The sequence below is a fragment of the Giraffa tippelskirchi genome, chromosome 5 (assembly GCF_054371585.1).
Source record: "Giraffa tippelskirchi isolate mGirTip1 chromosome 5, T2T-mGirTip1v1.2.pri, whole genome shotgun sequence".
Taxonomy (NCBI): Eukaryota; Metazoa; Chordata; class Mammalia; order Artiodactyla; family Giraffidae; genus Giraffa; species Giraffa tippelskirchi.
Genome location: NC_137279.1, coordinates 142,725,203 through 142,855,380, shown reverse-complemented (window position 1 = coordinate 142,855,380; position 130,178 = coordinate 142,725,203). Strand labels below are relative to the sequence as shown.

General features: G+C 39.2%; 1 protein-coding gene, 1 non-coding gene and 1 pseudogene across 3 annotated transcripts; 1 reads left to right on the top strand and 2 right to left on the bottom strand.

Moving 5' to 3' along the window:
* The first annotated feature begins 9,507 nt into the window (after nucleotides 1-9,507).
* Nucleotides 9,508-101,124, top strand: GIPC2 (GIPC PDZ domain containing family member 2). 2 transcript variants are annotated; one of them, XM_081491817.1, is made up of 7 exons: nucleotides 15,070-15,245; nucleotides 15,349-15,561; nucleotides 36,594-36,779; nucleotides 46,708-46,888; nucleotides 69,647-69,753; nucleotides 75,940-76,021; nucleotides 100,851-101,124. In XM_081491817.1, exons 2-7 carry the CDS (start codon nucleotides 15,508-15,510, stop codon nucleotides 100,994-100,996), a joined length of 756 nt encoding a protein of 251 aa, XP_081347943.1. In that variant the 5' UTR covers nucleotides 15,070-15,245; nucleotides 15,349-15,507; the 3' UTR covers nucleotides 100,997-101,124. The 2 variants fall into 2 exon arrangements, with proteins under 2 accessions (XP_081347942.1, XP_081347943.1); XM_081491816.1 differs by lacking the exons at nucleotides 15,070-15,245; nucleotides 15,349-15,561 and adding an exon at nucleotides 9,508-9,968.
* LOC145508053 (U6 spliceosomal RNA) lies at nucleotides 41,225-41,331 on the bottom strand. Its single transcript, XR_014055322.1, has one exon. It is a non-coding gene; the product is annotated as a U6 spliceosomal RNA (small nuclear RNA).
* Nucleotides 101,125-121,933: 20,809 nt separating the features above from the next.
* On the bottom strand, nucleotides 121,934-122,665 carry LOC145505274 (E3 ubiquitin-protein ligase RNFT1 pseudogene; annotated as a pseudogene).
* Nucleotides 122,666-130,178: the final 7,513 nt, after the last annotated feature.

Sequence of the window (130,178 nt, the reverse complement as noted above, 5' to 3'; positions counted from 1 at the left end):
GCCTTACAAACAGCTGAGTAAAGAAGAGAAGCAAAAGGCAAAGGAGAAAAGGAAAGATATTCCCATCTGAATGCAGAGTTCCAAAGAATAGCAAGGAGAGATAAGAAAGCCTTCCTCAGTGATCAGTGCAAAGAAATAGAGGAAAACAATAGAATGGGAAAGATTAGAGATCTCTTCAAGAAAATTAGAGATACCAAGGGAACATTTCATGCAAAGATGGGCACAATAAAGGACAGAAATGATATGGACCTAACAGAAGCAGAAGATTTAAGAAGAGGTGGCAAGAATACACAGAAGAACTGTACAAAAAAGATCTTCATGACCCAGATAACCATGATGGGGTGATCACTCACCTAGAGACAGACATCCTGGAATGAGAAGTCAAGTGGGCCTTAGGAATCATCACTACAAACAAAGCTAGTGGAAGTGATGGAATTCCAGTTGTGTTATTTCAAATCCTAAAAGATGATGCTGTGAAAATACTGCACTCAATATGTCAGCAAATATAGAAAACTCAGCAGTGGCCACAGGACTGGAAAAGGTCAGTTTTCATTCCAATCCCAAAGAAAGGCACTGCCAAAGAATGCTCAAACTTCCACACAATTGCACTCATCTCACCCACTCCAGTACTCTTGCCTGGAAAATCCCATGGATGGAGGAGCCTGGTAGGCTGCAGTCCATGGGGTAGCTAAGAGTTGGACACGACTGAGTGACTTCACTTTCAACTTTCACTTTCATGCATTGGAGAAGGAAATGGCAACCCACTTCAGTGTTCTTGTCTGGAGAATCTCAGGGACAGGGGAGCCTGGTGGGCTGCCGTCTATGGGGTCGCACAGAGTCGGACACAACTGAAGCGACTTAGCAGCAGCAGCAGCACATGCTAGCAAAGTAATGCTCAAAATTCTCCAAGCCAGGCTTCAACAATACATGAACTGTGAACTTCCAGATATTCAAGTTGGATTTAGAAGAGGCAGAGGAACCAGAGATCAAATTGTTAACATCTGTTGGATCATCAAAAAAGCAAGAGAGTTCCAGAAAAACATCTACTTCTGCTTTATTGACTACACCAAAGCCTTTGACTGTGTGATCACAACAAACTGTGGAAAATTCTTAGAGATGGGAATACAAGACCACATGACCTGCCTCCTGAGAAGTCTGTATGCAGGTCAAGAAGAAACAGTTAGAACTGGACATGGAATAACAGACTGGTTCCAAATCTGGAAAGGAGTATGTCAAGGCTGTATATTTTCACCCTGTATATTTTAACTTATATGTAGAGTACATCATATGACATGCCGGGCTGGATGAAGCACAGCTGGAATCAAGATTGCCAGGAGAAATATCAGTTACCTCAGATATGCAGATGACATCACCCTTATGGCAGAAATTGAAGAGGAACTAAAGAGCCTCTTGATGAAAGTGAAACAGCAGAGTGAAAAAGCTGGCTTAAAACTCAGTATTCAAAACTAAGATCATGGCATCTGGTCCCATCACTTCATGGCAAATAGACGGGGAAACAATGGAAACAGTCACAGACTATTTTCTTGGGCTCCAAAATCACTGCAGATGGTGACTGTGGTCATGAAGTTAAAAGGCGCTTGTTCCTGGGAAGAAAAGCTGTGACCAACCTAGACAGCATATTAAAAAGCAGAGACATTACTTTGCCAACAAAGGTCTGTCTAGTCAAGGCTATGTTTTTTCTAGTAGTTATGTATGGATGTGAGAGTTGGAGCATACAAAAAACTGAGTGCTGAAGAATTGATGCTTTTGAACTGTGGTGTTGGAGAGGACTTTTGAGAGTCCCTTGGATGGCAAAGAGATTCAACCAGTCCATCCTAAAGGAGATCAGTCCTGAATATTCATTGGAAGGACTGATGCTGATGCTGAAGTTCTGGTACTTTGGCCACCTGATGGGAAGAACTGACTCATTGGAAAAGACCCTGGTGCTGGGAAAGATTGCAAGCAGGAGGAGAAGGGAATGACAGAGGATGAGATTATTAGATGGACATCACCGACTCTACAGACATTGGTTTGAGTAAGCTCTGGGAGTTGTTGATGGACAGGGAAGCCTGGTTTGCTGCAGTCCATGGGGTTGCAAAGAGCTGTACACGACAACGACTGAACTGAACGGAAGACTATCCAGGAGAATGTGGCCTAAGTAGATACCAGGGCATTTTTCTCTCCATGCAAAGTGGACAATCAAATGAGCAGCCTAAATTTCTGCACACTGAGGGGATTTCCCTTCAAGAAGTGTTTCAGGGCCACTCAAAGTGGAATGTCATGCAATAGCTTTCCGTTTCTGGCTGGTGCCAGCAATACTGTGCAGAGTCAGGCTTGTGTTTTTTCCTAACTAGTCTTTACTTGGCCCCAGTATCACCATATCATTTCTATTTAATAGAATGTATGTGTACATGCTCAGTCTTGAAGTCATGTCTGACTCTTTGTAACCCATGGACTGTAGCACACCAAGCTACTCTGTCCATGGGATTCTCCAAGCAAGAATATTGGAGCAAGTTGCCATTTTCTTCTCTGAGGGATCTTCCCAATCCAGGGATCAAACCCATATCTCCTGCCTGGCAGGTGGATTCTTTACTGCTGAGCCACTAGGGAAGCCAAAAATCAAACTATGTTACCTTAAATGATGGAAATTATATTATACTGATTATTAGTTTTCAGATAAAATTATAGTTTTAAAAATTTCTAGGTAAGTTCAGTATTCTAATTTTAATTATCAAGCACGACAAAATATTTCTGGATAACATTTACTAGTATAATTTTTCCAGGAAGACCGAGGAACAGTATGAAAAATATTTGGCCATGTTTGAGAACCTGTTATTTGCATATATTTCAAATTAAAAATGGAACAGTTGGGGACAATTATCTCATCACCACTAATGACTATCAGGTGCTTACAATCTGTTACCTTTTCCCCCAGCAAATGGATAGTAGAGCAACCTCAGATTTCATATTTTTGACATATAACTGCTCCAGAATTTCTACTCTTATGTGAGATAATTTTTCCTGAGAAAAATTACTTTTTTTGCCTTTGCTATGTCTTGACCTTAAAGTCACCCCAATGCTCACATTCAAAGGTTACTTAGTTATTGTTTTCATTAAAAATATCTGTTACTTTAAACAGTCTTTATTCTAAATACTATTTTGGATTCTGTATAAAGGAAATTATTTGGCCAACTCTGAAGAGTTATCAAGGGCTTATATGCCAACTAATTACTATTTTCAGTTTTGAATACAGTTCTTGAATGATTAAAATACGTGACTTCTGAATGAGACTGCTTTCTAAATCCCACACAGATTTTTAATATTTATATTATTATAGAAGGACTTATGTTAATTTAGTTTACTGTTCACATTATTTTTGTTTCTTTACTGTTTTATTTACCATAACCTTGAAGATGCAGAGTAAGTTGGATTCCAAGCCAGAGGATTTTCTCCAAGTATCCATGGATGAGATGATGCATGTAATATGGACACTATGCCAGGCACATAGTGGGTGCTCAGTGAACATCTACTTATTATTAACTTTATTCATCCCACTATATTACTTTGCCTTCTTTTCTTCTTCCCACTTTCAAGCTCTCTATTTCCAATTATTCCTACAAGGATTTATCTGGATTTCAGCTAAATAAGGGTTATTTCTGTTCCTACTTGTCATCTTCAGTTGTTTATTGTTGCCATGCAACTATAAAACACACTATCTTTAGTTCCAGGGAAAACTGCATATGGTTTAACAAATGCTGTGTTTATTTTCTCCCAAGTATTTGCTTATTGGATACATATATAACTGGGGTTGGGGAAGGGAAGGGTGTTGAGGAGGTTGGGCAGTGTGTGTTTTGGTGGGCAGTGTGTGTTTCTTCAGAATTCCTAAAGTTACATGTAATCAGAGGTTATATTTCCTGGGAAAAACAAAAACAAGTTAGAAAATTTGTCTTATGATTCATTTGATGACTACACCTTTTCTTTCAAACAAGGTAATATTATTGCTTTTGGCAGACATGTAAGTTTATATTAATTTAATCCTAGAATTTTTTGGTGACTCACTCATACTTGGGCTAGAAACATGAAATGCTACTGAGTGGAAATACAGATTGATAACTTAGGTTGAAATGTAAGCCTAGATGTAAAGCAAAGACAATATTTTTGATTAGTTGTAGTTCATCATTTTTCTTAGGTAGGAACAAAGACCAGTTTATTATAGCCAGACATATTTACTGATATAATATGTCTGGCTATAATAAACTGGTCTTTGTTCCTACCTAAGAAAAATGATGAACTACAACTAATCAAAAATATATATATATATTACATCAGTAATAACAATATATATATATTGAACAATATATATATAATATATAATATTAATATACAATTATATTATATAATATTATTATATAATTAATATATAGTCTATATTATATATATATTGAACTATATATATATATATATATATATATACATCAGATATATATTACATCAGTAAATATGTCTGGCTATAATAAACTGATCTTCCACAGGGTCACAAAGAGTCGGACACATCTGAAGCGACTGAGCACGAACACCAGGCACCCAGAGCAGACTTCTCTCCTTTACCTGAATTCTATGTGGAGCTGGAGCCTTGGTATCAGCAGGGCCCCTAGTGCGTGTCTACCTCCTTGGTGTGTCCAGACAAATTGGAGTAAGCTCTTCTGGTTCCTAGATCTTCCAATTATTGGTTGATGAACCAAAGTTTTGTTTAGTGGTATAGAACAGGCTCTCCATTTGAAAGATACTGGAATTTTCTCAGAAAGACACCGAGTGGTCTGGGTGACTATGTGGGAGGCTGGCCTAACATCTTGCCTAAACGAGGGTTGTCAGAAAGCCAGCCTCCAACCAACACTCAAGTCAGGTTACACAAAACTTGTATTTACAAGTACCAACTTAATTGAGAATTAAAGGAAATTTTGTCCCCCCAAATGGTCAAAACGGACTCTTTGATTGCTTACGCAGTTAAGTTAAAAAAAGCCAGCTTGATGAAATGTCTTTTCACAATCCTGATCCTAAGAGAACAAGTCCTTCTAGGAGAAACTTGCATTTCCCTTTTTGTGTCTTGAGACACGTATATTCTACCAGGGCTCTTAGGAACTCATCTCTTATCCTAGACCATCCCCAACTCCTGAGACTGAGAAAAAAAGAAGGGAACATTTTTTAAATTCTATGTGGAGCTGGAGCCTTAGTAACTTTTTAAATTCAGATGAGTAAACTTAATGTTGGAGAAGGAAATGGCAACCCACTCCAGTGTTCTTGGCTGGAGAATCCCAGGGATGGCAGAGCCTGGTGTATTCCAATTGTTATTTATGAACTGGTGAGTTTTATATTGTAATACTTGATTCATGGCTAAGTTTTAAAATCACATTGTGAGATCTCTATGTCTACATGGATGTAAATATGTCTGTGTGTGTGTTAGAGATATGATATGTCTCTACCTCCAGATGGTATAACCAAAATTAACTTGGAAATGAGTTCTATTTAGCTGATTTAATGAAAATTAAGTGCTTACATAAATTCTGAGAAATATAAAAGAAACTAACCCAAATGAATTTCAGGTTCATGTGAACTGGGAAATATTCAGTATTAAATTAATATTTGTTATTAAAGTTAGTTTAAGTTTGTTGGTTTAATACAGACATATCTTTAGAGCTATCAACATTAAGTATAATAGTATGATTGTCTAGGTTTACTAGAAGTCAAATAAGATCTTATTATATCTGGTGCAAAATTTATAAGGAAGAAAAATCACTTGGTATGATAAAATTGTTTAAATAAGATGAGATAAGAATATTTAGGTAAACTCTTTAGGAATAATTATGTTTTAGGCATATCTACTTAAAAATAGCTTCTCCAGATCTTGGAAACTTAAAATTTTAGAGTTTTACTAAATTAAGTTAAATGATGGAAGTTTATTGACTAGGTCATTCTCAAATAAAATAAGATACTGAAACATTAATTACTGAACATTGGGTTTCTTTTACAGAGAAACTAAAGATATTTAGGACTATTAATAAACATGTTTGGTGCAATACTGGGACATTTTCTATAAGAAAGTACATGTTTTTAAACATTATGAATAATATTTAAAATTTTGCCCATCTATAGAATAATAATGTAAAAGTTCCTAAGTGCTTACTTCTTAGTTTTCACTAGAAATTGATTTTCAAGAGTTGAGAATTATAATTAAAATATGTATTAAAGCTACTAGAAATAATAAGGGAAACATTTCAGTATGCAAGAAAAGTAGAAGTTGTACTAGATATGAGGAATGAAAATGTGTTTTGTTAAGGGAAAAGAAGGGGCTTCCCAGTTGGCTCAGTGGTAAAGAATCCGTCTGCCAATGCAGGAGACATGGGTTTGATCCCTGGGTCGGGAAGATCCCCTGGAGAAGGAAATGGCAACCCACTCCAGTGTTCTTGCCTGGAAAATCTCATGGACAGAGGAGTCTGGCAGGCTACCGTCCATGAGGTCACAAAGAGTCAGACAGGACTTAATGACTACAACAAAAAACAATCCTTGTAAGCAGAATTGAAACACTTGTCTTTTCTCTCTACCTGATCCCTCCAGAAATTGGAAACTTTTAGGTTCCCAGCAGCTTTATCAGGTGAATAATGAAGGACACCTCCTGACAAGTGCAGGAATTTCAAGATATTTTAGAGATTTCAAGAAGAGAGGAGTTCATACCAATTTGTAGATATCACAACCGGAATTGAGTTATTAGCCACTGCAGCTGCTGACCTTTAACACACCCTGAAAGGAGGTCAGGACACAGATTAAGAGTAAGACTCTGGGAAAACTGGTAGAACAAGGCTTCAGATCGTCAAATATTTTGAGAGGAAATTTTTTTATAAACTTAGGTTCTTGCATCTTCCCACACTTAGAAAAGCACTAAAACCATTAATGAAGGTTCCACACGACTAGCAGCAACCTTCTACTGAAGATGTGTGCTCGCTTGCATGTACCCCCTTTGCCAAAATCACAAACACACTGATCTCCCCCCTTACCTGAGCAGTTCCTCAGGCTATGTAAGAGGCTGTCTCTTGGGCTATGTTGTTGTTGTTCAGTCACTAACTCATGTCTGACTCTTTGTGACCCCATGGATTGCAGCACACCAGGCTCCCCTGTCTTCCATTATCTCCCAGAGTTTGCTCAAATTCATGTCCATTGAGTCAGTGATGCTATCTAACTATCTCATTCTCTGCTGCTCCCTTCTCCTTTTGCCTTTAATCTTTCCTAGCATCAGGGTCTTTTCCAGTGAGTCAACTCTTCGCATCAGGTTACCAAAGTAATGGATCTTCATCTTCAGCATAAGCCCTTCCAAGGAGTATTCAGGGTTGATTTCCTTTAGGACTGACTGGTTTGACCTCCTTGCAGTCCAAGGGACTCTCAAGAGTCTTCTCCACTGTTCGAAGGCATCAGTTCTTCAGCATTCAGTCTTCTTTATGGTCCTTTCACATCGCATGCACTGGGCTATTGTTGTTGCTCAGTCACTAAGTCCTGTCTGACATTTCGTCACCCCATGAACTGCAGCATGCCAGGCTTCCCTGTCCTTCACTATCCTCCGGAGTTTACTCAAACTCCTGTCCATTGAGTTGATGATGCTATCCAACCATCTCATCCTCTGTCACCTGTTTCTCTTCTTGCCCTCAAACTTCCCTGGATCAGGGTCTTTTACACTGAGTCAGCCACATCAAAGTATTGAAAAGTATTGAAGTGGCCAAAGTATTGAAGTTTCAGTTTCAGCATCAGTCTTTGCAATGAATATTCAGGGTTGATTTCCTTTAGGATTGACTGGTTAGATCTCCTTGCTGTCCAATGGGCTCTTGAGAATCTTCTCCAGGACCACAGTTTGAAAGCATCAATTCTTTGGCACTCTTCAGTCCTTAGAAAATCTCCAAATAAAACTGAAACTCAGAACTCCCATATTGTACATTTTTATTTCAGTAGACAGAATCCAAACAGAGGCATGATTTAAGAATAAAGGTAGTCAGTGCAGTCAGATACTCCAAAAGGTGAAGTAAGATAAAGACTGAAAAGTGTTCATCGTATCTGATGACTAAAGGCTGACCATAGTAAGAGCAATTTCAGTGACATGTGGGGGTAAAGTCTGATCACAGTGAGTCTAAGAGCAAAGAGGAATTGAGGAAATGCAGCTAATAATTCAAGGCTGTTTTGCTTTGTTGTGAAAACGTAGAGGTGACTGCAGGGGTGGAGGTGACTGCAGGGGTGGAGGTGACTGCAGGGGTGGAGGTGTGGAGGACTTGAAAACAATGTAAAATATTTGGGCTTTTGACCATCAGTGGGTGGAACCAGGTGGGGAGGAGAAAGACAAGAGTCAGCAGGTAGTTTAAGCATAGAGATCCTTGAGGAATGAAGAGATCAGAACAAGGGTCAAGTAAAAAGGAGATTTCTTCCGAGTTTGGAGAAAGGAGGTGAGTGGAGTTACAGACAAAGGGTTGGAAATTGAGGGAGTTCAGGAGTCATACTGAATGGCCTCAGTTTCCTCTGTAGAATGAGACAGGGTTTTCTGCAGAGACCAAGGAGGGCAGAGGTGGAGAAACCACTTAGGGAGAGTGCTGAAAGTTTGGGAGAGAAAGGTGCCCAGGGAAAAGTAACAAGGATTACTGAGAGTTGTTGAGGGCTCAGCTGAGAGTATGTGACTATAAATCTAATGTGGTACTAATCTCAAAACTTTTCCTTCCAATTCTGCCTTGCAGGGTATATGCTACAGAGAAAAAAGACAGAGATTGACGTCCACTTAAATTCTTATCCTCTGTGTACAGACATGAAAGCATGTGGCCCAGCCACAAACATGTGGGCACCTACCACACGTTTATGACTGTCACCAGAAGGGCCATCATGTTTGTATTCTAAGATGTGGTGTTCTGTAGAATCAGCATCCTAAGGCTTTTATAGAAATGGAGCCACTTTTTATTTTTTAAAGAGGGAAAAGAAGCTAGATGAGATGAGATGAGGTAGTGGGTTATCAACTGAAGAACACGCACAACCTAAAAGTTTCCAGTTAAGTTTCACTTGAGGACCTTACTCTAGCTGAGGAGCAGCCTCTCAGATAGCTCTGAGAGGCTGCTCAGAAGAGGTGAGGGAGGAGCCAGGATATATGAGTGTTTCTGTTGGATAAAAACATGTCCTGGAATATCAAAAGATTACTGCTAATCACAAAGAACAGACATTTCAAGTTAATGACTGTAGAATTTTCCTATGTAAGGGAAGATGAAAGAGTCTGGGTTCACTGAAATTATTCCTTAAGATATGCATCTTAACTATCTAGGGACACTCTCCAAAGCACAGAATGCTTCCTTGTTTCCGGCATCCTGAATTCCCCTCAGGGCACGGGGTAGGGGTAGGGTCAGCAGCAGAGGCTGATGGCTTGATCTTTGTAGAACTGGAAAGGCAGGCAACATTCCCTATCCTGAGGTCCAACTATTCTGCTCGCAGATCCCTCCAGACGGCTGGTGGCCGCCCCGCCTGCAGGTGCAGCTCCTCCCAGTGGAGGAGGGGGCCCTGACCAGACGGGGCCCGGCCGAAGGGCCTCTGCTATTGGCCCAGGCCAGCCTGCACCTGCCTCGATCGGGCGGGCCGCTGGGCACAAAGTCCAGGGGGCCGGCCAAGGAGGCAGCAGCTCGCTGGCAGCGCAGGTGGGCCTCCGCCCTCGGCCAGGCAAGATGCCCCTGGGGCTGCGGAGAAAAAAGAAATTCAACACCAAGGAGACCTCCCGACTGGTGGAGGGCGAGCATATGGATGCGGCTGTCCGCAGTCTGCCCAGCCCTCCCGCGCCCGCCCGCAGGCTGGTTTTCCATACGCAGCTGGCCCACGGAAGCGCCACGGGCAGAGTGGAGAATTTCTCCAGCATCCAGGAGCTCTACGCCAAGATCGCGGGCGTGTTTGAGATCCCTCCGTCGGAGGTAAGCGCCGGGCGCTGGGGCTCAGCCTCTCCCACTCCTGCTGCGCAGGCTTAAATTGGCTCCGGCTGCGCTAGGTCGGAAGAGGGATGGGGGTCCCTCGTGAGCCCCTCAGGGGGAGCGAGAGGGTTTTACTGGGAAGGGAAGACGGCAGTCCCAGGACCGGAGAGAGTCACGTTCTCCAGGCTCGATCTGGCTTCTAGGAAACCCGGGACGACCTTTCTTCCTCATGCAAATGAATAGGCTCTAGTAGTCCCAGATTCAGCAGCTTCAGCGGCTTTCCAGCGTCGAGATCTGGTTGGTAAATTAACACCCTTCACTTTATCTGGACCTTGCCCTCCTGCTTCCTCTGCTGGGGTGAGATGGCCACGCTGAGCATCTCCAGGATCGAGGGGCTAGGTGATGCCAAACTAGGTGATACCTTCCATGTGATGCCAGACTGAGCCCCACTTTGTCCCTCATACGTCATGTCCAGCACCAACACTTTGGTGTTTCCAAGAAGATGATTATTCCAAGGGTGGATAACTAAGAAAGTTATACTGAACTGCGTGGGACTAGTTGACAGAAATTTCAGAGGGGTGAGCTCTACATTTGACACCATATCCTTGAAAGGGGACTGAAATTTGCCTTAATTAGATTGATGACATGTGTGCCAGGAACTGGAGTTTGTTATAGCTAGTTTCAGGAGACATTTATGTGACTTTTTATACTTAACAAGCTAACTGCAAATGCAGGTGTGAGAAGTTAGCTCAAGAAAGTATTTTGTCCACATTTCAAGGAGAAGCACAAGGTCTCCCTGGTAGCTCAGGGGGTAAAGAATCTACCTGCAATGCAGGAGACCCGGGTTCATCCCTGGGTGGCAAAGATCCCCTGGAGATGGGAATGGCTACTCACTCTAGTATTCTTGCCTGGAGAATTCCATGGACAAAGGAGCTTGGCGGGCTACGGTCCATGGGGTCTCAAAGAGTCAGACACGAACTGAGCGACTAACACTTTGTTGCCCTGAACTCTTGGGAGTACATAAAACTATCTTTGGCTGTCTGTCCTTTAAAGTTGTTTATCATATCAGCTCAAGGGAAATGAGGTAAAGACAAAATCCCAAGATGAGATGAAAGAGAGATTGAAGCTAACCTTTCAGGGTTCCCAAGCCCTGAGGGGCAGGCAAATCACAAGCCCATTCTGTGATGTTTCAGTTCAAAAAGTACTCTTGCAGGAGTAATGTTCTTTGATTTTCTCTAGGAGAGGTAAGTCATTTGAGTAGTTAAGTACAGGTTTTGGAGACAGATAAACCAGGCTGTGGACCCAGGTTCTACCAGTTACTAGCTGGGTGGCTTTGAACAAATTTAATTTCTCTCAGTTTCAGCCATTTGTAAAATAGAGGTAAGAGCCTCTACCTTGAAGGGTTATTGTGAAGGCTAGAGCACATAGATAAACATCAGATTGCATTGGCATATGGTCAGTGCTTTATATATAGTAACTATTAATAACATCATTAATACTTAACAATTAAATGAGGGGGCTGAGGTAAAATGTGACTGGCCTTGGCCACGGTCACATAACTAGTAACAAAAAGGCTGGGCCATTATTTAAACTTGGATCTTCCGGTTTCTAAGCTAAGTGAGCCTGTTAGCATTCTTAATTGACAACTTTAAACATTCACTCCTGTAACTAGGGACTCCAGATTTATTTACTTTGCATTAAGTCTTCGTCATCATAATGTGTTATTATTTTGAGCTCAAGATGCATGACTTTACTCAATCCACTTAATACCTGAGAAGTATTATTATTAGCTCTGCTTCATAGATAGAAAACTAATGCTTTGGGGTTTAGAAAATTTTCATAATTACATATGTTTGTGAGGTTGTTTTTTTGGCTGCCCTTCAAGGCATGTGGGATCTTAGTTTCCCGACCAGGTATTGAACCCATGCCTCCTGCAGCAGAAGCGTGGAATCAACCACTGGACCTCCAGGGAAGTCCCTAAAATCAGGGTTTTTTCTGGCTCCAAATTCCATGAGGTTATATTGCTATATTGCTTCCCACGTTTTCCAGGGTGTCTCAGTAATAGCTTGACAACCATGTTCAGCATTTTTGGTTTCCAATGCGCTGACTTGCATTAGAATTTCAAGACCAACAGTGGGTATTTTGATGTGCTTTATCAAAGTCCATAAGTTTTTGTAACCTTAGGCATATATGTTAGTATGTTGTTGTTTTGTCATTAAGTCGTGTCTGACTCTTTGTGACCCCATGGACTGTAGCTTGCCAGGCTCCTCTGTCCATGGGATTTCCCAGGCAAGAATACTGGAGTGGGTTGCCATTTCCTTCTCCAGAGGACCTTCCCAACCCAGGGATTGAATCTGGGTCTCCTGCCTTGCATCTGAGCTACCAGGGAAGCCCCATATGTTAGTATGTTTATGTATATAAACAACGTTAATGCAGGGTTTCCATTTGGATTAAAAAGAGTTAAGTATATTCAGGATAAAGTGTATGTATCATCATAGTATATGTCAAAGTATGTCAGTAGTTACTTTTTAAAATAATTAATTTTTGGCTGTGCTGGGTCTTCATTGCTGCGCGTGACTTTATCCAGTTGTGGCGAGCAGGGGCTACTCTCTAGTTGTGGTGCATGGGCTTCTCATTGTGGTGGCTTCTCTTGTTGCAGGCCATGGGCTCAAGGTGTGGACTTCAGTAGCTGCGGTGCATGGGCTCAATAATTGCAGCACATGAGTTTAGTTGCTCCGTGGCATGTGGGATCTTTCTGGAACAGGGATGAAATTCATGTCTCCTGCATTGGCAGGTGAATTCTTAACCATTGGACCATCAGGAAAGTCCTCAATAGTTACTTTTGAAACAATCAATTTATTAAAATAAAATGCACACCAGTGAGATTCCATTTGTCATCCCATCCTCCCAGCAAGAGGAATAGTGGTATAAACTTGAGATGTCAGTGGGGAGGGAAACCCCCCAAACAAAAAATGTCTCCCTTTTATATGATTATCTCAGAAGTCCTGCCTTTTCTATAGAGAGGTGGCTATAAGGATACAAATGGCACTGTCTGAAGAGCTGTGCTTTCTCTGCTAAGGAAGAAAGGGAAGGTGTTGGCCTGACCTGATGGCAGGTGTAGCAGATCCAGGTGGATTTACTGGGAGTCTGTAACGTGCCCCTGGCTATGCCAGGCGTGTGAGTCTACATGGTGGTCATCCCATCCTTGCCATTGCACTGAGGCAAGATTCTTTTCATTTTGCCATTGAGCTAAGTGAGGCTCTGAGAAGCCAAGCAGCTTGCCTAGAGTCACGGGACTGGCATGGGGTGGAGTTGGGATTCGAAATAATGTTTCCTGGTTCCAAGTTCACTACATAGCAGCCATGGGATTCTCAGTAACTGCATTTGAATTCTAAATACAAACCAGCAAAACTTCTTTTTTAAACAAATGATCTTTTCAAGTAAAGCCTCAGACTCAACCACAAAAATACTTACTGCCTCAGAAAGAGGCTGTTGTGAATCTGATAATTATGGATTTCACCTATTTCCTGGTTCCTGAAGGAGGAAGCTAACGAAAGCTATGGGTTGCTTGCAGGGTGCAGTCTGTAATCATTACCTTGAAACAGATGGCCAATTACGCAAAAAATCTCTTACAGCTGATATCATTTTTCTAAACAGCTAAATGAGCAATTCAGTAAAGAGAAAAAAGAAAATCTCATCTAGAAGAACAGTTAACTCATAAATACTGGGACACTCTTACAAAAAGTTTAACACCATCTTTTAAAATATTCAGGATTCATTTGAGTTGGTCACTATACTCTTGAGCTGTGGTCATAAAACTTGTTGAAGTGCATTTTGATTATCTGAACCATTGTAATTGTTTGACAAGCAGTTTGTGTCTTGATATGTTTTCTTAATTCTCTATTATGTGGAAAGATTGTAGGAAAAGAGTGAATTTGAAAGATATTAAGAAATCAATTTTGTTAGATACTTTACATATCCAGAAACTGAAACCTCTAAAGATTTCTGAAATGATTAACTTTGATTTAGTTATATTAGTTTGTCTATGATGTATAATACTAAGTAATTTGTTGATTGAATGGGTCAAGCAAATACGGCCCCTTCTCTCTTAATACTTAAAGCAGTCAAATACAACAGTGTACCTGGGAAGCAGAAAAGGCAAAAACTGTGATTTTTAACTTCAAGCTGTATAGTCAATATGCAATCATGCTATTTGTCTTAAAAAATGAAACAAACTTTTTCTTGTCACCTGCTCTCATCCCTCACACTATTACCCCATTTCTCCTTTATAGCAAAACTCAAAAGTTGCTATCTCCAGTGAGATAACGTTTCATATCTCATTTCTCTCTTCAAGACTGATAACTCCTCATCTTACTTAGAGCAAAAGTCAACATCCAATGATGGTTATAGGCCCAGGGGCCATTCTGTCATCACTGTTCTTTATGCTCCAGCCAGTATGGCCTCCTGGCTAGTCCTTGAACTCTAGAGCCTTAGGGCTTTTACATCTTTCCCAGAATCTATCCCTCCTTAGCAGAATGCTCTTCCTTTTTTGTTTTTTTGGCCACACACCACCCAGTTTGAGGGATCCTAGTTCCTTAACCAGGGATCAAACCTGCACCCTCAGGAGTGAAAGCTCAGAGTCCTAACCAGTGGACCACCAGAGAATTCCCAGAATGCTCTTCCTTAAGTCGGCTCTAACATCGCCTTCTCACTGAGACTGGTACTGATCATTCCATTTAAAATTACAACACCCCTAAAAAAAAGGGAACAAAATCCCTAAATTATAGCACCTCCTTTTCCCTTCAGCACTTAATTTCCACCATTGATACTAACATCCTATGTATATTTAACTTGTCTTTTTCATCTCCCATATACTAGAATATAAGCTCCACAAAGAATTTTGTCTATTTTGTTTTCTGATGCAGCCCACAAGGGCCTAGAATTGTACCCGAAACATAGTTGGAGTTCAAAATACTTGTTGAGTAAAAGATTCCTCATGAAAATATGGTATTTAAAATCCTGTATCTTTAGCATAAAGCTTTAGTACTGATTACAATACTGGTATCTTATGTATGTGTTAATTTTTTTTTTTTTAATACTATAGTGTGATGAAAGAAACTAGCCTTTGAGGGGGTTAGGCATGAGGAGCATCACTCATATCTTGACTGGGGAGTAGTAAGAGGGTGAAGTATGGAGACCGAGAAGTTAAGTAAAAATGACTTGGATCCAATGTTTACACGTCCACAAATTCCAGAAATTGCAAGGCTGGAATCTCTGTTTGTAAGTAGAATGCTTCCTAAGTAAGTTACAGTGTATGGGGTGCTGTCTTGTGAAACCTTCCAGAAACTGAAACTGCTTGCTTTTCTCAACTTGCTGACGCCAGCCCTGAGCCCCTGTGGAAGTCAATATTCTGTCATCGTGGCACTTTCTGGAGACTGTGAACAGCACTGCAAACTTGATCATTTCCCAGCAATGCAGATAACTGGCAAGTCGAACAGTGTCTTTCTGAGTCCCATATGAGAAGTCTAGAAGATAGAACAAAATGGGGCTCATTGACTTCTATACTGCTCTCCCGGGAAAAACAGTAAAAACACAGGTAAATGAAGGAATTGGGAGTTTGGTGTGCACTTTATCATTGAGATCTGAGGATTATGAAGCAAGCCCAACAATACTGAGCAGAAAGAGTGTGAGAAAGAGAAAGTCAGCGCCTGACATCTGGGAGCTGACCTAACACTCACAGGCGGGTCTTGATGGTCTCATGTTGGACATGATAATTTCACAGAACATCAGCATCAGAAGGGACCATTCTGTGACTGTGATGGGTCAGACAGAAATAAGACTACTCTGTAATCATGTCTGAACAGAGACAAAAATGCAGACATTGTCCATACCACAAAAATAATCAGATATCCCCTTGCCTTGACTGATATAATTGACTGAAGCTCCTTTTACCAACCACAGCTTTACTTTTGACAGTTTTTCCCACCTTGTAATAGGTTTACTAGGATATGGAGTCATAGATTTGGCCCCACTTCCTGACAGCAAGTCCATGCTGCCTTAACATCATCTGACACAAGCTCAAATCTTTTCTAATACCCTCCTACTCAGACTCTCCCCACAGTTCTCCATGGTGTGCTGTTTCCTTTGTTGCAAGGGATAGTAAACTAGAAATGAGAATTCCTGGTGGCTTTTGGCTGGAAGGCATTGACAGTGGTTTATTACAATGCAGATTCTAAAGGGGCACCCTGAGTATGATTTCCTTGATTCTACCCATCCTTTATTTTTTTCTTTTAAAAGTTTTTTTTTGGTCATGCCATGCAGTGTGTAGGATCTTAGTTCCCTGACCAGGGATCGAACCCTTGCCTCTGCACTGGAAGTGGGAGTCTTAACCATTGGACTGCCAGGAACTGTCCCACACCCATCTTCTATTTTAATATTGATGCTCTGATCATACCAGTCTCAAAAAACTACAGGGCTCCCAGTTACTGTCTTATTCCTTTCAGGCTGCTCTAAAAAAGTGACACCAACTAGGTAGCTTATAAAAAGCAAAAGCTTTTTACTCACAGTTCTGGAGGCTGGGAAGTCTAAGATCAAGGTGCCAGGATGGTTACCTCTGAAGGCTCAGTTTCCTAGTTCATCACCAGCACCTTCTTTCTGTGTCCTCACTTGGTGAAAGGGGCTAAGGATCTCTCTGGAGCCTCTGTGATCAGGCACTAATCCCATTTATGAGAGCTCCACCCTCATAATTTGAGCAACACCCAAAGACCCCACCCATTGACACTAGGATTTCAACATTTGAATTTTGGGGGAGGGAAGATAAACATTCAAACCATAGCACTTACAAATAACCCCCACCAGCCAAATGTTTTCTAGTCTGGCCTGCGTGTCTAGAGTCCTGCCTCGTGCGTGCTAAAGTCTCATGTCCTAACAAGCTTTTTAATCCAGAATGTTTAACTGTTTAATTCCTCTGTGCCTTTTCTCTTGATGTTCTCACTTCTTTGTTCTGATAGCTGCTACTCACTTCTCGAGTTTCAACTGTCACCTCCTCGAAGAAGCCTTCTTTGTGAATCTGTCAATCTGGCTATGTTTAATATCCACAACTGCATATTTTAACATAGCATTAGTACATTGAATTTAGTTACTTCCCTATATCTTTCTGATGGCTGGGAGGATTTTTTTTTCTTAAAATCTCATTTTCAGAGTTGCTAGATGGCTTAGATGATCCATTAAAGTTTAGTAAATAAAAGTAGATGATGGGAGATATATGTATATGTCTAACAGATTCATTTTGCTGTACATCTGAAACTAACACAACATAGTAAATCAACTACACCCCAATAAAAGTTTTAAAAAATAGATGATGAATCCAGTAGGAGATGAAGCTGAAGATGTGGACAGTAGTGAGATTACGAACAATCCTTAAAGCTGTATAGGTTTTATTCTGTAGGCAATAAGAATAACTCAAGTGTTTTTCAGCAGAGGAATGATCCCTGGCTAGTGTTTTATCAAGTTGAAACACAACTGACTATTCATTTGCTATGTTTTCTTCATAAAGTTTGATTTAAGTCAAATAGGATGGTATTTTCTGGAACTGCACAGTACTATCTGAGAAGTTCCAAATATACTACCATCATTACGTGTGCTCACTATGCCTATTGAGCATCAGCCGTGGTTTTATATGAAGAATGCAAGCAAAAACAAAGAAACAAAAACCCCTCAAGAGCTATAACTCATTTTGAGAAGTGGGAAGTTACTCTCACCAGACTGCCCTATAGACCTCGTTGCTATGAGGAGGATGAGAAATGGGTTTAAGATTGTTGCTCTGTGTTCTGGAGATCCTCTGAAGTAGGTGTGTAAACAACTGTAGAATCAAGTCTGAACCCCTCCCCAAGCCTCTGCAACCTCATAGACAGATGGTGGCCCCTTTGCCATCCCTCCCCTGCTCCCACCCCTCCAGACATCCTGAAGGCCCGTGGGAGTCTCTTGCAGGTGGTAAGAGATGGACACACTCAGGTTACCTTGGACAACGTGTATGTATTTGTTAGGACATACAGGGAGGTGAGGAAGCCCAGAATCACCTCTGCAGCTGGACAGTCCAGTTCCGTAGACTGCTGGAATATCACTCATGCTTGTCCAGGTGAAAGCAATAACTTTAGACTCTGGAAAACTAAGAGCAAGTCCTTTACCTTCCCTCTCTGCCACTCTCTCCCTACTTCTTACTCTTTTATTTTTAAATTTTATTTATTTATTTATCTACTTTTTATCTCTTTTGGCTGTGCTGGGTCTTTGTCGCTTTGCACAGGCTTTCTCTAGTTGTGGTGCATGTGGGCTACTCTTCGTTGTGGTGTGAGGACTTCTCATTGCAGTGGCTTCTCTTGTTACTGAGCACAGGATCTAGGTGAACAGGCTTCCGTAGTTGCAGCACTCCGGCTTCGTAGTTGAGGTGTGGGGGCTCAGTAGTTGTGGTGCACAAGCTTAGTTGCTCTGTGGCATGTGGAATCTTCCTGGACCAGGGATCGAACCCATGGCCCCCACATTGGCAGGCAGATTCTTATCCAGTGCACCAGCAGGAAAGTCCCTCTTATTCTGTTCTCGACTCGCTCTCCTCTCGTCCTTTGATTTTGCTCCTTTAAGGCCCTTATTGCCTCCTCTTTGTGTCTTTGAGTTCTGGCCTCTGGATTTGTGTCCCGCTGTGTCTCAGACTTGAACTGCTTGAGAAGGAGTGTCTGTTGATGAGTCAGGGTACAGGACAGGTGGGGCAAAGGTGGCCTGTGAGTCAGTGCTCGTCTCCGATCCAGGGTATAGGTCCTGTGGTACAAAGGCAGATGAACAGCAGATAAGGAGTCCTGTTGGAGAGGACACTGGGGAGAATATGTAGCCTGAGACTTCTTGATTTCGGGGTGTTGCAGATATCTTCCACGGCTTGTACAGAACATGAGACTATTTTAGTTCTCTGACTTTTATCCATTGTTCTTCCCTTTACCTGGAAAAATTTCCGTGATTCTTTCCCCATTTACTCTGTTCAAAGATAAACTGAGCCTTATTAAAATTGAGTATATTTGAGCAAAAATTGATTTGGGCAGCGGCGAAAACCAGAAGGGGTTAGGGAGTACTCCACCAACAGGAGTCAGAGGCAAAGTTTCTATAGGGGAGTGTGTGCATGCATGCTCAGTTGTGTGTGACTCTGTCCACCCTATGGACTGTAGCCTACCAGGCTCCCCTGTCCCTGGAATTTTCCAGGCTAGAATACTGGAGTGGGTTGCCATTTCCTACTTCAGGGGATCTTCCTGATCCAGGAATCAAACCTGCATCTCTTGCATCGCCTGCATTGACAGGTGGATTCTTTATCACTGTGCCACCTGGGAAGCCCAATTTAGTTATATGTGTACATATATCTTTTCTTTTTCAGATTATTTTACCATGTAGGTTATCATAAAGTAGTGAATAGAATTCCCTATGCTATACAGTAGGTTCTTATTGATTATTTTATATATAGTAGTGTGTGTATGTTAAACCTAGCCTCCTAATTTATCCCTCTCTCTTCCCCTATCTTCCCTCTTTGGTAACCAAGATGAAGTGTTTTAAACTCAATAAAAATCTTGGGAAATAGAATGCCATGTATATGATTCAGTAAGGTACAGTAATATGAATTGAAATAACATTTTAGGAGCTAAGACATTTTGTGCTTTTGCGACCTCAAATATATTTCTTAGACATTTGGGATTGTGGTATCACACAAGTTCTTTTGTAGTTACCTCAAAACTTTTTAGGTATAAACATGACAGCTATAATCAATATATAAGATATATTCCTAATCCAGCCTGTCTCATCTCTTGACCTTCTCTTCAGTGTTATTAATTACAACCTACCTTCCCTTCCATTTGTTGGCTCTTAGTTAGTGAGCATATCTGTGTTTGACCAAAGGCTACCAAAGGAAAATGGTTTCTGTGGTTTTGTTTAATTCATTCACTAAATCTCCAAGCAGAAATAACTCTCTGAAGCAGAAGTCCACAGTGGAGCTACATAGTAAATGTTATTTGAAACAAATTTTTAATTTAATTGAAAAAATAATATATGTACTTAGTGGAAAGGGTATCCACTTTTTTGGGGGGCAGGGGGAGTGGGAACCATAGTTCCCTAGTCCTCTTTCCCCAGAAGCATCTGGCTTGGCCACTTTTTTGACCATCTTTATAGAAAAATAAACTTTGTGAATTTATAAGTATGTGTGTGAAAGTAAATGCATATCTATGTAGGTGTAAACCTCCTTTCTACTTTTAACCAAATTAGGAGCATACAATGTATCTGTTCTGTACAGTTGCTAGTACCAGAAGCAAAAAAGTGGACCTAACACTGAAGCCTGGGGATGACAAGAGTCACTGCAGTCTTTCCAGGGTCACAGAGGGCCATCAGAGTGCCATTCATGTCAGGGGAGCTGATACTGTATCTTTAATGGCAATGAGCCAATTTTTAGTAATTTCTAAGAAGCCTGTCTTCTGAAAATGTTTCCTGTACTTTCGCTTCCCTGTGTCTCCTTATGATACACCCTATCACCTGACATAACCAGAGGTATTCATTTTTTAAAAATTGAAGTATAGTTGATGCACAGCATTATGTTTCAGGGATATAACACAGTGCTTCACAATTTTTAAGCTATATTCCATTTTTTAGTTATTATAAAATGTTGGCTATATTCCTGGTGTTTTACAATGTATCCTTGTAGATTATTTTTTATATATAGTAGTTTGTACCTCTTAGTCCCCATCCCTATCTTTCTCTCTCTCCTTGCCTTTCTGTATAGGTAACTACTAGTTTGTTCTCTCTATCTGTGAGCCTGTTCTTTTTTCTTTTTTTTTTGGCTTTATTAACTAGTTTGTTGTACTTTTTTTAGAGTCCACATATAGGTGATATCATATAGCATTTCTTTTTTTCTGTCCAACTTATTTCACTTAGCATAATATCCTCCAGGTCTATCCATGTTGCTGAGGTGGCAAAATTTTATTCTTTATGGCGAAGTAGTATTCCACTGTATGTATATACCACATCACCTTTATCTATTCACATTTAGGTTGTTTCTATTTTTTGGCAATTGTAATTAATGCTTCTGTGAATTTTGGTGTACATCTAAAGGTGTTCCTTGAAACTATATATTCAATAAAGTAACTAACAAATACTTTTGGGCTAGATACTTGCTGAGGTAAAGAAAAGAGGAAGGCAACTGAGAATGGATGACTGTCACTGTTTCTCTGTATTGTGATCCAAAAACTGCTTTTTTTTCTCACTGTCTTAGAAACTCTAGCTTTTCTGTTTGGGGTGTGCTGAGAACTCTGAAGTTTTGGGGATTAAAATGTGGAGTAGGAAGTTGAAGCTTGGACATGGCTAATACCAGGGAGGTCCTATGGCTTCTACAGATAAGTGAAAGGGTAGAAAGGATCTTAGATCTTGTCAGTGATAGAATATTTATTTGCCTTTTAGGGATGTATTTGGCCCCAGTTAGTAGTGGCTAAGAGGCTTAAGAACACTAGCACTCCAGAAAGTGCATCTGCTATTGTATAAAAATCTCCGTGGAGATAATCAAAGCATATATAGAGGAAAAGTTCCAATCTTAAAAAAAAAAAAAGGCTAAATCTAGGATCTACATCTCAGTCTGTAAAAGTCACAGGTTCTTAAGTTACAGTGTTAACATTAAGTGGTCTTAAAGGGATACACAGTAACAAGGTTGAAGAAATGATAATTCTGTATCCATTCTTGGAACAATTTGCATAGCCATATATTGCATTAAGTAGTAATGTTTGTAGTAGTGTTTGTGTGATTGCCATTAACAACCTGTTCTTCATGATCTAGGGCCAGAATGGAACTTGAACCTTCTCACATCTGATACTAACAATGTGTTCTGGGTGTAGTGAAGTATTAAGTACTGATCATGATTTGTTACTCCCTTTCTCCTTCTGTATTCTTTATACTTCCTGCTTCCTATCTTAATTTTCTTGCCCTTTTGTAAAGGTAAGTGGGGGAGGGAAGCACAGCTTGAGCATTGAGAAGGGAGTTATTGTTGAACACCTGTCATTACCACTTAGCCTGTGCTATTTTGTCTGAAATAGCGGTTCTTAACAGAACCCCCAGAAAGGACTGTGATTGACAGATGAGGCAATTGTAGCTCAGAACAAGAGCAAACTACTCAAATCATGTAGTCCAAAGAGATATCTTTTATCTTACATTTGTCAAACTCCCAGCTCATGCTCTTTCCTTTATACAAGTGGTTCTTAACCTTACTGGACCCAAAGTTCCCCTGTAATAACAAATATTTTGTGGCATCACTTTTACTTATCCTGAAATAAATATTTAAACAATAACATCTACCTATATATATAAAACTTTAAAAATTAATATATTCCTTAACAGTAATATTAGAAACAAATATGGATTTCAATGTAAATACTTGGGAAAACTGTCTTAGAAGACATAATGAAGCAGTCAGTTGCTTGTACCTATACTTAATAGCTAATAAATTTGAATTTAAAAAGAATAGGACAATAGGAATAAGACATGAATATTTTGATTCTAGGTTATCTTTTGCTCTCTAAATATTTGTAGATATTCATAGAACTATATAATGTAGCAATAATAGGAGCAGCTGATATGTTTTATGTTAAATTCAAATAACATGGACAACACTGCTGTCAGTGACTTGACTTTCTGAGATGATGAACAACTCTTGATAAGGTTCTATGCAAATAAGAAAGGCTTTCCTTGGTTTATGTGGTAATTGCAGTCCAGGAAAACTCATAACAAAGCCTACTTTATCTGTAATACAGAGGATCTAGGTTTTAATCATATATGTATTCTCTTCCCAGCATGAATCTCTAGTAGGACATTTGAAAATCATGCAGGGGACTTCCCTTGTGGTCCAGTAACTAAGACTCTGTACTCCCCATGCAGGGGGCCCAGGTTCAATCCCTGGTCAGGGAACTAGATCCTGCATGCAACCAAGACTCAGCACAGCCAAAAAAGAAAAAAAAAAAAAAAGAGAGAGAGAGCGAGAGAAAATCATGCAGAATGCCAAACAGCTGTTCACTGAGCTGAACCTCTCTGAGATTAGAGTTCATACAGTATCCTTATCTCATCCTCTACCTCTCCCAGTGCCAATGGTGTCACATAATCATTGTAACAATCAAAGAAGCTCCCACAACATTTCAAACAGTTTTCCAGTATCACCCCACTCACCCACTGGCAACATTGCTTTATGCCAGTTTCCTTGAGGGTAAGCACTTGCTCTGGGCCGTGAAGCTAGGCAGTAAAGGAGGGGCGGCAGGCAAAATGGGAAAGCAACAGGAAGGGAAAAACAGTAGAAATGCCTCCTGTTTTACGTTTTTAGTTTTAGGATCAGCCTTATAGGATTGTAATTATACCAAGTGAAACATGGCTGGTTAAATTTGTGAGACTGCAAGCTTTTGCAATGGCTCAAAGCTACATATCTGCTGTGGCTATTTAACAGGCTTGTAGGATCCTGTGATAGATAGTCAGGGTGGCATGACAGCAGTGCTTTAGGTCAGTCTAGTGGGGAGGTGCTTTCAGGGTAGTATGGTGTGCCCTGAGTTTGGTGCCTAGAGATGCCACTGAGGAGCTTCAATTTTCTCACCTGGAAAATTGAGTAATGGAATCGAACCTGGAAAATATACAAATAATGCCTGCCTTATAGGAGTTGTTAGAACTGAATGAAATGCATATTAGGTATCTAGAACAATGATTCAATAAATGTTAGTTTTCATTCCTTCTTTTCCTCAAAAAAGATACTTTTTAGGCAATTTTTGACTAATCTTTTTCTTTTGTAATTTTTTCTTTTTAATTTTTCTATTCTAGACCTGTACAATTTCATTCTCCTACTTTTTGCCTAATCCCAGAAAGTAAGGAAAGCAAATTTAAAAGTTTGTCTCTATACATGATCCTCAAACTAAGCTATCTCAGTGTGGAATTGTATGTTACAGTAACTAATGTGGACTCTTCTGAGAAGGGCTTCTTCAATAAAGCTTAGTGTAAACCTAATAAACTATTTCAGTCAACAAAAATCTCAGTTAAACTTGAAATATTAAATGTACTAATTTATTCAGAATTATTTTGCATTGCATTATCAATGCTTATTTCTCTTGAGCCAAAAATAACTCCGTAGGAATACGCATATTTCTTTTTGTCATATTTCTAGACATACCTGTGACAGAATTTTCCTCAGTGTGGCATTCTAAATTATTCTACTCCCTTTTGCCACAGAACACTTGGAGCTCATTTTCAACCCTCCCCACACTTGTTCAGACTCGTAGAATCTTAATTGTGCTTCAGTCATGGACACTGACTTCCAAGAAGCTTCTGAGTAAGATTACTTAGGTGCTAAAGGATAGGGGAAGAACTCTACCATTAACTTACTTCAATATGCAAATCATATGTTTTTCCTTTTATCTCATGTTGTCTGGTTTTATCATCCTGAAAAGGAAGCGTACTTATTTGATCAGCTTAATAGAAGAAGTATTATAAATAGATGGCCAGGCAACTTATATTTCCTACCAGACACTTCACAGAGTGAAAAGGAAGGTATTAATAATTACTCTGGGACAACAGGGGTAAACTAGGACTCAGAGTCTCTCTAATTATAGAAAAGGAAAAAAAAAGTGATGTGAGAAAGTTTATTGTACATTTGCTAATTAAGCACCCACCCACAAGACACAAGCCAGTTTCCTGGGCAGTAAGGAAGGTTTTGAATGGTAGGCATTTGGGGATGATGTGGGGAGAGGAGGGTATAGGGATAAAAATAGAAGCAGGTAGTGAAGGTACAGTGTCAGCACTAAGCTTGAAGCCAGGAGACTCTGGTACTGCCTGTCCTGGCTCTGGCCTGGTGACACATTCTTGGGAGAGGAGGACGGAATCCTGCAGCAGCCTGCCAGCTTCTTCGGGAAGCTTCCTGGCCCTGCGGGGTCCTCCTCCCCTCTTCTCTAACTCCTCCCTCTGTCCAAGTCCCGGGAGTCCCACGGGCAGGAAGGGCAGGAATGTTGGCCAGCTGAGGGTGGGAAGAAGCTGCTTCGTGAGGGGGCGGGGTGGGAGCGGGTTATAAACAACTCTGGAGCAAAGGTGAGAGGCTCTAGCCGGGGTTGTGACTAAGTGTCTCCGATGCTATGACAGGATTCTATTCCTGGCAGCTCCTCTCCATGTCTTCCTGGTCTCTCTTCTTGGAGCTCTCTACCCCTGGGGTGGGAGGTGGCTCAAAATTGAGCAACCCAAGCCTAGAAGAATCTTCACACACTCTCCCTTGCGTCTCACCGGCCCTACCCATGGGTGAGGTTTTCTGTGCATGTCAAGCCTTCTAATGAATAAGGGTCTAAGGTGGTCAGTAAGTTGCCTCCACTCCCTCACCCCAGCCCTTAGTCACCTCTCATCGAGGGAACTCCATAGTACATTTTCCTTTGTCTCCTCTTGCCCTGTCACTCTGCAGTACATATTTTCTAATGTCTTTCAGGTGTCCTAGTTTAGAATAAAAATCAATTGCATGGCTGATTCATGTCAATGTATGGCAAAAACTATTACAATATTGTAAAGTAATTAGCCCCCAACTAAAATAAATAAATTTATTAAAAAAAAATTAAAAAAAAAATCAATTGCAATCTTTCTCTCAAGATGTTTATTGTTTCTTGCATGGCCCATTTTCTTCATAAAGCGCTCATCTCTTTCTGTCAGGATCACATCCCCTCATCACTCTGTTTTGACCCCTGGTGGCTCCCCATGCTTGCTTTCCAGTTTTCCATGATTTATTTGGGTGGGTTTTTTGTTTTGTTTTTGTTCGGCCATGCTGCAGGGCTTGTGGTCTTTTAGTCCCCTGACCAGCAATTGAACCCGGGCCCTCAGCAGTGAACATACAGAATCCTCACCACTGGACTGCCAGGGAATTAATTCCCTTGGGTGGTTTTGAAATATCACATACCTCATAGATATTTCATTCTTAGTGTTACAAGTCTGCTTCCTGGTTAATATGAATGTGGTAATACATGAGCATTTTGCCAAACAAATTTCAAAATTTTGTTTAAGGACCTGCTGGGGATCAAATAGCTATTTTTAAAAAAAAAAAAAATTCATGTTTGTATATTTAGTAAACTGGAAAGCTTAGTTATAGGTCTCTTTACTAATAATTTAATGTCTCACAAACTGCTACATTCTTGGATGTAAAACATCTCGTTATAGTTTCTCCTTCCCTTTTGAGGTTCTCTTGCATCTTAAGTGTCAAACAAGAAGAAGCGTCTAAGAGGATAAGTGGTTTAGAAACCTGGAAAGTTTGAGACAGCACCTGACATGGGGAGTATTGGTGATTTATGATGTCTTCCAAATTGGCATGTAACCTTGCAGCATTATTATACTAGGCTAAAGCTCAGATATCTCCTCTAACCTGAAGCATATTGTGGGAGAGGATGGATATATATAGCTATCCATGTTTGATTTATCTTACTCGTTGCTTTAGTGTCTGTGTAATATCCACAAAGGCAAGACTAAAACCTATCTCTATTCTTTTAACCTTTTCATATGTTTCAAGAATTGGTTTGAGATTTTTACTTTCTTTGATAACATAGTTGCTTTGATTAGATTTCATTAACAAAGGAAAATGTTCTTTTGGTTACTCTGGGAAGTCATTTCATAATTAAAACATGTGACTTGATTTTCCTTTTTTGGGGGATAGGGAATAAAATTATTTTTGTCACATTATTTTGTCCATTAAAAAAAAATGGGGGAAAACAGTGGTTGTACCAGGGAAAGAACAGTACAAAGGATGAATCACCTTTTATTTAAGACACCACTGCTGACCCAGGACAGCTAATTTAGAAGTGAATCATTTATAGAAAGTTCTACATAGTTCAAGGCAGGGCTTTGTACAATATCCTTATGAAGGTCGAAAATAGAGCGTGCAGTATCAGGTTTCTAAATATCTGTCTTGTTTCCAATTTTATATCTTTGACAAACTGAAACTTTTTTCTAGATGACTGTAGCTGTTGTCAAGGTATCGTATTTATAAAATGATATATAATTAAAAAACAAATCTTTAGAAATTTATTACATGTGTTATACTGGGAAAATAATAGAGATCTTAAATATCTGTTTAATTACATTCATTTCTCTGGGTTATGGTCAGTTTTAAAATTAACTGGAAGAAATAATTTAAAATGACATATTAAGTCAAATTAAACAATGTATTAATATTAAAAAAAATTTATTTATTTGTCTGTGTTGGGTCTTAGTTGTAGCATGCAGAATCTTTGGTTGCAGCCTACAGAATCTATCAGTTCCCTGACCAAGAATTGAACCTGGGCCCCCTGCACTGGAAGAGTGGAGTCTTAGCCACTGGACCACCAGGGAATTCCCTGTATTAGTATTTTGATATTAATCAATTATATTAGGTGGTTAATATCAATATTTTGATTGATATTTATTTTTTAATACATTTGATTTTTAAAGTTCAGTTACAAAAGCTCCTTTTTGTAAGCTACCTTAACTCATTTTTTTTTTAAATTAAAAAATACATTTATTTATTTGGCTGCACCAGGTCTTAGTTGCAGCATGTAGGATCTAGTTCCCTGACCAGGGATCTAACACCCAGCCCCCTGCATTGGAAACATGGAGTTTTAGCCACTGGGCCACCAGAGAAGTTCCTTAACTCTCTTAAAAAAGTGGGTGGTTTATTAAGTAAATAGTGTATTTGGCTCCATGTAGAGCAAAAATTTTGTAGTCTCTGCCTTCTAGGAGTTTTAGGTTTAAAGCTGAATTTATATTTACATCACAGCTATGGTATGATGGCTTAGAAAAAGCACAAATGTCTGAATTCCAGTTTTGACTCTGTCATTCACTAGCTATGTGACCTTAGACAAATCATATAAGGGGTGTTGAGCTTTTTCTTTTTTCCTTCTACATAAGGCATAGTGATGCCTGCATTCATGACCTGATGCACTGAGCTAATGGATTAGCAGAGCTAATGCTTTAGGAAGTGATCAGTAACTTGGATCTCTCTGTGCAGATATTAGGTATGAGGAGGCAATATTGTAGGGGAAAAAGCTTAGGGTTGGATAAACAGGGCTGAAGTTACATGTGCACCAAATATGACTTAATCACAAACTCTTTTTATCTCTCTAAATATTTATGTTCCCATCTGTAAAAAATGAGTGTGGTAATGCCTCTCACATAGAATTGTCATAGGATTAAATGAGGTAGTATGTGGAAATGCCTGGTACACAGAAGTGATCAATTAGTGTTTCTGAGATCTTAGTTTTTATTTACTTTGTTCTTCCAGACCTTTGTCTTCCCAGTTTTTTCACTTTTACAGTGGTCTACTAGAGCTGGGAGCCAGTCTCCAAACTGTGTAGAGCTGAGAGGGATGAGCAGGTGTCCCAGTTATGAATGTCGTTGAAGAATTGTTTGAGTTCTAGAAGTTCCTTGATATAACACATCTACCAAATATTTTGGGGAATCATGTAGAATAAGACACTCAGTTTTTGGAAAGAGTTTTGAGTAATATAATTCTGTCACCCTGGCTTGGCTATAGTTTCTTTTGTTCAAGCACTCAGGGTAAGTGGGTGATCTTTTTTACTCAATAATTATTCTTAGTTTCAGGTTGTTTTTAATTCCTGCTATTTTAAAGACAATTGACTAGATGTAAATACAATCTTTTTTCTCTTTTTGAGAAAAAGTCTGTGAGGTTTAGATAATAGCCTAAATAGTTCTATCTGAGAATAGCCCAGATAGAACCTTAGTTATTAACAAAGAAAACATAATCCAAGTGGTTTTCTTGTGTACAAAGATGGTGGTATTAACTCTGGGTGAAAATATGGTTAATTACTAGGTTTAGTATTATTATGTACTTTTTCATCTTTATTTTCTGTAATGACATTGACTGATATTTCTATAATGCTTATTTCAGAAAAATATAAAGAGTTAGCAAGGTTCTTGGTAGATTGAGATGTAGAAAAGTAGTTGTATTAAAGTATTTGGTAACACTGTTATTTTAGATAATCACAGGAGGTAACTGTTTTAGTTGCTTATGTTTAAAATCACATTCCCAAATACTGTAATGCGAGCCATATAAGCCCATAATTTCTTCCAGATATTTTGGAACATGTGGAATCTTGGGCCAACTCAGTTCCTGTTTAAGGAAGGCATTAAACAAAAAGTTGGAAATGGACTTCCTGGAGTTTTAAAAAATGAATCCGATGTGTTTTTGGAGAGATTTGTGATCTGTTTGTGGGCCAGAATATCTTTGAAACACTAATGGCAAATGATTTATTTAAATGTATTCACAAAGCATACTTATGGAATATATAGTGGGACCACCAGAGAAAAAGTAATATTATTTTATATTAATGGCTCTATACAGTAGTTCAGACTCTTATCATCCTAGCCATATTGAGTTTCTAGGGTGAATAATCATAACCATGTGATAAGAACTGAAAAATAGCAATTGAAATATAAAAGCATGGTAAAAAAATGATCATAAGTTACACTCAACAAAAAAAGTTGAAGGATACTGTAATTTATGGGAGAAAATGAAATTCATCCTGGTTAAAAAGGAGCAAATCTAATTTTCAGGAAAAATAATGCAATTTAAGAAGCTGTCAAGCATAGGTGTAAATATTATTCAAGGAGCACCTGTATTCCAGGGATAATACTAATAATAACCTTTACAGTTTTTTAGTTTAAAAAGCACTTTTATGTATACTCTCTTACTGAGTTTTGGTAATAGCTGTGTGATGTAGACCAAGCTTTACTAATGCCAGAATGTCCATGAAGACAAAGGAGGTCAAATGACTGAACTCGTGAGAGTACAGAATTGGGACTAGATGTGGGTCTTTCACCCCTTAACCCTGTTTCCTTCTTTCGTTTACTTCTATTTTTTTCTTTCTTTTTCATAACCATTCCAAGTATAGCATAGCTCCTTTTTAGATATCTGTTTTGCTGATATTGGAGTAAGGGAAGGCTTTACTTTGTGCCTGAAATTTTTGAGAGGATATGAAATTATAGGATAAGAATGGGTAACACTTCAATGCCTAGCATTTCATTGCATAACACTTCAATTCATAGCAATTACATAACACTTCAATGCAGAACACTTCTATGCATTAAAGGAAACGCAATTCACCATAGACGTCAGAGTTGCCTCTTTTTTTTTTTTTTAAGGATAAAATGAGATAGGTAGAAAGAACTTTTAAACTGTGAATTATAAGGAGTTCCTGATAGTCTAGTGGTTAGGATTCTGTGCTTTCAGTGCCTTGGCCCAGGTTCAGTCCCTGCGTGGGAAACTGAGGTCCTACAAGCGGTGTGGTGAGGCCAAAAACAAAACAAAAAAGCCCCCTGTGAGTTATGAAGACACAAAGGATAATAATTCTATCAGTTAGAAATCTGTTAGCCCGGAATTGGTTGGTGAAATTATTGGCTTCTGGGATAGGACTGTGTATCAAGATAGGATTTTTTCAGCTACAAGTGGCACAGAGCTAGTTAAACTGCCTAAGACAACTTGTTTTACATACAAGAGGTATCGTGCTTGCCAGAGCTGGTTATCAGAGCAACTCACCAATGTCAGGGACCTAGGTTCACTCCAAATCTTTGCCTTTCTTGGTGTTGATCTCTTCCTCAGTTAGTAGTAAGATGGTGGTGGAAGTTCCTAGATCACATACAGGTAAGGGTACCTACAGGGGCAGAGGGGATGGTTGTCTTACTGTGTTTGCTTCTTAGGAATGAAAAGATAATTCTCTGAAGCTTCCTGGACTTCCTCCCATGTCTTGTTGGCCAGGTCTGGGCCACATGCTTACTCCTGTGTCACCATTTTACTAGTTTGAGCCTTATGTCTGTAACGGGGGAGGTGAATTTTTCTCCAAAACACATAGAAGGTATAAAAGTGAAGTTACTCAGTCATGTCCAACTCTTTGCAACCCATGGACTGCAACCCACCAGGCTCTTCTGTCCATGGGATTTTCCAGGCAAGGATACTGGAGTGCTTTGCCTTTCCTTCTCCAGGGGATCTTCTTGAACCTGGGTCTCCTGCACTGCAGGCAGATTCTTTACTGACTGAGCTACCAGAGAAGCACTTCATACCTGCTATCTGAAGATTACCTTAGGAGAGGAAAGGGGTAACAGCTTCCAGTGTCCATTACTGAATGTCTTTAGGTGAGATGGGATCTAGAGGCTCTACCCTTTTGCATGTGTCAGCTTTGTCCTCAGGGTCAGTTTTCTAACGTTGAAGTGCCAGCTGCAGTTAGTCACATCAGAGTGGGAGAGATACCTTTCTAAGAACTTCTGTGGAAAAGAAGATTCCTTCCTCAGAAACTTTAACAAATCCTTTCTTGTATCTTTTTAAAATAATTTTATATGTTTGGCTGCCCTGAGTCTTAGTTTCGACATATGGGATCTTCTGTCTTTAGTTGCAGCGTGTGAGATCTAGTTCTGTGACCAGGGATCAAACCCAGGCAGCCTGCCTTGGGAGTGCAGAGTCTTAGCTACTGGACCACCAGGAAAGTCCCCCTTCCTTGTATCTTACTGGCCTAAGTTGGATTATGAATAAGTCATTAACTGATTTAAACCTAATCGTGATTTATTTCTGATGAAACTGAGGGTGGGGTCACTTGTCCCCAAGGTACCATATGGCTTAAAATGGGGAATGAAACTTGAGGGGACTGGGGAACGGGTACTGTAGATATTGATGTCCAGCACAATAACATTTTAAAGCTCTCCATCTGGCCCCAAAGGGCAGTGGCTTTCTCTTTGCCTTAAGCTATCTCTCCTATAAATCACAGTGACAGGCATGCAGTAAAACAAATATGACAATAAGATGAATTCCTACCTGCCAGAAGTTTACAAAGCAGCACATGGTAAGTTCCACAAGAAATGTATGAAATTTGATGGGTGTATAGAAGATGAAGTAATAGCATTAGCTTAGGGTGTTGCTAGAAAATGTTGTTTAGCTAGACTTTATTGGATGGGGAAGATTTTGATAGATATAGACTAGATTTAGAAGTCAAGTTTCAGTCATGGCATTTTTGGCCAAGGGAATGACATGTGTAGATGTATGGAGATGGGAAAAATACAAAGTATAAAATTGTTAAAGACAAAAAAAAAATTGTTAAAGACATGGGATTCTAGAACAGAGCTGCCTAATAGTAGCTGCTAGCCAAGTATAGATATTGAGCACTTTAAATGTGGCTAGTCCAAATTAGGGGTTTCCCTGGTGGCTCAGGGGGCTTCACTGGTGGCTCAGATGGTAAAGAATCTGACTGTGATGCAGGAGACCCAGGTTCAGTCCTTGGGTCAGGAAGATCCCCTGGAGAAGGAAATGGCAACCCATTCCAGTATTCTTGCCTGGAGAATTCTATGGACAGAAGAGCCTGCTGAGCCCCAGTCTATGGGGTCACAAAGAGTCAGACACAAAAGGGTAAACATACATCAGATCTTAAAAACTTAATAAAAATGTAAACTCTCAATTTCATTTTTAAAATAAATGATTAGATGTTGAAATGATATTTTGGATATATGGGGTTATATGAGGAAGTTAGATTGGTTTCACCTATATCTTTTGTTGATATGATATTTTTTAGAAAATTTAAAATTATGTGCTTGTGTTACATTTCTATTGGGTAGTACTGCTTTAGAAAGTGGAATAGTCATAAGTACTCCATCAAGCTTATGAAAATTGGCAATGGTGTTGGTAAAGCACCAAATATAGATACCCCAGAAGATGTTAAGGATTTCATTTTACAATAGAAATAATCAGAAAGGTATTTCTAATGGTTGGATACTTTTCCTTATATAGTACCCTACTCTGAGTTTACTTTTGATTTAATTTGTTCACCAGAGAGTATAAAAAATGATGTTGAGTACCATGTTATCCTGACTTTTATCTAATATATCTCTGGAAGTGAGTATTTCTTAGAGTAGCATTGATTCTATAACTGCTTCAGTGTTTCTTTTCTTGTATTTTTTTTCCTTTCTTTTGACATCAAACATTATAGTGCTAATTGGATAAAGTCATAATTTTCTCATCCACAAAATGATGTTAATAAAACTTAGTACACAGGTTGGTTTTATTAAATGAAGTAAGTGAATGTGCAAAAAATGCCATTCGGATATAAACTGAGCAGGGCACTGTGTTAAACTTCATAGGAGAGAGAAAGATGACTAAGGTCTCATCTCTCTGAGTCAGGATGACAAACACATGTTACACCAATTGGACTTGAAGGGAAGGTGACTCAGACACTCAAATGACGTGCTAGATTTATTTATTTATTTATTTATTTTTATTTTTTTAAATAAATGTATTTATTTTAATTGGGGGCTAATTACTTTACAACATTGTAGTGGTTTTTGCCATACATTGACATGAATCAGCCATGGGTTTACATGTGTTCCCCATCCTGAACCCCCCTCCCACCTCCCTCCCCATCCCATCCCTCTGGGTCATCCCATTGCCCCAGCCCTGAGCCCTTGTCTCATGCATCGAACCTGGAATGGTGTTCTGTTTCACATATGATAATATACATGTTTCAATGCTATTCTCCTGGAACGTCCCACCCTCACCTTCTCCCTCAGATTCCATAAGACTGTTCTATACATCTATGCCTCTTATTCTGTCTCAAATGAGGTGCTAGATTTAAACAATGTGAGAGAAGTAGAAAAAGAGTGATTCCACCCAGGCAGTCACATCCCTGGATAGTCTCAATAGACAAGAGCATGGGGATAGTGTGGGTGCATAGGTGGCAGGCTTTTTAGATTTTGGATTGAAGGAAATGTCTGAATGGAGATAAGAAAGTTCACAATATGTATGAGATTCCTTTTTTTTTGTTTTAAATATCCAAGACTCTTAATATTATTGCAACTGGATTATGTTGCCCCACTGTATGTCAGTGGATCATCGCCTAGCCTGGGAGTTCCTTGTGTACGAGGACTGGCCCTAGTCATCTTTGTACATCTACTATGCACCACAGAACTTTGCAAAAAGCCCCTGTCCAATAGAGGATTGTGAGTAGATGCATCAGCACAAACTTTCCAGCATTTAGAGAGTCATATATCACTTTTTTACTTTTCAGTTCAAAATACAGTATCTACGAGGAGTATTTGAATCTCTAGACCTTTGAATCTCTAGACATATAGATGTATTCACTGATAGTTGTGCATTGAGATTGTGTGAGTGATAGGATTTTATCTTTCCTTGAGGGACTAATCTAAAGCCACAGAGCTTCAGTTACCTGCTGCTTACAGAGGGCTCTTCCTCCACCTCCCAGGGACCATGACATTTCTGCTGATTTTCAACACAACCTTCTGTGGAACTCCATTCCATGGCTTTACTCCTTCCAGGAAAGAAACTCTGATGCCTTGGCTGCCAACTGCTGGCTGCCCGAAGTGGAACGTAATTCTGTCTTGGAGGAAGCATAATGGGGAAGGGTTATACCTAACAGGAAATCTAGTATTTGCTCTGCAGTGAAGTACGTGAAAAGATTGAAAGAAAGGACGTAGCTTAGCAACTAGACGTTCACTTTGTGTGGGATTTCCTTTTGGGGGCTTTTTCCCCTACCCTGTTTTATCATCATTATGTTTTAATGTTTTTTTTCCTGTCTACTCAGTAAGTTGCTTAATTAGTGGTGGTTGGATCTACTATGAACACCATTTAACGATTCACTGGAAAAAGAACAAGGAGAAAACTTTTCTACTCACTTTCTATCGTTTTGAGAAAGGAAGTGAGAAAAGCTGTTTTCTATGCATACTTCCCTTTATCCATTAATACTCATTTTTGTTAGTGAACTAATTAATACCACTGACTTCACAAATGGAGTAAGAAATAGGGGCCATTATTGGCCTAAATGACTTCTCGTCACTCCTCATCTTGAATAATCAAAATATAACACCAGCAAATATTTGCAAAGAGTAACTACAAAGCCAAATATATTATGTCCTCACTAGGACACAAAGGGTTATGTTAAAGGCCCAGCAGTTATTAGCGCAGCTCACCAAAGACCTGGGTGAGAAAAGGGAAGGGCAGGGGCAGCAGTTCTTGCTTGCAGGCACTGATCCTTCCCTGCGGCCTTTTCCTTGTCCTCATCACTAGTTCCTTTCATGTACCTCTGGGATTTGATCAGACCTTTGATGAACATGCTGGACCTCTAACTGTAGAGCAGGGAGGGCTGTTCCAATTCAGACATATTTTAATAGGGCTTAAAAAGCCATTTAACAAGTAGTAATTGCACAGTTTTTGAGCTCCCAGAGGTTTATGGGTGTTTATGGTTTAAAGCTCAAGCAGGGAAATCAGGAATGGTGTGAAACTTGGAGAGGTAGAGAGAGCGTTGGAAGTTGAGAGCTGAGGCAAGGCTCAGGAATGGCAATATCTATGGCAAATGTTACTTGATAACAAAAGGTAAAATTTTTCATTTAGTCATTTTGGTATAAAAAAACTGCATTAAAGTGTCTTTGGTACACAGAAGGTATTCAGTAAATATTTATTGAACTTAGTCTTTAAACCAACGGCATGTTTTTAAATTTTTTAAAAATATGTATTTATTTATTTGGCTGCACCAAGTCTTAGTTGCATCACACAGGATCTTTGATCTTTGTTACAGCGTGAGGGATCTTTAGTTGTGGTGTTCAAACTCTCAGTTGTAGCATATGGGCTCTAGTTCCTTGACCAGGAATCGAACTTGTGACCCCTGCATTGGGATCAAAGTCTTAGCCATTGGACCACTAGGCAAGTTCCCAGTGGCATATTCTTAACCCTCCTTCTCCTCTTCCATTTTGTAGTTGGGCCCCACAAATTACTGAAATTATGGTTGGCAAGCTTGAGTAGCATTGCAGATTTTAGCAAAATAAATTGTATTTTTGAAGGAAAATGAGGTCAAACAAAGACTTGGTAAATGTAAGAAGTCCCTTTACAACCTCCACACAACTTCTACTCTCCTGTGTATCTGACTAAGTTGCATTAGCCTCTCCAGCCCTCAGTTCCTCCATTTTTAGAGCCAAGGGATTGGACTAGTCTTCAAGGTCCATTTTAGACATGTTTTAAATAATTTTTAAAAAAACGACTTCATTCACCATTTACTTTTCTCAAGCACAAAAAATGCAAGATAAATAAAATTTTCCTTCTTTAAAAAAAACTTATGAGTTTTCTGAAATAGTGTTGCCTCTATTTTCATTGGGTTATACATATCATGACCTTTGGGAACACAGCCTTTGATGTCAGCATTGTAAATAATAGGTAACAAAGCAATGTAAACCTCTTTGAAGTTGGTGAGAACTGATCTTGAATCCTGGCTCTGACAAGTACTATATTTGTGACCTTAGGCAAATAACTTACTCTCACCAAGGCTCAATTTCCTTATTGGTAATACGAAGATGATAATGTATTTAGAAAGTTGTTGTGAGGATTAAATATAATAATGGATATAAATTGCTCAACACAGAGCCTGGCCTGCAGGAAACACCCAATTCATATTACCTAATGTTAATGATATAACTGCTGGCATCGTAAATTGAAGACTATTTCACTGACATGGTAAATTGAAGTATTTATTGAATAAACTAATGATCAGAATGTTTTCCTGATGGAAACTGACTTAAAATATTTCTTTCTTTTTGCAGATCTTATATTGCACATTAAACACACCTAAAGTTGACATGGGGAAACTCTTAGGAGCACAAATAGGTCTTGAAGATTTCATATTTGCCCACATAAAAGGGATCAAAAAAGAAGTGAATGTGTATAAATCTGAGGATTCACTTGGTCTCACTATTACAGATAATGGTGCTGGCTATGCTTTTATAAAGGTAAGTATTAAAACAAAACAGAACAAAAACAACTGTGTGACTTAACTGAAGGTAACACTTAAGAAAATTTACCAGGTCAAAGAAAGTTTGAAATGATCTTTAGAGTGAGAACTAATTTAGTAGGAATGGATGGAGTGGTAATGTTTCCTTTAAAAACTGTTTCAAAGACATCATTCTTTTGTTTACCCTTTCCTTGAATTTTTTTCCCCTTCAGTTTAAACTTCCTCTAGGATTTTGCATTTACTGAAGAGGAAAGCCTGGCCCTGGTGCCTACTCATCCATATGGGCTCTTGTATGTCTGTAAGCTCATCATCTGGTGACTTCCATGTTGATTTCCATTGATGTAGTGTTATTTCCAAGTGCATGTTTATTTGGCCACCTATTTCTTTAAAACAAGGCTCTTTAAAAATTTCTAAAGTATATACAGTTGATTCTTGAACAACATGTTTGAACTGTGTGGGTCCATCTATATGCAGATTTTATTCAGTACGAAATGTTATACTATAACAGTCTGAGGTTGGTTAAATCTGTGGATGTGGAACTATGAATAAGGGGAACTGCTGACATGGTAGGATTTTGTACAGGGACTTTCCATTGAACAAAGGGTCAGCACCCCTAGCCCCTGCATTGTTCAAGGGTCAGCTGTAATTACTTAATCTAAATACAAAGAGCAGTATAGAACTGCAAAGGCAAGAAAAGGAAGTTTGAAATGGTATGAAAAACCTTTAAGAACTGAAGAGTGGTAAAAAGATTCATCTCTTAAATAATAATTCTATTATTATAATAAGTAGTTTTATTTTGCCGGGGCGGAGGGGGGTGGTGGAGTGGACACAGGGCTTGTGAGATCTTAATTCCCCAAAATTGTGAGTCCCTGTAATGAAAGCTCTGAGTCCTAACCACTGGACTGCCAGGGGATTCCCTGTAATGAGTAGTTGTAACACTGACTGTTATTGAATGCTTCTCAGGCATGTTGCATACATTTTCTCGTTTAATGCTTACAACAATTCTATTCGATACCATGTTTCCTTTTTAATTACTTAAAAAATATTTGGTTGCTCTGGTTATTAGTCGCAGCATGTGGGATATAGTTCCTTAATGAGATCAAACCTGGGGCCCCTGCAATAGGAGCATGGAGTCAGCCCCTGGACCACCAGGAAAATCTCTTGATTATTTTTTTGTTGAGGTGTAACAGATATAAACCTTTAATGAGTGTTCACAGATCTGTGTAAACACCGCCTAGAGCAAGGGAAATTTCATTTCTACCACCTAGAAGGCTGCCTTGTTCTCCTTCTCAGTCAATACCCTTCCCCAACAAAGGTAGCCATTAGTTTGACCTCTATCACCATAGTTTTGCTTATTCCTGATCTTCATATAAGTGAAATCACATATTACTTACTCTACTGTTTCTGGTTTTTGCTCAACATGTCTGTGAGGTTCATCTCTGGGAAGGCACTGTTATCAACTTATTATTTTATAGACATAGAAACAGGTTTGGGATGGTTAGGCAGCTTGCCCAAAGTTATGCAGCTAGACAAATTCAGGATTTGAATCCAAGCTATCTGATTCCAGAGCTGGCGGCCCTAACCACTGAGCAAAGAATTAGTGATGAAGTTTCTTCATACTTTTATTTTGTCCAAACCTTGATTTGCTGATGCGTCGTCATGGTTGAAAAAAATAGCCTTAGGGAAATTATCCTCTTAACTGTAAATAGTGCTTTATTTAACTTCCCACTTGATAGAATGGCTATTTTTAGCTCTGCAAAAGATATGACTCTTCTGAAGGTTGAGTGGGTGACCAAATGGAAAATCCGTGAGTTGGGAAAGTCATGTGGGATTATCTGGGGGAAGCTCAGGACATGAGGCACATGGAGCAATGCCTTTCTAATGTCAGCAGGGAAGGGCTTGGAAGTTTTGCAAACACGCATGGATTTTTTAGATCTTGGCCTCTGATGTCCAGAGCTGTGTTTCTATTTTTTTATGCCTCTTCAAACATGTGCCTGCCTCAGAGCACTAGTCACTAGCCCTGTGGAGACAGAGAACATGGTGTCAAAGAGAAAGTGGAGTCTAAGCCAAACCTCTGGCTTATAGTTCAACTTAGAAGAGAAATGAATATCATACTGCGTAAAAGGTTGATGTGGTTTTTTAAAAGTTAAGGGAGGATGATTTCAAATTTATTGAAAGTTGTAATAATAAAAAGAACTCACATGATACCCTTTACTCAAAAAAATTTTGCCATTTGCCATATTTGCTTCATTCTCTTTCATGTATATATATATGAACACACTCATATCTATATGTAAATTTTCCTGAGCCATAGGAATAAGCAGAATGCACATACAATATCTCTTTATTCCTTAATAATTTAAAAATGTAGTTTCTAAGAACAAAGATATTCTCTTCAATATACCTACAGTATAGTTATAAAATTCAGAAAATCTAATAGCGATACAATACTCTCAAACTAATCTAATGTTCATATTGCAGTTTTATCAGTTGTCCTAGTAATGTATTTTTCCTGGTATAATTCCAATCCAGGATCATGTATTTTATTTAGTTATCATGTCTTCTTAGTGGTCTTTAATCTAGAACAATTCCTCAGCCTTTTATAGGATGTCCCTCAACTTGGACTTTTCTGATATCTCTTCATGTTGTGAAAGAGGTTATTATGTATTTTTGGCATGAAAATTAAATAAGTGATGTTGTGTCCTTCTCAGTGTATTACATCAGAAGGTGCATTTTATTGGTTTGTCTCAATATTCATGATGTTAATTTTTGTCCCTTGTGTACGCAGTGTCTGCCAGTCTTATTCACTGCAAAGCGATGTTTTCCATTGTAATAATTTGTGGGGAGACACCTTGAGATTATATATATATCTTGTTCTCTTACTTGCACCCCACAGATTTAGCATCTATTGATGAGTCTTTCCTGACTCATTTGCAAAATGGTGATTTTTATAATTCCATCATTTCCTATATTTCTTTAAAACATTCTATTATAATAAAGCACTCCACTTATTCATTATCTATTAGCAATATGCTGCATACTTAATTGCTCAGTCATGTCTGACTCTTTGCCACCCATGGTGGCTCCTCTGTCCATGGGATTTTTCAGGCAAGAATATTGAAGTGGGTTGTTAATTTTTAAAAATCACCTATTAGCAATGGACACATGATTTTTTAAAATTAATTTTTATTGCTATACAGTTGATTTACAATGTTGTTCTAGTTTCTGCTGTACAGCAAAATGAATCAGTTATACATACACATTTATCCACTTTTTTTACATTCTTTTCCCATGTAGGTCATTACAGAGTATTGAGTAGAGTTCCCTGTAGATACAGTAGGTCCTTAGTAGTTATGTATTTTTTGTATAATAGTGTGTATAGGACACATGATTTCTCATTCAGTGAGTTCATTACCATAAATTATTTTGATGCTCAAATTTCCTGAGGTTTGGTCTGCAGGAGTCCCATCCTGCTAGCTCCTGTATCCTTTTGACCTGCCTCCCATTATTTTATTGAGCAGTTCCTTCTTTTCTGGTACAACAAGATGTTCTAAACTCATCTTTTATCTTCTTTTCTCCAGACTGGGAATCAGCCATGTTTTCAAGGAACTCTTTTGTTTTTGTTTTTGTTTTTTCAGTGAGAACTGGTTTTTCAAAATCAAGATCTGAATGCTGGTTGCATGCATTCATTGCTACCAATGTGTCACTGTTTCTAGATCCTTTCAGGTGGCATATAAGAGGTTCAAAAACATGTATTTTAGAAATTATGAATTCATAATTACACCTCCAATTCTAATCCTGCCTCACAGTGTTCTTCCTTGGCTTCCCAACTGAAATATTTACTTTCAAGATTATTGAAATGTTTACTCATTTCCTTAGTTCTGTAATATACACAAAATAGTTTCAGAATTGCTATATATTTGTACTCTGAAAAATAAACCTATTAAGAGTTCAAGATTTGTAGGGACTTCCCTGGCGGTCCAGTGGTTAAGACTCTGCACTGCTAATGCAGGGGGCACGAATTTAGTCCTTGGTTGGAGAACTAAGATCCCACATGCCATGTGGTGTGGCCAAAAGATTAAAAAGATTTCAAGATTTGTATGTCCTTTTTGTCTTTAAATGCATGTATACGATCAAAGTATTCTCCTCAGGAGTTATGTGGAATAGGTTCTCACTTGCTCCTCCTCCCTTCACCCCATAATTTTTATTCATTTGAAATACTGTTGAATCCATTTTCTTCTCTTTGAATTGGGTTTTTCCTCTCATGTTGATTTATTTTTCTGAATACATAAAATGATTTCAAAAGTCAAAACTATAATAAAATTTGTATTCATAGATGTCATTTCTTCCCTGACTCCCATTACTCATTTCCCCCACTCCTTAAAGTAATCAATTTCATTAATTTCTGGCTCACTCTTCCAGTGTGATTTGCCAAGATAAGCAGAAAAAGTAGAATGTTACAAGAGTTTGCATGTCATCCTCGCTCAGGGACTATTCTAATCTTCTCTGTATGGTTCCAATTTTAGTGTATGTGCTGCTGAAATGAGTACTTATATGCTTTTAGCAGTGGTTGGAAGTCAGAGTAGGTTGATGTAAGAGGACAGTGTGGTGGGGATTCAGACAAGGGTAAGGAGGCAGGAGTCCCTGATTAAGAAGGCAGTGCAATATGGCCCACAGGACCATGGGCTTTAGAATCAAGCCTGTTTTCAGTCTTGTTTCCACCATTTATTTACATGCTGGGTGACACCTTAGACAAATCATTGTACGCCTTCTTTCAGGTAGGAATATTTAGCACCTACTTTATATGACTATTTGTGTATAAACTAATGACACGTCTGCAATGTTTGAGAGTACCTATAATTGATAGCTAATATCTTAATAATAGCAATAACAGCAAATCATCACATAATTTAGGAGATGAGACTGATGGCAGAGAGATGTATTTAATAGTACTGCATGGTGCTCGCACTAGAGGGGTGGGATGGGAGGGGTGGGAGGGAGGTCTAAGAGGGAGGGGTATATGTATACTGATGGCTGATCCATGTTGTACGGCAGAAACTGACACAACATTGTAAAGCAATTGTCCTCCAATTAAAAACAAATTGAAAAAAACAGTACTGCATGGTTCTCATAGATGAGCCTCTTCAGGTGGAGAGACAGCAGACTTACATATTTGTAACTTTTGTACCCAAGTGTTAACATTTCCCAGGAAAAAGTATATAAATAACTTAATCAGAAAAATCAGAGTATATTTACAACTAACTTTGCAAATTCCTAAAATAGTTTATACTAGAGTTGGGGTACATTTTCTATAAAGGGTCAGATAGTGATATTTTCAGAGAAGGCAATGGCACCCCACTCCAGTACTCTTGCCTGGAAAATCCCATGGATGGAGGAGCCTGGTAGGCTGCAGTCCATGGGGTCGCTAAGAGTCGGACACGACTGAGCGACTTCACTTTCACTTTTCCCTTTCATGCATTGGAGAAGGAAATGGCAACCCACTCCAGTATTCTTGCCTGGAGAATCCCAGGGACAGCAGAGCCTGGTGGGCTGCCGTCTATGGGGTCGCACAGAGTCGGACACGACTGAAGCGACTTAGCAGCAGCAGCAGCAGCAGTGAATATTTTAGGCTTCTTTAAAATTTAGGGTCATACAGTCTTTGTTGAAACTACTCAACTTGACGTTGTAGCACAAAAAGTTATATATAGTACTTAAACAATAAATATAGATGTCTTCCAGTAAAACCTAATTTATGGACACTATAATTCAAATTTTGTATAATTTTCACATGTCATAGGTATTATTTTTTTTTTTCCTGACCACTAAAAAAGGTAAAACCATTTGTAACTCATTGGTTGTATAAAAGCAAGTTGTAGACCAGACTCGACCTGTGAACCATTGTTTGCTGATCTCTAGTTAAGAGAAGAAAATACTTTTAGATTCAAAATAAAGACAAGGGCTTTACCATGCAATTAAGACATGAAAATCTAATTGGCTTTGAATTAAAGTAACTTATAAATAACCACAGAATGGTCATTTTCAGAATGTCTTCATATAGAAATCTTCATGATTTGAGGTACTTTTACTTTATTAGAACTAAATCACATTTTAGCAAGATCCTCTGAGAAATACAGTACTCATATATTTCTAACATTTTGATTGTTTAACCATCCATAACTAATAATTAGTAAGGTTGGACATGTACAGGGTCAAGAAGTGTGGGGGGTTCTGGGGTGGGAGCTAGGATCTCTGAGAAGAGGTATGTACAGTGAGAGTATAAGTAGTGAGAAGTGGTGATCTGAGAAAAGAGGTAACATTGAGATCTGGAGACCTTGATACAGATGAAGAACAGCTTAGTAGACGTAAGAAAAAGTAAAGTAGTAGGGTGGGAGTTGTTAAAAAAAGAATCAGAGTTCAAAGGTGATAGGTCATTTTTTTCTAGCTTTATTGAGGTATAACACCATGTAAATTTAAGGTGTACAGTGTGCTGATTTGATACACTTACGTGTTGTAAAATGACTATCAAGGTGATAGGATACGTCATCTGGGATAACTACAAACTCAAACTCGAATCTTGAGGTCAGAAGGCTTTGGATTCTTCATCTGACTTTTCTTTCTTTCTTAACCAGCTATGTGGTCTTGCGATAGTTAGATCTGTGTTGATTGGGAGTGTTTTGAGGAAAGAGCATGATGTCTTATAATTATACTACCTCTGTTTGAAACCCAGTTCTCTTGCTCATGAGCTATGCTACTTTGATTAAGCCGTGTCACTGTTGTGCTTTGAGTTCCTCATTCACTAATGGAATATTAAACATTCCCTCCCAGGCTTATTAGGACTAGGTGAAATAACTATGTACAATTTTTATCTGAATGTTTATTGTTATGAACAAGGTTTGAGGACAGTATTTGGAAGGTCAGTAGCAGAGACTCAAAGTTGCTGACCATGAGGGCAAGATCAGCTCAAACAACCTTGAATGAATGCTTGAGACTTTGAGGATGGTAGAATGCCATCCTAGAGTTCTGATATGTGATGAGAAGATAGAGTTTTGTAATTATATGGGATGGATTGATAGAAGCTAATATAATAATGATCTGAAATATTTGGGAACTTCTAAGTTTAATAATATTGTAAATCTTATCTTCTAAAAAATATTTAAAGTTGTCTTGACATTTTGTAGCATCAAACTCTAAAGCCAGATGACAGAAAGTTCCAAGTGTTATAGAGAATGATATTAAATGACTCGGTAAATATAAATATAGAATTAATACCTCTTTTTTCTTTGAAGTCCTTTATGCCTGAGTAGCACTTTTAGCAATATTTTTAAGCCCTATCAAGTTATGGCATGATTATTAAAGTATAATAGACTACAGAAGCTTGTCTCAGTTGCTACCTCATTCTTTATTCTATACTTAGGAAGTTGGGGTTCAGGTAACCCACACAGTATATCATCAGTGTCTCCCACTTTGCTTCTACATATAATTCACCTTATGATGCCCTTCTCCAAGTTTCTTATGTTGGTTTTCCTCTCTCTTCATCCCAGATTCTTATCTGCTGGCTCAAATTACCTATGCTTTGATTTTTCTCTTGCTCACCTGGATTCTCACCTTGCTGCCTACTGACTTCTGGTAATTGTCTTTCCACTCTCTGGATGCTGATCTGGCTACCTGTGGCTACTCATAGGCTCTGGTTACCCTATATTCTGTTACTCCGCCCTTTAATTTACTGGTTTGATTCATAGTTGTCTTTAAAGTCTTTCATTTAGTTTTATATAATGCTTATTTTGTAAATAAAACGACAACAATAAGTCTTAAAAATGAAAAATATGTGGAGCTGAAGTATAATGTAGGTCATCAAAGGAAAAATAGGTTCAGAATGTATCAAGAAATTAATTAGAATAAAAATTAAGAACGAGTTATAGATTTTAACATTCTCCAATGACTTAAAAATGGTTAGATGACAAAATACTAATTTTTTTCTTTGTTTCTTAAGCTCTAGTCTTTTGTTTAATTTCTCTTATGTTTCTATGACAGTTTAGAAACTCCAGTTGTACTGAGTGGTACCGTGTGTTGTGGTTACCCTTGTTTGTTTCTGTAGCTTGTAAGTTGAATATGGATTTACTAAAAAAAAATATATTGTCAGTTAGATTATGAAATTTCCAAGTTTTTTGCTTTGCAATTAATTACTTGTAATGATAATTTCCACTCGAATTGGCATTATTGTATCATTTGCATAAAGCATTTTAACAGTTATTACAATGAACATAGCCATGTTCTTAAAATTGGGTGATAAAAAAGAAACCCACTGTAAGTTTTGGTATATTGTAATAAAGTTTAAAAATTAAAAATGACTAGCCTTCCTAGGTTAGTCTTCTACAACTTGTTTTTTCTTGTGACAGTATTATGGAGATGCTAGGGTACATGGGATCAGTTTTTCTCTTAACTCTTGGACACAATGATCAATCCCCTACTGACTCAGAAGATGTTGTTATTCTACCTGATAAAAATGCAGAATATACACACATCTATTACACAATAACAGCAGCCCCTAATAATTCTATCGGGTCATTCTCAAAAAGGATTTGTGATGCCCGAGGCAGATTGTGGCCTGCATTTTGCCATGTTCTTCAATGCTGTTGAAGAATTTGTATATCTTCTGCTGGGTTGTTACCTGTGCAGAGTTTTCTGGAAGTTCTTGTCCCTAAAATTCTTTCAGAAATTCTTAGTATTATCTTAGGGAGTCTTATATCTCATTTTGAAAGTCTGCACTACTGATGTATTGTTATACCTGTGATAGGAGGGCATGGTAACCTGCTCCAGTATTCTTGCTTGGACAAGAATACATTATATTATGTATAATATAATAATATATATAATAATATAATATCATGTCCTCCCATGGACAGAGGAGCCTGGCGGGCTACAGTCCATGGGGTCACAAAGAGTCAACAGGACTGAAGTGACTTAGCACACACGCACATACCTATGATAGAGTTAGGAAATACCAATTTGACATTTCTACTTGGGTCCTCAGTTCTCCTCACCTGAAATATATAAATAAAAAGTGATATATAAATGAAAATCCTTCTCATTGGCTCCCCAGTGGTGACTACACCTATCTACTATATATCAATTTTCTTGGTTAAGGTTGTACTAATTCTTGTCTTGCCTTTGTAACTAAGGTTTAAAGAATGTAGTCGATAGAAAAAGCTCAAGCTTTACTCTGATGTAATGGGCCTCAGTGATTGAACAACAACAATAACAGTGGGTCTCATGTTGAAATGATTCAACAACAATTCTCGGTAGGTATTGTGCTAGGCACGGGGCATGCAATGGTGAATAAGAGCATCTCTATCCCCAAGGATATTTAAGTTCAGTAGTGGAGTTTGTTGTTGTTTAGTAGTTGCTAAGCTGTGCCCAACTTTTTTGCCAGCCCATGGACTGTAACCCTTCAGGCTCCTCTGTCCATGGGAAAGTGGAGACTGACAAGAAAATGGACAGTTGCACTGTGGTCTGTTGAACTTGGCAAGTTGCTTGATCTTCCTGATCTAAGACAGGAGACTCTCATAAAGGTTGTTAAATGAGATGATGAATGTAAAGTGCTTAGCTTCGAGTTCAGCACATGTAGCAGAAAGTACTACAGAGGCATGATATTAGGCACCTTGCCTAATCTTGGAGGAATGGGCTGGCAGTTGTCAGGAAAAGCTGCTCAGAGGAGATGGTGACCTGATGGAGCTGAACTCTGAATGATAAAAAAGAATGTTTGGGAACAGGATGCTTGTCTTTGTTGTTTGGTCTTCTCTGTCTTTAACTGAACATTAAACTTCATGGATGTTTTTTTGTCAATATATTATACATAATGTCTTAAGAGCTTGAAAAGTAGTGTTACATGTTGCTATTTTTTATTATTACCCTTAATTTTCTTTCAGAGAATTAAAGATGGCAGCATAATTGATTCAGTTAAAACAGTCTGTGTGGGGGATCACATTGAAGCCATCAATGGAGAAAATATCGTTGGGTGGCGTCACTTTGATGTTGCTAAGAAGTTAAAGGAACTAAAAAAAGAGGAACTCTTTACCTTGACATTAATAGAACCTAAGAAGGCCTTTGGTAAGTCATTTTGGCTTGTCTTTCTCAGGGAAATGAGTACTGTGATATGGTGTCATGTGCTTTGGTGTATCAGTTAAGAACATAGGAAATTATACACAAGCTCTACTTAAAAGGAAAACAAACATAAAAGGAGAAGAAAAATTGCTTAGAAGAACATTTTCTTAAAAAAACATTTGGAGTTATAAAGTCTAATGTCTAGTGACTATGAATTTGTTCTAAGCTTGCAGAACAGCACACAGCATTGATTCATCTTGCTGAGCAGGGAGATGTTTGAGCTCTCTAAACAGTAGTAACTGTCATTCAAGGACCTCAATAGCAGAAACTGTAGTTACGCATAGAATTGGTATTTAAAGTAGCTATCTAGTCTATTTTAAAGACTTCCTTCAATACTTTTCCTCCACTGGCATTTTGAACTTGGCAGCGTGGAATGGTAGGGAACTGCTTCTGCTTCGGTGTGGCATCTCTACTCACTTGGTTTTAGCCATAGCAGCTGTGTTCCAACTGTTGTTCAACCCCCCAGGGCCATCTCATCTACAGGAAAATGTGCCAGCCTCTCTCTCTCACTACCGTTAATCACAGCACTATTTTAATGAGCCAAATGATGGCCTAGTGCTCATCAGTGTTAAAATATCTTCAGTAGAATCATCCTAGGCCTGCCCTTACTCATCCGTGACTCCACCTACCTTATGTTCTTTTGTCTATCACACAACATAAAGATTCCTTATAGTTTGTCTCCAATGGCTACTTTCTCAGGGCAGTTAATGACAGTGATGGGAGAACGTGGCAGGTCTGGGCAATTATATTTCCCTACCCTTAGCAAGTAAGGGGCAGATCCTAGCCATTTGAAATTGAAAAAATTTCTCTGGCTTCCAAGTGATTCTGTGCCATGTAATAGAAATGCAATGTAGGTGGCATTGCTTGTGGGAGACAGAGTTCCAAGAAGATGTCAGAAAAGGATGTCTTATGCCCTTGCTGCTCCCGGAGGGGCCATTCTAGGAACTACTGCTGCAGATACCATGATTCTGCATGGTGTATTACAGCATCTGAGCTCACTTCCCACAGAGGAAGGTGGGCCAGCAATCAGATTTCCATCTAGCAGCTCCCGTTGTTTTTCTTTTTTTTTCATTTAAAAAACTTTTTATTTTGTATTGGAGTATAGCCAGTTTACAATGTTATGATAGTTTCAGATGGACAGCAAAGGGACTCAGCCATACATATACATGTATCTATTCTCCCCCAAACTCCTATCCCATCCAGGCTGTCACATAACATTGAGCGGAGTTCCCTGTGCTATACGGTAGGTCCTTGTTGGCTATCCAGTTTAAATACAGCAGTGTGTACATGTCGATCCCTAACTATTTCTTCCCCCCATCCTTTCCCCTGACAATCATAACTTTGTTCTATAAGTCTGTTTTTGTTTTGTAAATAGCTTCATTTGTATAATTTCTTTTTAGATTCCACATATAAGGGATGTCATATGATATTTCTTCTTCTCTGTCTGACTTACATCACTCAGTGTGACAATTTCTAGGTCCATCCATGTTGCTGCAAATGACATTATTTCATTCTTTTTAATGTTTGGGTAATATTTCATTGTGTATGTGTACCACATCTTCTTTATCCATTCCTCTGTCTATGGACATTTAGGTTGCTTCCATGTCTTGGCTATTGTAAACAATGTTAGCAGCTCCTTTTGAAATGGCTTTGTTTAGTAACCAGCTTCCCAGACATCATAGCATATAGAATGATAAGACGTAGGCAGTTTGAGATAAATATTATTTGATTTAGGCTCTTTGTTAACCTAAGTTTTTCTCTTAGAACAATTCAAGTAATATAGTTTCTTTCTACATTTATCTCTACCACATAATCTATTTTCCAGAGTTAATTTTTCCTATTTTTCCTTGTCTGCATATAAATTTTGTGGTCCCTGTGTTTTTTGTAGAGAGTTGTTGATACCCCTTAAGTTGGATGTTAGGTTGATAATAGCCTTGGATGTTATAGAAGTCACTGTATTTAGCTATTCCTGCTCCATGATTAGAGTTTTCCTTCAATATTTGAGACACGTGTGCAGATAGTTGGTGTACTTCACTGCCTTACATGCCTGCAATGGCCGAACCTGGTCTTTGCGTCAGGTGAATTCCATGGACAATTTTGAAAAGGACAATGAATAGGTTTTTCCTAATGAGGTTACGTTATTTTGGCAGCTCACATTCTGGTGACAAAGGTTAAGGTACCTAGAAATTGATTTGGGAGCAGTAATAAGTTTTTGTTTTCCAAGGTTTCAAAGGCAGCTTCACTCAATTTAACCCAAATTATACCTGCTGGACTATATGCATTTTCCACTCTGTTGATTGATCTTTGCCTCTGGGCTCTAGCCTGGGGTCTTTTAGAATAGGACTTGTTTCTCTGCCTAGCTTTGAGCCCTTAATTTTGATGCATTTCTTTTTACCTCTTGGATAAAGGCAATTCTAGTTGGTTCTTCATCCTGTGACCTTTTACCAGCACTTAGCTCTTTGCCAGGAAGGCAGTATACATCAGGAGGTACTTGGGGGACCAGGCTTGGCCCCATTTTCTCCATCCCAATCTTATCTTTTGCTATGTTTCCTTCCCACGTGTGTTTTTCTAGCATTTTTATTGATGCGTTGATTCAAATTTAAAGTTCTTCCTGATTATCTGACTCTTTGTCATCTTGGATTCCTACCAGGAGAAAAGGCCAGTCTAGGTAAGGTGGAATTTTATAGCTTCAGCCAAGATGACCTAAGTCATTTCTGGGACTTTACCAAAAGCTGTCAGAAATTGCCACACACTCCAGTATCTTGACATTTTCCTACCAATTTCCTAACAGTTTAGCTGAGGAAGGCATGTGGACTGTGTCCCAAAATACAGGAGGGAATAATGTAGTTGGCAGCTATGTGCTTACACAGCAGATACAATGAGCACAACTTCTTAACCATTGATGAGGGACTCCTTGCTGCCCACTCTATTTCCATATTTTACATTCACCACTACCAACACCCAACTTCTGGAGTCCATATATGTGTCCAGATTCTTTGAGAGCTATGCAATAAGCACTTTCTAATGTTAGTCTCTCCAAAAACTGACATTTCCTATCAGTTCGGTTTCAGAAACAAAGACAGTTCAATCAAGTTTTGGAAAGGTAGGAACCAAGCCTGTTTCAGGGATGTCTGAACCAGGAACCCTTCATGGTAATGGCTTAATTGACTCTCTCTAGTTGTTTCCTATCTTTATGTTACTCCACTTAGGATTCAAATTCCTTGGAGGGGGAATTTATTAGGTCATATGTCTATCTTGATAGTGGAGAAGGCAGGCTATTTAACTGACAGGTGAACAGTGAAGGGGAGGAAGTTTCTTTTTGGTTAGGAAAAGGCAGATGTCCATGCAACCATTTCTTTAAGCTGTTACAGTTTGTTTAGGTAGAGAAGTGTTCGTTTTCTCTTGACTTTGCTTCTAGCCATGCATGATGCTATCAGTCTGAGCATATCAGAATGAGTCTGGAGAGAAAGAGGGTATTGTCAACTGGCTTTGGGTGTCCAGTCTTAAGGATTTTATTATTCTACTAAGTGTTGGGTTCTGTATAAATGGCTGTTTGGTACGGGGCCATCTGGAGACCATGACAGTATCAAGCTCTCTTTCAGGGAAGGGCTAAAACTCTTCTTGATGCTGGCCACCAAATTTGGAAGGGGCTTCACTCTATAGATTTGGACTGCACTCCTGGAAGATCCTTCATTTATATATCCCACAAATAATTTGAAAATCTGCTGTGTTCCAGGTACTCTGCTAGGCATAGCAGATACTAAGAAAGAAGACTTAACATATAGCTTCTGCCTTTTGAGGCACTCACAGTCTAGTAGGAGGCTGTTATGGACTGAATCGTGTTCCCCTAATATTTATATGTTGAAGTTCTAGTCTCCAGTACCTGAGAATGTGATTATATTTGGACATAGGATCTTTAGTGAGGTGACTAAGTTAAAAGGAGGTCATCAGAGTGGCCCCTGGTGCAATATGACTGGTGTATTTATAAGGAGAGGAAATTGGGACATGGAGGCACATAGAGGGAGAATGCAATGTGAACATAAAGACAGCCAAATGCAAGCCAAGGAGATAGACCTCAGAAGAAAGTGACCCTGGCAACAGACTTCTAGCTTCCATAACTGTAAGAAAACAAGCTTTTGTTGTTTAAGCTATATGGTTCTTCATTGTGATAGTGCTGGGAAACTGATGCAGAGGCCAATAAGCAAAAAAAAAAAAAAGAAAGAAAGAAAGAAAGTATAGTGCAAGTTCTTTTACTATGGCAGTAGATCTTGGACTTCCTGACAGTATAGAAGGTATAGGTAGGATATCTTAGCAGTTCTTTGGCCCTGGGCAGATGGCAAGAACATACTGATATGTTTTCATTTAACAAATAATTGAGTAATTAGCATACAATGGCCTTAGGGTACAAGTTTGCTGGGGTAATAGTCATTGTTTATTGAGAGCCTCCTGTGTGTTCCATTACCACACTACATAATTGGTATATCCATAAATAAGACCAGTTCTTGCCTTCAAGAAACTCATATTTAGTGGGAAGTGATAGATACGAAAAATTTCAATAAAGGATGTTAGAGGTGATAGAAGGTACTGGAGGTCTTAAAGATGGGATACATCAAACCAACCAAGGAGTTTAGGAAAAGCTTCTTGGAGAAGGAATTTGAGCTGAATCTTAAGAGGCTGACTCAGTAAACAAATCAGACAAGGTTGTCCTAGGAAGTAGGACTAGAATAAGCAACGTGCAGAATCACAGAGCAGTGCTGTATATCTCAGAATATGATGTCTGGGGGTGTGATTAGAATAGAGGTTCTAGGTGGTGGTGTGGCAAGAGAAGAAGCTCAGGAGTCAATGGTGACCAAATTATCAAGGGCGTTATGTATGCAGCTAAAGAGTGGACAGTGGAAAACCACTAGGGGGTTAGGCAGTGGAGAACCTTAATGAGACTTGGATTTTAGATAGGTATTTTGGAGACTGTGTCAGAAGGTAGGGCATGATTTAGAAGTCAGGAAATCAATAAAGACTGTTGTGTTGAGAAGAAGAAAGATGAAATCCTGAATTAAGGCAGTACCAGTAGGTATGGAGATAAGAAATGGTTCCTTGGAATAGACAGTAGTGTGCTGGAACCATTCATGCCTATCTGTTTCAATTCCATGTTCAGTGGCATCAAGTTGGTTGCTTGAAATTGGCCCTGGGTGGGTGTTTACATCATGGAAATAGGCAAGTGCTGCAAGTCAGGGCTTGTTATTATTCTTTTTTAATCTGGAAAGTTGATTGTTAAACATTTACCTGCATATCACTGAATGTTTGTTTGCACCAGGTCATAGTTGCAGCATGCAGGATCTTCCATCTTCATTGTGGCAGTGGGATCTTTAGTTGTAGCATGTGGGGTCTAGTTCCCTGATCAGGGATCGAACCCAGGACCCCTGCGTGGGAGCACCAGGGAGGTTTCCACCACTAGTATTAAGAACATAGAATTGATAACCCATTGGATGTAAAGATATAGGAAAAGAAATTGCAAATTGTGACCCACAAATTTGTGGATTGTGTGTTGCCATTCTTTGAGAGGAGGAAAACTGGAAAAGAAAGATTTGGGTGAGGAGACAGGGAAAAGAGATTGTACTTACAGTGCAATTTTGAGTCTTAAGAGTTTGAAATCTGTGGGGCAATTCAGTTGGCAATCCATAAGAGGTAGGTGAGCATTTAGAACTGGGACCTACAGAGTGGGATTTCTGAGTAATTGGAAGCCATGGAAATAAAATCCAGTTCCTCAGGGTAATAAGAGAAAAATGCCAAGACCAGAGCTGTGGGAGAACCCTGCATTTAAGGAATAGAAAGAAGAGTCAGCACAGTGAGGAATGGCGGGACATGGAGAAGCTAGTGTCTGGATGGCCTTTACGCAAGCACTCAAGAGCAAGTCACTTGTCCCAAGAACAGATGATCCATTGCAACTTTCCTAACTTGGCTGTGGGGCTCTGAGGGAGGAATAATGGCTATTATTATAAAACATACCCTCAGAATCTCCTCTGCTGGTTTAAATCACTGTTTTCAGCCAGGAGGCCTCAACCATTGTGTTGAGAACATAGAACAGAATTGAAAATTTCATAGTGCTTTCTGCCTAGTAAGGGTAAGTGTTTTGGTTTCAATGTTTTCATATATGCGTATTTCAGTTAGGTATGTATTTATGGGTGATGATATAATGTATATGGGCTGTTCTGGTGGCTCAGCTGGTAAAGAATTTGCCTGCAACGCTGGAGTCCCCAGTTTGATCCCTGGGTTGGGAAGATCTCTTGGAGAGGGGATAGGCTACCCACTCCAGTATTCTTGGGCTTCCCTGGTGACTCAGATGGTAAAGAATCTGCCTGCAATTCGTGAGACCTGGGTTCAGTCCCTGGGTTGAGAAGAGGGAGTCCTCAGTCCCTGGAGGAGAGCCTGGCAACCCACTCCAGTATTCTTTCCTGGAGAATCCTCATGGACCAAGAAGCCTGGGGGACTACAGTTCATGAGGTTGCAAAGAGTCGGACACGATTGAGCGACTAAGCGCGCGCGCGCAGACACACACACACAATGTATATATTTCTCACTTTGTATCACAGGAGCAACTGGTTTAAATGACTCCTTTGTCAAAACCTTGCAATTTAATGGGAAATTTTATTCATACCTATCATGGTATCTCCTGGTCAGCTGCTTCAGGTCCAAATTTTCCTCCTCCTAGCTAGGAGTTGATGGCAGCCTTCCCAGTTCTTATCAAGTAGCGGCTGGAATGTCTCTAGTGGTAATTTTTTTTTTTTTTTTTTTTTTTTTAGGGCATGGCTCACTTCCTTTCCTCTTTTGCCAGTGAAAAGGAACATGTCTCCACAATGAGCTCAACCCTCCAGCATCTGCTCTGTAAACCTAGGTTTCCCAAGGCTATGAAAATTCATTCTTCTATTTAACTGGCTTTAGGATCAGACTTGCTCAACTAGTTTATTTTCCTATGAGGTCTTTAATAAATGTTATGAGGCTTTGATTCAGTTTTATTTAGATGAGTCTCCACTTCACTTATCCTGGAGAGTTTCTTTACTTTGTTATTGTTGCCCTTTATGGAAAGAGGTTTGTGGAAGGAGATCTGAAATATTTCTGTGAAGTGTTTTGAAAACCAGAAAGGGAGTTGAAAGAATGTTTGCCTCCTAAAGCATTGATAGTCTTTGTTTTGAGGTTAGATTTTGCTACAGATCTCTGGGCTCTGTCTTCTTTTAGAGACCTCATTTCTGTGCTGTGTGCCCATCAGAATAGGATGTTCAGTATGTGAAGTACGTCCGAATCCTTTGAGTCATTCACAGCTGGAAAACTCGGACCTCATCTTTGTGATTCAGCCTAATGGATGTGTTCATTTTCAAGGACTAAGTCTATTTGCTATTAAGGGAAACTCTATGACTTTTTAGATAGACAGTTCAAACATTTAAAAAATAATTTCTATTATTCATGGTATTTCGAGTGAACATTATTCAAGCAACAGTGCTTTTGGTGCTTTTATATGTACTAAGGAATATGTTATTAAAGGGACACCAAAGTCTAAGTAGTTAAATCCGTAGACTCTGCCACATCTGGGCTGTGTGTTAATATGACATTGGATGAATTAATCTTTCTGTGTTTTGGTTTCCTTCCACAAAAATAAAGATCATAATGTCAACAACATTGGGCTGTTGTGAGGATTAAATGATTAAACACATGAAAATAATCGTAGAATAGTCCCTGCTGCATAAAAGTGTTTGCTAAAAGTTAGCTGCTAGTATTACTGTTATCTTGAAGGTATAGCCCTTTTTTAAGGAGTAATTTTATTTTATTTTGAAAACTGTTTATTTGGCTGCTCCAGCTCGGAGAAGGCAACGGCACCCCACTCCAGTACTCTTGCCTGGAAAATCCCAGGGACAGCGGAGCCTGGTGGGCTGCCGCCTATGGGGTCGCACAGAGTCGGACACGACTGAAGCGACTTAGCAGCAGCAGCAGCAGCAGCAGCAGCAGCAGCAGCACCAGCTCTTGGTTGCAGCACATAGGATCTTCGATCTTTGTTGCAGTATGTGGGATATTTAGTTGCAGCCTGGGGGATCTAGTTCCCTGACCAGAGATTGAATCTGTGCCCCCTGCGTTGGGACTGTGGAGTCTTAACTGCTGGACTGCCAGGGAAGTAAGGAGTAATTTTAGCAACAAAATGAGCCCACATGAAGCAAGGAAAAACAAAGTGGGTGAGTTGGTGATTAGCAAGTGTTTGTTGAGAGCTCTGGCCCTCTTCTGTATCCTGGAAGGACAGATGGTAAATCACATCTCAAATCAAATAATGAAATATATCAGTATGTCATTGTCATAGCTGCCATTCACTTTCCTAAGTACTTTCTAAGTTGGAAATAATTTAATCCTTACAATCATTCTAAAAGGTTAGGCAATCTGTCCAAGGTTTTAGAGCTGGCTAGTGAGGGAAGGCGGAGAAGGCAATGGCACCCCACTCCAAGTACTCTTGCCTGGAGAATCCCAGGGACGGCAGAGCCTGGTGGGCTGCCGTCTATGGGGTCGCACAGAGTTGGACACGACTGAAGCGACTTAGCAGCAGCAGCAGTGAGGGAAGGAGATAGGCTTCTAACCCTGCAATGAACCTCCAGAGCCAGCTCCTTAACACTTGTTATGAATGAGTCAGCATGTTTTTACTCTACTCAAGGAGCTTGCAATTTACATAAAGAGGCAAATACATTAACAATCAAGTAGTTCTATCAATAGCAGTCATAGTTACCATTTGAAGCAATATGGTATAAAGAATAAGAGCATATTAGAAGCAATATGGTATAATGAATAAGAGCATAGATTCTGAGCCAGACTGCTTGGGTTGAATTGCTATCTCTGCTGCTTGCTTATGTGATCTTGGACTACTTACTTATTCCCTTCTATGTCTGTTTGAAGTGAAGTGAAAGTGTTAGTCACTCAGTCTTGTCCAACTCGTTGTGACCTGCCAGGCTCCTCTCTCCATAGAGTTTTCCAGGCAAGAATACTGAGTGGGTTGCCATTTCCTTCGCCAGGGGATTTTCCCGACTCAGTGATTGAATACGAGTCTCCTGCATTGCAGATGGGTTCTTTTACCCCTGAGCCACTGCGGAAGCCCCTGTGTCTGTTTACTTATCCATAAAGTGTTGTGGGGGTTGAATGAGTTAATATATGTAAATCACTCACAATAATGCTTGACACACAGTGCTACATAAATGTAAGTCATTGCTACTAGGATTTCTACTATTCTGGCTTGACTTAATCCTTGTGTTGTTCCTATGAGGGTTTTCCAGATAAGTAAACTGAGGTTTTGGGCAGTTTAATACCTCCTTGAGGTCATTCAGTGCAAGTATAGTACTCCATTCCTGTTTGCTCCTGAGGCTTCTGTTCTTAACATTATGTGTTACTGTCTCTTAGACTGTGGTGGTAATGGTGGTGATTTAGTTGCTAAGTTGTGTCCAACACTTGCCACTCCAGGGACTGTAGCCTACCAGGCAAGAATATTGGAATGGGTTGCTATTTCTTTCTCCAGGGAATCTTCTCAACCCAGGGATAGAACCTGAGTCTCCTGCATTGCAGTCGGATTCTTGACTGACTGAGCCACCAGAAAAGCCCCTCTCTTAGAATATAATGCAAACCATATGATCTATACGCTGTAATACAGACTTAAACAAAGTGTAGCTCAGCTGAGAGCTGATATGTCCATGATTGGGAATGGTCCTGAGGCAGAGAGTGAGGGAGGCTGGGAGATGTGGTAAGATGGGGAAGGAATTTCCTCAAATGGATAAGCCATGGGACAGATAGCTTTAGCATGTCCCAACAGTATTAAAGACCAGTGTCCCAGCTGAGTTGGCAAAGTCATGTCTCAGTTTTTTAATATGCTGTCTAGGTTGGTCATAGCTTTTGTTCCAAGGAGTAAGTGTCTTTTAATTTCATGGGTGCAGTTACCATCTGCAGTGATTCTGGAGCCCAAGAAAGTAAAGTCTGTCACTGTTTCCATTGTATCCCCATCTATTTGCCATGAAGTGATGGGACCGGATGCCATGATCTTCGTTTTTTAAATGTTGAGTTTGAAGCCAGCTTTTTCACTCTCCCCTTTCACTTTCATCAAGTGGCTTTTTAGATCTTCTTCACTTTCTGCCATAAGGGTGGTGTCATCTGCATATCTGAGGTTATTGATATTTCTCCCAGCAATCTTGATTCCAGCTTGTGCTTCTTCCAGCCCAGCATTTCTCATGATGTACTCTGCATATAAGTTAAATAAGCAGCGTGACAGTATACAGCCTTGACATACTCTTTTCCTGATTTGGAACCAGTCTATTGTTCCATGTCTGGTTCTAACTGTTGCTTCTTGACCTGCATACAGATTTCTCAGGAGGCAGGTCAGGTGGTCTGGTATTCCCATCTCTTTAAGAATTTTCCACGGTTTGTTGTGATCCACACAGTCAAAGGCTTTGGCATAGTCAATAAAGCAGAAGTAGATGTTTTTCTGAAACTCTCTTGCTTTTTTGATGATCCAATGGATGTTGGCAATTTGATCTCTGGTTCCACTGCCTTTCTAAATCCAGCTTGAACATCTGGAAGTTCACAGTTCACATGACTGTTGAAGCCTGGCTTGAAGAATTTTGAGCATTACTTTGCTAGTGTGTGAGACTCCAAGATGGCAGAGTAGAAGGACACGCACTCATCTTCTCCTGCAAGTACTCCAAAATTACCAGCATCTCATTCCCATGCAACTCCCCATGAGAGGTGATAGGACTCCTGATAGAGTTGCAAAGGAATTTCAGAGCTGTAAGAGCTGTCTCCTTGCAACCTGAGGTTAAAGTGTCTCTGTGCTCTGGGCATGGACACATTGACTTGGACGTTGAGATTCAGGGTAGCATCTGTGTTGGACTGAGCACTGCATCAGCCTTTTGGATCCTGAGAGGGGGAGACTCCAAAGCAAAACCAAGACTCAGTTTCTCACCAAGTCTGTAAAGTGAGTTGCTCCTAGTCAGATTCAATTTGGTATTCTTTTCTCCAGAATTGTGGAGCAAAAATTTAAATCCACCGCAGAGATTTAAGTTGGTCTGTATAGTCAAAGCTATGGTTTTTCTAGTAGCCATGTATGGATGTGAGTTGGACCATAAAGAAGACTGAGCACCGAAGAATGGATGCTTTCGAACTGGTGCTGGAGAAGACTCTTGAGAGTCCTTGGACTGCAAGGAGATCAAATCAGTCAATTCTAAAGAAAATCAACCCTGAATATTCATTGGAAGGGCTGGTGCTGAAGCTCCAATATTCTGGCCATATTATGCAAAAAGCCCACTCATTAAAAAAGACCCTGATGCTGGTAAAGACTGAAGGCAAAAGGAAAGAGGGCAACAGAGGATGAGATGGTTGGATGGCATCATCAACTCAATGGACATGAGTTTGAGCAAACTCCGAGAAATAGTGAAAGACGGGGAAGCCTGGAGTGCTGCAAAGAGTTGGACATGACTGAGCGACTGAACTGAACTAAACTGAGAGCTCTCAGAGCAAAGAGCTGGACATGCCTTAGCAACTGAATGACGAAGAAAGGGTAAAGATATTAGTAGGTAAGGAAGATTGTTGAAGAAGATTACAGTTGAACTTGGCCTTGTAAGATGGCAGGGGAAGTACAGACAAGGAAGGAGGGCTTCCTGTGGAAAAGAGCCTAGTCTTGGAGGGACTAGAGCAAATCAGGCTGCAAAAGCAGCTCCAAGCCTGCTTTTGTGAAGATCTCTGGGTGGGGAACCTGAGCTTGTTGGAGAGGATAACAGGGAATCATTGAGATATTAGAACCAAAGAATAAAATAATGAAATCCTTTGGGGAATTAAGCCCAGAAGAGGAATGTTGGATGTATTTGATTAGAGGAGATGCCATGTCAGAGGCTGCTGCAGCAGTCCAGGAGGAAATAATAGGGCCTGGGATTGGAGGCAGCAGTGGGAATTTGACTGAATAATACTGCAGAGGCACAAATGGGGGTTGGAGGTGGGATTATGCTCTTTAGCTAAAAGAGGGAGGAGGCAAGGGTTTGGAAGAAATAAATGTGACCCCAGGTTTCTAATATCAGAGCCTGTGATAAAAGTGATATTTGGAAATGGGGCAGTTAGATATAGCAATGGTTTGGGAGAAAGGGAGAGAAGTTTAATTTTAGATACATTGCATTTTCTGTGTCAGGTACGCTCTCATGTATTTTTTTGGCAAAGATTTAAGGTCAAATTTGGGGGCTGGAACATGCTGCTTAATCATCTCTTTATGTCCCAGAGTTTGTTCTGCCCTTCTTATATCTAGATAGACTTGGGTTTGGCATTTACCACAAAGATGGGAGAAGATAAATGAGGTACCAAGTTCTCTTTTGTGGGCTGTGGCGGATGTGTTAGATGAATGCTGGGTGTAACTGATAAATGTGTTTTCCATGTAAAGACTCAGCTGGATAAAGTGAAAGTTGCTCACTCGTGTCCGACTCTTTGTGACCCCATGGACTATACAGTTCATGGAGTTCTCCAGGCAAGAATGCTGGAGTGGGTAGCCTTTCCCTTCTCCAGGGAATCTTCCCAACCCAGGGATCGAACCCAGGTCTCCCGCATTGTAGGTGGATGCCTTACCAGCTGAGCCACAAGGGAAGCCCCCAGTTGGATAAAGACCCAAGCTAAATATTCAGTCTTTTCTATTCTAGCTATAAACTCTCATTAAGGAAAACTTATTAAGTGCTCATGTTTTTAATCCATGAAAAGTAAAATTATTATATTCTATTATAGGAAAAACTCTGTCATCTGTATTTCCCAGTTCACTTACCCTAAACAGTGATTCATTTCTTAGAACTACAACATTTAAGGAGCCTTTGGAATTAATGACAACCACAAATAGAAGGTAGATAATAGTTCTTGGCTGTTTGTAGGCTTAGTAATTAAAATAGCAATAGACAAAGGGGTCAAAACTGATGCTAATATGTGATATGTCTTCCTTAATATGGTATAACAGTGTGAAGGTAATGTCACATTGGTAAAATTGCTCTTTTTCTAATAATGCACATTCTATTAATAACAGTATTTGTATAATGGGAGTTGTCATATAATTGTAGGAAATGGATCTGACAAATTACACGCAAAATTGTCAGAGTGTGTCTTCAGAAAAAATTAAGCAGATAAACAGTTCTCTTAATGTATAGGAAAATGTTTGAAAGATTAAGTGAAAAGGCAATTATAAAACAATGTACAGTAATATCCTTTTTTAAACTATATTTAAATATAGAAGAAAAATGACTTGCAGTATATGTATATTGAAATGTTAACAGTTGTCTCTGGCGGTGGGTTTTGAATGAATTGTTTGTATGTGCTCAGTTGCATGCGACTCTTTGCAGCCCCATTGACTGTAGCCTCCTAGGCTCCTCTCTCCATGGTATTCTCTAGGCAAGAATACTGCAGTAGGTTGCTACTTCCTATTTCAGGAGATCGTCCCAATCTAGGGATCAAAACCACATCTCCATCTCCTGCACTGGCAGGCAGATTGTTTACCACTAGTGCCATCTGGAAAGCCTGACTTTTTTCTTTAGGTTTCTTGTATATTTCACATTTTAAACATAAACTATTAACTTTTATAACCAGAAAACAGTTATTAAAAAAAAAAAGACTAGAATTAATAGTCTAGGAAGTAGAGAAACAGCATCATTTTGCTTTTAGAGGCTTTATAATTTTTAACTATATACTCTTTTTGGAAAGTTTTCTTTAGTATTATCTTAAGTAGTTCCATGTTAGAAATGTGGTAGATTACACTGTATCGACTTTTTAAATTGGCGGGATTGTTTTTGCAACTACTAAACTTTTTAAAAGTTGGAGGAAAAATATGTGTAATAAACCACTAATAAAAGTGAACAGTTTTTGAATTCCCATAAAATCATACTATGGATAAAATAAGTATAGAAGGGTGAAAATACTTTAGCCATCCTTTTAAATTCTTTGTATTAATGCTAGAGTCTAAAGGTTTGTAATATTTTTTATAACACAGTCCCCTCTGGATTAAAATTATCCCAGAGATGCTTTCTGTAATTTCAGGGAGTTGTGAAAAATAGGGTTGAGTTTTTCTCAAATGACACCTTATCTAAAAGAACAAGATGATTTTTGGCATAGTATTCCCCTTCTGACACTTGTCATGCACTGTTCAGTCTCATCAAAGGAACAGTGAAGTCACTTTCTCTAGCCTTTTATTGTGGGAGGGTGGGGTGGAGAGGCTTGGGTCATGTGCTGCCAGCCCTTTGATCCAATAGCCGCCTTGTATATGGCATCCACTTATCTCCTTTTCCTTCTTATCTGCCCCAGTACCCTACCAGCTGAACCAAAACAAAAACAACTCCATTCCTATTCTAAAGACAGCTGAGGAATGTTGGGGAGACGAAGGAGAGTTAGAAAAAGGGAATGGACAGTTAAAATTTTTAAATTCTGGGGCAATGCTAGATATTATGTCAACTATTCAGAGAGAGAGAGAGTGTGCGTGTGTGGTGGGGGGAAATGTAGAGAGGGGAACACAGGAGCTGTTTATGGACAGTGCTGTTTGTATAAGTTCAGGCACTGGAAGTTATTTTTATTTTTTCAAAAATTTTATTTATCTGGCTGTGTTGGGTTTTACTTGTTGCATACAGGATCTAGTTCTTTAACCACGGATTGAACCTAGGCCCCCTGCATTGGGAGCGCAGAGTCTTAGCCACTGGACCACCAGGGAAGTCCTGGAAGGTCTTTTTAGAAGGATTGCTTCATTGCTCAGACACAATTCTGTATCTGTGAGGTATCTTTCAGTCGGAGACAGTAGAAAACCTTACCATACTGGCTAATGCAGAAAAGGGGATCTTATAAATCAACCATCCATGAGTGATGCTGGCATTAACAAAGCTCTATGTAAGGGCACATACAATGTGATCAGGACCCCATTTATTGTCCTTCCTTTCTACTCTGCCGCCTGAAGCATCAGCTTCATCATCTATTAGGTCATCTTAAGGTGGCCCAAGATGGTGGTCAGCAATGGCTGGGACCATGTGCTTCCTTATTCACACAGAACAGAAAAGGAGAGTGTCCTTATCTCAGAAGTTCTAGCAAAAGTCCTTAGATTTTTTTTCACTGACCTTTGTTCCTGTGTCCACCTCTGAAACCATCACTGTGATAGAGAGGATCAATTAGGTTCCATTTGTGTGTCCCATCCCTGAAACTGGGGACAACCAGCTGAGAGAATTTCTAGTACCTGGGACATATGAAATGATCAGTTTTTTAAAAATCACCTTTAGTTTATTTTTTAAAGTTTTTTTTTTTTTTTGATGTGGACTGTTTTTAAAGTCTTTATTGAATCTGTTACAATATTGCTTCTGGGTTTTTTTTTTTTAAATATAAATTGTTCTTTAAAATTGTATTTATTTATTTTTGGCTGCATCAGGTCTTCGTTGTGGCTCGGGGTGGCTACTCTCCAGTTGTGGTGTTCGCTCTTCTCATTGTGGTGGCTTCTCTTGTGAAGCACTGGCTCTAGGCACTCGGGCTTCAGTAGTTGTGGCGCACTGGCTTAGTTGCTCTGCGGCAGTGGAATCTTCCCAGACCAGGGCTTGAGCCCATGTCCCCTGCATTGGCAGGCAGATTCTTGAACACTGGACCACCAGGGAAGTCCTGCTTCTGGTTTTTTTTTGGCTGCAAGGCATGTGGGATCTTACCTCCCACGTGTGGGATCTTACCAATGGCAGAAATTGATTCCATACCCCCTGCATTGGAAGGTGACGTCTTAACCACTAGACCTCCTGAGAAGTCCCAACATTACCTTCAAATTGTCTTCCCCAGATCATCCATGTTATTGTCCCTAGATGAATTATAGTATGTACATATGTGTATATATTTATTCCTTTGAAATAGAAGTATGCTCTAAGACTGGCACTAGTACAAGAAATGTCAAGTAATACTTCATAATCATATGTAGTGAGAAACTCTATATCTTGATGAAATTTGAAATTGAAATTGAAAGTCACTCAGATGTGTCTGATTCTTTGCGATCCCATGGACTATAGAGCCCGTGGAATTCCCCAGGCCAGAATACTGGAGTGGGTAGACTTTCCCTTCTCCAGGGGATCTTCCCAACCCAGGGATTGAACCCAGGTCTCCCGCGTTGCAGGTGGTTTCTTTACCAGCTGAGCCACCAGGGAAGCCCAAGTGTCAGAAAAGGAGGGCAGAGAGCTGCAGACCCCAAAGTAAAGTTGTCAACTGTAATTATTATTGTTTTGTAGGCATGTGTCAGCCTCCAAGAGAAACTTAACATTTGATTTTTGATGAGAAATCACCCAACTTTTAAAAGTTGGCAATTAATTTAAAAAGTCTGAAAACACTGCACACTCCGCAAACATGCCTGTAGACCACATGCCACTGAGCTACCTGTTGACAGCCGTGGCCCATAAGAATTATCCTTTGTGCTCATGTCCTTTTCCCCAGTGTCAGCCATGCTCACCAAGCTTCTTAAGTACCCAGTGGCAAAAAAATTTCAAGTGATTTATTCTCAAGAGGGGTAGAGGCCTCATAAACTGAGAGTCATGCAGTTGAGAGGGACTCTAAAACATCAACTGTCCATTGTTTGCTTTTGAAGTCTTGGAACCCAGGGTCTGGGGCACACTGCCTTCTCTTTCCTCCCTTAGCCTTGCTGTCTTGGACCTTCATGGCTGGGTCTTTGCTTACACATTTTGCCCAGGAAGTTTCTGGCTCATGAGAGGGAAGCATGGGAGCCCACTTGGACCCTGTGATTAATACAGTGATGTGATGACATATGTTCTTGTGCATTTGGTTAATGTGAGTCAGTCCCTAAGACTCAGGTCAGCTTTGGGAACACTGGAAAAAAGCCTTTCTGGGCCTGCAATGCTGAAGGTCATTGACATACACAACTTGCAAAGTTGTGCCTGAGTTGCCATCTGGCTGCCATTTTGTTGCTGTGTAACTCCAGAGCTGGAAATTATAGAAATGCATTAGTGAATCTGGTGAAATAGCTTAGTTCACCTACACAGGTGGTTAGAGGAGGAGGCTGTGTATTTCCTCTTCCAGGATGGAGTGTTGATGTGTCTGCTCACTTGACCATATGGTGTCATGTAACTCTAACAAGAGACGTTTTGAGTGGGGATTGGGGGTCCAGTGAGATAGACACTGGAGGGCCCCCACAGCTGAGTGTTCCCCTGAGGGGCTTGGTTTAAAATCAACTGGACCACTCTGGAGAATCTGAAGGAGTGGATCATCTTTTGTTTGTACGCTTCTGTAAGTGGAAGGGAGAAAATCACTGTTCTATAGGGGACAGAATGAAAAGGAGGCCTTTGTATTTGGAGTGATAGCTTTCCGAACATCCAAAGAGAGACTTTAGCATGTTTCTCATCCTGAGAAAAGCAATGCAAATGGTTTTGTGGGAAAGGGTGTGGGAAGAGCAGATGGCTCTCTTTCCAGGGTGGATGTGTCAGCAGAAGCAAGTGCAGCAGCCGCCGCCCCTGTGTGTGAGTCGGACCACTGGGCATGGCAGCTTTCACCCGGGAGCCCTCTGAACGCGTTAGACAACACTCTATGTAGCTGGTGTTCTCAGTGCACATGCAGATGAGGTGTGGTGGTTTAGTTGCTAAGTTGCGTCTGACTCTTCTGAACCCATGGACTGTAGCCTGCCAGGCTCCTCTGTCCATGAGATTTCCCAGGCAAGAATACTGGAGTGTGTAGCCATTCCCTTCTTCGGGGGATGTTTCTGACACAGAAATTGAACCTGGGTCTCCTGCATGGCAGGCAGATTCTTTACTGACTGAGCTACGAGGGAATCCCTACAGATGAGGACTTATTCCTAAGTTCACAGAATTTGTAAATGGGAAGCTGTGTTTTAACTCAGAGTCTCTGATTATGAAGTCCATCTCTTGTTGGATACAACTGTGTCTGTACGTACCTTCCTCTTATGGACATCAGGGCCCTGAGCCTACTCTTAATTGTACTCCAGGTCAAGTCAGGCCCTCAAGGGACCAGAACAAGACCTTGTTCTGTGCAAAAGCAGGAGAATGCCCCGCTTACCCACACACGCCCTGTGTGGGTTGGGGAGCTAAGCTTGGTTTGCTTGTTCTCCGCCTAAAGACAGGGCCTTGGCTGATGTCAGCCCTCCTCTTGCTCTGGGGCTCAGGGTGGGACCAGAGACAGACATCTTCCCGCCTCCTCTGTTCCTTCATCTCTCCCTGAATGTCATGATGTAGCAGGGGCTGGGCTGTTTACTGACAATGCCAGTTAAAATGGCATCATAAAAAATGACAAGTAGATATAAGCATTTTATTTAAAACATAAAGCTTCATTCTTTCCCTACTCTTCAGATGTAAAAAACTCTGAGAGGACACAAATTGGAGTTCTATTAAGTATTTCTTTAGTTATCAGAATGGTAATGCACATCTATGGGTTCTGTTTCATATCTAAAACCCAGATATGTAAAATGCTGGATGTTTAAAGATATTTTCCTAACCTCCTAGTGTCATTTTGCCTACACCTTTTTTCCCCCCAACTCACTTTTATGGAGTCTTTCCAAAGCAGTTAACCTAGTTTTCCTAGTAATAATAACTCTTTTGTTTCACACTTCTTTCATCAGTTCATATAGTTTTAAATTAAATTACGTAATTAGAGTAATAGATACCATTGCCACAAAACGGTTTGTGAGTTGAGACGACTGCTTCCTGGTGATGTTCATCTCAGCTGTGGGAGCCCGCTGTGCACCCTTGAGCTGTGAGTGTCCTGTGCTCTGGGCGACACAGGGTGGGGGTGGGGAGCCCGGAGGAGCCTGGAGTCTAGTGGATCCCTGCAGCTGCAGACTGATTACCAGTGTCTCCTGTGTGAACTGCATTCCCCCCATCGCTCATCCCCAACAGAGGCCTTATGCACATTCATTCATGGGGAGTGAAATGGCGGATTTAGGGCTCGGCCTGGCTGGTTCAAGAGGCTTAGACGGGCCAGCACTCTACAAGTAAGCCAGATTAACAACATTTACAAACATTAAAAAAACAAAACTTTTCTTTCCCCTGCAGGCTAACAGGACCATCCTGCCTGGTTTTATGTATAAACCGGTTGATTTACTTCCCTGAATCAGGATGGTAGAGGAACATGGCTTCTGTTTCTTCAGCCATTAAAAACTGCCTTTCTGGAGGCTAAGCCAGAACTAAAATTTCAGCTTTTGGTTTGGTGCCACCAAGTGGTTAGCTTTGAGATAACACTTTGGAGCAGAAGATGACTTGACAAACATAATGATTCAAAAAAAAAAAAAAAAATCTGGGGTGAACAGGCAGTGCACAGAGAATTTTTAAGGCAATGAAACTACTCTGTACGATACTGTGATGATGAATATATGTCATTATTCATTCTTCCAAACCCACGGGATATGCAGCACCAAGAGTGAACCATGATGTAAACTGAACTTTAGGTGATGTGATGTGTCTGTGTAGTTTCATTGATTGTAATGAATGTACCTCTGTGGTGGGGATTGTTGATCATGGGCGAGGTGATGTATATGTTGGGGCAAGAGGTGTATGGGAGAGCTCTGTCTTCTCAATTTGTTGTGTACTTAAAGCTGCTTTAAAAGTTGTTGTTGTTCAGTCACCAAGCCATGTCTGACTCTTTTCAACCCCATGGACTGCAGCATGTCCCTATCCCTCACCATCTCCCGGAGTTTGCCCAGGTTCACGTTCACTGAGTCGACGATGCCATTCAACTATCTTATCCTCTGTCACCCTCTTCTTCTGCCCTCAATCTTTCCCAGCGTCAGGGTCTTTTCCAATGAGTCGGCTTTTTGCATCTGGTGGGCAAAGTATTAGAGCTTCAGCTTCAGCATCAGTCCTTCCAATGAGTGTTTGGGGTTGATTTCCCTTAGGATTGACTGGTTTGATCTCCTTACAGTCCAAGTGACTCTCAAGAGTCTTCTCCAGCACCACTATTTGAAGGCATCAATTCTTTGGCACTCTACCTTCTTTACAGTCCAACTCTCATATCCATACATGACTACTGGAAAGACCATGGCTTTAAAAAATAAAACCTATTAGAAAACAATCTTCCATTCCACATCACATTTGCTCTTTTAGTTACTGGTGTTTCAGGTGAGAGCCAGGTGCATAGAGACCTAGGGAGGCTGGCTGACTTCTCAAGCCTGGATGACAATCCTTCCGTGAAGTTCCAGCATTCTAGGGCCTGGGTCCTTAGCTTCATACATCCCAGAAATCTTTAATTTCTCCAGTGTATCCAGACTTGGGCAATTTACCAGGGTTATATCATGCTTACCAAATTTACAAAAGACTTGTTGATAAGTCAGAATGCCTATGTATTACTTTGCTAGACCAAACACAGGTGTTAACTGAGCATTTCCCACCCTGCAGTACACTTCCATGGGAAGACAAATTACATGGAGTAGGTTGCTTGGTGAAATCTCAGTGGATGTGTGTAAGGTTGTTTATCTTGGAGGTTAGTATCATTCAGGTTGAGGCTGTCTTGACTGCCATACGTCTGTACATGACTCCAGCCTGGTCAGTGCAGAATCCTGGTCAGTGCTGGTGACTGACCTCACCTTTTTCTTTGGGTATTCTGTTGGAAACTCTGTGCTGAGTGAGCATTTTCCTCCTGTTAATTTTCTTCCCTCCGATGGGACACAGTGTGACTGCCAAGGCAGATGCTATAAACTTGCTGATACAGCTCTAGTCTCCCAAGCATCTGTCAGGTCATCGTGATCAGCATGAACACTGTCAGCTATCATTTAGAGGTTTGGGTTAGGGGAACTGTCCTGGGTATCTCATGATCATTTTTTTTTTAAGGTTTTTTTTTTTTTAATGTGGACCGTTTTTAAAGTCTTTATTGAATTTGTTACAATTTTGCTTTTGTTTATGCATTGGCTTTTTGGCCACAAGGCATGTGAGATCTTAGCTCCCCATCCAGGGATTGAACCCATACCCCTGCATTGTAAGGTGAAATCTTAACCACTGAACCACGAGGAAAGTCCCTCAATTATTATTTTTAATAATTGCACTCTCAGAGGAAAACTTATGTTTATGTTTTGGTGACTCTGTCCTCAAATACATGTTAAAATTAACATGTAAAATCCTACCCACCTTGGAGTAGATCCCCAATAGTGAAACAAGGCTTGCTCAAGATGAAAATTACCCTTGATTATAAGGAAGGATGCATTCGTGCAGACCACCTGATGTCCTTGAGTGCTCTGTACAGATCTCACTACCCGCTCACACACCACAGCCTGCCCTGCAACTCCGCATCGGAGCTCAGCTATCTCTCGGGCTGGTTGCTGTGTCTTCCCACCCCCACGTCCATCCTTGCCCCAAACTGCTGCTCCAGAGTCCTCAGTCAAGAGGACCCAGGGCATACCTGTAGGAGTTCAAAACTGGTGGCCTGTGATTGGAACCCGATCCACAAATCTTTTATTTTTTCATTGTGTTGTTTTAAAGTTTGAATTAATTGCTAAAAGTTAAAAATCTGGCACAAAACTGAGGATTGATTTTCTTTGCAAACAAACAGAAGATCTGTCTGTGCAGTGTCTACTTTCTGACAGGCCAGGCAGTTGCTGGAGTGGCCTAGATAGGGTACCTCCTGGGAGTCATCCTCCATTTCCATTCTACCCTTTCACTCATTTATGTTACTGTCTGGTATTGAGGGGTGACTCTTGGTATGTTGGAAAAACGCAACCAAAATAACTCACACACATAGAAAGGAGCAGCACCTGGTGAACTCTTGCTCCGTCAGGCTCCCTGTTCTCTCCTGCCTTCTGAGAGGACCTCCTTCCTGCCGTTTCCAGCCTCCTGAGGACCCTGCCTCTCTCATCCACCCACCTCTGAATGTATTCCTTGTGCTTCCAAGAGGTGTGGTGGTGAAGTGTTGTGGAGGAAGGCATACAGACTTTGGGGTCACAAGACCTGGATTTGAATCCCAGCTCCAATTGCTTCCCTAGTGGCTCAGATGGTAAAGAATCTGCCTGCAATATGAGACCAAGGTTTGATCCCTGGGTGGGAAGATCCCCAGGAGAAGGAAGTGGCAACCCACTCCAGTATTTTTGCCTAGAGAATTTCATGGACAGAAGAGCCTGGCGGGCTGCAGTCCAGGGGATTGAGAAGAGTCATACATGATTGAATGACTAAAACTTCACTTCTGATCTCTACTGAGTTCAATTTCCTTTTCTGTAAAGTGATGGCTCTAACTTGCCTCTTAGGTTAGCGTGAGGATTAAATGGGATTTTGTATTTAAAGTGTCAATCAGAAGGTAGGTCCTCAAATAATGGTGCCTCCATCCCTGTCTTCTATCAAGACATAACTCTTTCCCTTCTTCATGATCTTGATGAAGTCCAGCTGTACACCAACCTCTGCCTTCATGCCACATAGACTTCTTTACTCTTAAAATAAAACCAATTGTTTTAGTTTTTGTTCATTGTAACTTCCAGTCTTTCCCATCAGCACATTTCACATATTCCCTTTTCTTTTTGTAGCCAGACCTTCCATACCTCTCTATCATTTGAGAGACTCTTGTATGAGAAAAAATGGATGACAGGTGAATTTATTTGGGGAAATTCTATCAGGAGGCATAGTTTTATCAAATTTCACAATAACTATACAAAAATTTGTGATGGAAACTCCATTAGCTTTTATAGCCATCAGTTGAAATTCTTAATATATGTACCTTTTCCTATCCATTGTATTTTTATAGATATGGAGCCCAGGTCAAAAGCTGGAAAGTCATCAACAGGAAGGATTGGTACGGGAAGGGAGACACTTCGTCTGAGATCGAAAGGTCCTGCCACCGTGGAGGAAGTGGTATGTTAGGTTCACTTAGTCCCTATTCGGCTTGGAAATGCATGAACATTCATGTTTGTCAGAGTTGAAAATAAAGGTAAAATCACAAGATTAAGTAAGATGCCTTGTATTCTAATTAAGGCATGGTCTTTAATTCATTGCCTGCTTAGACAATATGAAAGTTATTGAGGGCATTTGAGAAGGAAATACAGAAACTAAGTGCGTGAGGAGAGATTGTGATACAGCAATCCTCAGCTACCTGCAGTCAATTTTTTCTAGAGTATACAGACATCTGGACTGCCTCAAAAACTTAAATCAGCCAAAGCTCTCTGAGATCTAAGAAAAAGTCACTGAGCCACCTGTAGGAGTAAACAGACTTGAGATTTTGACAGTGAAAGATGATGTTCATGAAAACCAGTCTCCTTAGGCAAAGCATTTGATAATCATCTGGTCTCCTCTTTCATGTCCCACATCCCTTCCATCAGCAAATCCTGGTGTATCCACCTCCACAGCAGACCAGAGTGACTAACTTCTCCCCACCTTTGGCCCCACCACTCTGACCCAAGGCACCAACAGCTCATCTCAACTATTGTGGTCACCAGCTCATGCTTCCTGCTTTCTCTCTCCCTTGCCTTCTTACCCTCTTTACCCACATAGCAACTAGGGTTATCCTTTGAAAATACAAATGAGATTGTTACTTTTCTTTAACAATCTGTTGGAAATCCTCCAGTGGGTTCCCTCAGAGTAACAAGCTAACATCCTCAGAGGGACCAGCATGATCTGACTGTGTGTTTCTACTCTGATCTCATCTCTGTCTCTCTCCTCCTGCCTCCCCCTGCTTCAGCCACTTGAGTCTCCTTGCTGTCCACAAATATTCTAAATAAATCCCTATCTCAGGACCTCTGTATGAGCTGTTACGTCTGGCTGATGCTCTCCTCACTTATGGGCATGGCTCACTCCCTTGCTGCCTTCAATTTCTGTCTTTGTCCCACCCTGTCTAACCTCTGAGCATAATATAATAGCAGTTCCTGCCACCTGCCCTCTCTAACCTCTCAGCATAATATAATAGCAGTTCCTGCCACCTGCCCTCTGCCCAATCTTCCTTGCCCTTTATTTTCTCTAAGGTGCTGAACCTGTTGGGCTTCGTTGTATCTTTGTTTCCTTTTTGTTCCTTGTCTTGTTCTCATCTGTCCTGATCACTGCCATATCTCCAGCACCTAGAACAGTGCCTGACACTTCAGAGGAGCTCAGATCTTTGAATTTAATGAATTAGTGAGTGATTCATTTATGCTTGATGGGAAGAAGGGTTTTGCTGATTGACTGTGTCTATGAAAAGTCGGTATTTAAGTGGAAAACACCAGGAGAAGAGATGAATGGAGGGAAGGAGAGCAGAAGAGGGCAGCAGTGGTGAGGATTTAAAGTGGCAAATGGCAGGCCTGCCCACCACAGGAAGACAGCTGTGATGAAGCCCTCCTGTGGGGGAGGGCAGGACAGGCAGGCCTCTGAGCTCCAGAGTGCCTGCCTGGGGTGGGAGGGATGTGTCTGTGTGTATATATACTGTCCTAGGGCTCCCAGCTGCTTGAAGAACAAAAGAGTGAGACAGATGAATGGTAAGGAGGCTGTTATCATAGGATCCAGAGCTTGTGGGGGACGATCTCAGGGTCAGTCATGGGTGTGGTTTGTTGGAGCAGATACATAAGGAACCACAAGGGCAAGGTTGTCTTCTTGAAGGTTGAAGTCACCCAGGATGTTGTCAGTTTTGGGGACTCCAGAGGAAGATTCCAAGTTGGATGTCTTGTTCCTGGGTGAATGAGTAGATTAAAATAGAGGCTGGTGACAGCGGAGAGGCCCGGGAGGGCCAGAAGCATTTTGAAAGTGAGAGATGATGAGGTTTGTGAAAACACCCAGGGCAGTAACTTCTGGTCATTTCAGAGTCGTTACTTTTTCGGTGCCCAGCCTGCTGCCAGGCATACTGCTGAAGGCCAGTAAGTGTTCATTGAACAAGTGAACACACCTAGGTGGAAGAAAGGAATCTGTAAGAGGGTGAAAGGACAGTGGGAAGGAGCTGGGGGTCCCAGCTGTGCTCTGCAGTGGAGGCTGGGAGGGGAAAAGCACAGACCTTCAAACTGCTTGCAGAGGAAGTAGAGTCGGCAGGAAAAACTCCACGTCACTTCAGGAGGGGGGCTGTCTTCTAACAGTTCACGTGGGTCACACATATCTGTTTATTTATGAGCAGCAGCTGTGTATCAGGTGCTGGAAGGAAAAAGAATAACTGAAGATCTGCCTGAGGAGGTGGGAAAGATTCATTCCAAGATAAACATCTAGATCTCATAGCCTGTTTCTTGAAATAGGGCAATTAAAATAGCTCATAATAAAGGGGAAAAAAAACTAGTTTGGCACTAATATTAAATTTGATACAAATGACCTATGATTAATTTCAAACAGTAAAGATTTGAAACCAAGCAGCTCCTCATCACCTAGCACAAATTCTGAAAACTGAATAATACTCCATTTGCATGAGTTACTTGCTGTGTGTTTGTTGAGACAGGCATAGTCCAGGTGCTGGTAACACAAAGGTGATTAAAGACTTTGTTTTTCCTTTAAAGGGAAGAGGCATGAAAATAAACTGTTGCAAACCAGAAGGACAAGGTTAATGTCACAGGGAAGGGGCTAGCTGATGAGCTACAGTTAGGAATCAGTAAAGAGGGAAATTGGGAGTGTTGCCTCCATAAGAAATAGTTGAGTTAGTCACAGATGGAGAGAAGAGTATTCTGGGCATGAAATGATAATGGATATGGGAGCCTTGTAAATGCCCATGAGGCTGGAGTGTGGCTGCTGGAAGTATCTAGTGGGAGGTGTTGAGACTGGAGATAGAGGCCTGGGTCAGGGCGTGAAGGGTCTGTAAATAATGCTGAGGGTTGGGGGGGGGCGGTGGCTATTTAAAAATTGCAAGGGGAGCAGCAAGTTGGTTTTGCATTTTAGAAAAATCCCTTGGTTCTAGGGGATGGAATGTTGAGCAGGGTAGATTTGCGAGAGTGAAGATTGCGGGTGGGGAGACCAATTAGGAAACCTCTGCAAATAAGAAAAGACGAGGGAGTATTATTCAGTCAAAAGAAGGAAATCCTGCCATTTGTAGGATGTGGATGGACCTGAACAATAGTGTAATACGTCAGAGAAAGACAAATATTGGATGACCTCAGTTTTATTATCTCCCCCTCTTCCCTTCCAAACAAAACAAACCACACCTTGTATAGAAACAGAGCAGATTGGTTGCTGCCAGAGGCAGGGAGTTGAGCAGGTGGGGTGGGTGAAATGGTGAAGGGGATCAAAAGGTACAAACTTTCAGTTAGAAGTAAGTCCTGAGAATGGACTCACAGCTTGGTGATTATTGTTGATAATACTGTATTGTATATTTGAAAGTTGCTAAGAGACTAGATCTTTTTTTTTTTTTTTTTTTTATTTTTTTTTATAAATTTATTTATTTTACTTGGGGGCTAATTACTTTACAATATTGTAATAGTTTTTGTCATACATTGACAAGAATCAGCCATGGGTTTACATGTGTTCCCCTTCCCGAACCCCCCACCCACCTCCCTCCCCCTCCCATCCCTCTGGATCATCCCACTGCCCCGGCCCCGAGCCCTTGTCACATGCATCGAACATGGAATGGTGCTCTGTTTCACATATGACAATACACATGAAGAGACTAGATCTTAAAAGTTCTCATCACAAGGAAGAGAAAACTATGTGTAATGATGGGTAACTAGACTTACTGTGGTGATTTTTTTATAGTATATACACATATAAAATCATATGTTGTATACCTGAAACTAATAGTATATGTCAATTATATCTCAATTAAAAGAAATTAGGACCGAACACAGGCAATCAGAATGTGAATGGAAAAGGGATGATGAGATCAAGATCTGTTTAGAATAGTAAAATCTTGGTGGCCATTTTTGTGTGAGAAGTACTGATACTTGCTGCAATAACCTGCAGTGTATCTGGATGGATGCAAAGATAAATACCTAAGTTACTTTGCATGCTGCTGCTGCTGCTAAGTCGCTTCAGTCGTGTCCGACTCTGTGCGACCCCATAGACGGCAGCCTATCAGGCTCCGCCGTCCCTGGGATTCTCCAGGCAAGAATACTGGAGTGGGTTGCCATTTCCTTGTCCTCTTTACACAGACTATTCAAAATACATCGCAAAGAAGTCAAGAGTGATATATCGTGTCTCTTGTCTCATTGTTTTAAAGGTTTAGTTAATATAAATAAAAGTACATGAAAGTTGTAATAATATCCTCAAAGAAATAAAAATAAAATTTTAGTGTAGGAAAATGTATTTTAAAATAAGTTTTGAGAATACAAAACAACCTATGTTTATGGCAGTATTTAAAGTATTATGAATTTTTTGCAACTTAATCTTGAATTCAACATTTGTACCTATGTTTGCACATTTAATATCTTTGGGCAGTTTTTTTTCCAGCTCTGAAGCCATTTAAAACCAAATATTAAAATAAAATAAACATAGAACCAGACTTTACCAAATATTAAACCAAGATTTTTAAAGAACAATAAAATATATGTGATCATGTTTTTTGATAGAAACTTTTACTAAATAGTTAGGAAGAACAAAAATACTTTGGTACCCTTAATACACATATTATGTATGTAACTGATAAAGAATACATACAGTAGTCTCCTCTTATCCACAGCAGACACGTTCCAAACCCCCCAATGGATGCCTGAAATTGTGGATAGTACTGAGTCCTGTTTATACTGTTTTTCCTGTACATATATACCTATGATAAAGTTTAATTTATAAATTGGGCACAGTAAAAGTTGATGACAACTAATAGTTAAATAGAACAAGTATAAAATGTACTATAATAAAAGCTGTGTGAATGTGGTCTCTCTCTTCAAAGATCTTATTTTACTGGACTCACTCTTCTTGTGCTGATGTGAGATGATAAAATGCCAGTGTGATGAGATGGAGTGAGGCGAATGACGCAGGCATTGTGACGTAGCATTAGGCTACTGTTAGCCTTCTTACTCTAGGTCAGAAGGAGGATCATCTAGCTGTGTTGACGGGGGAGGTTGGATCTTAGGAGCAGATGATGTCGATGGTTGGGGGTTCTGGGATGGAGCAGATGGTGTGAGGTTTTATCATATTACTCAGTGGCACACAATTCAAAACTTAGGAACTGTTTATTTCTGGAGTTTTCCATTTCATATTTTTGGACCTCAGTTGGCTGAGATAACTGAGGAGGAAAGCAAAACCACAGATAAGGGTGGGGGACTACTGTACAAGTAATTAGATGTATGTGTTCAGGATGTTTTACTCTTGGGGTGAGCTCTGCCCTTTTCAAGGCACACAGGACCCCTTGAGATCTAGTCATGTCTGGCGCTCTATTTCCCATCACATGGGATGTCTTGCAGTCCCTGTAAACTGCTGTACTTTTCTATCAGACTCTGTGACCCCACATAGACTTCATGTCTCTATTGTCTTCTATCTGTCCTGGTTTATCTGACACCAGTTAATTTTGAAAACACAGTTCTTAAGTCACCTTTCTGAAGTCTTGCTGGACTCTTAGAGATTTAAATTTATTTCCACCGGGACTTCCCTGGTGGTCCAGTGGTTAAGAATCTTCCTGCTTATGCAGGGGGCCTGGGTTCTGTCCCAGCTCTGGGAAGATCCCACATGCCATGGGGCAACTAAGCCTGAGTGTTGTAACTACTGAGCCCATATTCTAAGGTCCGGGAGCTGCAACTACTGAGCCCTTGAACCTCAGCTAATGAAGCCCACACACGGCAAAGAAGACCCAGCACAGCCAAATATAAATTAATAAAAAAATTTATTGCCCCTGTGACGCCTCCATGCCTTTGACATCCTTTAGAAATTGTCCTTGTTGTGGTTAAATAGTTATTTATTTTCACATCTCTCTCCCTTCAAGATTGCTAGCTACTTGGAGACACCTTTCCTAGTTTTTCTTATTTGCATCTATAATACCTAACCACAAACACTAAAAATAAGTATTTACTGCATTGATTTGTATTGAATTTCAGGCCGCATTCTAGGTATATTTCCGTTAAAATTAGCTGAAGTACACAACCAGGAACCGGCTCCACTTCTGATTTCCCCCATGTATGCCCCAACATTCAAGAGATTGCATGTAAAAATGTCTTATTTTTCTTTTCTTCCATAAAGCCTTCTGAAACCAAAGAAAAGGCAATTGGAAAGGTTGATGATCTTCTTGAATTGTACATGGGAATTCGAGATATCGATTTGGGTAAGATTATACTGTTTAAAAAAGTCTTATATGTCTTTTTTATGGAACTTAATGCTTATTTATGTCTTGCTTGCATTTATAGTCAATTATACTTTTCAAGGTAAAAAGTATTTGTGGAGTGATCAAAAGCATAATGAAAATGAAGATAATATATAAAAGTAAAAAAGAACACTTGGCCCTTATCCCTTACTAGTTTTGAGGCCTAAAAGCCAAGTCAACTTTTCTAAACCTCAGGGTTTTTTTTTTTTTTACAGGAAAATGTTTAACTATTTTTAAAAAGTTGAAATATAGCTGATATTACAATATTGTGTTTCAGATGTACAGCAGAGTGATTCAGTTATATGTTGATATCTATTTTAGCTTCTTTTCCATTATAGGTTATTATAAGATATTGAATATAGTTCACTGTGCTATACAGTAAATCCCTGTTTATCTGTTTTATGTATAGTAGTGTATATCTCTTGCCTGGAAAATCCCATGGACGGAGGAGCCTGGTAGGCTACAGCCCATGGGGTCGCTAAGAGTCGGACATGACTGAGCGACTTCACTTTCACTTTTCCCTTTCATGCACTGGAGAAGGAAATGGCAACCCACTCCAGTGTTCTTGCCTGGAGAATCCCAGGGATGGCGGAGCTTGGTGTGCTGCCGTCTATGGGGTCGTGCGGAGTCGGACACGACTGAAGCGACTTAGCAGCAGCAGCAGTGTATATCTGATAATCCCAAACACCTAATTTGTCCCTCCCTCCCTTTCCCCTTTGCTAACAGTAAGTTTGTTGTCTATGTCTTTGAGTCTGTTTCTGTTTTGTGTATTAGTTCATTTATATTATTTTTTAGATTCCACTTGTAAGTGATATCATATGATATTTGTCTTTGTCTGATTTACTTCACTCAGTATGCCAGTCTCTAGGTGTTAGCATATTTTTCTTTATCTGTCTTACTTCCACTTATGTTGCTACAAATGGCAATATACCATTCTTTTCTGTGACTGAGTAGAATTACATTGTGTGTGTGTGTGTGTGTGTGTGTGTGTGTGTGTGTATGTATATATAGATATCACATCTTTTGTATCCATTCATTTGTCAGTGGACACTTAGATTGCTTCCATGTCTTGGCTATTGTAAATAGTGCTATAAACACTGGGATGCATGTATCTTTTTGAATTAAAGAGTTTTGTTTTCATCTTTTCTGGATATATGATCAGAATGGGATTGCTGGGTTATTATTTTTTCAATTAAATTATTTTAATTGGAGGCTAATTACTTTACAATATTGTAGTGTTTTTTGCCATACATTGGCATGAATCAGCCATGGGTGTACATGTGTTCCCCATCCTGAACCCACCTCCCACCTCTCTCCCCATCCCATCCCTCAGGGTCATCCCAGTGGACCAGCCCTGAGCACCCTGTCTCATGCATCAAACCTGGACTGGTGATCTGTTTCACATATGATAATATACATATTTTAATGCTATTCTCTCAAATCATCCCACCCTCACCTTCTCCCACAGAGTCCAAAAGACTGTTCTTTACATCTGTGTCTCTTTTGCTGTCTCGCATATAGGGTCATCATTACCATCTTTCTAAATTCCATATATATGCATTAGTATATTGTATTGGTGTTTTTCTTTCTGACTTACTTCACTCTGTGTAATAGGCTCCAGTTTCATCCATCTCATTAGAACTGATTCAAATGCATTCTGTTTAATAGCTGAGTAATATTCCATTGTGTGTATGTACCACAGCTTTCTTATCGATTCATCTGTAGATGGACATCTAGGTTGCTTCCATGTCCTGGCTATTGTAAACAGTGCTGTGATGAACACTGGGGTACACGTGTCTCTTTCAATTCTGGTTTCCTTGGTGTGTATGACCAGCAGTGGTATTGCTGGGTCATATGGCAGTTCTATTCCAGTTGTTTAAGGAATCTCCACACTGTTCTTCATAGTGGTTGTATGCATTCCCACCAACAGTGTAAGACGGTTCCCTTTTCTCCACACATAGTGGTTGTTTGCATTCCCACCAACAGTGTAAGATGGTTCCCTTTTCTCCACACCCTATCCACCATTTATTGTTTGTAGACTTTTTGACAGCAGCCATTCTGACTGGCGTGAGATGGTACCTCACTGTGGTTTTGATTTGCATTTCTCTGATAATGTGTGATGTTGAGCATCTTTTCATGTGTTTGTTAGCCATCTGTATGTCTTCTTTAGAGAAATGTCTGTTTAGTTCTTTGGCCCATTTTTTGATTGGGTCGTTTATTTTTCTGGAATTGAGCTGCAGGAGCTGCTTGTATATTTTTGAGATTAATTCTTTGTCAGTTGCTTTGTTTGCTATTATCTTCTCCCATTCTGAAGGCTGTCTTTTCACCTTGCTTATAGTTTCCTTCATTGTGCAAAACTTTTAAGTTTAATTAGATCCCATTTGTTTATTTTTGCTTTTATTTCCATTACTCTGGGAGGTGGGTCATAGAGGACCCTGCTGTGATTTATGTCAGAGTGTTTTGCCTATGTTTTCCTCTAGGAGTTTTATAATTTCTGGTCTTACATTTAGATCTTTAATCCATTTTGAGTTTATTTTTGTGTATGGTGTTAGAAAGTGTTCTAGTTTCATTCTTTTACAAGTGGTTCACCAGTTTTCCCAGCACCACTTATTAAAGAGATTGTCTTTTCTCCATTGTATATTCTTGCCTCCTTTGTCAAAGATAAGGTGTCCATAGGTGCATGGATTTATCTCTGGGCTTTCTATTTTGTTCCATTGATCTATATTTCTGTCTTTGTGCCAGTACCATATTGTCTTGATGACTGTAGCTTTGTAGTGTAGTCTGAATTCAGGCAGGTTGATTCCTCCAGCTCCATTCTTCTCTCAAGATTGCTTTGCATATTCGAGGTTTTTTGTATTTCCATACAAATTATGAAATTATTTGTTCTATTTCTCTGAAAAATACCATTGGGAGCTTGATAGGGATTGCATTGAATCTATAGATTGCTTTGGGTAGTATACTCATTTTCACTATATTGATTCTTCCAATCCATAAACATGGTATATTTCTCCATCTATTTGTGTTATCTTTGATTTCTTTCATCAATGTTTTATAGTTTTATATATATAGGTCTTTTGTTTCTTTAGGTAGATATATTCCTATGTATTTTATTCTTTTCGTTGCAATGGTGAATGGAATTGTTTCCTTAATTTCTCTTTCTGTTTTCTCATTGTTAGTGTATAGGAATGCAAGGGATTTCTGTGTGTTAATTTTATATCCTGCAACTTTACTCTATTCATTGATTAGCTCTAGTAATTTTCTGTGGAGTCTTTAGGGTTTTCTACGTAGAGGACATGTCATCTGCAAACAGTGAGAGTTTTACTTCTTTTCCAATCTGGATTCCTTTTATTTCTTTTTCTTCTCTGATTGCTGTGGCTAAGACTTCCAAAACTATGTTGAATAGTAGTGATGAGAGTGGGCACCCTAGTCTTGTTCCTGACTTTAGGGGAAATGCTTTCAATTTTTCACCATTGAGGATAATGTTTGCTGTAGGTTTATCATATATGGCTTTTATTATGTTGAGGTATGTTCCTTCTATGCCTGCTTTCTGGAGGGTTTTTATCATAAATGGATGTTGAATTTTGTCAAAGGCTTTCTCTGCATCTATTGAGATAATCATATGGTTTTTATCTTTCAATTTGTTAATGTGATGTATCACATTGATTAATTTGCAGATATTAAAGAATCCTTGCATCCCTGGGATAAAGCCCACTTGGTCATGATGTATGATCTTTTTAATATGTTGTTGGATTCTGTTTGCTAGAATTTTGTTAAGGATTTTTGCATCTATGTTCATCAGTGATATTGGCCTGTATTTTTCTATTTTTGTGGCATCTTTGTCAGGTTTTGGTATTAGGGTGATGGTGGCCTCATAGAATGAGTTTGGCAGTTTACCTTCCTCTGCAATTTTCTGGAAGAGTTTGAGTAGGATAGGTGTTAGCTCTTCTCTAAATTTTTGGTAGAATTCAGCTGTGAAGCCTGGGCTTTTGTTTGCTGGAAGATTTCTGATTATGGTTTCGATTTCTGTGCTTGTGATGGGTCTGTTAAGATTTTCTATTTCTTCCTGGTTCAGTTTTGGAAAGTTATACTTTTCTAAGAATTTATCCGTTTCTTCCAAGTTGTCCATTTTATTGGCATGTAGTTGCTGATAGTAGTCTCTCCTGATCCTTTGTATTTCTGTGTTGTCTGTTGTGATTTCTCCATTTTCATTTCTAATTTTGTTGATTTGATTCATCTCCCTTTTTTTCTTGATGAGTCTGGCTAATGGTTTGTCTATTTTATTTATCTTCTCAAAGAACCAGCTTTTAACTTTGTTGAGTTTTGCTATGGTCTCCTTTGTTTCTTTTGTGTTTATTTCTGCCCTAATTTTTATGATTTCTTTCCTTCTACTAACCCTGGGGTTCTTCATTTCCTCCTTTTCTAGTTGTTTTAGGTGTAGAATTAGGTTATTTATTTGACTTTTCTCTTGTTTCTTGAGGTAAGCTTGCATTGCTATGAATCTTCCCCTTAGCGCTGCTTTTACTGAGTCCCATAGGTTTTGGGTTGTTATGTTCTCATTTTCATTTGTTTCTATGCATATTTTGATTTCTTTTTCAATTTCTTCTGTGATTTGTTGGTTATTCAGAAGCATGTTGTTTAGCCTCCATATGGTGTTATTTTTAATAGTTTTTTTTTTTTTTCTGTAGTTGACATCTAATCTTATTGCATTGTGATCAGAAAAGATGCTTGGAATGATTTCATTTTTTTTGAATTTACCAAGCCTAGATTTATGGCCCAGGATGTGATCTATCCTGGAGAAGGTTCCGTGTGCACTTGAGAAAAAGGTGAAATTCATTGTTTTGGGGTGTAATGTCCTATAGCTATCAATTAGGTCTAACTGGTCTATTGTATCATTTAAAGTTTGTGTTTCCCTGCTAATTTTCTGTTTAGTTGATCTGTCCATAGGTGTGAGTGGGATATTAAAGTCTCCGACTATTATTGTGTTACTGTTAATTTCCCCTTTCATACTTGTTAGCATTTGCCTTACATATTGCGGTGCTCCTATGTTGGGTGCATATATATTTATAATTGTTATACCTTCTTCTTGGATTGATTCTTTGATCATTATGTAGTATCTTTCTTTGTCTCTTTTCATAGCCTTTATTTCAAAGTCTATTTTATCTGATATGAGTATTGCTACTCCTGCTTTCTTTTGGTCTCCATTTGCATGAAATATATTTTTCCAGCCTTTCACTTTCAGTCTGTATGTGTCCCTTGGTGAGTCTCTTGTAGACAGCATATATAGAGGTCTTGTTTTTGTATCCATTCAGCCAGTCTTTATCTTTTGGTTGAGGCATTCAACCCATTTACATTTAAGGTAATTATTGATAAGTATGATTCCATTGCCATTTACTTGTTGTTTTGGGTTTGAGTTTATACACCCTTTCTGTGTTTCCTGTCTAGAGAAGATGCTTTAGCATTTGTTGAAGAGCTGGTTTGGTGGTGCTGAATTCTCTCAGCTTTTTCTTGTCTGTAAAGCTTTTGATTTCTCCTTCATATTTGAATGAGATCCTTGCTGGGTACAGTAATCTGTCTTCTTTTTTTGGGATGCCTCTGATTCAAATGTTGACATTGTCCCAGAAGTCTCTGACGTTGTCCTCCTTTCTTTTAATTCTTTTTTCTGTTTTCCTCTCTGCTTCATTTATTTCCACCATTCTATCTTCCACCTCACTTATCCTATCTTCTGCCTCAGTTATTCTACTGTTGGTTCCCTCCAGAGTGTTTTTGATCTCAGTTACTGCATTATTCATTATTGATTGACTCTTTTTTATTTCTTCTAGGTTCTTGATAAACATTTCTTGCATCTTCTCAATCCTTGTCTCCAGACTATTTATCTGTAACTCCATTTTGTTTTCAAGATTTTGGATCATTTTTACTATCATTATTCAGAATTCTTTCTCAGGTAGATTCCCTATCTCCTCCTCCTTTGTTTGGTTTGGTGGGCATTTATCATGTTCCTTTATCTGCTGAGTATTTCTCTGCCTTTTCATCTTGTTTAGATTGCTGTGTTTGGGGTGGCCTTTCTGTATGCTTGAAGTTTGTGGTTCCTCTTTATTGTGGAGGTTCCTCCCTGTGGGTGGGGTTGGATGAGTGGCTGGTCAAGATTTCCTGGTTAGGGAAGCTTGCATCTGTGTTCTGGTGGGTGGAACTGGATCTCTTCTCTCTGGAGTGCAATGAAGTGTCTAGTAGTGCGTTTTGAGGTGTCTATGGGTTTGGTGTGACTTTGGGCAGCCTGTATATTAAAGCTCAGAGCTATGTTCCTGCGTTGCTGGAGAATTAGCGTGGTATGTCTTGCTCTGGAGCTTGTTGGCTCTTGGGTGGAGCTTGGTTTCAGTGGAGGTATGGAGGGTTTTGGATGAGCTCTTATCGATTAATGTTCCCTGGAGTCAGGAATTTTCTGGTATTCTCAGATTTTGGATTTAAGCCTCCTGCCTGTTGTTTTCAGTCTTATTCTTACAGTAGCCTCAAGACTTCTCCATCCATACAGCACCACTGATAAAACATCTAGGTTAATGGAGAAAAGATTCTCCACAGTGAGGGACACTCAGAGAGGTTTGCAGAGTTACGTGGAGGAGAGAAGAGGGATGAGGGAAATAGATGTGACCAGGAGGAGAAGAGGGAGAATCAAAAGGGGAGAGCGTAATCTAGCCAGTGATAAAGTCCCTATGTGCTCTCCACAGCCTGGAACACCCAGAGAGGTTCACGGAATTACATAGAGAAGAGAAGAGGGAGGAAGGAGATAGAGGTGACCAGGAGGAGAAGAGGGGAAGTCAAAAGGAGAGAGACAGATCTAGCCAATAATCAGTTCCCTAAATGTTCTCCACAGCCCAGAATACCCAAAGAGGTTCACAGAATTAAGTAGAGAAGAGAAGGGGGAGGGAGGAGATAGAGGTGACCTGGGGGAGAAAAAAGAGAATCAAAAAGGGGAGGGGGCAATCAAGTCAGTAATCACACTCCTAAGTAAAAATGGGTACTGAAGATTGGATTCTTAAAGGTACGAAATTGATAACAAATACCAAAAAACGAAGATTAAAAATCTAGAGTAGAGGTTAGACTCTCAAAAATACAATATTAAAAATACAAAACAAAATCACAAAAATTATAAAAAATATATATGAAATTTGATTTAAAAATAGGGTCTTTTTTTTGCAAGGTAATAGTAGGTTATAAAAATGAAAATTAAAGGAGTAATAAAGGACTTAAAAATAAAAAAATTTAAAACATTAAAAAAATGATAATAATAAAATATATCTAGGAATTTCTCTGGAGCTGTTGCGGGCAGTGTGGGGTCAGTTCAGTTTCAGATAGTTCCTTGTTCCAGTTTATACTTCGCAAGGTCTATAGGCCCCTTCCAATATAGTCGGTGCTAACTACAGGGTTTTAAGATGTTGCACCTGTCACTTCCAAAGTGGTTCCCTCTGTTTATTTTGGCTTCTTCTGTTTGCAAGTCTCTTCAGTGTCTAATTTCCACCCTGACACAAGCGGGTGAAGGTGGTCACTTTTTTAAGCTCACTTGTTCAGTTGTGCTGTGGGAAGGGAGGAACACTGCAAACAAATATCACTGGCATGTGTGGGGAGTGCTTGCAGTGTCTGGGCCACACTGGGTTTGCCCCCACTCATGGCGTGTGCGCTTTCCCAGTCTACACTGTTCAGGCTCCAGGTTGCTCTGCAGGGGAACTGTCTAAGGCAGGCCCTGGGTTGTGTGTACTTCCCAGGTCTAAGCTGCTCAGGTTCAGGTTCTTGGGTACTCCACAAAGGCGTTTTGTGCCCTTCCCAGGTCTGAGAAGCTCAGGTGACCAGGAGCTTGGCGAGCACACTCTCCCCAGCTGGGCAGTGTGTCTTATCACTTCCCTGGTCCAGCTGCTAGGTTTCCTGGGTGCACAGCAGGAACACCATCTCAGGTGTGCCATGTGTCTCCTCTGAGGAGCTGATCTCTGGCTGCAACCCTCCTGGCAGATGTCAACTGTCCAGGATCCCAGGAAGACTTGGTTAGCAACTGGGAGCCTGCTCACAGTTTGGTAGAGGATGACATCTCTGGGGCCTAGATTGCCCCTTTCCAGCTCTGGATGTCACCTGCCTGCCTCTCTGCCTCCATGGGGGTTGGGCCGGTCCACAGCTGGCTAGCTCTCCTCTGGTATCCGCTCAGTCATTTGTTCTGTGAGCGGCCTGGCAGTGCCTTAGGCTAGAGCTTTTCCTGGGAAGGTTCTCTCTCTCTCTCTCTCTTTTTTTCTCTCTCTCTGGCTATCCCACAGTTTGGGTTGCTATCTCATGTTAGCTCCCTCAGATTTCCCTCAGGGCATTCAGGCCCGGTCCTTATCCTAAGCAATGCAGCCTGCACCTCCCTGTTCAGCCCCCACTTGCTGGTGGCATATGCGAGCATCTGGGCTACTTCTCCGCTGGGAGTTGCAGTTAGGAATGTAATCTGTGGGTTTTATTTATTTATTAATTTATTTTTTCCTCCTGGTATGTTGCCCTCTGAGATTCCAAAACTCCCCACAGACCCACCGGTGAGAGGGTTTCCTGGTGTTTGGAACCTTCTCCTGTTTCACGACTCCTTCTCTGGGACGAGTCTCCGTCTCTAACTCTTTTGTCTCTCTTTTTATCTTTTATATTTTGTTCTACCTCCTTTCGAAGACAATGGGTGCCTTTCTGGGTGCCTGGTGTCCCTCTGCCAGCGTCCAGAAGTTATTTTGTGGAATTTTCTCAGCATTCAAATGATCTTTCGATGAATTTATTGGGGAGAAAGTGGTCTCCCCATCCAATTCCTCCACCATCTTAGGACTGCTCCTCCAGATTGCTGGGTTATATGGTAGCTCTACTCTTAATTTTTTAAGGAACCTCTATTCTATTTCCACAGTGGCTGTACCAATTTACATTATCACCAACAGTATAGAAGGGTCCCATTTCCTTCACACCCATTCCAGCATTTGTTATATGTAAACTTTTTGATGATGGCCATTCTGACTGGAGTGAGGTCACCACATTATAGTTTTGATTTGCATTTCTCTGATAGTTAGTGATGTCAAGCATTTTTTCATGCGCCTGTTGGGCATCTGTTTGTCTTCTTTAGAGAAATGCCTATTTAGGTCTTCTGTGCCAGTTTTTGATTGGGTTGTTTGTAGTATAGGCTATTTTAAACTTCAGATTTTAATCTATAAATAATATTTCCTGCATAAGGTATTTTTTGTTTTATGGACTTAAATGATATATATGATGATAGATGTTAATTTGCTTTACTGTGGTGATCATTTAACAATATGTTCAGTTCAGTTCAGTCACTCAGTGGTGTCCAACTCTTTGCAACCCCATGGACTGCAGCACACCAGGCTTCCCTGTCCATCACCAACTCCTGGAGCTTACTCAAACTCCTCTCCATCCAGATGGTGATGCTGTCCAACCATCTCATCCTCTGTCGACCCCTTATCCTCCTACCTTCAATCTTTCCCAGCATCAGGGTCTTTTCCAATGAGTCAGTTCTTCCCATCAGATGGCCAAAGTATTGGAGTTTCAGCTTCAGCATCAGTCCTTCCAATGAATATTCAGGACTGATTTCCTTTAGGGTAGACTGGTTGGATCTCCTTGCAGTCCAAGGGACTCTCAAGAGTCTTCTCCAACACCACAGTTCAAAAGCATCAATTCTTCAATGCTCAGCTCTCTTTATAGTCCAACTCTCACATCCATACATGACTACTGGAAAAACCATAGCTTTGACTATGTGGACCTTTGTTGGGAAAGTAATGTCTCTGCTTTTTAATATGCTGTCTAGGTTGGTCATAGCTTTTCTTCCAAGGAGCAAGTATCTTTTAATTTCATGGCTGCAGTCAGCATCTGCAGTGATTTTTGAGTCCCCCAAAATAAGGTCTGTCACTGTTTTCATTGTTTCCCCATCTATTTGCCATGAAGTGATGGGACCAGATGCCATGATCTTAGTTTTCTGAATGTTGACTATAAGCCAACTTTTTCACTCTCCTCTTTCACTTTCATCAAGAGGCTCTTTAGTTCTTCTTTATTTTCTGCCATAAGGGTGGTGTCATCTGCATATCTGAAGTTATTGATATTTCTCCTGGCAATCTTGATTCTAGCCGTGCTTCATCCAGCCCGGCATTTCTCGTGATGTACTCTGCATATAAGTTAAATAAGCAGCATGACAATATATAGCCTTGATGTACTCCTTTCCTGATTTGGAACCAGTCTGTTGTTCCATGTCTGGTTCTAACTGTTGCTTCTTGACCTGCCTGCAGATTTCTCAGGAGGCAGGTCAGGTGGTCTGGTATTCGCATTTCTTTAAGAATTTTCCACAGTTTGTTATGATCCACACAGTCAAAGGCTTTGGCATAGTCAATAAAGCAGAAGTAGACGTTTTTCTGGAACTCTCTTGCTGATTCAATGATCCAGCGGATGTTTGATCTCTGCTTCCTCTTCCTTTTCTAAATCCAACTTGAACATCTGGAAGTTCATGGTTCACGTACTGTTGAAACCTAGCTTGGAGAATTTTGAGCATTACTTTGCTAGCATGTGAGATGAGTGCAGTTGCGTGGTAGCTTGAATATTCTTTGGCATTGCCCTTCTTTGGGATTGGAATGAAAACTGACCTTTTCAAGTCCTGTGGCCACTGCTGAATTTTCCAAATTTGCTGGCATATTGAGCACAGCACTTTCACAACCTCCTCTTTTAGGATTTGAAATAGCTCAACTGGAGTTCCATCACCTCCACTAGCTTTGTTCATAGTGATGCTTCCTAACGCCCACTTGACTTCACATTCCAGGATGTCTGGCTCTAGTCCAGTGATCACGTTGTTGTGGTTATCTGGATCATGAAGATATTTTTTGTGTAGTTCTGTGTATTCTTGCCTCCTCTTCTTAATATCTTCTGTTTCTGTTAGATCCATACCATTTCCGTCCTTTATTATGCCCATCTTTGCACGAAATATTCCCTTCAGTTCAGTCGCTCAGTTGTGTCCAACTCTTTGCGACCCCATGGACCGCAGCACTCCAGGCCTCAAGACCTGGAGTTTACTCAAACTCATATCCAATGAGTCGGTGATGCCATCCAACCATCTCATTCTCTGTTGTCCCCTTCTTCTTCTGCCTTCAATCTTTCCCAGCATCAGGGTCTTTTCCAGTGAGTCAGTTCTTCCCATCAGGTGGCCAAAGTATTGGAGTTTCAGCTTCATCAGTCCTTTCAATGAATATTCAGGACTGATTTCCTTTAGGATGGACTGGTTGGATCTCCTTGAAGTCTGAGGGACTCTCAAGAGTCTTCTCCAGCACCACAGTTCAAAAGCATCAATTCTTCTGTGCTCCACTTTCTTTGTAGTCCAACTCTCACATCCATGCGTGACTACTGGAAAACCAGAGCTTTGACTAGGTAGACCTTTGTTGGCAAAGTAATGTGTCTGCTTTTTAATATGCTGTCTAGGTTGTTCATAATAATATTCCCTTAGTATCTCTAATTTTCTTGAAGAGATCTCCAGTCTTTCCCATTCTATTGTTTTCTTCTATTTCTTTGCATTGATTACTGAGGAGGGCTTTCTTATTTCTCTGTGCTATTCTTTGGAACTCTGCTTTCAAATAGGTATATCTTTCCTTTTCTCCTTTGCTTCTCTCCTTTTCTCAACTATTTGTAAGGCCTCCTCAGACAACCATTTTGCATTTTTGCATTTCTTTTTCTTCAGGATGGTCTTGATCACTGCCTCCTGTACAATGTCATGAACCTCCGTCCATAGTTCTTCAGGCACTCTGTCTATCAGATCTAATCCCTTGAATCTGTCACTTCCTCTTTATAATCATTAGGAATTTGATTTAGGTCATACCTGAATGATCTCGTGGTTTTCCCTACTTTCTTCAATTTAAGTCTGAATTTGGCAGTGAGGACATATTTAACAATATGTACATATTTAAAAAATATGTATGAAAAAATTTTGTAAATGACATATGAAAAGTATTTAATACATCAGATTTAATGGATAAATTGTATACTTGTTACAATATTAAAGTTGTACCCATTTAATAAGATTTCTGAAACCTTGTGAACAATGAATCACATGAAGAAAGTAGAGACACTTGGTGTGTGACTAACAAGGCCATTTGAGCATTTTGTGCATTTCTTATTTCATCATTAGGATGTCAGAGTCTTGACTTACCTATTAAGACTCTATCAGTTGCAAATAACAAATGAAACAAATGAACTCAAGAAATCTCCAACTAGTTTAAGGGAAAAAAGGAGGGAAAATGTCTTGGTTCTTACAGCTGAAAAGTTCAGAGGTAAATCCTGCTTAAAAAATGGTTAGATCTGGAGTTCTTATGCTGTCATCAGGATGTGGTTTCTCTTCTCTCAATTCTGGCTCCATTTCAGGTCTTCTTGGTATCCCCTAACAGCTTCAGACCTTCCCTCATGGAGTCAAAATGACAGTCATGGCTCCACCCTCTACATCTTCTTGGTGGCAAGCACAATGGGAGAGGGGGAGGGCCTTTTCCAAGTCATTCAAACAAAATGCTCAGAATTGTCTCATTGTCTCAAATGAACCAGTCACAGAGACCAAGGAAGTGGTTAGGTCTGGGTCACAGGCTCTGTCTGTGGAACAGAGAGACTCTGAAGTACAAGGGCTGAGATTGTGAAGGTCCTGGCCCCTCCCACGTTGAAGCAAGATGATAAATTAAGAATTCCCCTTAAGAAGGGCAAGTGGGTGCTGGGTGGGGAAGTAGTGAGTGAACATGACAGTGGTGGAGTTTGTTACCTGTTTGCATCTGTGTGTGTCGGCGTGAGTGTGTTTGTATCAGATATTTAATAAATTTTTTAAAGTCAAAGATTTGGAATATTTGATTTACTTGCTACCAGGTAAAGTATTTCAGCATCAGCTAGAAATATTTAAAACTCATTCCTCCTTTTCTCCTTCTACTCATCTTCTTTTTTTTCTCATAGAGTTTATCCTAATTTCTTCCCTGCCTGTCTGAACGTTAAAAACAAAATTTATGTTGGCTATACAGATGATGTAATTTAAAAAAAAGGGTACTCTTTTCTAGTTCCTTAAAGAGAATGTAAAATTTGCATATAATACCTCCCTGCTATACACGGATCCAAAGTAAGAGCTGAGATGATCCTATAGAAAGAAAGTGCTTTAAAAAATTTCTCCCAACCTGTTTGTATTTGGGAAAAATATAGAGATTTGCATAAATGATGTGGGCCTGTGACAGTTATGCAAATGAACTTGCCAATGAAAGTAAAGGGGATTTAGAGATGTCAGTGTTCTTAAGCTTAGGTGAAGTGAAAGTTGCTCAGTTGCGTCCAACTCTTTGCTTTGCTACCCCACAGGCTATACAGTCCATGGAATTCTCCAGGCCAGAATACTGGAGTGGGTACCCTTTCCCTTCTCCAGGGGATCTTCCCAACCCAGGGATTGAACCCAGGTCTCCTGCATTGCAGGCAGATTCTTTATTAGCTGAGCCACAAGGGAAGCCCAAGAATACTGGAGGGGGTAGCCTATCCCTTCTCCAGCAGATCTTCCCGACCCAGGAATCGAATAGGGGTCTCCTGCATTGCAGGCCAACTCTTTACCAGCTGAGCTATCAGGGAAGCCCACTTAAACTCAGGTATTATATGTTAGAAAAATAATATATCTCTATTCAATTAAGAGGTTTTCATATTGTATACTGTATAAATATTGTAAGATTCAGGAATTAGGGTATCAGTTTCTGGGTCTTGATAAGCTTTAGGAGAACCACACTTTTCAAAAATGAGAACTTAAAGCAGTGCTCAGCTTTAGAACTTGATTTGGCCATAGGTCCTATTGCTACTTAAGTATAAATTAGGCATAGCTAAATAAATTATATTTAACAATAAATCTTTTGTTATTAAAATATACAAGTGTACAGGGAAGAGTGTTGGGCAATGGTACAATAATTATAGATGAATTAAGAAACAATCTTAATTAAAGTAAGATCCTTACTTTAAGGATCAATTTTCTTTCACTTTGACAAATTCAGGGCACTAAACATTTCTCACAAATTTCTTGTAAATTAACTAGTAATCACTTTATAGAGTTAATTAATCATCTGTAGCAAATTCTCCAATGACACAAAAAATCATTATCATTATACATGATTAGCAATGTGATCAGTCACCTAGGGAGGTAAAGTTTAAGGAAAGTAATTATTTGGAGAATGTCAGCCATTGTTAAATTAGGAATTTCTCTCATTATTCATATCTGATTAGCATGAAATATGAATCACAAATGTGACACTGATTCAACAGACAAATGAATATACTTGTTTGTATTCCAAGTATTTCTTAGCTTTCAGAAATGTTAAGTCTTAATGCAAATTACATTGATATCATGTTATTTTGGAGTTGTTAATATGCTTTTGTTAAAAATTTTAAGAAGTAATATGGCAATAAAATGACTAAAACCTGAAACACTATCCTCAGAAAGGCACTAGTATGTATTTACCATTAGGAAATGGAAAACAATTTGAATGAGTTTATGAAGGGCTCCTCTGGTGGCTCAGTTGGTAAAGAATGCAGTCAGAAAAGAATACTTGCAATGCAGAAGACCCTGGTTTGATCCCTAGAGAAGGGAATGGCTGCCCACTCCAGTATTCTTGCCCACTCCTCTGTCTGTGGAGAATTCCATGGACAGAGGAGCCTGGCAGGCTACATCCTTGCGGGGTCATAAAGAGTAGGACACGACTGAGCAATTAACACTGTGTTCTTCTACTACCATGAAGGGAATAGTACTTCATTTGGTTGTAAAGTTGTGACTTATTTCACAACCAACCCAATGTCAGCCAGTGTGGCTTGCCTTGGAATGTTATCCATGGGAGAAAATGGTTTCTGGAAGATTTTGAGTCCTATAAGACCTTATATGGGATTGACCTAACTTAAAGGAAAGTTGTCATGCAAGTTTCTTCATGAATATTTAAGGCAGTTGTGTAAATTGTATGTGGAACTCCAGTAGGTTCTGATGATACCAATTTAGGAGTTAGGATATCATTCCAGCAACTTCAGAATTTTAGGATTTCTAATTTATAAAGAGATCTAGAAATGTGTCAGAAGGAAATTTGAATGATAGTTTCTCAGTAATTTTTTTCCTGTAAAATCTTTCATGTGCTAAGTCACTTCATTTATGTCTGACTCTGTGACCCTATGGACTGTAACCCGCCAGGCTCCTTTGTCCATGGGCTTCTCTGAGCAAGAATACTGGAGTGGGTTGCCATGCTGGAGATCTTCCCCACCCAGGTATCGAACCCATGTCTCTTATGTCTCCTGCATTGACAGGCGGGTTCTTTATCTCTAGTGCCACCTGGGAAACCCTGTAAAATCTTTAAAGCTCTTTAAAAAGTGTATGATAATATTGTTTAGAGATAATGACATTTCTTCCTAGAATTCTTTTCTTTTTTTTTCAGTGAATTCAAAGCAATGAACACTATAGAAAGTCATCCTTCTCAGATAAAGCCAATGAAATTTTGGAAATAGATTTTCCTTAAACATTCTATGCTGGTTCTGTTTTTTGATGTTTGACACATATGTAAGTTGCTTGAAATGGGTCAATATTTATGGAAAGTCTTAGGGAAACTGAGTGTTGGAGACCTTACGTAGAGGCACAGTTATAGATTTAATGGTTAAAATTAACAATAGCATTCACTTACCTTTATCTAAATTGTGCTATGTGCAATTTTCTAGATTTGAGGACAGATTCAGAGACATTTGGTAACTTGTCCAAAATCAGCTAACAAGTTAAGGACTGAGATTTAGTTTTGGGACTTTGATTCCAAGATTTTTCACTTGCATTGGTATCTTATATCTAAAAGTTATGTTCAAGTATTTAAAAATGAAAAATATAAATTGATCTATATCACCAAAATAAGTTTGCAATTAATAATGATGTAAAGGTTATTGAGGGTGTCCCTCATAGCTCAGTTGATAAAGAATCTGCCTGCCAATGCAGGAGACTCAGGTTTGATTTCCAGGTGGCTCAGCTGGTAAAGTATCTGCCTGCAAAGTGGGAGACCTGGGTTCGATCCCTGGGTCGGGAAGATCCCCTGGAGAAGGGAATGGCAACCTACTCCAATATTCTTGCCTGGAGAATTCCATGGACAGAAGAGCCTGGCGGGCTACACTCCATGGGGTTGCAAGGGTCGCACACGACTTAGTGACTAAACCACCACCAGAACATGTTAGCTAGCATCTTTCGTGGGGCCTTTGAACTTCCTCCTGGACCACTTTTCTCCCAGAGATCTCCAGATATTTACATGGCTCATAGTTACATGTATCTTCTGATATTTCCATGCCTCGCTTTCCTCAAGATTTTCTAGCTTCCCAGGCGCTAGCAGTAAAGAACCTGCCTACCAATGTAAGAGATGTAAGAGACGTGAGTTTGATCCCTGGGTTGGGAAGATCCTCTGAAGAAGGGCATGGCAACCCACTCCAGTATTCTTGCCTGGAGAATCCCATGAACAGAAGAGCCTGGCGGGCTACAGTCCATAGGGTCTGAAAGAGACTGAAGCGACTTAGCACGCAAAGATTATTCAGTAGCGGTATTAATGTAAAGATATTCTCACCATGGCCACTAGAGGTCAGCACTTAGCTGCTTTATGTGGTATAACAAATTCTGCATTTTAGTAGTATATTTTTTTGCCAGGTTATATTCAGGTGCTAAATATTATTGTGGCATATTGCAGATCTAATACAGTTAATAAATTAAAAGCATTTTAGTAGCAGTCACTATGTTAATGTAATAAAACTTTCTAAAAAGTATTTCCTTTTTAAAAATTTCTTTTGCTTTTCTCTTAAATCAGAGATTCAGTCTTTTATAATACCAGCTTATTTCTCCTGTAAAACATTTAAAATCTATGTTTATAATTTATAGACATAGCAAATTTATGAACATTAGCAAACAATTCATAATTTGTTCAGGGCATTCTCTGTTCTTAATTTCTTTTAAAATATATAGCAAATTACAGGTTTTGCAAAGATCTGTGGAGCACTATATTCCATACAATATTTCCAACATAACCATGAAGCTGCCTAATTGATATTTTTCTTGCTTCTACAAGACCAGGGGTTTATGGAAGGCAGATAACTTACTCAGTTTTTAATCCCAGCTCCTACACCAGTACTTCTCCCAGAGTAAATACTTTGTAAATTTTTATTGACTGAATGTCTGTTAAGAGGCACAAAAATAGTGAATCCACTGGGAGTAAGAGTCCTGATATCATTTTTGAAGCTTTAGCCATTGGGCAAATTATTAAACTTTGAACCATAATTTATTTGTCTTTGTGAAAAGGGTATGATAAAAAACCACCTTATTGGGTTGCCAAGGCATTACATTAAGTATGTATAAAGTTTCTGTTGCATCATGAATAATAGGTATAGCTATAATCATCCTTAGCAATGATTACTAACAGTTATTACTAATAATAATGGTAGGGGCAGTAAAGATAGAAACATGTAGTGGGTCTGTACTTAGGATGGGAGTTTTTCTTTCTGCTGTGCCAACATAGTGAGATTGTACAGTTTGGACTTTAAGATTGTTGTTTGGGCATTTTAAACCATCTTCTTTTTTCTTTTTTTTTCATTTTGTGACTAAGAAACACAAACCAGAGATTGCAAGTCAAGGTAGATCAGGTCTAGGTTCCTGAGCTCAGTGCATTAGACAGTGCTGCTGAACTTCTTGAGGTACCAGAACCATATAGCAAGTTGTTTCTTTTAGCTTGTGTGTGTGTGTGTGTGTGTGTGTGTGTGAGAGAGAGAGAGAGAGAGAGAGAGAGAAAGGGAGAGACTGATTCAGTGTCCATCAGTGAACATCTGATCCTGGTCATTGTTTCCTCCAGCATTTAAGAGCATCAGTCATATGCACCGTTATTTTCTGCTTCTGAATGGTCCATAGATTTCCTTATATCTTTTATTTTTTGCTTTATTGAAATTTATTTATTTTTAATAGGAGGATAATTGTTTTACAGTGTGTGTTTATTTCTGCCAAATATCAGCATGAATCAACCATAGGTAAATGAATGTCCCCTCCCCCTTATATCTTTTATTTATGCACATCTTATTTCTTCCTTAAAGAGATTGCATATCACCCATATGTCAGTATGATCTTCAGGTAACTGTCTCAATAAAGGCTGTCTGTAGGCCCTATGAGAAATATTTAGCATTGTAGCCTAAACAAAATTCATTCTGAACTTGAATCCTACTTTTGCAATATTTTAAGTTTTGGCTGCTCTTTCACATCTTGGCTACAGGATCAGAGTTCTGGACCTCACTATCTTGAGTGCATGATACCGTGCGGGTACAAAAATTCTTTAAGTGTAATTACAAGGATTCTTTCTGTACCTACCCATCTACCAGCACATACTGTATATAAGATTCCAAACTAGTTCCCCTGGGCATAAAAGACTGACTAAACTATTCAAGATCTGTTGGGAGTTTATTTTCAAATAGGGGTGATATGTAGATGAAAATAATGACAATGTAGAGCAATGTTAAATATGCTCTATAAGACCTTATTCCTCCAAGTGTGGTCTAGGGATTGGCATTACCTGGGAGTCATTGGAAATTCAGAATCTCAGGCCTTACTACAGAACTACTGAAGCAGTATCTGCATTTTGCTAAGATCTCAGGCAATATGTTTACATATTCAAGTATGATAGCACTTTGAAGGCAGAAGGCTTTATGGAATGTAGATATCACTTCCACCAGTTGGGGATCCAGAGTTTCATGGAGGAAGGAGCCTTGAGGGAGAGAAAGGAGTTTAATGGAGCTGGGATTAGGAGGAGGCTGTCTTGGGCAAAGGTAGGAAGGAGAGGAAAGATGGTTTTTTGAGTTGTCAGATTTCTAAGGTATAGCATTAGTGCAAAGGAGTAAGCCATTTGGGAGGTGGGGGTACTTAGGATCAGAGTGCCAGACTAGAGTGTAGAGTTTTTAAGATTGTACCTGTGACCAAAGGAATATTTTCATATATGTGAATGATACAGTCCAGAGGTGGAGAGGAGCTTCCTGGTCCTTTCGTCTTATTACCTAAAAGGATCAGAGCTGTCCTTTAGGAAGAGAAATCTAACGTGCCTCTGAGAGATGGTTTATGACTAGACCTGGAGATTAAAGAAATAGCATGGTATAACCTCAACAAAAGGCAGGGTAGAGAGATGCTCACCAGTCCCCAGCTGTTTCAGTCATTCCGGCTGAGATGCAGACATGTCAGTAAAGAAGCCAGATGAGGCTTCATATGACTCCAACTCCAGGTGCTGACTGCAACAACATGAGAGACACCAAGGGAGAACTGCCCAGCTGAGCACAGTCAACCCACAGAACTGTGAGCCACAAAGGTTGGGGGTGGTTTACTGAGCAGCAACAGAAAACTGAGATGGGAAGCGATGGTGACATCTAACTTTTAGGACTGTCACAAAGGTAAAAGAAGATTTTTATTTGCTAAATCCTTAGCCCACAGCCTGGAATAAAACAAGCCTTCAATGTGTGTGTGTGTGTATTTATTATATATGCATATTTATAATATATGCTATATATGTATATAGCATAAAAGGAAATAGCATGGTGGCAGTGAGAGTGGAGTGAAGATTAGAGAGGTTGCAGAAATAGAATCAAGGGGAGACAGTGTTTGGTACACAGGCAAGAAGAGGAAGGTAATAGGGAGAATGATTGCACTGCTAATGACACTGGTAGCAACAGAAGGAGTAGCAGTTCATTCAGAGAGAAGTCATTTGGTTTCTTGACATGCTGGTTGAGATGCTAACAGAACGCAAGCTAGAAGACTTGTGCACCCCTTATTCAGAAAGGAGTATTTTAAACTTGTGAGAGAAGTCAGAGATGGAAGCAAAGCTTTGGGACTTCTCTGCAGCCAGCCATGGTGAAGCTAGTGTTGTGGTTAAGACCCAAGGCAGGACTACCTAAGGAGCGAAGGGACACAGAACCTCCAGGTGAACAGGGAATATCAGCAGAGTCTGTTTCCTGAGCACTTGGTTCTCACTGTGTGAAAATGAACTCTGAGGGCTGCTTTCCTCCTTTCTTGACTGTGACACTGTTGAAAGAGCAGCATTTCTTGTGGACATTAGAGTGTTTCTCAGTGGCATAGGAAATAATTTCTAAAATACAGCTGGTATCCACGAGCGCATATAGTTTTACTACATCAAATAGACCATAGCTAAAAAAAAAAAACTCAAAAACTTTCCCTCCAATTTGGATTTATCTACTGTATTTTAAATTTTCTTCCATTGTCTGTGTAGAGGTCTCTCTCCCTAATATTTTATAATGGTGATTTTCAAACATACAATATGGTTAAAAGAGTTTTTAAATAGTACTTCATAGCAATTGCCTAGATTCTAACAATATTTTTATTACAATTGCTTTAACGTACACTTCTCTTTTTATGCATCCTATGTAGAAATTTTTGTAAAAATTTAGTGCGATTGTAATATAAAATTTTTGTACTTCTTTTTCAGTAAATATTAAAACAAAAATATTTCCTCACATTATTGCAAAGTTATAAACATTGTTTAAAATTACTTCAAAATAGTTCATGTAATTTATTTCATCATACTAAATAAAGATGACTTCATGATCCTGTGTCTTATTAAATAAAAAAATGATTCTATATCTTAGGTTTTTTTAAAACAAAATATTAATGCTAAATTCCCTTCTATTTTAAAGATTTTTTTATAAAGTATTGATTCTCTTGTGTGAAGGAAATGAAGATACTGTGTTGAAGAGACATCTGTACCCTGTGTTTGTAGCAGCATTATTCACAACAGTATAAGAAAACAGACTTAGGAAATAACCTAAGTACCTATGGGCAGGTAAATGAAGAAGTTGAGGTATAAATACAGTGGAATATTATTCAGCCATAGAAAGGAAATCCTGCCATTTGTGACAACATGGATGAGACTTGAAGACATGCCAAGTGAAATAAGTCAGAGAAATAAAAACACTGTATGATCTCACTTATATGTGGAATCTGAAGACAAAACCAAACACCAAAAACTAAGCTCATGGAAAAAGATCAGATTTGTGGCCACCAGAGGTGGAGGGTAAGAGGAGGGAGAATTGGCTTAGGGTAGTTAAAAGATACAAGCTTTGAGTTATAAGATAAATAAGTACTAGGAATGCACAAATGCTGGCTGTAGTTAACACTGCCCTAGGATGTTTATGAAAGTTGAGAGGGTAAACCCTGAGAGTTCTCATTACAAGGAGAAAAACACTTTTTGGTATCTACGTGAGATGATGGATGTTCACTAAAATTATTGTGGTAATCATTTCACGATGTATATAAGTGAAATCTTTATGCTGGGTACCTTAAACCTGTACAGGAATGTATGTCAATTTTATCTTAATAAAACTGGAGGAAAACATACAGATTCTCAGAGGTGGAAATAGTAACAATAGATCAAAGGATGTGAACATTTTAAAAGATAGATACTTGATGTCAAATTGCTTTTCAAAAGCCAAATTTATTAATACCAAGGTCCACACCAGTATATTTGAGTGTTTGCTTCACTATATCCTGGCCAGCCTTGGCATACATTAAAAATACATAAAAGTTTTAAGAAACTTGGCAGGACCCTTGGGTTGGAACAGATATGCCTGCAGCTGGACCTCCTTCCCTTCTGAAGTGTGTATTTCTAGGTTAATGGTAAATGGAGAAGCTTTGGGGTCATGGTTGAAGCCTAGGGCAAGGTGAGAGAGGGGGGTTGATGAAGGGAAGAGATTCAATTTTCCCTCACTTTTTATTGCTTAAAATGTTTTTTGAGGCAATCTCAAAACTTATAGAAATGTTATACTGTACAAATTTTTTTTCTCTCTTGAACCATTTGAGAATAAATGAACAATATACTATTGCCCCCAAATACTTTAGTGTGTATTTCCTATAAACAAAGGTATTCTCCTGTTTAACCCTAAAATAACCATCCTAATCATGAAATTAACATTGATATATTGCTAACATCTAATCATATCCTGTTTTTATTTCACCAAGTGCCTTAATATCCATTACAGCAAAAGAGCATGTTCAAAATCCTGTGTTATTTTTCCTTGTGTCAGTTTGAAACAGTTTCCCAGCCTTGATTTTTATGACTTTCACACTTTTGGGAGGTACAAGTCAGTTATTTTGTAGAATGTGCCTCAGTTTGGGATTGTTTTTTCATAATAGCATTCAGGTTGCACCTCTGGCAGATGTATCACAAATGCGGTGCTGTGTTCTTTTCATTATATTTTACCTGGAGGCACAGGACTTTGATTTGTTCTGTTTATGATATGTTGATGACTTCTTTAGGTGGTATCTGCTAAGCTTCTCCACTGTAAAGTTATCTTCTTCATAATAAATATTTGGTGAGGACATATTTTGAAGCTATGTAAATATTCTGTTCCTTGTGAATCAACCAACCAACCTTTCATCCATCTATTTGTCGATCAACCAATCATTTCACCATGGATTTTTGGTTTCCTGTTTTGTTCAATAGGATTATAATCTATGACCATCACTAATTCTGATGCTCAGATTGTCCCTCACTGGGTCAATGGGAATTCTTGCATCCTGATTTCTGTGTCTTTTCACATGGTCCCACCATTTTGGGGGAGATATTACTTTCTGGAGGAGATATTCTGGTTCATATCGTACTTTGCCTACTCCAGCCCTGGAATCAGCCATTTCTCTGAGGAACTCTGATTCTTTTTAGTGGAGAATGATATTTAACAACCAAGATCTGGGTGTTTTGGCTGCTCATTGCTATTGGGATGTCGCTTCTCCCAGGCCCTCCCAGTGGATTGGGAAATGTGTGTGCTCATGTCTTTACCTCTGTAGTTTTTTGTCTCTCTCTAAAAATACGTATTTCACTGATCTCTACAATTCTAATTTAGCAGGGTTCATTCTAATTTTCTCCTTTTTCCTGTTAATCTTTCTCTGACAGTGACAAAACTTGGTTCCCATTATTCAATGTTTATACGCTTGTGTGATCCGTGCCCATGTATATAACCAATCTCTCATCAGTGTGGCTGCTGTCTTCCTCTCTCCTCCCCCATGCTCCCTTACCATACCTGGACTCCACCCTATACTAGGCTGTCCAGCCAAGAGGAAGCCCTTCTTACTTAATTAGGACTTTGACCCTTGCCCCAGGCCACCCCACCCACATCCCACTTCTGCTCCGATTATGGTGCTTGTCTATGGGCGACATCTCCTCCCTTCCCCCTAGCCTACCCGCATTAGTACTGAAATGTTTGAGATGAGGAACAGTTCTTTTTTTTTTTTTCTTTTTTTTTTTTTTTTATGTTGATACTTCTTAGGTTTTTTTTTTTTTTTTTATAAATTTATTTATTTTACTTGGGGGCTAATTACTTTACAATATTGTAATAGTTTTTGCCATACATTGACAAGAATCAGCCATGGGTTTACATGTGTTCCCCTTCCCGAACCCCCCACCCACCTCCCTCCCCCTCCCATCCCTCTGGATCATCCCACTGCCCCGGCCCCGAGCCCTTGTCACATGCAACGAACATGGAATGGTGCTCTGTTTCACATATGACAATACACATGTCTCAATGCCATTCCTTAAGAGACCTAGTGGATTTTAACTGGAAGGACCAACCTCTTGGCTCATTCATAGAAATCATACAAGCTTTGGTTTGTTTAACCTTAACCTGAGGACTGCTCTGGTGGTACAAAGGATAAGAATCTGCCTGCCAATATTGGGGACACGAATGTGATCTCCGGTCTGGAAAGATTCCACATGCCACGGAGCAACTAAGCCCATGAGCCGTAGCTGATGAGCCTGCATGCTGCAACTACTGAAACCCGTGTGCCTAGAGCCTATGCTCTATAACAAGAGAAGCCACTGCAATGAGAAGCCTGCTCACCACTATGAAGAGTAGCCCCTGCTTACACAACTAGAGAAAGTCTGTGTGCAGCAATAAAGATCCAGCACAACCAAATATATATATGTATGTGTGTATATATATGTATACATATATAAACATTAACCTGGGGGTAAAAAGAGGCTGGGCTTTGGTATTTCCCTTTACCCAGCAGTTTTTCACCCAAGTCCCGGATCACATCCACACTGTCTCTTCTGGTAGCTAGCGCTTTAGAGGAATGACAAAAAGCCAGCTGAGTCTTATGGGGTCCCCACCAGGTGGTGCAGGTCTCATGGGAATGCTTACTCCTGAAGATGCTGGTTTCCCAGACATAAAATATGTCCAGGCAACTCATTAGAAAAACAGAACAAGGGCACCATCTTCCTAACCCAAACTGGAAATGGACTCAAAAAGAGCTACCTCAATTCCATGAGTAGACAGATTTCCCCCCTTCTCTCTAGCTTGATTGCTCCATTACAAACTGTTATTCTTTGTCTTTTTTCATAGTTGCGGGTGGGGGACTGGCAGAGGGGACAGAAAGAGCTAGTGACTGTGGGGAGGTGGGGAAGGGTGTACTCTGGGTTTCCTGTCTGGGTTAGCCACAGGGTTTTCTTTCAGGAACTCTTGCTCCACCCACAGGAACACCAGAACTTCCTACCTGATGGACTTCAAGACAGACGAGAGGTCAGGGGTAGCAGCTGCAAACCTGGGTGCAGAAGACAGATAGTTTAAAACATCTTTGCTAACTTGATATGTGATGATAGCATCTTATTTTAATTTGTCCTAGAAGTATGTATATATGTATCTGTGTAACTTAGAAAATGCTTTTCCTAGTGCCCTTTTTCTCAGTCCTCTGATGCTGTTTCATGTATTATTGATTTTTAAAAATTATTTTTGATAGCTACTACAATGTTTGAAGCTGGAAAAGACAAAGGTAATCCAGATGAATTTGCTGTGGCACTTGATGAAACTCTTGGAGACTTTGCGTTCCCAGATGAATTTGTCTTTGATGTTTGGGGAGTCATTGGTGATGCCAAACGAGAATGATTATGATGTGAATGATCGACTCTGGAAGAATGAACCATTGTTCCTAAAGAAAAAAGTGAGATCTGCCTTCAGACACTGTTATGGACTCTGGCTTGATTTTATGTGTATGAATACATTCTTCTGAAATATAGTCTTGATTTTTGGGCACTTTTTTAATGCAGTTGTATATGTAGTATGCTTAAGATAAATTACCTCAAATGTAACCAATTTTAATATTCATTCAAAAGCTTTTTAAAAGTTAGTTTTAGAGAGTATTTCTAGATAGATTATTTTGTTTCCCATTGACAGCCGTGTTTTGTTTTTCACATAAAAGTTGATTGCAATAGCTTTGTAGTTCTTTTGCAAGATCTTAATGCAGTAAAAATTAGGATTGCAGTATAGTTTGCCTCATAGCATCTTCATTTTGTTATACTAGCTTGAACAGAATGGGTTCAGAACATGAAATGTGAATTATGCCTACTAGATGTCTAGTAACATATATATATATATTTTTAAACCTGCTGAGTAAGGGGAGGAAGATTCCTACAGCCTGTTAAAGTCTATGCCCTACTTTCTGTCTTTGTTAAAACAAGGATTGATTAACTTTTATTTTTTGCTTCTTTGTAATTGCTTTCTTGATTCTTAAACTTGTTGCAATCTATTGGGTTGTATATTGTTTGCATGTGTAGAAGAAGGTGAAAAAGAGGCAGATAGGCTAGAAAACACTAATATTTGATTTTTTTTAGCAGTTCTTACAACACTATTTCTTTTCCATTCATACCTACTCTTATGTCACCCTTTATAAGCATTCCAGAGAAAGTTTTTTTATAGTCTTTGTAGAACTTTTCTTTTGAAAGATGTTTACTCAGAAAATAGCTGTGTTTGAGGACATTTTTGGGGGCGTTTAAAGAGCAAAACTTTTAAGCTTCCTAAACTTTAAAGGAGATACTATCAGAATAGATTTCCCCCAAGTGAAAATGCAGGAGGAAGGGAAAATTGAGAAAAATATATTATTTTGGAGTTCTAATGCACTCTCTCTAAAATCTTACATTATTGAGAAAATTGAGGGTAAATGACTGTCTTATCACTGTTACTTGACATTTTACAAATGTAAGGGAAATGGAAATGAATGGTTTCAACATAGATCATTTAATAAGGCAGAGCATGGTGTGACCAAGCATTTTTCTAAAGTGTTAGATGGAAAATGCTGCATGCTGCCGTAGTAATCGGAAATAATAACCTGTGTGAGGTGTATTCTAGGAAATCAGGAGTAGTTCCCTTTTCATGCTGGGTTAATGCTTAGATAACTTGTTTTCTGGTGCAACTTCAATTTTACTGCCTTCCACCCTCTTTTTCACATACATTTAATTCTTTGAAGCTTGATATTCTTTGTCTCATTGATCTGAAACCTTCACAGAAACTGTTTGTCATTAACATGTAACAAAATAGTTTATAGAAAGTGGATTGTCTTATTGCCCTTGCCCATCATTTGGAAATAGGATCCAGCCCAGGCTGTAGTAATTTGTTGCTACTTGTTTAGTGAATTTCTTTTGGAGGTTCCCATGTACCTGTCAATTCTTAATACCATATCTCGTAGAAGAACATACTATAAAAGAGCTGATATTTTTAGGGATAGGAAAGTTATTGGATGACTTAGGAGGCTCACAGAAATATTTCAGTTTAAACAAAACATAAATTTTTTGGCACTAGATGTTAGATTTGAAATGATGAGGCATTGTTTATTATTGATGCTGTCTGGTTCTCTTTCCCTTTTGGGTATGGATGAATACTGACACTTGGTGCCAATTCCCTGTGATTTATGGAATCTCATATTTACAAAGTGGTTGTCCTTACCATGATCTCTCTAGAATTTTGATGTGTAAGGTACTGACAACTATGTACAATTGCAACCGTAACTTGCTTGTTAACGTTAGATGAACATTTGTCATTAAGGGTCTTAGCTGGGCACAGGTGCTTTACTAGTAATAGGTTTTTGCCTTGAAATGTTCTCTCTCACCTCTACTGCTAAACTGATAACAAGGTCAGTTTCTTTATGTCATTTTGTTCTCTTACCTGAAAATATATCTCTTTTTGTGCCTTTGGTAAAATTCCCAGTGCATTAAAAAACAGGTTTTTAGGTCTCACAGTCTGCAAGATGGGGCTACCCTTCTACTGCTACAATGACACTGTGCCATGTTTAAACTGTGCCATGCTTCTGGGCACCACTAAACATTTTCAGAACTCTGTTGTTTTTTCTCAAAGAACTTTTTTTTTCCCAATGGAGGATGATTGTTTTATTCTTTTGAAAATTTTGATTCTTGTTTTATTTATTTATTTTATTCTTGTTTTCCTTTCACACAAAACAGCACCTTTCAGTGGCCACTAAGAGCTTACTCCTTTTTTTTTTTTTTTGTGGAGAAAATGCAAAGGATGTTTGAACATTGGGTTCTTGAACATAGCTTGGCTCTGACCAGGTCTACACATTCTAATGATTACAAATGAGTACATTTTGAATTTCTGTGATGTTTCAGAAACACAGTTATATAATTAAACCATGTGAAACTCTTTAAGAATTCAATTATAAAAGATTTAATCAGTTAACCTCTTTTTGGAGCTGCTATAGCCAATAGTCTAATGTGACAGATATTTAGCTAAATAGAGATAATTTTTCCAAATAATGTTTAATTTGCAGTATTCCCCTACACCTTTAACAAGTAGATATTTTCCAAGTGAGGCACACTTTATTTATTTCCATATTGTTGCTAGACCTCCATCAAGTCCAGAGAGAGCCTTCCTGTTTCTTTCAGTTATTATTGCCTCCCTAGCATAGTAGCAAAATGAATTTCATCTACAAATGGTGTTTTCAAAATAATGGTTCTTCTAATAGAGCACAATTATCCACCAAAGATGTAAAAGAATGATTATATGATTACCCTTTCACTCTGTGATACAGCTGAAAAATATGAATACTAATAGTATGCTGTGATTCTGGAGGAAGTAATAGAGTAAAAGAACAGGTGAGTATTTTACTCAAGCTGTGAGTGAGTAAAGAGATAGGAGATGCTATTCAACTCACAGTCCCAAGTATTAGTGCTCTGTGTAAAATGCACTTTTATTATCTTCTTGACACAGGTTGAAAGCGCTATCAGAGTAATTTATCATGATTACAAAATGTTTCTAAGATTGTGAAGTGTACCAATGGCACAGCCTGTCCCTACCTGTTACCTGAAAACCTAGTTCCAAGAAACGACTCATGGTTATTATCTGCTAGAAGGGCAAGCAAAAGTTGAATGTGACATCTTTATTTCATTGGAGGCATTACATCTCCATGACACTTATGTACAGTCATAGATATTTTCAAGCTATAGAAAAAACTAAATTAAAAACAATTCTGAAGGATAGTTTTAAGTAAACATTTTATGTTTTGAACTGTTTGTGTCATGCATACAGCATTGACTATATACAGGTAAAATATTCTATTTTTTTGAAAAAAATTTTTTTTCTCTTTTATAAAAATCATATCTTATACTTTAAGATTTTTTTTTAAGATTGAACTTGGAAATCTATTAATATGTGAAATTACAAATTATATTTGATATTGTTTAAAAACAATGTTTACTGTCTTTCTACTTACAATGTATAAAATTTCATGTATTGATCAAAAATAAATTATTTATAAAGCTAACATAACTTTATATTTCTTATGTTTAAAATGTAACTCCTTAAATAAAAAACTTTTAATGAAAAAAGTGATGAATGTTTTTATCATGAAAACAACAAAAATTTTGGGTTTTAAATGTCAGACTCTTTAGTTTTGTCCAAATAAATGATGGGAATAACACATGTGCTTGTCTAGGCCTTTGTGTTTTTAGAATGTGTGCTGTGTGCTTAGTTGTGCCGGTGTGTCCGACTCTTTGTGACCCCATGGACTGTAACCCGCCAGGCTCGTATGTCCATGGGGAATCTCCAGGCAAGAATACTGGAGTGGGTTGCCATGCCCTCCTCCAGGGGATCTTCCAACACAGGGATTGAACCCAGGTCTCCTGCATGGCAGGAGGATTCTTTACCATCTGAGCCACCAGGGAAGCCCAAGAATACTGGAATAGGTAGACTCTCTCTTTGCCAGGGGATCTTCCCAACCTAGGGACTGAACTGGAGTCTCCTACACTGACGGTGGATTCTTTACCAGCTGAGCTACCAGGGAACCTAACCTCCACCCACGGTGTTCCTCAGGCCTTGGGCCTATCCCCTACTTTACCTTTTCTTAGGTGACTCATCTGTTCCTGTGCCTTTAAACATCTTTATATTTTGAACCCCCACATCAATATCACCAGGATGGGCCTCTCTCTGAGCTCTACACTCAGATATTCAACTGTTTCCTTGACGTCTCCACCAAGTGTGTCAAAACCTTAACATGTCTGACATGAAACATTAGACTTTTCTTAAAAGTCTTACTTTCCTTAATTTTCTGTGACAGGAAATGGCATCATAATTCACCTCATTGCTCTTTTACTTTGTCAAATTCAGCAGCAAGTCACTTCAATTCCAAAAAATACTTACTGAATATGTCTACTTCTTTCCAGTTTCACTGCCGCCTATTTTATCCACACATCATTTCTCTGTGGTTGCTCCAGCAGGCTGTTTGCTGACTGGTAATGAAGGTGCTCTGAAGAGGTTTACTGCAGGACATGAGTGTTCAGATTCCTTTAAAATGAAAGTGTCAGCACCTCATTTTTTTTCTTCTCTGAAAAGGTTTGACATTAAGCTCTTTTCTTTCTTTGAAGGAAGGGGCACTACTTTTTGGATGACTCAGCTTCTACTAAAAGTTGCACAGAGTCTACTGTGAAAGAACTAGGGGGACAGAGGCAAGACAAAGAATTTTCACAGGTGTAGACAGAAGCGGCGGGGGTGGTGGGGTGGTGGGCGTGGAATGAAGAAATTTCACAGGGGTAGACTAAAGGCTATGGGCTAAAGTGTGTGTGTGCATGTGTGTGTGTGAAGGGCAGAGAGAGAGGTGTCTTAGGGGCCCAAACAGAGGAGAATGGGGCCTTGCATTCCTGCAGCCACATTATGGTTGGATGGAGTGCTTAGACCAACAGGAACAAAATTCTTTGAAATATTCCTGATCTCTCATCATGGCATAGAGGCAGACAGACCCATAGTGAGGAGTGGTGTTTGAGCACCCAAGGTCTGTGAGGAAGCTTGAATCATTGACCAGAGAGCACCAGCCTTCATAGAGCCAGTTCTTCCCATCTCCTATTTGTTTCTATCATCAGTGTTTAGTGAGGGTTTTGTCTGTCAGCAGAATTGCTGGTTGTCCTGCAGGAGTGTTACCTCATCAGCTGGAACATCTGGCTTATTACTCTGATGGCCCTATTTCCAGGCTCTATTTTCCAGTTTTCATATATTTAATGTATATGTATTTAACCATAAACAACATGTAGCATTGCTCTTTGTGTTCTTACAATTAACTCCAGTTGTATCACACTGACTGTGCCCTTTTGCAACTGATGTTTTTCATTTAATGTTATGTTTTTGAGGCTTCACCATCTTTTTTTACCCTAGATCTATAATTTTACTTTTAAATGTCATATAGGACATACAGAAAGTGTATGAATGGTTGAGAAACGGGAACACCTGTAACTACTACCCAGTTACAGCCCATCACTGTCACCCTGGAAGCCCTGTTATTATTGTCTGAATGCTTGTGTAGCTCCTGTATGCATGTGTTGAACCAGACTCTTTTTAAAAAATTACACATAAGCTTTAGAAAAGTGAAATGGTCTCTTGAACACCTGGTGACATGTGGGGGAATTCTTGCTGCTCTACTCTGGAGGCTGACCTGAACTAGCACGTGACCCCCTGCTGAGATACCAGCAAATGACATGTTAATAGGATGATAGAACTCCCTTTTGAGCTCCTTACTGTGCCCTCCAAAGCGCTGCCTGCCTCACTGACTCCCTCAGCTCTGTGCTCTGGTTATGTTGAATTTTCTTTTGACCTCCGCGCTCTTACCTTTTTCAGATATTTTTCACTTGCTATTTTCTCTGCCTTGAGCACATTTCTCCTATTTGTACAGCTTGGTCCTTGTCATCTTTGTATTGTTAGCTTAAAGGCCAGTTCTTTGGAAAAGTCTTCTTTGATTTTCTCCATCCCCTTATTCTCTGTATTCTTGATCTCAGCCCTTGTTTGTTTCCATCACAACACATTGTTTTTTGTGATTATTTTCTTAATTTGCTTTTATTTTGTATTTCCTGTTTGAATATCAGCTTCTTGGGGGTGGGATTGTTTTTGTCGTTCTCATAGTTTTACCCCCAGCACTTATCATGGAGCCTGATGTATATCAAACACTAAAAAAGTAACTGGACTTTCCTGGTAGTTCAGTAGTAAAGAATCTGCCTACCAATGCAGGAGATGTGGGTTCAATCTCTGGGTTGGGAACATTCCCTGGAGAAGGAAATAGCAACCCACTCCAGTATTCTTGCCTGGAGAATTCCATGGACAGAGAAGCCTGGTGGGCTACAGTCCATGGAGCCACAAAAGTCAGACACAACTTAGTAATTAAACAACAACAAAAAAGTAATTATTAATGAGAAATTTCAACAAATATATGTTGAGTGCCTACTGTGTGTCCAACCACAGGAAATGTATCACCTCACCTAATCCTCAGCCGCCTCCAAGGTAGGTAAAGATTATCTCCATTTTAAAGATAAAGAGACAGGTACAAAGAAATTAAATAACTTGCTCTAGGGCACATATTTTGGTTAGTGGCAAAGATAGTATTTGAACCTAGTTTTGAATTTGTCCTGAACTCTCTGCAAAATTGATCCTGTTAATACTTTACCAGAGCAATGTTCTGAATCACTCAACTGATGAAAGATGTGGAGGGGATCGAAGCTAGGAGAACAAGGTTATAGACCTAGTTAACTGCTCTTATTGGTCTGAGTAAGGGAGCAGATACACAGAGGTCAGGCCAAGAAGTATAAAGTGACAGATTTCAGGTTAGAAACCATATGCTAAAGGATTTTAATAGTTCTAGGTTAAAAAAATATTAGTATTAATAATAAGTCCAGCTTTTTATAGTCACTGGCATAATAATTTCTGGCTAGTTTGAATGAAAAAAAAAAAAACAAGATTAAAGAAAGAAATGTCCTGACCAGTTTTTGGAGAAAAAGGACTGGGCTTAGAAATCCTTCAATGCTTCTTTGGGTTGAAGTGATTTTATGGTTTAGTTGTTTTGACTTGGGCTTTGGGTATATTGCTTCTGGAGTCATTATTTGTTTATGTTTCAGTAAACTATTAAGGAGTGATTGCTGTGTTCTTCAGGCTTGTTTTTAATAGGATGCAACAAATTAAAAAAAGCAACAGCTTGTTATCAGATACACTGCATGCCATTTACTGTTTGAAAATGTCATTAGCAATTGAAGTTTCATGGAGCATGGAATCTTTATCATTAACCATTTTAAGACTAAGATACTTGAGTTCTGAGAAATGAATTGGTAATTATATTGCTTCAGAAGGCTTATTTGTGGACTCATATTCTTAATTTATATGCCAAAGGGGTGAGTTTATAGAGATGATTATAAATTCCCTGAACATATTCCCTACTCAGTTCTTTTGTATACATGAGTAGTCAGTTTCAACATATTAATTTTTGAGTTGATGAGTAGGGAATATTTGTGAGGCTTCCCTCCATATTAAGCTGAAAGTAAGACTATTTGTAACTGTGGTGATTTAAAAATTAAATCAATCATGTTCCTTCCAGGGGGTTACATATTCATTTGTAATTTGGACATGTTTATTGAATTACTATTGAAATTAGGTGCAAGGAAATTCTGAGTGGGAAGTTACACTGACTGAAATAGAGAGAGGTGGCATTTTCAAGAGTGATCATTCTAAAAGTCCAAGGAGTATGTCTATGGCTCTTCTTTTTGATTTTCTTGATAAACATTGCTAATAACCTTGGCTTAATCTTTAAAAATAAATTAATTAGCTTCCAGAAAGATTCCTCCAGGTGATCTAATGCTTATTTCATTGACTAGAAACTCTCAACTACCTCTTTGTCCAATATGGCAGAATTCACTAGGCAATTTAGTATATTTACCTTGTCTTCCCAGTATGTGGCATTGCCTGCCTTTACTTCTCCCTTGAGTCTATTTTCCCCTATGTGAACCTGAATAGCAGATCAGGTATTTGTTATACTTTTGTTGTATCCATTCTGACTTGACTACAGATTTTGAGCTCATCAGAGATCCCACCAAGCATAGCCCCTTGACAACTAAAGTGTCTCTGATACCCAGATAGCTTCTCCTCTGACTCTTGGGGATTAGATCATGCAGTTTCAGGTAGTATTCAGAAGGAATGACTAATTCTACAAAACCAACCAAGGTTCCTCTAGACCCGAGAGGCAGAGAAATGACTGAGTGCTGATATGCTGGAGAAGTAATTATGGTTAATATCCTGTGAAAATTACAGACGGCTTCATACCAAGCATAAAATTAAATAGGTACATTTAAAACTTTAAAACCTCATCCATGACTTCAAAACTTTTAAATAAGATTCAAGCAAACAGTTAGTTGTGAATTTACTTGTTCTTTGCCTGAATAAATAAAACTAGTTGAGCTTCTTTGGACTTCATACTAAATATCACAGAGATGATTCACATCACTAAAAACTTGTTTCCATTGAGATAGAATTCTGGCCAGACATTGATTCATATGTTACTCTTTCAACAGTTATTACTTGAACTAGCTTTTCTTCTCTCTGATATATTTCTCATTTGAATAATTTACCAACACATTTGAGGTACATCAAGGACTTTTACGCTTATCATAGGATATTTTCTTCTTATTGTATGTTAGCTCTATTAACACCTGATGTTACTTGAGAGACTCATCAATTATTGTTAAAGAGCATTTGTTAGAAACAAGAGTGTTTAGAGTTGGAAGTGTAATAATTTCCTTTCATTATACAAATATAGAATGGCTTTCTTACAGATCATATCTGTTAATTCAGGTCCAGGGTATGTATGAATGATTTCTTGCTGCTGTATGAGGTAGAAGAAGTGAAGTCGCTCAGTCGTGTCCGACTCTTTGCGACCCCATGGACTGTAGCCTACTAGGCTTCTCCGTCCATGGGATTTTCCAGGCAAGAATACTGGAGTGGGTTGCCATTTCCTTCTCCAGGAGATCTTCCCGACCCAGGGATTGAACCCGGGTATCCCACACTGTAGGCAGATGCTTTACCATCTGAGCCACCAGGGAAGTCCCTGTATGAGGTAGAGTTGCCCTTAAAAGAAGCAGTTGAATCACAAATTAACACCATCAAATCAAAATATTTTCTGTGGGTTTTATGACTGGTCATGGTACAACGAGGCTCACAGAGAATAGTGGAGATATTATTTTAATATAAATTTATTTTAATTGGAGGCTAATTACTTTACAATATTGTAGTGGTTTTGCCATACATTGACATGGATCCGCCATGGGTGTACATGTGTTCCCCATCCTGAACCCCCCTCCCACCTCCCTCCCCATCCCATTCCTTTGGGTCATCCCAGTGCACCAGCCCTGAGCACCCTGTCTCATGATGCATTGAACCTGGACTGGCAATCCATTTCACATATGATAATATACATGTTTCAATGCCATTCTCCCAAATCATCCTACCCTCGCCCTCTCCCACAGAGTCCAAAAGACTGTTCTATACATCTGTCTCTTTTTCTGTCTCGCATATAGGGTTAATGTTACCATCTTTCTAGATTCCATATATATGCGTTAGTATACTGTATTGGTGTTTTTCTTTCTGGCTTACTTCACTCTGTATAATAGGCTCCAGTTTCATCCACCTCATTAGAACTGATTCAAATATATTCTTTTTAATGGCTGAGTAATATTCCATTGTGTATATGTACCACAGCTTTCTTATCCATTTGTCTGCTGATGGACATCTAGGTTGCTTCCATGTCCTGGCTATTATAAACAGTGCTGCGATGAACATTGGGGTACACGTGTCTCTTTCAATTCTGGTTTCCTCGGTGTGTATGCCCAGCAGTGGGATTGCTTGATCATATGGCATTTCTATTTCCAGTTTTTTATGGAATCTCCACACTGTTCTCCATAGTGGCTGTACTAGTTTGCATTCCCACCAACAGTGTAAGAGGGTTCCCTTTTCTAATAGTGGAGAGATTAAAGCAAATGGAAGTTGGCAGGAATCAGTGGCTTCTAGAAAATTTCCCTTCACTAGACCTACTGAAAAGCCCTGCTGTGAGCATTGACCTTATTTTGAATATCCAACTTCTTCATGTTGTTTTGATAATAAGGATTTCATAATCTCTAGAGTTTAGTAATTGGTTACAGGAATAGCATGGATGCTTAGGTGGTTAATGATGGACCATAAACTATTGTTAGATTCCTTAACATAACTGATTTGTGGCTCATTCTTGCATCACTGTTTTCTCTGTCCACAATGCTTTAATAAATATGGCATGCTCATTCTTTTTGGAACCAAATGTTGGTCTTGAATTTCAGTAGCCTGTGAGAGACCATGTCCCCTGGTTGACAGCGATCAGTTCAGTTCAGTTGCTCAGTCATGTCTGACTCTTTGCGACCCCATGGACTGCTGCACGCCAGGCTTCCCTGTCCATCACCAACTCCCAGAGCTTACTCAAACTCATGTCCATCGAGTTGGTGATGCCATCCAACCATCTCATCCTCTGTGGCCCCCTTCTCCTCCTGCCTTCAATCTTTCCCAGCATCAGGGTCTTTTCCAATGAGTCAACTCTTCACATCAGGTGGCCAAAGTATTGGAGTTTCAGCTTCAGCATCAGTCCTTCCAATGAATATTCAGTACTGATTTCCTTTAGGATTGACTGATTAGATCTCCCTGCAGTTCTAGAGACTCTCAAGAGTCTTCTCCAACACTACAGTTCAAAAGCATAAATTCTTCAGTGTTCAGCTTACTTTATGGTCCAACTCTCACATCCATACATGACCACTGGAAAAGCCATAGCTTTGACTAGATGGACCTCTGTTGGCAAAGTAATGTCTCTGCTTTTTAATATGCTGTCTAGGTTGGTCATAGCTTTTCTTCCAAGGAGCAAGCGTCTTTTAATTTCATGGCTGCTATCACCATCTGCAGTGATTTTGGAGCCCAAGAAAGTAAAGTCTGTCACGGTTTCCATTGTTTCCCCATCTATTTCCCATGAAGTGATGGGACCAGATGCCATGATCTTAGTTTTCTGAATGTTGAGTTTTAAGCTAACTTTTTCACTCTCGTTTTTCACTTTCATCAAGAGGCTCTTTAGTTTCTCTTCCCTTTCTGCCATAAGGATGCTGTCATGTGCATATCTGAGGTTATTGATATTTCTCCCGGCAATCTTGATTCCAGCTTGTGCTTCATCCAGCCCAGCATTTCTCATGATGTACTCTGCATATAAGTTAAATAAGCAGGGTGACAATATACATCCTTGATGTACTCCTTTCGTGATTTGGAACCAGTCTGTTGTTCCATGTCCAGTTCTAACTGTTGCTTCTTGACCTGCCTACAGATTTCTCAGGAGGCAGGTAAGTTGGTTTGGTATTACCATCTCTTTAAGAATTTTCCACAGTTTGCTGTGATCCACACAGTCAAAGACTTTGGTGTAGTCAATAAAGCAGAGGTAGATGTTTTCCTGGATAGCAAGAATGTATTTATATAAATTGGTAAACTATCTGTGCCACCATGCTTCTACTTTTAAATAAAACCAGTAGTTTAGTGAATAAGAAATAGCTAGCATCTTTTGTAGATATTTATGTGAAAGTTGTTGAAATATTGGACATAGAATAAAATAGTACCACCCAAGCAGACCCTATTTCCTTAAGAAAACATTGTCTACATTATAGGATTTTCTTTTTGAAGATATGAAGCAAAAGTGAGCTTCATAGATTAATTGTTGAGGTGTGTGGTGGGAGGCAACTTGTTGGTATACTCCTTTTTCTGTATTTCTCTTTGCTGATATGGGACATCAGGGCTGTTTTTAGTCTGGGACTCAGGGAGTGGGCAACCATCCACTGTGTTTTTGTTTCGTTTTTATTTCACTTGTTGGGTGATTCAAATGTTTCTTACTTTTCCTTAAAAAGATCCTTTGTTTCTATACAAAAGTGGACTTTTATTAGGCTTACTTCATTATTATAGGGGATTTCATTGCCATGGGCACAGACAAATCATATTAGGGAGCTAGTGTGCTCCTAATTGATCTAAATGAGCAAATGGCTTTCTTGCCTCCCTGTTGTTCATGCCAAAGCATCTTCTCAATGAATTACATTTTTACTTTCCAAATTGGATTTTGTTAATGCAAGTGATGCTAAATGGTAGGGATACTTTCCTTTATTTGTGCTAAGAATTGATCTAATTGAATGCTTATTCTTTAATTATTTTAGTCACTGACTTGTGGCTACTATAATTCCACCCCTGGCTGTTGGATTGTTGTAATACTAGTTTGGCCATTCTCATAATAGGTATTTTGACTTTTGTTTAAAAAATTGTAGATAATTAATGTTTTAAATGACCCACACACTGAGAAATTCATGCTTCTGCAAATCTCTTGGCTCTAAGATATCAAGTTGAGTGATAATATCATTGCTATATCATTTAATGTACCATAGAACAAGCTTTGCACTTAGAATTCCATTGTGGCAAGACAATGCTGTAGAAATGTATAACATTTTCAATTTTGGGGAAGTCTGGAATTTTCTATGCCTATCCCTCTGACATGGTGGTAAAGCCTTTTATATATAATAGTGTCAAATTTCTTTTCCTTCTTTTTCAGTTAGATTCTTTCACCTGCAATAAGTGAGAGAAATAATTAATATATTTAAACATATAAAAAGGAACAGTAGGGAAAAATGGCTCATAACAGAAGACATGTTGCAAAATTGTTAAGGAAATGACTTGGAGTCATTCAGACTTGAGTGCTAGACCAGGGCCACAACCTACAGATTGGACAAATTACTTCTCAAATATTCCATTTCCTCATCTCTTAAATGAGAATAATAATACCTACTTGCTGTGGGGTTGTATTAAGGATTAGATTAGAGTGTATACCTAAAGCACTTAGCATTTTATCTGGAGCATGGTAAATATTTAACAAATGTATTATTGTTGTTGATACACTTTCAGGCAGACATTGAGTTTTTTAAAAAATTATTTTACTGAAGTATAGTTGATTTACAATGTTGTATTGATTTGTTATTCAGCAGAGTGATTCAGTTGTACATATATGACAGGATGAGATGACTGGATGGCATCACTGACTCAATGGACATGAGTTTGAGCAAACTCCAGGACAGGAGACGGTGAAGGACAGCATCGCTTGGCATGCTGCAGTCCATGGGGTTGCAAAGAGTTGGACATGACTTAGCAACTGAACAACAGCATTTATATTTTCATCTTCTTCTCCATTATGATTTATTACAGGATACTGAATATAGTTCTCTATTCTATACATTTATCCATTCTATACATTAATGGATAGTTTATATATAGAAAGCCTCTGGTAATACCAAACTCCTAACCTATCCCTCCCCTCTGGCCCCCTCCTCCTTGGCAAAGTCTGTTCTCTATGTCTGTGGGTGGGCATCTGTTTCGTAGAGAAGTTCATTTGTGTCCTATTTTAGATTCCACATGTAAGTGGTATCATATGGTATTTTAGACGTTAAGTTTTATAAGCTGGTGGAGAGGTTCTTGTATATGATTGCAGGGAGCTATAAGTAACTGATTTGCCTTCTCATACCTTACCATTTAAATAATCTTGAAGAATATGGAAAACTATGATATTCAGCAACAATCTGCCCTGGTTGAGAAGGACTTTCCACCATCAATAAAATATGTAATTTTCTGGAAAAAATTACCTAAATTGATTTAATGTAAGTAGAAAATCTAAATAGTTCACCACCTCCCAAATGACTCTTAATGCAGATAGTTAGAAAAAGTGAGTTTTTTCAAGTTTTGGAAAAAGATAAATTCCATTTTATAGAACTGTTGCAGAGCATAAAAACGTAATGCTAAAATTTTATCAATTAATTTAAAATGGCATAATACTGATATAAAACTTGATAAAATTTTTGAACACTTGAACAAAGTTTTGGATACAAAGATGATCATCATGATGGAATGTCATTGAAATGCTTCACTTAAAAACATTTACTATCATGAGAAAATGTATAATGTTAAGTGAAATGAAAAAACATATTACATTTAGGATCCATTTTGTTAGCAAAGTATGTAAAAGGAAAGTAATTAATATAAATATTAACAGTAGTAAAATCTGGGTATTGCAGTTATGAATGATTTTTGGTTTCTCCCTTGTGCCTTTGTCTGCTTTCCAAATTCTTTACAATGAGAGAATTATATATTATTTCTATTCTTGGAAAAGGAACGTTACTATAAAAGAAGACTGACTACATCAAAATATAATCATGAAGGATATAATAAAATTGATAATATTTATGAAAGAAGATTTGTTAGACACTTTCACATGACTAAATTTGTCTTTGGAAAGCTTGGGAGGTTTCTTTAAATTTTTATTTAAATTAATTTATTTTTAATTGGAGGATAATTGCTTTGCAATGTTGTATTTCAGTTCAGTTTAGTCGCTCAGTCGTGTCTGGCTCTTTGCGACCCCATGGACTGCAGCACGCCAGACTTCCCTGTCCATCACCAACTCCTGGAGCTTACTCAAACTCATGTCCATTGCGTTGGTGAAGCCATCCAACCATCTCATCCTCCGTCATCCACTTCTCCTCTTGCCTTCAATCTTTCCTAGCATCAAGGTCTTTCCCAATGAGTCAGCTCCTTGTATCAGGTAGCCAAAGTATTGGAGTTTCAGCTTCAGCATCAGTCCTTCCAATGAATATTCAGTACTGATTTCCTTTAGGATTGACTAGTTTGAGCTCCTTGAAGTCCAAGGGACTCTCATGAGTCTTCTCCAACACCACAGTTCAAAAGCATCAATTCTTCAGTGCTCAGATTTCTTTATAGTCCAATTCTCACATCCATACATGACCACTGGAGAAACAATAGCTTTGACTAGACAGAACTTTGTTGGCAAAGTAATGTCTCTGCTTTTTAATATGCTGTCTAGGTTAGTCACAGCTTTTCTTCCCAGGAGCAAGCGCCTTTTAATTTCATGATTGCAGTCACCATCTGCAGTGATTTTGGAGCCCCACAAAATAAAGTCTGTCACTGTTTCCATTGTTTCTCCATCTATTTGCCATGAAGTGATGGAACTGGATGCCATGATCTTAGTTTTCTGAATGTTGAGTTTTAAGCTAACTTTTTCACTCTTCTCTTTCACTTTCATCAAGAGGCTCTTTATCAATTGGATCATCCACAGCTTCTGGTATACAAAATTCATCTGCTTAAATTTTTTTTTAATTTTTAAAGGATAAAATAGAAAATGAAGAAACATTAAAAGAGAAACCTGGGTTTAATTTTTCTTCATTTTCTATTTTGTCCTTTAAATATTAAAAAAAATTTTTTTAGGCAGATGAATTTTATCTGACAGAAGCTGTTGATGATCCTAATTTGGAATATAGCAGTGTTCTCTAGGGGATGTTTAAAGGTTGAGGGGCTTTCTCTTTTAATTTTTTTCCTGCTTTCTATAATGTAACAAAAATAGGAGAAAGCTGGTTTACCAAAAATTCAATAGCAAATAACTTTTATCAAAAATTTAACACAGTATGGTAAAGCAATTATCCTTCAATTAAATATAAATAAATTTGTTAAAAATTTGTTTTACACATAAATTCAATGAATTAATTGGAAAATACTGTTAGCCACATTAAAATAATTTAATATAGTGAACAAAAAAATTTTATATGCTAACTTGGATCTTATGTTTACAAACTAACAAATTGAATTTAAAGCTGTAGAAGTATCTCCCTGCACAATAATAGCTGCTCAAATAGTACATGAAAAAAATTAATTTCTTCAGAACCTTTGTTATATTCCATGCTCTTCTCCAAAGAGATTTTATCTGGAAGAATCCTAGAGTATTGATTTTCTGTCTTGTTCTTTGTCTTAACATAATATTCTGTTTACTATGTAAGATCACTGTAACTTTATGAATTTTTAAAACCTTTTAAAATCCATTTATGTTACTTGAATTTCAAAATTGTTTGGTACTATAAAGATTATTTAAAGCTTCCATTAGGAATTTCAGGATAACATTGATAACATGTATACATTAACTATGAGTAATACACATTAATCTTAGACATTCCATTGCTGAGAGGAAATAAAACATTATTTATAAATAATAACAAACATTTAATAAATATAATAATAATGTATTAATAAAATATTCAGTTCAATAATAATGCATTAATAAAATATTCAGTTCTTAAAGTTGTGAAAGGGAAAAAACACTTGAGATTTTAATACCCAAAGATAAATTCTTAATATTTTGATGTACATACTTCCAGTATTATTCCTATGTGTTTACTTATATATTTTAACAAATAGTGATTATGCTTTATATATTGCTTTAGATCTTGATTTAAAAAAATTTAACAATATAAGTATTTCCAATGTTCTAAATGTTCTTCTATTAGATGATTTTAATACTTCAATATTATTATTAATTAATGACGAAAGTGGAGTCACTCAGTCGTGTCCGACTCTTTGCAACCCCATGGACTATAGCCTACCAGGCTCCTCCATCCATGGGATTTTCCAGGCAAGAATACTGGAGTGGGTTGCCATTTCCTTCTCCAGGGGATCTTCCCAACCCAGGGATTGAACCCGGGTCTCCCGCATTGCAGACAGACGTTTTACCATCTGAGCCACCAGCGAAGCCCAATTAATGATGACTATATCATAATTTACATGGGCTTCCCTGGTGGCTCAGACAGTAAAGAATCTGCCTGCCGTGCAGGATTCTCTGGTTCGATCCCTGAGTTGGGAAAATCCCCTGGAGCAGGGAATGGCTACCCACTCCAGTATTCTTGTCTAGAGAATTCCATGGACAGAGGAGCCTGGTGGGCTACAGTTTATGGGGTTGCAAAGAGTTGGACATAACTGAGTGACTAACATTTTCACTTTTCACATCATAATTTATATACAGTGAAAATTTAGATTTTAAAAATAGCTTGCAGGTATTATAAATAATGTGGTGATAGAGTTTTTCTATTTCACATTAGAGGAACACAAAATCCCCTAGAGACATACACATTCCAAAAAAATCCATCAATTTATCATCAGAAAAATATGATTTTATTTTATCTAAAAACTTAAGTGTAAAATAAAAAAACTTGACTTTTGCTATTTATTTTTATATACTTACAGACCGTGTAGGAAGGGAGTTGAAGAAAATAAGAGAGACTTCTAAGGTAAAGCAGAGAAATTGCAAAAAGACCAATTGTATAGGATGATGGGGTAGGCACACTCCTAAGATGGCTCCCAGTGATCCCACCTATTGGTATTCATGTCCTGGTGCAAACTTCTTGAGAGTCAGCTGGGCTTCATGAGTTAGTTCTAGACAAGAGACTATGGCTGGGACTTCTGAGATTAAATTAAAAAATACTGTGACTTCCCTGTTGCTAACAGATCCTCTCTGTGGTCTTCTCTCATGCTTTGGTGAATAGCTGCTGAGTGGGAGAGGCACATGTGGCCAGGAGATGAGAGAAACTTCTGGCTCACAGGCAGCAAGGAATTGAGGTCTTTAGTCCAACAGCATGTGAGAAACTGAATACTCCAGCAACCATGGAGTGAGCTTGGGAAGTCAGTCCTTCCCAATTTGAACCTGTAGATCCTGGGCCATCCGCTTGGCTGAGAGACCGTGAAGCAGAGAGACCAGATAAGCTGTGCCAAGACTCATGACCTATGGAAACTGTGAGCTGAAAATTTGCACTGTTTCCACCTGCTAAGTTTTGGGGTAAATTGTCTTACATTTGACTAGAAAGAAGTCGGCAAGAATGAGTTCAAAGATCATGGAAAAGAGGCTTGTACTTGATATCATAGGAAACAGCATCTTTTACTTTCTAGGTATCTTTTGCTGAATGGATGATACTGACTGTATTTAAACACTTTAAATCTATTTAAGCACTTTCATAGAAAAGTTAGGAATATGGAAAAGTTCAAGGAAAAAATAAAAATCATGCATAATTTTACCACAAATACATAATTAAAATTATTATGTTGATACACATTTATCAGTCCTTACTCTACAAAACTGAATTATTCTCTAATAGTGTTTTATAATCTGGCTCCTAACCTAAACATGTACTATATTTTCCATTTTATATTCTTTTACCCATCTTTTAAATGACTGTACAGTTGCCCATTGTTTAATATATTGCAATTTATTTAACCAAACCTCTATTAGTTGACATTAATACTATATTTTAATGCATGAAATTTGGACTGTCCTAGAAAATCAAGGTTACCAGGATGGCATTTGTGTTTTGTTTCATGCTTTGCTTTATATCATAGACATAAGTGGTAAATTTTCCGAGCTAAAGGAGGACATAACTTTTATAGCCAGCTTTCCTGGGCAAAGAACACATTACTCTCCAGAAAATCTCATCAAGGGCATTTCTGTCTAGTGTTAAATGAAAGGGCTTAGATATAATCAAGTAACTGACTAGTGGAAATAAGTATTGGGAAGTATTAAAGCGTGAATCATCTATGACTTCCTTATTTAAACCAAGTTTTGGACTCCAGGGTAAAAGGAAATCATCATTTGAAATGAAGCTGATACAAAGAAATAGAGAAATGTTATAATAAAACACCTGCCTCAGTTTTTTAAGGTTCATCGCAGCACTGTTTACAATAGCCAGGACATGGAAGCAACCTAGATGTCCATCAGCAGACGAATGGATAAGGAAGCTGTGGTACATATACACAATGGAATATTACTCAGCCATTAAAAAAAATACATTTGAATCGGTTCTATTGAGATGGATGAAACTGGAGCCCGTAATACAGAATGAAGTAAGCCAGAAAGAAAAACACCAATACAGTATACTAATGCATATATATGGAATTTGAAAAACGGTAATGATAATCCTATATGTGAGACAGAATAAGAGACACAGATGCATAGAACAGTCTTATGGACTCTGAGAGAGAAGGTAAGGGTAGGACGTTCTGGGAGAATAGCATTGAAACATGTATATTATCATATGTGAAACAGAACACCATTCCATGTTCGATGCATGAGACAAATGCTCAGGGCTGGGGCAATGGGATGGCCCAGAGGGATGGGATGGGGAGGGAGGTGGTAGGGGGGTCCAGGAAGGGGAACACATGTAAACCCATGGCTGATTCATGTCAATGTATGGCAAAAACTACTACAATATTGTAAAGTAATTAGCCCCCAACTAAAATAAATAAATTTATTTGAAAAAATAAAATAAAATAAAATAAAATAAAAAAAACACCTGCCTCTGTTGATCTCAGTTGAGCTTGAAGGATCAGACAGTGGCCCTATGTCAGTGGGACAGAGACCCCATTGTGAGCACCACAACCAGCAGGGACATGTGTTGTGACATGATGTTCACATTTGACAGAGAAGTAATGTCCATAGTGATAGACTTTTTCCTGGACTCCAAAGTTACTGCAGATGGTGACTGCAGCCTTGAAATTAAAAGACTCTTGCTCCTTGGAAGAAAAGCCATGACCAACCTAGATAGCATGTTAAAAAGCAGAGACATTACTTTGCCAACAAAGGTCCATCTAGTAAAAGCTATGGTTTTTCCAGTAGTCACGTATAGATGCGAGAGTTAGACCATAAGGAAGTCTGAACGCTGAAGAGTTGGTGCTTTTGAACTGTGGTGTTGGAGAAGACTCTTGAGAGTCCTTTGGACTGTGAAGAGATCCAACAAGTCAATTCTAAAGGAAATCAATCCTGAATAGTCATTGGAAGAATTGATGCTGAACTTGAAGCTCAAATACTTTGGTCACCTGATGGGAACAGCTGACTTCATTGTAAAAGACCCTGATGCTGGGCAAGATTGAAGGCAGGAGGAGAAGGGGAAGACAGAGGATGAGACAGTTGGGTGGCATCATCGACTCAACGGACATGAGTTTGAGTAAGCTCCAGGAGTTGATGAAGGACAGGAAAGCCTGGAGAGCTGCAGTCCATGGGGTCACAAAGAATGGGACACAACTGAGCGACTGAACAACAACAACAAATTCTTGTAGAAGTGATGTTGGAGTTTGAAGAATCCCAAGGCACTTTGCTCAGATGTAACAGTCTGGACCCTAGACCAGGAATTCTGCTCTTGCTCTGAAAGCTGTGAAATGATAGCTTTATTTAATTTACATATATTGATGATGAAACTTTGGGTTTCTTCCCCCAAAAATGTACTCTATGAAGTGAAAAGCTTTTTGGTTTGCTGTATATGTATTTGTATACATGCTATGTATAAATCTCAGTTGTTCAGTCATGTCCAACATTTTGCGGCCCCATGGACTGTAGCCGACCAGATTCCACTGTCCATGGGATTTCCTAGGTAAGAATACTGGAGTGGATTGCTATTTCCTTCTTCAGGGGATCTTCCTGACCCAGGGATCAAGCCTGCATCTCTCTATCTATCTATATATCTGCAGGAGAATTCTTGGGGCTTTGAAGGAGTGTCCAACTTGTGATTGCATCAGAATTTCCGTAATGCTACACATAAAGTGAAACTGACCTTGCATTTCTAACAGGGCACAGAGATTAGATATGAGTGCTTCAAAAAGGCTTTTTCAAGATGAAAAGCAAAGTGCAAATATTTGAAGGTGGCAGAAAGAAAGATTAGAAAAGAATTGAAAATGAACACTCTTTTTAATTAACCTAGAAAAATAACTAGCTTTATAGAAAAAAAGAAAAAAGCCAGGTGGGTGGATGAAAAAAAAAGCAGTAAAATTCTTATATAGCTCATTTTTGATATGTCCTATTGCTCCAGTACTGTTGCCTGGAGAATCCCATGGACTTTATATTTGAAGGTGTGATGAGAGAGCCCCATCTTTCCATTTGGGACTATGGTTTAAAATCACAGTTCTGCGCAGTGGACATACATTCTTTTTGTAAAACCATAAGGTAATGCACTCTCCAAAAAAATATATGCTAACAGGAGGGAAGAACAATTTTCTGAAATTCAGCTTCACATATTGAACAAATATCACCTATACCTGAATAAGTCACTCTGTAACTTGATTGTGTAAAAAATATTCACAAACCTATCCGAAAGTTCTTAGATTTCCAAAAAATCCAAAAGCTTTAAAATGAGGTAGAATAAAGCCAGTAATATCCAAAGAACCTGTTTACTTATACTATTAAACTCCCTGAGGGAAATAAGGTAATGAAACCAAAACTGATAGGGGATAAAATTCAGTAAAACTGACTTAATTCTTCTAGGAGCATACCCCAGGAACCCTTAACTTTAAAAAGCATGATGAAAGAAGGCACCACTATAATAAGACTTTTTGAGCCATGAAAACCAATTTCAAAATGAAGTCTGTAATTCCAATAATCCAATGTACTTCTGAGAAGTTCGAATGATCCAAAATAGGATTTAAAAAGATTAAGTCGTAATAAAGAGACGGTGAATGAAAGAGAATGGAAAATCCTGCTAAGAATACCAGTAACCAAGCTTACTGGATCTTTGAGTACCTTTTTCTTAGAAAAGCCTGATTTGAAAATTGTTTAGAGGCCCAGTTCCAAGAGAAATTTCACATTTTTCTGGAGTTTGGATTTTCAGCATATCCTTTAGGCATGGCATTTGTCTGGGTACAAATCTCCAGATACAGATCTCCAGAATGAAGGCAAGGTCCTTCTCCTGTCCATCTGGTTGGAAAGGCACTTTGGGAGGCTAGGCAGCCTCACGGCCTGCAGTTCCTGGAGGACTGGCATGGCCCTGGTATGCTTTTTCTCTGATCCAAATTTCTTTGCATTAGGACTGTGTTTCCTCTCATGATGAGTGGATGGAGGCCCCATAGTGCTGTCAGGGACAGCAGGAGACAAGACTCAATTTATTCAAATTGCTACAACAGAGCCTGCTGAGACCAGAAACTGAAGCTGGAGAAGGAGGAGTTCAGAAAGGAGAGTGGATGAATCAGTGGATGAATCACTATGTTGTCTTTCTGTAGCAGTGGCATGGTCAAGTCGGGGCTTGAGGGGAGTCTGCTGTGAGGGACCACTAAGGGGGTGAGTGTAGAGGTCTGGGCAAGGCTGGAACTGGTCCTAGATATAGCCTCTGTGGATTGGCATTCCAGCCTTTAGTCAGCAGAGGAGGCAGACAGGATGAACAACTGGCCCTGGAGGCTGTAGTCTGGGGAAGGAGGAAGAGGGCAGATTGGCATCTGCCACTTTTCTGTGTCTGCCTCACCTTACCTCTAACTGTGACGACCTTCAGAGCATAAGGGCTGCAGCTTCCTTTCACTTTCCAAGTCTTATGCAAGTTCATGCAAGTTTCTAGCACAGGAGGTGGGAAGGAAGTTCAGGATGGGGAACACATGTAACACCCATGGCTGATTCATGTGAGTGTATGGCAAAAACCACCACAATATTGTAAAGTAATTAAAAAAAAAAAGAACCACATCTAACTCAGAATTAAATAGGGAAGGGGATTCTGTAATGTGGTTACAACTTAAGATTCACACAAAATAAAGCCATTTTATGTTTGTTCTCTCTGCATCACCTTCTTCATCCAACCAGCCACCAATTCTTGTTGATTCGATATCATTATTTCTGTGTTACGAACCCTTCCTGTCTCTGCCACTGCCCTTTACTAGTTCAACTCTTCCTACATTTTATGTCTGGAGTACCTTATTAGCCTCCTTACTTGCAGCTACACTAGATCTGGCCATGTAGGTCAGGCACTGGACCATGTCAAAGGTGCCATTTCATGACTCTCTCTAGCTTGTAGAGGATACAACACACAGAACTGAATGTAGTGGTTCCATCTCATATGTAGCCCTATTTCTTCCCCTCAGTAACTTGGGCCATCCTTTCGAAAGGCACAGTGGACCATGTCATTCTCCAAAATTCTTGGCCTCCCATCACCTCCCAGGTCAAATTTTAATTCCTAGCATAGTAGAAAATCCGTTCATGCTGAGCAGATGGGTTGTGGCTCTGGAATAAGAATTTCTAAATTGAAATCTTATCTTAGTCATTTGTGAAATATACGACCCTCAGCAAGTCACTTAATCTCACTGGGCTTTTTTCTTTAACTGTGAGATGGAAGAGAAGGGTAAGAATAGCCTTTTTGTCATCAATTTTTGTCAGCATTCATTGAGCGTAAAGATGGGATATTCTTTCCGTAATGCCGTCTCTCACCATTGTCTGTCCTCACCCCTACTCTGTGCTTCAACTAAACCCAACTTCTTATAGTGGTTCTCCACCTTGTGGCCCATCCTGCCTCTGTGCCTTTACACAAGCTCCCCTGAATTACCCTTGTTTTCGCTTCCTGGCTAGAACCTGCTCATTCCCCAGGATTCAGCAATTCATCACTTCCTCCTGGAAGCCTCCTCTGATTCCCTCAGACTCAGTGGCTGCTGTCTTGGGCTGTCTTAGCAGTCCGTGCTTGATTATATCACAGTACATTCTCTTTAATACTTACCAATCTCCCTCATTATGTGAGCTGTAGACTATCTCCTCTGCTGGACCATAAACTATAGACTAGGGGTTCCCAACTCCTGGACCCCACAGACTGATACTGGTCTGTGGCCTGTTAGAAACTGGGGTGCACAGCAGGAGATGAGTGATGGGCAAGTGAGTGAAGCTTCATCTATATTTAGAGCCACTCCCCATTGTTCACATTATCGCCTGAGCTCCATGTCCTGTCATATCAGCAGTGGCATTAGATTCTTATAGGAGCCTGAACCCTAACCCTAAGTCAAGGCAGAATATCCTGAGATTGCCACAAAATAGAAATAAAGTACACAATAAATGTAATGCAGTTGAATTAACCCGAAATCATTCCATGACCCAGTCCATGGAAAAATTGTCCATGGAAACTGGTCCCTGTTGTCAAAAAGGTTGGGGACCACTGCTATAGACCATGTTTTCGTTGAGAGTAGGAACTGCTTTACTTGCCTTTATCCTTAGCTCCAAATGTAGTTAAGTTCTTAGGAATGTTTGTTAGTAGGCTCTTAAAAATGTCTATTGAATTAATGAATGGTGATGAATGATGAAAGCTCTCATCATTTTTGTTTATGGAGAAATATAAAGATGATACAGGAAAGATTTGGGAATGGCATAATAGCAGGAATCCCAGAATTCTGAAATTTAGTGATTTGTTGATTTCCTTAATAGAAAGAATGGCTGAAGACATTTTTGTTAGGGAATTGTTTATGAGTGATTGTTCAATATCCACTGCTTTATGACCTTTTATAAAGCTGCTATTGAATAAACCATAAAAGTTCTTTGAAGAGTATTCTGTTTGCCAGTGGTAATACCAAAAAATATAAAGTAGCTATTCTTGGAAAGTTATGGATCAACATCCTGGAACTGTTAGTTCCATAACGTCTGTATGAGTTCAATCATTTTGACATCGCAACTTGCCTGAGTCACTAGTTTATACCTGAAGTTTCTGATGGCAATCTTTTAATGAAAGAACAAGTAGTTACATTTTTATCCAAAATTTAAAATTAACATGTGTTGAATATGTAATGAAATAAGGTACATCCATAAGGATATTTCATATCAGAAATTTCTGGATCAATAATCAAGTTTCTTAAGATTTGGAATAAAAATGTCAGTGTACGGGCTGAATATCAGAAGATATTAAATCTGAGCACTTCTATGGGCAATAAACCTTGATCTTTTCTGAAAACCAATCTCTTCTTCAAATAGGTTCTTGTTTTGGCCTAAGTAAAAGTTTTAATAAATATGGAAATGATCACTCTCAACATCAGCATCATGCTTTGTCATGATTATGATGCTAACTACTACTCCATGCATCACAATTCCAAGATTAAGAAGAGTAACTTGCTTGAATATGTTTGCATCTTACAAATGAATAAGAATATGAAGCACTTACTAGGGGAATGGATAAAGGGCATATCAAAGCAGTCAGAAGAGAAGAAATAAAAATGGCCAATACTTATATTGAAAAATTTACACAAGGAGAAAGGCAAACCAAACAATGTGATATCATTTGAACCTGTCACAATAACAAAGGGTGTGAAGAGGAAGCACTTTCATCATCGCTGTTGGAAGTATAAGTCTGTACCAACTTTCTCTGCAGTTGGATAGTGTGTGTGCAAAGTTTCAGAAATGCTTTCAGCTTTGACTAGGAATCCCACTTTTAGGAAGCTTTGGAATGTCTGCCTGTGGAGAGTATATGTTCTCATGAGCTTCCTGTAGGGGGAGCTTTTACAGGAAGGCTTTCCTCCACTGGGGAGGCTGTGCTTTTCCAGCCCTGTCTGTGCATTTTTGGGAAATTCTGTTTAATTCCAGCTATTGCTTTAGGAATCTCAATGGGTTGCGTACTTGATCCATGTTCTTTATGCAACTTTAATCAAAAGTAAGGTTGATATCTTAATTTCCACCTGTCAGTCTCCTCTTTATTGCTCAAATAGCCTTGAACTGGGGCTTTTTGATGCCTGCAAGAAATCACAATAACAACAAAATAGAATTCAGACATTAAAAAACATGGGATGGATTTAAAAGGTGTGTTAATAAAATTGGATATGATGTAGCAATTCAAAACAACCCGTTGTTGCACATATTGATACATAAAGGAAAGATTCTAATATAATACTTCATGTATGAACACACTTATTATATATGTATACAGTTTGCTCTTTTCCTCTCTCTTTTCTCATCCACATTTTAGAAAGCTTCTGTAATGACATAAAATAGATTCATTACATGTTTGCTTCTGTATAGGCTGCTTTCCCTGGGTCTGGAAGATCCCCTGGAGAAGGGAATGGCTACCCACTCCAGTATTTTGGGTTTCCCTGGTGGCTCAGACGGTAAAGAATCCACCTGCAATGCGAGAGACCTGGGTTCAATCCCTGGGTCAGGAAGATCCCCTGGAGGAGGGCATAGCAACCTACTCCAGTATTCTTGCCTGGAGAATCCCATGGAGAGAGGAGCCTGGTAGGCTACAGACTATGGGGTTGCATAGAGTCAGACATAACTGAGCAATTAATATTTTCAGTTTTTTCAAGCTGTTTTCACCACTGTACTTTCTGTGTTTATGGTGGCTAGTGTGTGCTTTCCCTTCTTTTGTCTTGAGTTTCTTTGTGGGGTGAGCAGGGTCTTGGTCGCAAGGAGATCTGGAATTGGGTCATCTCTTCCCATCTGGACACCTCCTTACATGGACGCTCACACATGAACTAGCCCCCTCATGATCTGTGGCTACTGACTCCACCCCTTTCCATTTTCTGCAGAGCCTCACCTGGTCAGAAAGGAGCATGGGCTGAAATGAGCCCGTGTTCCTCCTGTTCCCCTGCTGCCCCATTTGGTCTCCTTCCTGGGAACATGGGCTGATGTTTAAGAAGAGCCAGTGCCTCAGACATCTTGGGGTCATTGAGGGGTGGGAGAATTCTTCTACTCAAGAGAATAAAACTGTAGATTCTAACAAGCCCAGGGTGAGCTGGGGCAGAGAATGACCTCTAATTCATCGAGGTGCCAAAATCATCATCATTTTCAATGGCTCCTGGGAAGCAGAATTTTCCACACAAGTTAAGTTTCTAGATAACTAGCATTTACTACCTGAGAAACTTATACTATTTTTCTTCATCATTTTTAATGGAAATCTTACTGAAGGGCTTTCAATTTATTTCCACAAGCCTTCAATATTTTCTTGATATGCAGTCTCATTCTTACAAAGAACATGTCTTATTGTACTGTGGAATGGTGATGTTCTCTGAGTACACAGAAACAGGTAGTCCCAAAGAGCAGCTCCTTGTTGTACTTTCACGGTCATGGCCTACTTTCCCTGCTGACAGCTGTTCCATCTGACCATCTGTGTGATGTGGCTGAGACACTGCTATGTCAAAAAAGCATTTGGTTGGGAATGGCTCTGATTAGTAGCAAGGTTCAGCATCTTGTGGCAAACATTTCTGTTGCTCTAAGGCCATTTTCACTTGGTTCTGAGTTTGCAGCTGGGTTTTGGCCACTTAATTATAGTGGTTAGTGGTCTGACCTTGTTGAAGGGGCTATTCTTATACTTTGCAAAAAATTTATAGTCACCTTTTTGACAATGAAATTAAAATTCACAATTTTCCTTTAGAATCAGGCTTCCTTATAGATTAATAATCACTTGCATTATAATTTTAGGAACTGTGGTTCAAACAAATGAAGTCAATTTTCTAATCTTGTTGTCAATGAGATGTTTATCAACTTCAAGATCTGTTCTTGAGGCTATAACTAGAAATCATAAGATATTTCTAAAAGAATTTTAAGGGGATAATTGAATGATCATGCATTCATTTATTTAATAACTCTATTCAACTTAATTAAGAAATTAGTTCTCATGTTGATTTTCCATTGCGTAAAGTATAAAATACAGTTATTTTAACATTGTATCATTTAGTTTGGTCACCTAAAAAATGCCCCAAACATAGTAGTTTAAAAACAAAAAAGGTTTTTACTATTTTCTATGGTTCCATGGGTCAGTGGGCAGCTCTTTCAGTCTGAGTTATCTTGGCTTGAGCTTAATAGTCACACGTCTGGGATGGCTGGAATGACTGGACCCTCTGCCCACCAGGTGTCTTATCCTTCAGGGGGATAGCCTGGGTATCCCCATATGGCAGCAGAAAGTTTTGTAGCAGCAAGAGAGGAGAAATCCCAAAGTACATATATTTTTTAAGTCTTTGCCTGTGTCACATTTACTAATGTCTCATTGGTCAAAGCAAGTCATGTTGGCTTGAGAGTAGGGGTACAAGGAGGCATGATTCATGGGAGTCATTACTGAAATGATCTATCCAAGCATGTTCCAAGCTCTCATTCTAACCCTGAAGTCCCTAAACTGTGACTGAGGTGGCCTGGGACACCACAGTGAATTCTCAGGGACTGTTGCAGGATAGTTCACCATTTTGAGGGAAACCGCATAATTATATTCTAAGACTGCTGGACATCACAGAAACTACTAGCTTGATGCGGGTCACAATGTCAACATCATAATGATAAGTTCCTTTTGGTGCTGTTGTATCTTTGCAAAGCTGGATTTTTGGTGATTGCTGTGATTAAAACCAAGTACTGCTTGAAAATGATTGTAAAGCAGGAAGTGAGTGTGGTGATGTCCAATTTGGCTCCAAGACTGCAGAAGTTGAGTGGTCTCAACAGGTGCATATGTCCTGCTATTAAGTAAATGTGGTTAAAAAAGAAAATATTACTTAAAATTTTGAGTGTATTACTTTTTAAATATAATTAAATTGCTAGGACATATATACTTACAAATTTATTTGGATCTAGCTACTTAATTAGTGGAACTATTAAGTATTTCTTTTGGTCCAGGGGCACTGTGAAAAAATGAACAAGACACTAAGAATACCATGAACCAGGAAAGGTTGGGAACTACTGTTACAAATTCACTTTTTTTTTTTAACTGCTTATAAGAAAAGAAAGTCAAAAAGGAAAGCTAGTTTTGGGGAAAGATGAATGGATTCAATTTTGGATATGCGAAGTCAGGACCTAATGGACCACTTAAAGAAAGATACAGAGCTGTGACTCAGAGAGGAGATTTGGAGTGGAGCTGATTCCATCCCTAAGTATTCATGTGTAAAATCTCCTTTGGATTGCTTTGGATAGTGTCTATACTCAAGAATTAGTTGTAAAAGGAAATGGTGTGTGATTAGTTGCTCAGTCATGTCCAAGTCTTTGTGACCTCATGGACTGTAGCCTGCCAGGCTCCTCTGTCCATGGAATTCTTCCAGGCAAGAATACTGGAGTGGGTTGCCATGCCCTCCTCCAGGGGATCTTCCTGACCAAGGGATTGAACCCGGGTCTCCTGCATTGCAGGTGGATTCTTTACTGCTGAACCACCAGGGAAGACCAAGGAAAATGTTAGGTTGGTGAAAGGGAAGAAACCTAAAAACCAAAGCTAATCTGCAAAATAAATATTCTTGGCTTAATATTTTTGCAAATGTTAAACAGATGCCTTTAAATTTCCCTCTTCTATCACATTTTTATTGCAAAAGGCAGACTTCCAAGGGGGAGCCATGGGGTTTATTGTCCTAGAGAAGGAGAAGGTGAGCTTTTAACCTCTTAGTCAGTTGTTGTGGA

Coding starts and splice junctions, on each gene's coding strand:
- GIPC2 (XM_081491816.1), top strand. CDS start 9,729: ATGCCCCTGGGGCTGCGGAGAAAAAAGAAATTCAACACCAAGGAGACC. Junction 36,780..46,707: donor CTGGCTATGCTTTTATAAAG/GTAAGTATTAAA, acceptor ATTTTCTTTCAG/AGAATTAAAGATGGCAGCAT. Junction 46,889..69,646: donor AGAACCTAAGAAGGCCTTTG/GTAAGTCATTTT, acceptor GTATTTTTATAG/ATATGGAGCCCAGGTCAAAA.